At 39.3% G+C, this 144,179-nt stretch overlaps 4 protein-coding genes across 5 annotated transcripts in view; 1 reads left to right on the forward strand and 3 right to left on the reverse strand.

Annotated features, from left to right (window-relative positions):
• The window catches only part of LOC134371868 (zinc finger protein 615), an 18,965-nt gene extending 8,645 nt beyond the window's left edge, over positions 1-10,320 (reverse strand). Inside the window, exons 1-4 of the mRNA XM_063088777.1 lie at positions 10,279-10,320; positions 9,355-9,392; positions 5,776-5,979; positions 4,579-4,705 (exon numbers count right to left, since the gene is read on the reverse strand). Of these exons, the coding sequence (XP_062944847.1) occupies positions 4,579-4,705; positions 5,776-5,790 (142 nt within the window). The 5' untranslated portion in view covers positions 5,791-5,979; positions 9,355-9,392; positions 10,279-10,320. The remainder of the gene's footprint in view (positions 1-4,578; positions 4,706-5,775; positions 5,980-9,354; positions 9,393-10,278) is intronic.
• A 16,651-nt stretch (positions 10,321-26,971) lies between these two features.
• Positions 26,972-71,254, reverse strand: LOC134371870 (zinc finger protein 432-like). Its single transcript, XM_063088779.1, is given in 7 exon segments — positions 26,972-27,603; positions 27,605-28,499; positions 57,347-59,002; positions 65,366-65,461; positions 66,044-66,170; positions 69,446-69,649; positions 71,185-71,254. Coding segments are annotated over 6 exon segments (2,988 nt in total). The 5' UTR covers positions 69,461-69,649; positions 71,185-71,254; the 3' UTR covers positions 26,972-27,404.
• A 12,570-nt stretch (positions 71,255-83,824) lies between these two features.
• On the reverse strand, positions 83,825-107,526 carry LOC134371867 (zinc finger protein 841-like). Of its 2 annotated transcripts, none has more exons than XM_063088774.1 (5): positions 107,485-107,526; positions 104,534-104,624; positions 99,987-100,113; positions 99,403-99,531; positions 83,825-87,954 (listed from the first exon to the last, which is right to left on the reverse strand). In XM_063088774.1, the coding sequence occupies exons 2-5, from the start codon at positions 104,603-104,605 to the stop codon at positions 85,553-85,555; spliced, it is 2,730 nt and encodes a 909-aa protein (XP_062944844.1). In that variant the 5' UTR covers positions 104,606-104,624; positions 107,485-107,526; the 3' UTR covers positions 83,825-85,552. The 2 variants fall into 2 exon arrangements, with proteins under 2 accessions (XP_062944844.1, XP_062944843.1); XM_063088773.1 differs by having other exon boundaries at positions 99,403-99,534.
• A 26,115-nt stretch (positions 107,527-133,641) lies between these two features.
• LOC134371895 (vomeronasal type-1 receptor 4-like) lies at positions 133,642-134,574 on the forward strand. The gene has a single exon (XM_063088813.1). The coding sequence runs from the start codon at positions 133,645-133,647 to the stop codon at positions 134,572-134,574; it is 930 nt and encodes a 309-aa protein (XP_062944883.1). The 5' UTR covers positions 133,642-133,644.
• The last annotated feature ends 9,605 nt before the right edge of the window (positions 134,575-144,179 follow it).

Below are 144,179 nucleotides of genomic sequence, written 5' to 3' on the forward strand. Positions count from 1 at the left end.
GTGGTGCTGATAATACCAAGGCCACGGGTTCAGATCCTATATAGGGATGGCCGGTTGGCTCACTGGCTGAGCGTGACAACACCAAGTCAAGGGTTAAGATCCCCTTACCAGTCATCTTTAAAAAAAAAAAGCTGCAAGAGAGAAGTGGCAAGTCACCTAAAAGGGAGCCCCAATGCCCCAATCAGACTAACATCAGGCTTTTCATCAGAAACCCTAAAAGCCAGAAAAGAATGGGATGATATATTCAAAATACTAGAGGACAAAAATGGCCAGCCAAGAATACTTTACCCAGCAAGGCTATCCTTCTGAAATGAAGGACAAATAGTATATTTCTCAGACAAACAGAAACTGCAGGAGTTCACTACCACACAACCAGACTTACAAGAAATTTTCAAGGAAGTAATGGTTTTGATATTCAAAAAACAACCATCACTGCCATGAATACTCAAGAAAGAATGAAACCTACCAGTAAAACAAAAATGCTAACAATAGAGAAAAAGTAGTTTATCTACCACCCCAAGAAACCATCAAATACAGAAGACAAACAGAAAATCAGAAAGGAACAAAGGATACTTAAGACAGCTAAACAGAAAGCAATGAAATGCTAGGAGTAAATAAACACCTTTCAATAATAACTCTAAATATAAAGAGATTAAATACCCAACTCAAAAGACACAGACCGAATGACTGGATTAAAAAGATGGACCCAACAATATGCTGCCTTCAAGAGACACACCTCACCTGTAAAGACACACATAGACTAAGAGTGAAAGAATGGAAAAAGACATACCATGCAAATAGAAATGAAAAATAAGCTGGAGTAGCTATTCTCATATCAGATAAAGTAGACTTTAAAGCAAAAACCATAAAAAGAGATAAAGAAGGCCACTATATAATGATAATCATATAATCCATCAAGAAGACACAACAATCATAAATACATATGCCCCCAATGTCAGAGCAGCCAGATTTATACAGCAAACACTATTAGATCCAAAGAATGAGATAGATATTAACACCATAATAGCGGGGGACCTGAACACCCCACTCTCAACATTGGACAGATCATCTAGGCAAAAAATCAATAGAGAAATACAAGATCTAACACTTTAGACCAATTGGTCTTGGTAGATAACCATAGAACATTCCATCTAACAACCTCAGAATATTCATTCTTCTCATCAGCTCATGGAACATTCTCCAGGATAGACCACATGTTAGCTCACAAAGCAAGTCTCAATAAATTCAAAAAATTGGAATCATTCCGTGTATTTCTTCAGATCACAATGGATTAAAATTAGAAATCAATAACAAATGAAACTCTGGAAACTATACAAACACATGGAAATTAAAAAAATATTCTACTTAATGACATATGGGTCCAAGAAGAAATTAAACAGGAAATCAAAAAAATTCTTGAAACTAATGAAAATAATGACACATCATACCAAAACCTATGGGATATTGCAAAAGTCGTACAAATGGGGAAATTTATCACATTAAATGCTTACTTCAGACAAATGGAAAGATAGCAAATAAACCACTTAACACTTCACCTTAAAGAACTAGAAAAACAAGAACAATCCAAACCCCAAGTTAGCAGATGAAAAGAAATAATTAAAATCAGAGCAGAACTAAATGAAATAGGAACCCAAAAAATGATACAAAACATCAATGAAACAAAAAGTTGGCTTTTTGAAAAGATACATAAAATTGACAAACCTTTAGCAAGGCTATCTAAGAAAAGAACAGGAACTAGACAAGGATGCCCACTCTCACCACTCCTATTCAACATAATGTTGGAAGTACTAGCCAGAGCAATCAGAGAAGAGAAGGAAATAAAGGGCATCCAGATTGAAAAAGATGAAGTCAAACTCTCCCTGTTTGGGGATGATATGATCCTGTACGTTGAACAGCCTAAAGCCTCTACAAAAATGCTCTTAGAGTTGATAAATGATTTCAGCAAAGTTGCAGGATACAAATCAACACACAAAAATCAGTAGCATTTCTATTCTCCAACAGTGAACATGCAGAAAAAGAAATCAAGAAAGCTTGCCCATTTATAATAGCCACCAAAAAAATAAAATACTTAGGAATAAAGTTAACCAAGGATGTGAAAAATCTCTATGAAGAGAACTACAAACCACTGTTGAGAGAAATTAAAGAGGACACAAGAAGACGGAAAGATATCACATGCTCTTGGGTTAGAAGAATTAACATTGTGAAAATGTTCATATTACCCAAAGTGATCTACAGATTTAATGCAATCCCCATCAAAATTCCAATGACATTTTTCTCAGAAATGGAAAAATCTATCCAGACATTTATATGGAATAACAAAAGACCACATATAGCCAAAGCAATCCTGAGCAAAAAAAAATAAATCTGAAGGTATAACACTACCTTACTTTAAACTATATTACAAAGCTATAATAACCAAAGCAGCATGTGTAATGTATTGAATTATATCCCCCCAAAATCCCTGAAGCTTGAATTGTGTCCCTCAAGTTTTATGTATTAGAAACTTAGCCCCCCACTGTGACTGTTAAGAGGGTGGGAAATCCTATTATGGTAATTGAAAGGTGGAGCCTTGAAGAGGTTATGGGGTTGTAGGACCAAGCAGGAGTGTATGGATTAAAAAAAAAGTGGTCAGGGGTGTGGTTCTGAGGGCTTTAAAAGGAGAGGAATGTCTGTCTCTTTCTGCTCTCTCTGCTTCCACCACCTTGCAATGTGAGACCTCTGGGTCACTGTTGCCAACACCAGATGGACTTTGAACTTCCCATCCTCAGAAACTGTAAGCAGTAAATTTTGTTTCTTTACAAATCACGCAGTTTCAGGTATTTTGTTATAAGCAACAAAAACAGAATAACACAGCACAGTACTGGCATAAAAACAGACACACGGATCAATGGAATAGAATAGAGAACGCAGAAACCCATACACCTATAGCCATCTGATCTTTGACAAAGGCACCAAGCCTATAAACTGGGGAAGAGGCTGCCTCTTCAGCAAATGGTGCTGAGAAAACTGGATATTCATATGTAGGAGAATGAACCTAGAACCATACCCCTCACCATATACCAAAATCAAACTCAAAATGGATTAAAGAATTAAACATACATCCTGAAACAATAAAACTCCTTACAGAAAACAGGGGAAACACTCCAGGAAGTAGGAGTGGGTACAGACTTCAGGAACATGACCCCAAAAGTATAGACAACTAAAGGAAAAATAAACAAATGGTATTATATCAAACTAAAAAGCTTCTGCACAGCAAAAGAAACAATCAACAGAGTGAAAAGACAACCCACAGAGTGGGAGAAAATATTTGCAAAATATACATCTGACAAGGGATTAATATCCAGAATATACAAGGAACTCAAACAACTTTACAGTGAAAAACAAACAACTCAATTAAAAAATGGGCAAAGGAGCTGAATAGGAATTCCTCAAAGGAAGATATACGAATGGCCAACAGACACATGAAAAAATGCTCAAACTCACTCAGCATTCGGGAAATGAAAATCAAAACCACTTTGAGATACCATCTCACTCCAGTCAGGATGGCTAATACCCAAAAAAGATATTAGCTGAGATATAACTGAGAATGATAAATGCTGGCGAGGTTGTGGAGAAAAAGTAACTCTCATACACTGTTGGTGGGACTGCAAAATGGTATAGCCTTTATGGAAAATGGTATAGAGGTTCCTCAAACAATTACAGATAAATCTACCACATTACCCATCTATTCTACTGCTGGGAATATACCCAGAGGAACGGAAGTCATCATGCCGAAGGGATACCTGTACTCCAATATGTATTGCAGCACTATTTACATAGCCAAGAGTTGGAACCAGCTTAAATGTCCATCATGAGATGAGTGGATAAGGAAACTGTGGTATATCTACACAATGGAATTCTACTCTGTTATAAAAAAGAATGAAATACTGCCATTCACAACAACATGGATAGACTTAAAGAAAATTATATTAAGTGAAACAAGTCAGGCACAGAAAGAGAAACACCACATGTTCTCATTTATTTGCGGGAGATAAAAATAAATAAATAAACAAACAATAAACACAGAAACAAATAAAGGGAGGTGGGAAGAAGACACAACAAACAATTCCTTGAGCTTGTTAAGACAAGTGAACAGATATGATGTAGTTGGGGGGGGAAGAGGAACAGGTAATGGGTCATGAAAATCAACTACAATGTATATTGAGAAGATAAAATAAATAAATAAATAAATAAATAATGTCACAACCATAAAAATAAATCAATCAATCAATTAATTAATTAAAATAAATCCTTTTGATTTAACAACAAAAAAAACCAAATTGGGCTGGAGTATGTCAAGAAGGGAGAATGTTACATTTCAGGGACTAAACAAATTTCACATCTGTAACATCAGGCTTTCTCTCTGGAGAGGGTAGATTATACGCTCTTGTGTGGGTCAAGAGGGATCTGAGGATCTACCACTTCAGAGCAGTGCAAGTATTCTAAAGAGTTAAGCAGCTAAGAAAGAAAGGCCACTGACTGGGCACTCTCTGAGTGACACTGGGCAGCTGTCCTCACCCAGTGATACCAGGTTTCTGTAGTTCTCCAACATCACATCCCGGTACAGGTCCTTCTGAGCAGGGGCCAGGAGCTGCCACTCCTCCCAGGTGAACTCCACAGCCACATCCTTCAGTGTCAGCAATTCCTATAATAACAAAGTCCTATTTAATGAAGTGACATTCTTTTGGTGATATGGAAAGAATATAAAGGAAATTATCCTGCTAATTTTTGCCACATAGGAAATTGGTGTTTTTTTCCTTAATACATTGTGATAGAATAAAAATCCTAGTAAAATGGTCTGTAAATGTGCAGTCACCCATTCATTGAACAAAGGTAAAAATTCAACAAAGTTTCTGTAATATATAGTCATTAAATCCTCTTGCTAATGTAAGAACATCTGCAACATGTAGCATTTATTTGCCAATACCAAGCTGTATGCTAATTATAAGTAGATGAAAAATACAGATTCTTAAATTCACTGTGAGCCTTCAATCCAATATCAAAATTAGTAGTGAAGAGACTGCAGATACTAGTATCACATAACAATACATACTAAATAACTATGGTTAATATATTGAATAAAATAAAAGAGAATGTATAAAACATGTATAAAGCACAAGAGATTATTAGCAAAGTTGGAAAAAGTTATTCTTAATAGAATATATATATATGTATATATACACAGATCCATGTATATATACAGGCAACTGCATATGTATGTGTACACATTAGTAAACGGAGTTAATACCATATTAGAAACAATAAAGAAACTGTTGTAGGAAATCTGCTTTTGCATTTATGAGAAGGCTGCAGTTAAAGGCACCATCTACCACATCACCTCTATGAAGAACCATCAAAGGCCTCTGTGAGTCTCACAATTATATGCAACAAAACATTAATATCCCTCAAGAAACTGGCCTGCTTTCTCACAATTGATGTAAAGTATCATGATTCTCTTGTATGGCTGTCAGGGATATCAGATGCAAGTTGATGGCTAATATCACCCACAGGATCCTGCACAATCACTTATTATGTCCCAACATAATTCACGCAGTATGAATTCTATGAACAATATATTCCTGATCCTACTTTGCCTAGAATTCTCCAGATCCTACTATTCCTAATTTATATTTTTCTCTTTAATTGCACTGATTTGTACAAGCTTCTATAAACTCACTGGGGAGTAAAGGAAAGAATAAACAAACCAACAGTCACCTGGGTCTGCACCATTTTCCTCTGAATCTGAGAAATGGCTGCTAACTGGGATGCTCTGTCTTTGCCTCTTCTGGATCAACTCTAAATTTCTGTTCAAAAAATTCAGTCTCCAGTCAAGGGTGTCCCCAGAAATAATGACACCCAAGTCTTGGAATCTCCTCCTCCTTCCTTCACTTGATTTCTCTTGTTCTCAGCACCTGTGGGCTGAAGAACAAATTACTCTGAGTGATACACATTCTTTTTAGGCCTGGAGTTGTCACTGTTGCTGTATACTCCCCTTAAATCAAGGCCCCAAAATATCTACCTGTCCTATTTTTTTTTTTTCTTTCTTTCTTTTTTTTTTTTTTTTTTAAAAGATGACCGGTAAGGGGATTGACTTGGTGTTGTCAGCACCACACTCAGCCAGTGAGCGAACCGGCCATCCGTATATGGGATCCGAACCCGGGGCCTTGGTGTTCTCAGCACCGCACTCTACCGAGTGAGCCACGGGCCGGCCCAACCTGTCCTATTTTTTTATCCACTTCTCAATACCCTGTAAATTATAAATATATATATATATATATATAAAGGATATGCAATAAAACTATCCTTGAGGAATAATAAAAGTGAAATAAAGACATCTTCAGACAAACCAAAGAGAATTCATCAGAAGACGTGTATTAGAGAAAATGCTAATGAGTATTCTTCAACAAAAGGGAAAGAACCTTCAATGTCAGCAGAGAAGCAGAAGGAATGAAGAGGAACAAAACTGGTGAGATGTCAAGTCTCAATTAGTACCGACTGGAAAAATAATAATGATAATAATATTACAAAAGGTTTTAATACATAAAGATCTAAAATATACCATGAACATATAAATTAGGAAGATTATGAGTGAAAAAGTATTCTTTTTTTTTTTTTTTTTTTTTAAAGATGACCGGTATGGGGATCTTAACCCTTGACTTGGTGTTGTCAGCACCACACTCAGCCGGTGAGCGAACCGGCCATCTGTATATGGGATCCGAACCCGGGGCCTTGGTGTTATCAGCACCGCACTCTCCCGAGTGAGCCACGGGCCGGCCCAAGTGAAAAAGTATTCTAAGAAAGCTGCACAACAGGAGAAGAGTATAAAAGTACTAATTACCATAATATTGACAAATAAAGTTTGTATGTTATTTGTAATTTCTAGTGTCAGCAATAAAACTAATAATTTTTTAGAACATACCTCATTTCCAGGTTAAAAGAGAGGCCCATGATTTCTGTGGCAACTATTCAACTCTACTGTTGAAGCTCAAAAACAACCATATACAAAACATAAACGAATAGGTGTACTTGGGTTCCAGTAAAACTTTAGTAATGAAACCAGGCACTGGACCAATCTTGGTTGCCCAACCTTGAATTAGCACAGAAAAGCCAAATGATCATGTAAATCAAGGGTCCTTAAAATAGTATCCAGGGCCTGGACCACCTGTTTTGTAAATAAACTTCTGTGGGAAAACTGCCAGATACATTACTTGACTTACTGTCTCAGTCTGTTTTCACATTACAATGGCAGAGTTGAGAATCTGGGTCTAGAAACATTATCCAATAAAATGCAGTTTGAAAAAATAATCAAAAATGACTTTTGAATATGAAGGACAAATTATTAGTATTGCTTAATATGTCTGTATACCTCTTTAGTCAGAAGACTGGATATAAAATTTAAATAGAAAAATCCTATATCATCCTAAAGCATACACAAGTCAAAAGTCAGTGTTAATGAGCAGAACATTTCTTGGGAATAATTTAACAATCTATTGAAAATTGCCAATAACCAAAACTCCATTTCTAGGAATTTCTGAAAAAGAAATACTGGCAAAAGTGTAATATCTGACAGGTCATTTTTATTTTCTGCATTGTATTTTTCATAAGTACAGATACATTTAAACCAGAAAAATATCAGCATCTACTTTTAAAATGAAATTGCTGTGGGTAGGCCATTAATGTAAGTCCATGGCTTTATATGTTTTTAGTACTAGGAAAAAGAAAGAGAAGCAAAGAAGGAGGGAGAGAGAAAATGAATCAGAAAAACAAATTTTACAAAAGACAAAACCATAAATAACCCTGTAAGATAATTCTGAGGAAGAGATTTTAACTTCTCTTTTTATTAATGAGGAAAGACACAGAGCACGCAAATCACACAATGAGCAAAAGGCAGAACCAGGATCGAAAACCCAGGTTCATTTCATTCCAAAATCCACTTTCTTCCACTTTACACCTAGCCAAAATTATTTGTAAGTAAGGTATCTGCTTATTAAGTAAACAAAGTAAGCAACTAAAAGGCTACATTAGTAGAATACTAGTTAGTCGTATGATTGCAGAATTATTTAGAGAAATGACACTGATGTCAGCAACTTAGAAATGCATCAAAATCAACAACAAAAAAGGACTGTTTCATGAACAAAGGGATGGATAGACACTTCAATAATTGGTAGAGATAATCTAGTAGAATATTAATGTAAAATCTAGGTGACAGGCATATGAGTGAATAACTTTAAACTTCTTTCAATATTTCTATAGGTTTGAAAATTTTCACAGTAACGTGTTGGGCAGAGAGAAAAACACTGTAATATCAAGAATTCACTTAAGGTGGCCAAATATAAATATCTAAAATTAATTGCTCTTTTGTTATAAAAAATTATAAGAAAAGGAAAGTCATATAATAATAACACATTGCCATAAAAGTAAATAGTCTAGAGATGAAAGGCAGGAAAACAAGTCCATGGGTGTTGTCGACCAGTACCCTGAGGGGAAACAGTGGGAAATGAAGAAAGATATGATGTATTTTATGGGATCAGGAGTACCCTGAAGGCTGCTGGCCTGCAAGGCATCTTAGTCTATTTTAGATTCCTTTTTATAAGCCAATGAAAATAACAGATCGCACTGATTAAATCAATTATATCTGGTACCAAGCTATTTATATAGAACAAAACATTTTCAGCTGCCACAGTGCTTGAAGATTCATAGCTAACTACTTATCAACAAAATAAGAACATAAGTTTCTCATTTACAAAGCTTCCAGGGTCCTGCATTCAATCAAAGGTCAGATCTCAAAGAGACGGAGAAGGGGGAAGTGGGCAAAAGGGATGCCAGCCTTGCTGGCTTTCCTAAAATAGCAAGGACTTTGTCAACTTGCTTATTCCGTACCCCACACATGGGTAAATGCATAATCATAAAATGTTCCTACAAATAATACCAAATAGGGCTGGCCAGTTAGCTCACTTGGTTAGAGTGTGGTGATAATAATACTAAAATCAAGGGTCCAGATCCCCTTATTGGCCAGCCAGCCAAAAAGAAAAAAAAAATTACCTAAATATTTTAAAACCTTTCACTTTTATCCAAATGTATGCATACACTTAATGCGAAACTACTCATAAGACCACCGGTTCAAACATTAAAAATAATTTGTGTTATCACATGGAATGAAGTGGAAAAAAAAAAGAAAATCCTAGTACCATTTACATAATCTGAATTATGAATATTAAGTACGTAACAACACAAACCTAAAACTGAAATATTCCAAAAATTTGACAAGTGTTATCATTGAGTAACAGAACTTACCATGACAGAGAAGTCATTTTACTTGTGTCAGAAAGAACCTGAAAAGAAAAATCCAAGAGGAATATGCTGCAAACTTGCAGGACAAAGGGTAAGAAACACATCTTAAATATAAAAATGTACTACTTTTAGATATCCTGGATCAATGATCTAGCCAAAAACTTATTTCTGAGGATTCAAGAGTAAGGGGTCTTCAGTGTGACCCTATCAGGAAAAAGAAGAAGAGACGTATGGGTGATGTAGGGTGCCAAAGGGGACTTGAAGTCGTGGAGAAGGGTCTTGTACCTAAAGAGTTGAAGGGGAATGTTAACGCACATCAACCCTGTTCCTGCATCCAAGATTTGAGCGCGACCCACCACCAGCCTTGGTACTCAAACTTACAAAGTCGCAGCCCATACGCACATCTGTACCACATACACTTACACCACCACCACGGTTAATTCTTTTTTTTTTTTTTTTTTTGTCCTTTTTGTGACCGGTAAGGAGATCGCAACCCTTGGCTTGGTGTCGCCCGCACCGCGCTCAGCCACTGAGCGCACCGGCCATCTCTATATAGGATCCGAACCCCCAGCGGGAGCGCTGCTGCACTCCCAAGCGCTGCACTCTCCCAAGTGCGCTACGGGGCGGCCCCACGGTTAATTCTAAAAGCTGGACCAGAAACTCCTGTACGTTAAACCCCGAAACAGTTCCTCGATCATTCAGCTCCAAACAAAACCAGAACAATATACCACATTCGCTGACAAACACACCCCCCAGTTCGCCCGACAGACAGAGCAAGCAGCGAAGACACAAAATGTGACCTTGGCGCTCAGTGGCTGATCGCTATAGTTCACACAACACAAGAGCACTCCGTAACTGATGCCAAAGGCACCCCGACCACACCCCTATTACGGACTCCTTAGAGGTCCCCTGCAATAGAAAACCCACCCACGCTGTCCTCTCCACGGAATACCACTTGCGTCACCAAACGCGAACGTCGACAAACCCCGCCCCCCACCATTGTCCGCGAACAGACTCAGCCGCTGACCTCATTTCCTCCAGACACCAAAGCGACCCGCGGGTGGCTGAACGTACTTCCCCCCGAACTTGGTCTGCTCTGGCCTCATCTCTCACCTTCTTACCGCCCTACGGTGGCTAAGGAGGGTCAGAGACGTAAAGACAGCTGGATTTCTAGGGTTTATTCAGAGGCAAGATGGCAGCGCCCTGGTCGCCGTGGCCCCATGGGGGTGGCCATCTTTTAGTATCTGACGTACAGAAGGCAAAGTGGCCGTTATTGTGCTAGCGACCAGGGATGGCTGGGAAGGTGAAAGGTGATTGAAACTGTCCCATTTCCTGACACCTCAACCCTTAAAAAAAAATGGGTCGATGTGTATTAGGCCCCAGCTTACACAGGACAAAAATGGCGTGAGGGTAAATCCCTTCCGGCGAACTGAGCAGAAAAGATAGTGGCGACATTTAACCATTTTGTACGAAGCTGGGAAACGGCCCAACGGGCGCAACCATCTTACAGGAAGTTGAGGTATCCAGGGCAGCACAGAAAACGCTTTGGGGCAGGGGAAACTCCCGACAGAGGATCGTTCCGCGGAATTTCTATCAGAAAGTGGCTTGAAGTGACTTTTGAATGTAAAACAAGGTTTGGAGAAGCTCTGTCGATCCAAGGATGGCGATCATAAACTAGGAAATGAAAGTGGCTGGAAGGCGCCAAAATTATGTCTGGGGTTGAGGCACAGGGGAAAGGCCACTGAAGACCTGCAAAAGCCAGAAAAGTTCAGTAGGTGATATGAGGGGCGGAGCCTATGACGGAGGCGGGGCTTCTCCCTGGGGGCTGTGAAAGACGAGGGCAGGACTCTGACGCCCAATGGCCCAGAATTAGGGAAACAGGACAACTTTAGGGAGAATAAAAGTGTGTTAAAAAAAAAAAAAAAAAAAGAAAGTAATCGTTTTGTTCTTGTGTGTTGACTGCAAATAGTGTCTACAAAGTCACAGTAATGTAAATATGGATCCATAAATATGGATCAAACCAAACTGTAACTATTTTGGAAGAATGGGGGGAAAGGAAAGGAAATACCTGTGTATGTGTGTGTGTATGGTATAAATATAGATATCGGTATATAGAGAGGAAAAGAGAGAAATTGACAAACTGTCCTGTTTTCTAGAATCGGATGTACTATTTTCTATTACCACCGTCTGTTTAAGAGATCTACTTTCCCCACGTCCTCGTTATCATTTGCTATAAAGAGATCTTAAAAGGAATAAGAAGAAGGTGACCAACCTAATTTTTTAAAAAAATAGCTAAATGAAATGAACAGGCCAGTTTTAAAAAATTGCAAATGCTCATAAACAATTTTTTCAATACCAGCCTTACTAATAGTTAAAAAAATGCAAAGTAAATGTGAAATTAAAATGTTTTAACCCTTAAGATTAATAAAGATTGAACGATAAATAATACTCAGAGTGATGAGGCCATGAGATAAAAGCATTCTATTATGCTAATCTTCTAATTCTTATTTTTCTCATCTGCATAGTGGATAATAGCATTGTCCACCACATACAGCTTTAAATATATGGAGATGCTGTTATCATCATGCTTGTCATAGTTTGAAGTTCTTAAGCATTATATGTGTGTATTTTTAGGGGGTAGGGTTGAGTCTAGAGTATATAAATTAGTAAAATGTTTTTGGAGTCCAATCTAGTATTACCTATCTTAACTTTTTATTGTCTTTAAGCCTCCAAATTTAAGAATTGATTCAGGAGAGGGGCTAGCCAGTTAGCGCAGTTGGTTAGAGTGTGGTGCTGCTAACACCAACATCCAGGGTTCAATCCCTACTGGCTAGCAGCACCCCCCACCAAAAAAATAAAATAAAAAGAATCGATTCAGTAGAAATTAACTTTGTGAGAACAATATGTGCAAGGATATTTTGACAATCATAAAGAAATAATGTTGTGATTGTTTCATAAACTTATTCTTGCATCTCTGCATTCCCATCTTTGGTTAGTATCCTCCTATAGTGACTCTGAACAATGAGTCTAATGGGACAGTAGCAAGTATAACACAATGGACAGAAACAGGCTTGCTTGGATGGGAGAAACAGGAATTAAGACTTGTTCTGTTTGTCTCTTGGAGCTCCTCTAATATGTTGTGATAGAGCCCACATTAGCCTCTTGCAGGATGAGAGACTGTGATGTTATATTTATGTAGTGGTTTTCATACACAGTTTCATACTACTCTCTGACTTTCTGCTGCCCTCCTTTCACCTGCTGTGTTTTCTCCCCAAAGCAGGAAATTCTCTCACCTACTTAGCTGACTGTAGGTTATAAAACCCCCATTTCAAGAGGTGTCCTGCCCCATACCTGGGAGGGAGGAATGCCGCACAGAGGCCAAGAAGTATCTGAACAAACAGGCCTTGCTGGGTTTCCCCACCTAGTCTATTAGTATTATACCTTTTTTGCCCAATCACATTTCTACATTGTGGGGTACTGAATAAGGAAGCTGAAAAAGTCCTTGCTCTTCTAGGGAAGCCAACAAGGCTGGCATCACTTTTGGTTACTTCCCCCTTCTCCCTCCCTTTGAGGTCTGACCTTTGATTGAACCCAGGACCCTGGAAGCTTTGTAAATGAGAAACTTATGTTCATATTTTGTTGATAAGTAGTTAGCTATGAATCTTCAAGCACCATGGCAGCTGAAAATGTTCAATAAATAGCGTGGTACTAGATATAATTGATTTAATCAGTACGATTTGTTTTTTCACTGGCTTATAAAAAGGAACCTAAAATAAACTGAGATGCCTTGCAGGTCATAAATAAATCATAAGATCCCATAAAATAAATCGTGTCTTTCTTCATTTCCCACTGTCTCCCCTCGGGGTACTGGTTGACAAGACTACATGGTTGTCCATGCTTCAATCATGCCTATGTAATGAAGCTTCCATAAAAACCTATAAGAACAGGGTTTAGGGATTTTCTGGGTATCTGAACACGTGGAGGTTCCTGGAGGGTGGCATGCCCAGGGAGAGCATGGAAGCTCTGCACCCTTTCCCCCATACTTTGCCCTATGCTTCTCTTCATCTGTATCCTTTGTTACATCCTTTATAATAAATAGGTAAACATAAGTATGTATTTCCCTGAGTTCTGTGAGCCACTCAAGCAAACTAATAGAACTCAAGGAGGGGGTTGTGGAAACCCTGATTTATAGCTGATTGGTCAGAAGTTCCAGAGGGCTGTCTTGCAACTGGCATCTGAAGTGGGGGGCAGCCTTGGGGACTAGCCCTCAACCTGTGGCGTCTGACACTATCTCCAGATAGATAGTGTCAGAATTAAATTGAATTAGAGGACACCCAGCTGGTGTCCACTAGAGAAATGCTTGCTTACTGTTGGGGAGAAATCCTCACACATTTGGTTACAGAAGTCAGAAATCTGTTTTCTGTGTTTATTGTTGCCGAGTATGAGTATAGAGAAAACACTGTTTTTTATTTTTATTTTTTTATTTTTTATTTGTTTACTTTTTTAAAAAAGATGACCGGTAAGGGGATCTCAACCCTTGGCTTGGTGTTGTCAGCACCACGCTCTCCCAAGTGAGCTAACCGGCCATCCCTATATAGGATCCGAACCCGTGGCCTTGGTGTTATCAGCACCGCACTCTACCGAGTGAGCCACGGGCTGGCCTAAAACACTGTTTTTTAATATATACTCAGAGATTATGTGAATAATGATTCCATCTGTTTGAGTGGAGGCTCAGATATGTAAAAGATATCTAGACCATGCAGCCCCAGTCTAGATCCAAACTTCAACTCACACAACTGAGAGAATAAATGTTTGTTATCTTTAGATATTATTTTAGGAGAATTATTAAAGGAGAATTTCAGTATAAATGACAAAAAGTGATTATATTGTAATTGAGGAAAATCGGAACAAGTTGCATGAGAACAGTGTGCATAGTATGAACATAGAATTTTTAAAAATATAAACATGTGCAATACAAAATCTTCAATGGATATAGAACCAAACATATAATTTTGGTTATCTTTTGGGATTCAGATTTGAAAACAGATATCAGGAGTTGACAAATCCCTAGTTTCTACAATTCTGAATGGGTCGAGTATTGTTTTGTTATTTGACAAAAATCAGGTCAATTTTTGTCCATTTTTTTCCTCTTTGGTTGAAACTTCAGCTATGAAATTATCCAGTATAAAGGATAAAAAGAAAATTATTGGGGAAAAAAATGAACAATCATTTTTTTCAGAAACCTGTGGGACATCAGTCATGTCAACATATGTCTAATGGGATTCCCAGAAAGAAAATTTAAAAAGGGAAAAGAAGGCTGGCCAATTAATTCATTTAGTTAGAGTATGGTGTTAATAACACCAGTCCAGTGTTCAATCCTGTTACAAGCCAGCCACCAAAAAAAAAGGGGGGGGGATATTTGAATAGTAGCCCCAAACTTCCCAAATTTAATGAAATACATTCACCTTCAGATCCAAAAAGTTCAACAAACCCCTTATAGGATAAACAAAGAGATCTACATGTAGACACATCATAGTCAAATTGTTAAACGCCAAAGACATGGAGAAAACATTGAAATAGGCACAAGAAAAAAACATTTTTTTTTTTAAAGATGACCGGTAAGGGGATCTTAACCTTGACTTGGTGTTGTGAGCACCATGCTCTCCTAAGTGAGCTAACCAGCCATCCCTATACAGGGATCCAAACCCATGGCCTTGGTGTTATCAGCACCACACTCTCTCGAGTGAGCCACGGGCCAGCCCTACAAGAAAATTTGATGACAAGATGCTATGGACTGAAAAGTACACTCCCCTGCCAAATTCATATGTTGAAACCCTAACCCCCAATGTGACTATTTGGAGTAAGGAAGTAATTAAAGTTAAATGAGGTCATAAGGAAGGGGTCCTAATCTAATAGGATTTGTGTATTTATAAGAGACACAATAGAGCTTGTACCCTTTCTCCACCAGTGAGAACACAGCAGGAAGGCACTGACTGTGAGCCAGAGAGAGCCCTCACTAAAACCTCACCATGCTGGCACCCTGATCTTGGATTTCCAGCCTCCAGAACAAAATTCAGTTGTTTAAGCCATGCAGTCTATGGTATTTTGTTAGGGCAGCCTGAAGTGACTAATACACAATGGAACAGCAATAGTAGATTTATCAAAAATAATGGAGGAGAGAAAGCAGTGGAACGATGTATTTAATGTGCTGAAATGTTTAGAAAACTTTCAACCAACAATTAGATAGCCAGCAAAAATATTGTACAAAAGTGAAGGCAAAATAAAGATGTGGAGGATATTGACTAAGAAGTTATTAAATGAGATAGAAATAAAACACATGTATTTTGCAGGACCAAAGTCCTTGATAGAAGGACAAAGCCTATAGTTTAGAGGATCAAAATCCTTAGTTTAGGCCAAAGGCCTGTAGCTTAGGAGGTCAAAGCCTCTGGTTTAGGAGGCCAAAGCCTCTAGTTTAGGGGGCCAAAGCCCAACCCTTTAGGAAAACACGTAAAAATGTTAAGATTAAGAAAGACCAAAAACTTTCACAGGACTAAAAGCCTTTGATGTAGATAAGAGAATTGAAACACAGCAAAAAGTGATTGCTCTGGGGGTAGTTGCCCTTGGTGCAGCTAAACCTAAATGATGGGAAAGTATGTAAGTTAAAATCTTCAAGGATATTCTGCTAGTTTGTGCTTGGGGGACATTCCACATCTTGCCCTAAACTGTTTCTTTGAGTTTCTTGGGGAGTTAGGCACTTCGGTGATTATCTCATTGTTTCCTTTTGTAGTCACATAGCTTAGTTTCATGACTCCTTTTGATGGTAAATTGCTTGAACTATTTTAAGTTACACCTGCTTTGATGAAGATGGTCATGTAGCCAGTTTGTTTATGTTTTCACTGTGATTGATTAACCACTTGTTTTTCTTCTGTAACTTTCTTGTCTTTACAATAAAAAGTGAAGCAAAAACTGACTTGGGGCTATGCCTGGGCTCTCCTCTCTTGAAGGAGTTTTCCTTGGTGCAGTCCCTTTGGGCTTCTCATGGCTTTGAATACATGGGCTCTGAGTCATCTTTTTGCATCCCTGTCACTCTGCAAGAGGTGACATAAAGACATTCCAAGAAAAGCAAAGACTGAGAGAGTTACTCATTAGCAGACTGATATTAGCAGAAATACTAAAAGAAATCCTTAAGGCTAAGAGTTAATGATACCAGATATAACTCCAACATACGGCAAAAAATGAAGAGCTCTGGAAAATGTAAGTATGTAGGTAAATATAAGAGAATGTATAAGTATTTTTTTCTCCTTTTATATTTTAAATTCTTTAAGGCATAAACTTATCTAAGGCACTAATTATAACACTTATTGGCATTATAGATACAGATGTAAGATAAAATGTATTACAATACTAACACAAAGGGGGGGTTGGAGATGGAGCAATAACAGAAGTTTCTATATTTTACCGAAATTCAGTTAGTCTGTATCTGAAAGAGGTTGCAATAAGGCAGGATGCATATTATTTTTTTATTCAGTACTCAACATACTAAGGATGCATATTATAATACCTAGAGCAACCACTAAGAAAATGACACCAAAAATGTAAGTAAAAAGTCAACAGATTTTACAATCTTTTATAAGATCTTGAAAGTAGCAAAGGTAACAAGAGATACTGTGTTGCATTTATTTACTTATTTATTTATTGGTGGCTGGCTGGTAAGGGCATCTGAACCCTTGACCTTGAGTGTTACCATAATGTGCTCTAACCAACTGAACAAACCTGCCAGCCCTGTGTGTTGCATTTAAACAGCCTTGTATTGCCAGTGAAAAAGCCAGTGGGCACTATTGGCTTACAATGCATTACTAGTAACTGAATTCGGTTTTCCCTCCTATAGCTCCAGTTGTTCTAGATATTACGACTGTAATTGAATCTACTATGGACTGATGAGACTTAGTATGCTGCGCTGGACATTGCCAATACTTCTATTCTTCCTCTCTGTTTCCTTAACTTTCTAGGATCAAGATCTCCAATCTACACTTTGGGTCCTCCCACAAAAGAATCTAAACTCCCCTGACATTTACCGCTGGTGGAGAGGTCACCATTTACCACAAGGGTCTCTGCCCTCGGAGGTCCACAGTTTTCGCTGTATATATGACGTCCTGCTAGTTGGCAAATCAGAAGCCTTTGATTCAAAAGCCACACCTCTACTACCAGGGATCAGATAACCTCTGATGAAGCTCAGGGGTCAGCAGGTTAGCTCAGTGGGTTACAGCACAGCCTTATAACACCAAGGTCACAGGCTCAGATCCCCATACTGGGCAGCTGCCAAAAAAAATAATAAAATTCAAGGATCAGTTTATCCGGTAAAGTTCCTATGTGGGCAGATGCACGTGATTCATTTCCTCAGCAGTTAATGAAAAACTGATGTCTCTTCACCTTCCCATCTCCAAAAAGGAGACCCAAAACATTGAACCCTGTGGGTATTGGAGAGAGATGTGCTTCACCCAGCATTTTACTTAACTCCTTACAGTGACTGAACCACAGATTAGCCTACTTTGAATAAGACCCAAATCAACCAGTTGCATTGGAAGCTGTCCAGAAGGTTGGAGCATGCTCTGCATTTAGTCTCACAACCCTAATAAGTTTTTTCCCCCACTTCTGAGTTGCAAGTTTCTGTGACTATCATTTTTAATGATTGCTGTATATGCTAAAGGGAATCTCTCTTCCAGCCGTATCACCCCCAAGCACCCATTGGGGATCTGCACTCATCTCCCTGGCACTTTCAAAAGATATGCCACCTTTCAAAAACAGCTATTGGAATGTTATTTGGTTCTATTGAAATTTAGAGCTTTATCAGGAGGACCTGTGACACTTCAGCTTGACATCCCCATTTTAGGAAGGACCAAGTCAGAGACCACACCAAAGAAGATAGGACAAGCTCAACAAGTCTGTCAAATGAAAATGCATATTTCAGCTTTGCTCGAGTCGATGGCAGCTGAGATACCTTTATCTCAATCAGGCCAAATGTAAGCAACCAACTTGCTCAATGGAACTCACATTTTAAAAAGGTCCTCTAAAATGCGTAGGCATGGTTTACTGATGGCTCATTTAAATTGAAATCTGTCAGCACACAATAGACTGCTGCTGTTTTTTGGCCCCAATATCAGCTGTACTGAGGATGGGTAGAATTGGTCCACCCAGTGGACAGAGTTCATGTTATTCTCATTGCTCTGATGAATATTGCCTTTGATGAACCATGTTGTTACGTGTTCATCACCAATTGTGTCCCCCTCCCAAATTTATATGATGAAGCCCAAACCCCCAGTACCTCAGAATATAATTATATTTGGTGATGGGACCTTGAAAGAGGTGATTAAGTTAAAATGAGGCCATCAGGGTGGACTCTACCCAAATCTGACAGGTGTCCTTACAAGAAGAGGAAATTTGGACAAAGACATACCAGGAATATTTGCATACAGAGGAAAGACTATGGGTGGACATAGCAGCAAGGTGGAAATCTGCAAACCAAGTAGAGAGGCATCAGAAGAAACCAAATCTGCTAACATCTTGATCTTGGACTCTGGCCTCTAGAACTGTGAGAAAATAAATTTTTGTTATTTAAGTTACCCAGCTTGTTGTATTTTGTTATGGCTGTACTAGCAAACTAACACACATGTTATATTTTTACTGATTCTTTAGCTGATAGAAATCACCTGGTGTTTGGTTTCCCACACATTTTATTTGATAAAATTTATTTATGTTAATCACATCATTCTTGGTATTAAGATAACACAATTTAGAGCAACTTGAATGTACCTCAAAATATGAATAGTTTAATACATTCTGGAACATCCAATTGAAGAGTATTAACCATAAAAATGTGTATAGTTGAATAATCAGTATTAATAAGGTGACTGTTCCTTTCTTCATATAACAGGTTTATTATGATTCACATACCATAAAATTCACCCATTTACATTGTACAATTCAGTGGTTCTTAGTATATAGAGAATGTGCAACCATTACCACAAAAAATTTTAGAACATTTCCATCATCCCAAAAAGAACACCCCTTCCCCAGCTATAAACAATCGCTAATCTACTTTCTCTATATATTTACTTATTCTGGACATTTTATATAAGTGTCACCAAGCAATATGTAGTCTTTGGTGACTGGTTTTCATTTAGCATAACATTTTCAAATTTCATTCATGTTGTAGCACAGTATAGGACTTAATTCCTTTTTTATTGCCATGTCATGCTCAATTTCATGAATACACTCTTGATCCACTCATCAGTTGATGAACATTTAGGTTGTTTTCACTTTTTTGTGTTTTGTTTCCACTTTTTGACTACTGTGAAATACTGTTACATTCTTGGACAAGTTTTTGTATGAACATAGGTTCTCATTTATCTTGAGTATTCACCTAGGAGTGGAATTCTGGGCCATATGGTAATTCTATGTTTAATGCAGGAGAAATGACCAGATTATTTTCCAAGTTCCCACACCATTTTACATTTCTACCTGCAGTATGCAAGAGTTCCAGTTTCTCCACATTCTCAGCACATTACCGCTTTTTAATCGTAACCATCCTAGTGAATGTGATGTGCTATCTCATTGTAGTCTTGATTTGCATTTCCCTAATGACTAATGATGTTGAGCATCTTTTCATGTGCTTAGTGACCATTTTTATATCTTCTTTGGAGAGATGCTTATTTAGATCATTTGTTCATATTTTGTGTTGTCTTTCTATTATTGATTTCTTTATATATCCTGGGTACAAACTGCTTACCAGATATATTATTTTCATTTTTCTTTTTTTACAATTCTTTTTTACAATTCTATGAGTTGTCTATTTTCTCGATGGTATCCATTGAAACACAAAGTGTTTAATTATGATGATGTCTAATCTATGTATTTTTGTTTTTTCATTTGTGCTTTGGGTATTATATCTAAGTAGGTTTTGCCAAACCCAATATCACAGGACTTCTATATTTTCTTCTAGGAGTTCTACAGTTTTAGCTCTTACATTTAGGTCTATGACCCCACTTTTAGATACTTTTTATGTGTGGTATAAAGAAGGGGTCCAATTTCATACTATTCATGTGACTATCCAGTTCTCCTAGCACCAATTTTTGAAAAGAATATTCTTTCCCCATTAAATTACCTTGACATCATATTCAAGAATCATTAAATAAGTGAAGGGTTTATTTTTGTACTCCCAATTCTATTCCTTTGTCCTACTTACTTAACCTTATGCCAGTATAACACTCTATTGATTACTGTAGCTTTGTAGTAAGTTTTGAATTTGCAAAGTATAAATCATCCAACTTTGCTCTTCTTTCTGAAGATTGCTTTGGCTCCCTGGGGTATCTTGAATTCCCATATAAGAATTTTACCACCTTGACAATTTCTGCAGAAAAAGCTATGTGGGATTTTAATCATAGTTATGCTGACTCTATAGGTCAATTTGGAAAGTCTGGCCACCTTAACAACACTGAGTCTTTCAATCTATTAACATGGGATTTCTTTCCATTTGTCTTTCCAATGTTTTGTAGCTTTCAGAGTAAAAATTTTTCACTTCTTTTTTTAAATTTCTTTCCAAGTATTTTATTCTTTTAATGCTACTGTAAATGTTGTAAATGCAATTGTTTTAAGTTTTTTCTCCAAATCATAGCTTGTATATAAAAATATCATAGATTTTTACATATGGATCTTGTACTCTCCAACTGTGCTGAACTTGTCTATTAGACTTAAGATGCCTATAGTCTTGAGAGGATAAAGAAAAGAGAGATGTTGAAGAGTAACTTGATAAATTTGGGGGTTTGTTTTCCAGCATGGAAAAAGAGTATCAGAAGTTTTCAAATTTCCCATTTTTACATCTCATTAAAATTTGTACCAAAATCATGTATTATTTAATATTGTAAAAAGATGTTACCTTTATAAATGTTCCAGAAGACTATTCAATAATGTGGAAAGATGTTCACAGTAACGAAAAAAAAAATTAATAATACACTTAGCAATATGCATTTAGTGTTCATCTATGTCTTTTGGTGGGTTGATGGCTCATTTTCAAATTGCTAAATAATATTCATTGTATGGATGTACCAAAGTTTATCTCTTCACCGACTGAGTAAAATTTGGTTGCTTCCATTTTTGGCAATCATGAAGAAAGCTGCTATAATTATTCATGTGTAGGTTTCTGATGGTCTATTTCTTCAAATCAGTTGGGTAAATACTTAGGGTCATGAATGCTGGATCATACGGTAGGACTATAATTAGCTTTGTAAGATACAGCCAAGTTATCTTCCAAGTATCTATACTATTTTGTATTCCTACAAGCAATTGATGGAAAATTAAAAATATTTTCATGTAACCCACAAGGAAAACATGGAAGGGATCACTGAAGAATTAAAAGAAGACAACAAAGATAAAGAATAATAAAATGTAAGGCTTAATTCCTAATACAGCTATAATCACATTAAATGTAAATGTCCTAAATATATCAGTTAAAAGATATTAGCCAAATGGATTTAAAAATATGATCCAACAATATCCTCTCTATAACAAACTCACTCCACATAAAATAATATAAACAAGTTCAAATTAAAAGGATGAAATAAAATAAACCATGCAGAAAAAATAATAATAAAAAATAAAATAAAATAGACCATGCAAACACTACAAGTGGAAATAGCTATATTACTATCAGAAAAAGGAGACTTTAGAGCAAAGGGAATAACCAATAACAAGTAAGCCATCACATATGATACAAAGGTCAATTATCCAGGAAAACATAAGAACCTTAGATGTGTGTACATCAAAAAACCCCCCCAGTATTTCAAAATAGATGAAGGAGAAAGTGAGGGAACTGAAAGAAGTAGACTAATCCACAATTACAGCTGAGGACTTCAACATCTCTATCGGAGTAAACGGAAAAGCAGCAAAGATATTGAACTAAGCAGTACCATTAACCAATAAAAAATATATGACATTTATAGAACACTGCACGCAACAACAGTAGAACACACATTATTTTCAGGTATACATGAACTATTCACCAAGATAGATCATATTCTGGGCCATAAAACAAATATCCACAGCTTTAAAAGAATTGACATGGTTGAGGCTAGCCAGTTCAGTTGATTGGAGTGTGGTGTTGTTAACACCAAAGTCTAGGGTTCCGATCCCCTTACCAGCCAGCCACTAAAAAAAAAAAGAAAATATGCGTCTAAGCAAAACCAATTAAGACAAGAAATCAATAACAGAAAAATAACAGGAAAATTTCCAATCACTTAGAAATTGAACATCATGTCTAATACATGAATCAAAAATATCTCAAGGAAAGTTTAAAAATACATGCACGAATGAAAATGAAAAAACAACATATCAAAATTTATGAGATAAAGTGAAAACAATGCTTACAAGGAAATTAATAGGACTGAATGCTTATACTAGAAAAGAAAGACCTCAACAATAATTGAAGCTTCATTTCATGAAACTAGAATAAGAACTAAATAAGTCCAAAGGGGGTATAATAAAGTAATAAAGATGAGTGTAACAATAAATGTAAACAATCAAACCAAAATCTCTTTGTTTAAAAGGTCCAATAAAATTGAGAAACTTCTAGCAAAACTAAGAATAAAAGGAGAGAAGGCACAAAGTATCAGTAAGAGATATGAAAGAGGGGATACAGACTCCACAAACATTGAAAGGATGAGAGAACACTATGTAAAACATCAATTCAACAACGTAAATAAAATATATCAATTTCTTGAAAACCATGAACAAATCACACCCAAAAAGAGATAAGTTGAATAGTCCTGTAACTATTAAAAAACTTAAATTCATATTTTAAAACCTTCTGGAAAATAAATCTGAAAGCTCAGATGGGCTCACGGGTAAATTCTACTCGGTACTGAAGAAAGAATACCAATTCTGTACAGTATATTTGATATATTTGTATTTGATATCTGTTAAGTCTGAAAAGAAGCAAAGCTACATTATTATATGAAGTGATGCAAAAAAAAAACTGACAAAATTTCAAATCCATTCATAATTTTTAAAAGTTCCCAAATTAGCTCTAGAAGGGACATTTCTCAACACTATAAATAGCATTTACCAAAAACTCAACACTTGACATTGTGCTTAATGTTGAAAGACTGAATTGTTCCCCTTAAAAACCAACAAGGAACACGGCAAGCATGTCCAATCTCACCACTCCTGTTTATGATAATACTGGAAGTCCTAGCCAGTGCAGTAAATCAAGAAAGAGAAATAATACATATTGAAAACAAACAAATTAGACTGTCCCTACTCATAGATATCATAGGTCATCTATGTATAAATTTTCAACAATCTGAAAAATATTTTTAAACTTCTGGAAATAATATGTCAATTTGGCAAGATTGATCCAAGGCCAATAAATCATTGGAAACCATGTAATTTTCACTAATTTCCCCCACCCTCAGAAAACTCACTTAAACCTAAAATTAACAAAAAACATGTAGGCTATAAACCACAAAATGTTGATGAAAGAAATTAAAGTGAACTAAATGGAAAGAAACCCCATTTTTATAGATTGAAAGGTTTAAAATAGTAAAGATGCCAAATATCTCAAACTTGATTTATAGATTTAATGTAATGTTAATAAAAATATTAACATATTTTATAGAGACAAATTTATTCTAAAATTAATATGGAAGCCAAAAAATTAGAATAGCTAAGACAATTTTGAGAAAGAACATTGAGGAATCAGATTACCCAATTTTAAAACTTACTACAGAAACACAGTAATCAAAACAGTGTAGTAGCAATGGATTAGAAACACACAAGTATGGGCAACTGATTTTGACAAAGGTGTACATACAATTCAATGGGGAAAAAAACAGGTTTAACAAGAAATGGTGTTGGAACAATTGCAAATCCACAGAAAAAGAAAATGAACCTTAACTGAAAGCTCCCACCATAAAAAAAAAAAAAAAAAAAACAATCTATAAAGAAAAAAGAAATGAATAAATTGAGCTTCATGAAATTTTAAAATGTTGTTTCTGAAAAAGACCTTACTAAGAGAGTGAAGGAGGTTACAGAAGGCGAGAAAATGTTTGTATATCCCATATCCAGCAAGAGCATGCATCCATAATATATAAGAAACATTAAAAAACAACACAGAAAGAAAACAACCCAAATAGAGAATGGGTAAAATTTGAACCATCACTTCAACAAAGATGATATACAAATAACAAATAAGTAATCAAAAAGTGTTCAACATCATTAGCCATTAGGAAAATGCAAGTTAAACTCAAGACCATAGACTACTACATACTTAATAGAAGAGCTAATGTAAAGTATAGTGACAATACCAAGTGCTAATGAGGACGAAGAGTAACCAATTCTCTCGTGTTGCTAGTAGAATGGCTAAAATAAAATAGACTGAAAATAGCAAGTGCTGGAGAGGATGTAGAACAACCGGATCTCAGACTCTGCTAGTAAGAATGTAAAATAATGCGGCCACTCCAGAGAAAAATTTGGTAGTTTCTTGTAAAGCTAAACTCAACTTACCACATATCTCAGCAATTGTACAACTGAATATTTATCCTAGAGAAATAAAACTATGTTTCATACAAAACACTATATGTAGATTTCACTGGATCTTTATTTATAACAGTTAAAATCAGGGAAACAAAGTAAATCTATTTCAAGGATGAATGAACAAAATGGTATATCAAGTGTGTATAATATTCACTAACAAAAATAAAACTGTTGATCAATTCAGATAAACCTTAAGAACAATTTGCTGAGTGACAAAAATGCCAAAAGCTTACATACTCCCTATTAATAAAAATTCACAAATTTATATAAATACAACTTATTTATAAAAAACTTATTTATAAAAATAATTCCATTCTTATAAAATTCATGAAATGACAAAATTATACTGATGGAAAAAAGATTAAGTGAATGGCAGAGTGGTTTTGATAGACAGTGTAAGGATAAAAAGGCAGCATAAGGGAGTTTTTTTAGATTAGTTTTATGTCCTGGTTGTGGTAGTGGTTACACAAATCTATACATGTAATATGACTTCTTAGAATTACCAACTAAAAAACTCATGTAAAACTAGTAAGATCCAAATAAGGAGTTCAGTTAATAGTATTCTACCGATGTCATTTTCCTGGTTTTAATAACAAAATATGGTTATATAAGATGTCTTTAGTGGGAGAAGTTGGGTGAAGAATACTAGGGAAGTCTCTAGATTATTTTTGCAATATCTTGTGATTTTAACATTATTTAATCTGAAGGTGATTTTCTACATTGTTTGGTCATATACGTAAGCTTAGTTAAGTCCAGCTATGTTCTTATATTTATAAATTTAAGATATTCAGTTTTCTTTTAAACAACTTCAGTATGCTAAGTTTACAATTAAGTTTAGAGTCAAAGAAAAGTAACAGCAAATCATATAATATGAGGTGATCATAAACACTCCTGCATTGTTCTGTGGTATTCTCTGACATCTATCAATTCTCTAATTCTCCCACATCAAGTGGGTATCCTACAATTCAATTCTGACATAACTACTCCAGGTTAGTGCAGACTCCACAACTTGAGGGGCTCAGTCCAACACGACTGACCCCATAACAGATGCTAGTCAAAAGTCTTGAGTACTTCTGTATTTCTGATTAGCTATAAATTGAGGGTTCCCATGGCCCCCCTCCTCAGGTTGAATAATTAGCTAAAACAGCTCACAAAATTCAGGAAAACAGTTTACTTACATTTACTGGTATATTACAAATGATGCAAAGTTACAGCCAGATGAAGAGGTACATAGAGTGAAGTCTAGAAGAGTCCCAAGCTCAGGAGCCTCTGTTCCATGGAGTTGGAAGTGCATCACCCTCCTGGCAAATGGATATGTTTGCCAATTTGGAAGTTCCTGTACCTCACTGTTCAGTTCAATCTCCGGACTCCCTCCCTTTCCAGGAGGTGGGGGAAATGGGACTGAAAGTTTCCACTGTCTAATTATTTGATCTCACTCTGAGCAACCCCACTCTGAGGCTATCTAGGGGCCGCCCCAACTTAAGTAACATAAACTCAGGTGTGATTTAGATGGGCTTGCTATGTGTAACAAAAAACACTCCTACCACTCGTGAAATTCCAAGGGGTTTAGGGGCTCTGCGCCAGGAACCAGGGACAAGGACCAAATATATTTCTTTTTATACCACAATTGTACATAACAATAAAAATAATCTGGGCTGTCCAGTTAGTTCACTTGGTTAGAGTGTGGTGCTGATAACACCAAGGTCAAGGGTTCTGATCCCTGCACCAGCCAGCTGCTAAAGGAAAAAAAAAAAAAATCACTGATGAGAAGAGTAGATTACTTTTTAAAACTGTGGAATAACTGACAAGGCTACTAGAAATGACATTCAAGGTAGCCTGCTGGAAAATGCACATCAGGTATCTCATCTGATGTATAATGAGGTTAGACTTATAACAAAAAGCATTTAAACACTCATAATTTTCACTGAACTTCATTCCTTCATGAGCTCTCTGATATTTTGCTAAAGGTGCTTCACATTTAGCATATTCAGAACACTTTTATTTTCTTTTTAAATTTTATTTATTTTTCACATTATATATTTATTGGACAGAACACTTTTGTTTTCTATTTCATTTCCTGACAAATGATGAAGAATTTACCACAAAAAATCCTGCCATATATACAGTCATTTTAACACTATTCTCCAATGTAAACTGACACTCACTCAGTAAAGACTTTGCCATGGTCATTACATTTCTACCAGTAATGAGCTCGGTGATGATCTATGATGAACCCTGGGCAGTCTACCTTCCCACAGAAGGCTTTTCTGTCTCTGCATTCACAGAATTTGTCTCACTATACATTTTTCAGATATATGAACTAGAAGTTTTTACTCAAGGCATCACCACATTAGATGAATTAGGGTTTATCCGACATGTTTTCACTGACAGCAAATGTGAGGTAAAGGATTGATAAAGGCACTATCATATTTACTGTACTCACCATGTTTATCTCCTGGGTAAACTCTTTAACTCCTGAGGGCACATATCTGACAATAGGCAGTACCATGATTACATCCAATCTCCCTAGAAACACAGATATTTAATGAAGTGTGAGTTGCCACAGAAGGCATTTCCACAGTCATTGCATCAATAGGCATGAGTTCATTTGTAAGTAATAAGCTGTGACTCTCTGTTAAAGCAATTTTCAACTTGACTAAATCTACCCATTTCCCTTGTGTGCATTTTCTTATGTTTAACAAGGTTTGACAAGTGGGAGAAGGCTTTCTCACAATTGCTACATCCATATGGTCTCTCTCCTGTATGCGTTCTTTGATGTACATTGAGTACTGACTTTGTGGTGAAGGCTTTTCCACATTCATTGCACTCATAAGGTTTCTCTCCTGTGTGAATTCTCTGATGGGTAATGAGACCATATTTGTGCGAATAGGATTTTCCACACTCGGTACATACAAAGGGAGTCTTTCCTGTATGACATCTCTCATGTTGTATGAGGCATATCTTCTGGCTGAATGCTTTACCACATTCATTGCATTCATACGGCTTCTCTCCAGTATGAGTTCGCTGATGTATAATGAGAGTGCGCTTTGTAGTGAAGGCTTTTCCACACTCATTGCATATGTAAGATTTCTCTCCCGTGTGAGTTCGCTGATGTATGATGAGAGTGCGCTTCACCGTGAAGCCTTTTCCACATTCATTGCATATATAAGATTTTTCCCCAGTGTGAGATCGCTGATGTACAATGAGATTGCTCTTCACAGTGAAGCCTTTCCCACATTCACTACATGTATAGGGTTTCTCTCCAGTATGAGTTCGCTCATGTACAACAAGATAACGCTTCATAGTGAAGCCTTTTCCACACTCAATGCATATATATGGTTTCTCCCCCGTATGAGTTCGCTGATGTACAATGAGATTGCTCTTTACGGTGAAACCCTTTCCACATACATTGCATACATAAGGTTTCTCTCCACTATGAGTTCGCTGATGAGCAATTAGATAACGCTTCATTGTAAAGCCTTTTCCACACTCATTGCATATATAGGATTTCTCTCCTGTATGGGTTAGCTGATGTACAACAAGACTGCTCTTCACAGTAGAGCCTTTCCTATATTCATTGGGTATATAGGCTTTGTCTCTTGTATGAATTCTGTGATGCTTAGTGAACATGACACTTCTGGGTGATTTCTCACATTGACCACTTCCAGGTTTCTCTCCTGTATGAATCATCTCATGGCAAATGAGCTGAGACTTCCTGAAGAAGGTTTTCTCACAATCAGTGCATGCATGGGCTTTCTCAATTCTGTGAGTCATCTGATGCTTCAGGACTTGGAATTTAGTACCCATGCATTTTGTACTTCCACAGAATTTAAGTTCATGTGTACTATGTAGAAGGGTTTTCTCACCTCTATTAAACTCAATGGGGTTATTTACTTCATGTCTTCTCTTCTGGTTGACTAAACTTAAACTTGATTTCAAAGTTTTTCTGTATAAATCCAACATATCATGATTTTGGATTACAGAAAAATGTGTTTTGCTCAGATGAACAATATTTCTAAGTGTATTCTTTTCATTGCATTGTTGCATGTTCTTCAGAAATTTTTGGCTCTGAGAGTGCCCTTGCAGATGTCTGTCAGCTTTCCTGATATCTAGGAAAGAAGAGAATAACAAATTCTTCCATAAGAATGTTATGTAATAAAAGTGCTTCAAAGATGATTTGGTGGCACTGGCTCTTTACTGTCAACTGTATGATCCCAGTATAAAAGAAAATTAGGGTTAGCCAGTTAGCTCACTTGGTTAGCATGGTGCTGGTAACACCAAGGTCACGGGTTTGGATCCCTGTACAGGCCAGCTAGGAGAAAAAAACAAAAAAAGGATGCAAGAAAATTATAAACATGTAAAACAAAATAAATAAGGACCAGATATAAGAAGAAACAAACAGTAAATTTAAAGCTAAACACCCTTAAAAAAAAAATGAGTTCCTATATGGGGAGATCAATATGTGGAAGGCCTGTTTAGGAATCCTTAGTTGCTTCACAGCTATGACACTGTCCCTTAATGACTAGAATTTGACTTCCTTAGCCCTTCCCCTTGCTGGTTCTCACTCACACACCTGGACAGGTTCTATTCTGGGTTTTATCTTCTATTATCCATGGTTCTTCTCCTTGTTCCAGCTTGGAGAATATTTCTGGTTTGCTAGCTTGATACCCTGTTCATGAGAGAAGACAGACTACTTAGAAATGTACATGATATTAGGGTACATTATGTCAAGATGGAAAAATATTACATTTGAGAAACATAATGATTTCTCATACGCAACATGAAAGTTCTCTTTCAGAATAGGGTAGATTATACCACTTTGTTTGGGGCCAGAGAGACTGAAAATCTAACATTTCAGAAGAACACAATGACTATAAAGCTTTCATTAGGTGAGGGGAAAAAAAATGACAGTGAGAGAAAAAAGGACGGGTGAGGAAAAAAGGGGTGAGGACACTCTCTAGGTGACACATGGGGACCTATCCTTACCCAGTGATAACAGATGGTTATAGTTCTCCAACATCACGTCCCAGTACAGGTCCTTCTGAAGAGGGCCCAGGAGCTTCCACTCCTCCCAGGTGAACTCCACAGCCACATCTTCCAGTGTTAGTGATTCCTGTAACAACAAAGTCCTGTTTAATATGATGTGAATTCTTATTATTAATTTAGAAGAAATATGAGGGAAGTTATATATTTAGAAGTATGAGAGAAGTTTTTCTAATTTTCACCATGTAGCCTGTATCTATGTTCCTTTCTCAAATACATTTTGGTGGGAGCAAAATCCTATGTTTCATCTGTACATTTTAGCAGTGATTTTTAAATGCTAAACATATTCAAAGGACATCAGGACAAATAAAACATTCCTATATTACCAGAGACTTCATAGCCAACATAAGAATCAATCATGAACAGATTCCACATCCTAAATTTACAAGACAGTACTTTTAAATAAATGTAAGAGAATAAAAGAAACTATACAAGATATATCTAAAACACAAAAAACCATTAAAGTTGATTAGAAAGATTTGGGTTAACAAGACAAACAAAAAAATAACTTCTAATAGAAAATCATATATACAGTCGTCACTCAGTAACTACTGGGGATTGGTTCCAGGATTCCCCCCATCTCCTCCCAAATATCAAAATCCAAGACTGCTCAAGTCCCTTATATAAAATTGCACAGTATTTGCATATAAACTATGCACCCCCAACCCCTGACCTCTGGGGAAGGGAGAGGTACTGGAGAGTGAATCAAATCACCAATAGCCAATGATTTAATCAATCATGCTAAGTACTAAAACTGCCATAAAAACCCAGATGGAGTAGAGGGGTTGGAGAGCTTATGAGTTCCTGGATATGCAGAGGTACTGGGAGTGTGGTACCCCCAGAGAGGGCATGGAAGTTCTGTGCCCCTCCCCCATACCTTGCTCCATACATCTCTTCCATCTGGCTGCTCCCGAGTTGCATCTTTTTACAATAAACGAGTAATCTAAGTAAACTGTATTCCTGAGTTCTGTCAGTTGTCCTAGCAGATAAATGTTGGCAAACCAAGTGGGGTCCATTTGCCCATTAAGACACAGAAAGTCAGTCACCAAAGGAGATATCTTTGTAGTAAAGAAAGTTTAATCACAAGGCAGCCATTATGAGAAGACGGGAGATTTGCACCTCAGATCCATCTTGCCCTCAATGAGAAGGATAGTACATTCATGGAGGGGCGGGGGGGCCAGGGAGTGGTCAGGGTCAATGCGAGGCACAGGGGATCTTGATTTGTTAAAAGGTTTGGAGGAGTCCTTCAGTGATCTGCACCTGCGCAAGCTGTCTGCATATTCAGAAGATGACTACCTTAACAGGATCTAATGTTGTTGGTCCTGCAATGTTAATGTGCTTAGAGCAGGCACCCTAAGAGGAAGGGTGGGTCGAGGGGTGATTCTCCTACATTTTCTCCCACAATCCTCTGGTGACTTAGGTTGGGTGCTTGTGAGAGGACTTGGGGGGAAGGGGGTGTGGGACTCTCAGTGGCTGTCTGTATATTCAGAAGATGACTGCCTTTACAGGATCTGGAGGTGGAGCCCTCAACCCTCTGATGTCAAAGGTCAGATATTCCAGCACACTCAGTAGAGATGTCTATAGGCTTACCCAGCCTAGCCGGGTTTTTGTTGGGCCAAGCTAAGCCCAATGATCCTGAAAAAAACCTTAGGCACACAGCCCATTACTTCTATGCCAGAGGGGCATTATCCTAAAAGGCAAATAGGAAGAAAGAGAGAGAGGTTAGCTATGGAAATATACTGAAAGAACAAGCAATTACTTTTTTTTTCCTGCTGGCTGGTACAGGGATCCATTGAACCCTGGACCATGGCATTATCAGCACCATGCTCTAACCAACAGAGCTATCAAGACAGCCCTAGAATAAGCAACATAAACAGGGAATAAATTTTAACTTAAAAGCCACAGTTACACAAACATGAGGAGGGGGCCATAGGAACCTCTGATTTGTAGCCAAGTTGGACAGAAGTTGTGGGTGAACAGGAGACCCAGCACTTTAAATTGGCTACTGAAGTAGAAGGCAGTCTTATGGGAATGGAGCCTTAACCTGTGGGGTATACATTAACTCAGACAGTTAGTGTCTGATCTGAGAAAACTGTACAATACCCAGCTGGTGTCCTATGAAGAATGGAATTGATGTGTAGGGAAAAATCCACACATCTGGTATAGGAAGCATTATGTGACTGTAGAGAGAAAAAGCTTACTTTTCTTATACACTGGCACTCTTCTAAACTCTTTTTTTTTTTTTTTGTAATTTCATTTTGTCAATATACAATGTAGTTGATTATTGTGGCCCATTACCGAAACCTCCCTCCAGCCTCCCTCTCCCCCCTCCCACCCCAAAATGTCCTTTCTGTATGCTTGTCGTGTCAACTTCACGGAATTGTAATTATTATGTCCTCTTCTCCCCCCCGGTTTTTGTGTGTGTGTGTGTGTGTGTGTGTGTGTGTGTGTGTGTGTGTGTGTGTGTGTGTGTGTGTGTGTGTGTGAATTTATTTACTTATTTTTATCTCCCACCAGTAAGTGAGAACATGTGGTATTCTCTTTCTGTGCCTGACTTGTTTCACTTAATATAGTTCTCTCAAGGTCCATCCATGTTGTTGCAAATGGCAGTATTTCATTCTTTTTTATAGCTGAGTAGTATTCCATTGTGTAGATATACCACATTTTCCATATCCACTCATCTGATGATGGACATTTGGGCTGGTTCCAACTCTTAGCTATTATAAAGAGTGCTGTGATGAACATTGGGGAACAAGTATACCTTCGACTTCATGATTTCCAGTCCTCTGGGTATATTCCCAGCAGTGGGATAGCTGGGTCATATGGTAGATCTATCTGCAATTGTTTGAGGAACCTCCATACCATTTTCCATAGAGGCTGCACCATTTTGCAGTCCCACCAACAATGTATGAGAGTTCCTTTTTCTCCACAAACTCTCCAGCATTTATCGTTCAGAGTCTTTTGGATTTTAGCCATCCTAACTGGAGTGAGATGGTATCTCAGTGTAGTTTTGATTTGCGTTTCCCAGATGCTGAGTGATGTTGAGCATTTTTTCATATGTCTGTTGGCCATTTGTATATCTTCCTTAGAGAAATGCCTACTTAGCTCTTTTGCACATTTTTGAACTGGGTTGCTTGTTTTTTTCTTGTAAAGTTGTTTGAGTTCCTTGTATATTCTGGATATTAATCCTTTGCCGGATGTATATTTTGCAAATATTTTCTCCCAATCTGCTGGTTGTCTTTTAACTCTGTTAATTGTTTCTTTTCCTGTGCAGAAGCTTTTTAGTTTGATATAATAACATTTGTTTATTTTTCCTTCCGTTGCCCGTGCTTTTGGGGTCATATTCATGAAGTCTGTGTCCAGTTCTATTTCCTGAAGTGTTTCTCCTATGTTTTCTTTAAGAAGTTTTAATGTTTCAGGGTGTACATTTAATTCTTTAATCTATTTTGAGTTGACTTTAGTGTATGGTGAAAGGTATGGGTCTAGTTTCATTCTCCTGCATATTGATATCCAGTTCTCCCAGCACCATTTGCTAAAGAGGCAGTCTCTTCCCCAGTGTATAGGCTTGGTGCCTTTGTCAAAGATCAGATGGCTGTAGGTGTGTGGGTTGATTTCTGGATTCTCTATTCTATTCCATTGATCAGTGTGTCTGTTTTTAATGCCAGTACCATACTGTTCTGGTTATTATAGCTTTGTAGTATAGTTTAAAGTCAGGTAGTGTTATGCCTCCAGCTTTATTTTTCTGGCTCAGTGTTGCTTTGGCTATGCGTGGTCTTTTGTTGTTCCATATAAATGTCTGGATAGTTCTTTCCATTTCTGAGAAAAATGTCTTTGGAATTTTGATGGGGATTGCATTGAATTTGTATATCACTTTGGGGAGTATGGACATTTTCACTATGTTGATTCTTCTAATCCAAGAGCATGGGATATCTTTCCATCTTCTTGTGTCCTCCCTAATTTCTCTCAGCAGTGGTTTGTAGTTTTCATTATAGAGATTTTTCACATCCTTGGTTAACTCTATTCCTAAGTATTTTATTTTTGGGGTGGCTATTGTAAATGGGCAGGCTTTCTTGATTTCTCGTTCTGCATGTTCACTATTGGAGAATAGAAATGCTACTGATTTTTGTGTGTTGATTTTGTATCCTGCTACTGTGCTGAAATCATTTATTAACTCCAAGAGTTTTATTGCAGAGGCTTTAGGCTATTCGATATATAGGATCATGTCGTCTGCAAATAGGGACAGTTTGACTTCATCTTTTCCAATCTGGATGCCCTTTATTTCCTTCTCTTCTCTGACTGCTCTCGCTAGTACTTCCAACACTATGTTGAATAGGAGTGGTGAGAGTGGGCATCCTTGTCTAGTTCCTGTTCTTAAAGGAAAAGCTTTCAGCTTTTCCCCATTCAGGATGATATTGGCAGTGGATTTATCATATATGGCTTTAATTATGTTGAGATACTTTCCCTCTATACCTAACTTATAGAGGGTCTTTGTCATGAATGAATGTTGAATTTTATCAAATGCTTTTTCAGTATCTATAGAGATGGTCATATGGTCCTTGTGTTTGATTTTATTAATATGGCGTATCACACTTATTGATTTGCGTATGTTGAACCAACCTTGCATCCCTGGGATGAATCCCACTTGATCGTGGTGAAGAATTTTACATATGTGTTTCTGTATTCTGTTAGCTAGTATTTTAGTGAGGATTTTTGCATCTATATTCATCAAGGATATCGGCCTGTAGTTTTCTTTTTTGGTTATATCTTTACCTGGTTTTGGTATCAGGATGATGTTTGCTTCATAGCATGAGTTTGGGAGATTTGCATCTGTTTCAATCTTTTGGAATAGTTTGTAAAGAATTGGTGTCAATTCCTCTTTAAAGTTTGGTAAAATCCTGCTGTGAATCCATCTGGTCCTGGGCTTTTCTTTGTTGGGAGCCTTCTGATAACAGCTTCAATCTCCTTTATTGTTATTGGTCTGTTCAGATTTTCTACGTCTTCATGGCTCAGTTTTGGGAGCTTGTGTGTGTCCAGAAATTTATCCAGTTCCTCCAGATTTTCAAATTTGTTGGCATATAGTTGTTTATAGTATTCTCGAATGATTCCTTGTATTTCAGATGAATCAGTTGTAATATCACCTTTTTCATTTCTAATTTTTGTTATTTGAATCTTCTCTCTTCTTTTTTTTTTTGTTAGCCATGCTAAAGGTTCGTCAATTTTATTTATCTTTTCAAAAAACCAACTTTTTGATTCATTTATCTTTTGTATTGTGTTTTGGGTTTCAATTTCATTCAGTTCTGCTCTGATCTTCATGATTTCTTTCTGTCTGCTAACTTTAGGTTTGGATTGTTCTTGTTTTTCTACTTCTTTAAGATAAAGTGTTAGGTTGTTCACTTGACATCTTTCCATTCTTCTGGGGAGAGCATTTAATGCAATAAATTTCCCCCTTAGTACTGCTTTTGCAGTATCCCACAGGTTTTGGTATGATGTATCATTATTTTCATTAGTTTCAATAAACTTTTTGATTTTGCTTGATTTCTTCTTGGACCCATATGTCATTAAGTAGAATGCTGTTTAATTTCCATGTGCTTGTATACTTTCCAGAATTTCGTTTGTTATTGATTTCTAAGTTTAATCCATTGTGGTCTGAGAAAATACATGGGATAATTCCAATTTTTTTGAATTTGTTGAGACTTGATTTGTGACCTAATATGTGATCTATCCTGGAGAATGATCCATGTGCTGATGAGAAGAGTGAATATTCTAAGGATGTTGGATGGAATGTTCTGTAGATATCTGCCAAGTCCAATTGGTCTAGAGTATTGTTGAGATCTTGTGTTTCTCTGCTGATTCTTTGCCTACATGATCTGTCCAATATTGACAGTGGGGTGTTCAGGTCCCCTGCTCTTATGGTATTAGTGTCTATTTCCTTCTTTAGGTCTAATAGAGTTTGTTTTATAAATCTGGCTGCTCCGACATCGGGTGTGTATATATTTAGGATTGTTATGTCTTCTTGATAGGTCAATCCTTTTATCATTACGTAGTGTCCCTCATTCTCTCTTTTTATGGTTTTTAGTTTAAAGTCTATTTTATCAGATATAAGAATAGCTACTGCAGCTCGTTTTTCTTTTCTGTTTGCATGGTAAATCTTTTTCCATCCTTTCACTCTTAGTCTATGTGAGTCTTTATGGGTGAGGTGGGTCTCTGGAAGGCAGCATATATTTGGGTCCTCCTTTTTAATCCAGTCAGCCAGTCTGTGTCTTTTGATTGGGGAATTTAAGCCTTTTACATTAAGAGTTGTTATTGAAAAGTGTTTATTTCTTCCTAGCATTTTATTGATCATTGTTTGGTTGTCTTAGATGTCTTTTGTTCCTTGCTTTCTGATTTATTGTTTGTTTTCTGTATTTATTGTTTTCTTGGGTTGTAGATAGCCTTTTTGTTTGTTTGATTTCTCTTCATGAATGCCATTTTTATTATACTAGTAGACTTTGATTTTTCTTGGGTTTTATTGCAGTGATAGTTATTTTTCAGGAACCAAACCCAGTATTCCCTTGAGAATTTCTTGTAAGGGCGGTTGTGTGGTGGTGAACTCCCGCAGTTTTTGTTTGTCTGAGAAATATACTATTTCCCTTCATTTCAGAAAGGTAGCCTTGCAGGGCAGAGTATTCTTGGCTGGCAATCTGTGTCTTTTAGTATTTTGAATATATCATCTGATTCCTTTCTGGCTTTTAGGGTTTGTGATGAAAGGTCTGATGTTAGTCTGATTGAGGCTCCCTTATAGGTGATTTGATGCTTCTCTCTTGCAGCTTTTAAGATTCTGTCTTTGAGTTTTGACAATTTGAGTATAACATGTCTTGGAGAAGACCTTTTTGGGTTGAATATGTTTGGAGATCATTGAGCTTCCTGGATCTGAAGATCTGTGATTTGTCCTATACCTGGGAAGTTTTCTGCCACTATTCTGTTGAATATGTTTTCAATGTGATCTCCTTTTTCCTCCCCTTCTGGAATATCCACGACTCAGATATTTGAGCGCTTAAGGTTGTCTGATATCACTCTCAGATTTTCTTCAATGCCTTTGATTCTTTTTTCTTTTCTTTTCTTTCTTCTTTTTTTTTGTGTGCCTGTGTTCTTTCAAACAGCCCATCTTCAAGTTCAGAGTTTCTCTCTTCAACTTCTGCAAGCCTGCTGGTTAAACTCTCTGTTGTGTTTTTTATTTCGCTGAATAACTTCTTCAGTTCAGCAAGTTCTGCTATATTTTTTTTCAGGGCATTGATTTCCTTGTACATTTCTTCTTTCAGGTTCTGTATACTTTTCCTCCTTTCATCATGATGTCTAGCTGAGTTTTCTTGTATCTCAGTGTCCTTAGAATTATCACTCAAAATTCCTTGTCAGTCATTTCAAGGGCTTCTTGTTCTATAGGATCTAGAGCTTGAGAATTATTATCCTTTGGTGGTGTACTTTCTTGATTTTTCATATTTCTGGTGTCTTTTCTTTGACGTTTATTCATTGTGGCAGGGGGTTTCACAGTCCACAGGTTTGACACTATTGACTGACTAAGATGTTGCTGGGGTTGCCAATTTGGTATGGCTACCTCAGTGACTGCTCAGTTGGCAACTACTGCCTTGTGTGTGTGGTTGCCTCATTTCTTCGGCCTCCCCGGGGAGCCACCTCTCTGGTCAGCTTGGACTCGGCCAGGTTGCTGGGTTACGGGGCAGTACCGCAGGGTGTGTGGTCTCTGCTAAGCTTCCACCTCCCGTGCTGGACTTCTCCCTGTTCCGTGCGTTCTGGGCCAGTCTGCTGGGATGCGCGGAGGCACCACAGAGCATGTGGTCTCTGCGGAGCTTCCCCTTCCCCTGCTGGATGTCTTCCTGCTCTGTCCATGCTAGGCCGGGCTTGGGATGGATCCGGGATGGCGGCGGTAAAGCTTCCCTGCTGCTGGATCATGTGGCAGCGGCCCCCCACAGGGTGTGTGGACTCTATGGAGCTTCTGTCTCCCCTGCTGGACGTTTCTGTGCTCTGTATGCATTGGGCTGGGCTGCTGGATCGTGCAGCAGTGGTGTGGTCCCCGTGGAGTTCCCACCTCCCCTGCTGGACGTCTCCCTGCTCTGTGAGCACTAGGCCAGGCTGGGAATGCAGCCAAGTGCCTGCGGTGAAGCCTACCTGGTGGATCATGCAGTGGCGGCCCCACAGGGTGTGTGGTTTCTGTGGAGCCTCACTCTCCGCTGCCGGAGGTCTCCCCACTCTGTGCGCATTGGGCTGGGCTGGGAATGGAGCCGGGTGGCAGCGGTGAAGCCTATCTGCTGGATCTTGCGACTGCGGCCCCACAGGGCATGTGGTCTCCGTGGAGTTTCTGCCTGCCCCGCTAGACGTCTCCCAGTTCCGTATGCACTTGATGTTATGTTTTCATAGTTTAAATCCGTTGATTTGTGGGAGAGAGTGATGCTATTCCGCCATCATGACCGGAAGTCCGAAATGGGTCTATTTTCTTATGCCTAGCAGTGTTCTAAGAATGGGGCATTGTGCTGCAAAACTCTTGTCTCTTTATCCACAACGTCCTTCTCCCTTTTCTTCAGGATGATCAACGACATCACATGGGAGTTTAATTCTTGAGAATTACACTACTCACTCTGGCTCGAAGGGGCAAAGAGGACGACACTGCCTGCCTGTTCTACTAAGTGAGCTTCTTTCTGAACAATCTCTTTTAAATTCTTTGTATAGATTAATTCATTATTTCATACCCTACCCTCAAGAGGTAGGTGCCATATCATTATAGATGAGAAAACTCAGGCACATAATGGCTAAATGAAGTACGCAAGGTCACACAGCTGGCAACTAGATCCAGAGTCAACACTTCTAATCAAATGTTACATTAATCATGAACTGGAACAGCCATTTGGACAGCAGCTTCAAGTACAGATTAAAATGAAACATGACTACACTGCATACCCCATAACTGATTTCTCTGTAACCACCCTAAAGAAATTTTTTTTTTTTTTTTTTTTTTGCCGCTGGCCGGTATGGGGATCCAAAGCCTTGATCTTGGTGTAATCAGCACCATACTCTAACCAAGTGAGCTAACTGGCCAGCCCTCTCAAGAAATATTGATACAAATTGATATAATTCCACAAAAAGAGATTAACAGGTATGTTCACTATCATATCGTTTCTAATAACAAACACTCATCAATATGTGAATTGTTAAACTATCTCAGACATCATTTGAAGTTCATTGCCTCAAGTAAAAAAGAAGAAAGTTGGCCTGCAGGCACTAACATGTGAAGAAAGCCAATATACTGAAAATAGTCTGGAAGATGTACATTAAAATAACAACCACAATTCATTCTGGAGAGGTGATTCATAGATGAGCGTAATGGTCAAGGACTCTTGAGCTTTATCAATGAAGTGTACTCTATTTCACTTTGAATCTAAAATTTCTTAAAGTCAGAGTGAATCCCCACCTCTACAGCCAAAAAGAGCATACATTTGATTATTTTATATATTGTTTCAAAGATTAAATAATTCATTTCTAGCAAACTTCAATGATTTTTTTTAATATTACTATGAACTCATGAAATTTTATACAGCCACATAAGTAATGTTCTTCAGTTGATGCAGTCATTTTTCTTTTAGACAATCAATTGGTACCAGGCCAGTGGTACTTAGGCCAATGGGGTGTCCCTTATAGTTGTCTATGTTATTTGCAGTATCATTCCACTCATATAAGATGTTATATAGATGTATGCATTTAAGTATGTAAATATGTAGATATATACACATGCACTTGTAAATACACACACACAATGAAAGGCAATAGATACTACCAGCTGTTTGTTAATACAAACATTATTTCTATGGGATTAGAAAGGAATCTTTTACCATGAGTCTTCTGTGTACTTAAAAAAAAAAAGGAAGAGGTGGGTAAGAACTGGATTTCAACACAGGGACAGGCACTAAACTTTCTGAGATACAGTGAAACTTATAAAACCAACCCCGTAGATGCCAACAAACCAAGACTTTCCTAGAGAAAGTTGGTTTCAAATAACTACTACCAAATCTTCTTAAACTCCAGTTCAACTACGTGTTCATGGAGGACCATTTAAAACTCATGCAATCTTTCCATTTTTCCACTTAGGTTTATTCCTGAATAAAATCAGACTGCCACAAAGCTGGGTCCCTGACTAACCAGACTGTGGTCCCTTGAAGAACTGTGTCCACGGAGCTCTGACTGATATATTCCCAGAAGAGACTCTGAGGCCCTCTGTAACAAACAGCTATAGAAAATCTGTTTTTACATTTATCAGAAAACTGTGATTAAGGATACTGTCCACTGATCACCTCTAGGAAATCCATCAAAGAAATGTCCTAAGACCTGGGTGACATAAACTATGTCACTGAAAACATGTCTGCTTTCTCCTAACAGTCAATTCTCAAAGCTTTTTGTGTTCCTCTGGTTGTAATGGCTGTCGGAGATATCAGACCTAAGATGACAGCTAATGTAACCCGTAGGATCCAACACAATAAAAAATCATGTTCCAATATTAGTCATTTAGAATGACCATTATAAACAATATATTATTCCTGATCCCTGGTTTCAAAGGTAGAGACTGTTATATATTTCTCTCCAGAAGCCAATTATCCCAATTTATAATTCTTTTACTTAAACTGCTCTTTTCCAGGCCATCACAAATCTGTCAAAAAACAAAGGAAAAATATAACAAACCAAAAATTACCTGGGCCTCAATCATTTTCTTTTGTGCTCAGGAAGTAGTGGATAATATGGATCCTATAAATTTGTCCCTTCTGCATCTGCCATGAAGTTCTTAAGGTCAGAAATCTTGGTATCCAGTTAAAGTTGTCCCAAGAAATGATGATATCCAAGGTCAGCAATTTCCTCCTTCTTCCTTCATTCCTTCACTTGATTCCTTCATTCCTTCACTCTTGCTTCTGGGAAGCCAGGACCTGTGGGTTGAAAAACAAATTGACTTTAAGCATACATTTACTGTGGGTCCAGATGTCACCACTGCACTGTAGTGACCTTAAATAAAGAACCCCAATATTTCTAACTGTTCACACCCTGGAGCAATAAAACAAGTTTCTGGATGGGTCACCAGCAACTTTACTGGAGCCACCTGCAAAAATTCGGCCAGGGTTCTCATTCTTGCCACCTCTACTCAAAGCTGCACGGACTGATCCAGAAATAAGGCCTCAATGTGTTCCACCAGTGTTTCTGTCGGTATGTGAAGGATATAGGCTTCACTAAGTTGGACAAAGTGATCTTCTCCGAATGGATTATCCAAGGCATCTGTCCAACAAAAGAAACTATGCTAGCTATGTATATAAAATAAAGTTTTAAAAAATTAAATGAAACAAGTTTCTCAATGTGTGAAAGGTATGGTTTCTTTTGTGAAGTAGAAGTGGTATGACTATTAAAGAGGAGGTGGGAAAGCAAAACCAGCACAGCACAATGCCTCAGAGACAGGTGAATTTTCAGGCAGATCAATTTTAGTAAAGAGAACATATGGAAGGTTCCACTGATTTGGACACTGTCTTTAAATAGTATGTGTGCCCATGTATTGCTTTGAAAGTCTCTGCATGCTCAGTGGGTCCACACACCTCAATTTGAAGCCCAAAGTACTAATAAGCAAATCATAAGAATTGTCTTATTTTATATTACACACTAAAGGATTAACTTTACCTAAGAGAGATTTGGTCTTTGCCCTCAGTTCCTGTGCAGTAACCTCTAAGCCCTGAGAATGTCCGGCCTGATGAGAGTATTTGCTTACCTGGGTAGCTTGGGCCATGCCAAATTGTTTATGTTAATAATATGGTTTATGGTGAGGGTTATTGAGCCATGTGGTATTAACTAGATTTCTGGAGGAACTGGAGACTAAGATCAGCCATATAAGTAGTCAGTCGTGTCTATGTTAATTGAGCCCCAATAAAAACTCTGGACATCAAGGATTAGGTGAGTTTCCCTGTTGGCAATAATGATTAACAGGTGTATATATGAAGAAGATATGATAATTACAAATCTATACACATCTAACAAGATAACTCCAAAACGTATGAAACAAAAACTGACAGAATTGGAGAGGAATAGACAATTCAACAATCATAGTTGAAGATTTCAATACTCCACTGTCAATAATAATTAAAACAAATAGAAAATCAGTGAGGACACAGAAAACTTCAAAAACATAATCAACTTGACTTAACTGGCATTTATTTAATACTATCTTCAACAGCAGCAAAATGTACATTTTTTTCCAAAGGTACATGAAACAATCTCCAAAGAAGACCATATGCTAGGATATAAAATAAGTGTCAAGTAATTCAAAATATATTTTCCAACCACAGCAGAATTGAATTAAAAATCAACTTTAAGGCTGGCTGATCAGCTCAGTTGATTAGAAACACAGTGTTGTAATACCAAAGTCACGGATTCAGATCCCCATACCTGCCAGCTGTCAAAAAAAAAAGTAATCAATTTTAGAATGAAATTTAGGAAATACCCAAACATTTGGAAATTAAACAGTACATTTCTGAATAACCATAGGTTAAAAAGAAAATCACATGGGAAATTGGATAATATCTTGAACTGAATGAAAACAAAATCAACATCAAAATTAACTAAATGTCCCTAAAGTAGTACTTTAAAAAAACTTACAGCTTTAAATCAGAAAAGAAACTAACCTATATCAGAAAAGAAAAAAAAATCTCAGATCAATACTGTAACTTTCCAACTTGATAAACTAGAAAAAGAAGAGCAACTTACACCCAAAGCAGGCAGATTGAAGAAAATAATAAAGATCAAAGTGGAAATAAATGAAATAGATTTTTAAAAATTTAAAGAAAATCTGTGAATCAAAAGGTGATTATTTGAAAATGTCAACAAAATTGACACCCATAAGACTGACCAAGAAAAAGCGAAGACACAAATTACCTAAATCAGGAATGGATGTGTTATCATCACTGATGACCCTACAGAAATTAAACAGTTTAATGAGGAAATGTCATGAATAACTTTATGCCATACAGGTACAGATACAAATATCGATCTTTCTGTATGTATGTATGTGTGAGTGTATGTAATTTATTTCTTCCTAAGTATTTGTTCAACTAAAATATAGACAGATATCTATATCTTAGATGAAATGAACAAATTTCTAGGAGACAAATTAGCAAAACTGACAGAAGAGTTAAATGAAAATCTGAATAAATATATGACAAGTAAAGAAACTATTTACTAATTAAAAATCATCCCACAAAGAAAAGCCCACACCCTTGGGGCCGGCCCGTGGCTCACTCGGGAGAGTGTGGTGCTGATAACACCAAGGCCCCGGGTTCGGATCCCATATAGGGATGGCCGGTTGGCTCACTGGGTGAGCATGGTGCTGACACCACCAAGTCAAGGGTTAAGATCCCCTTACCGGTCATCTTTTAAAAAAAAAAAAAAGAAAAAAAAGAAAAGCCCACACCCAGATGGCTTTACCTAAGAAGCCAGTATTGCCCAGATATAACCCAGATACCAAAGCCAGACAAAGGAATCACAGAAAAAGAAAACTATAGACCAACAACCTTCATGAACATAGGTGAAAAACAGTTAACAACATATTAGCAAAACAAATCCAGCATAACATGCAAGGAATTATAGACAATGACTAAGAGGGATTTACCTCAGGAATGTTAGATTGGTTTATCATGTGAAAATCCATTAATGTAATAGTATAAATTAATATAATAAGGATAAAATCCATGTGTTCTTCTCAATAAATACAGAAAAAGTACTGGACAAATTCTAAGACCCATTCATGATTAAAATTTTCAGAAAATGAGGAACACAAGGGAACTTACTCAAACTGATAAAAGACATACATGAAAACAATTACAATTCCTTGAAGCTGATAGGACAAGCAAACAGAAAGGACATTGCTGGGAGGGAGGGGGGAGAGGGAGGAGGGAGGGAGGTTTTGGTAATTGACCACAATAATCAACCACATTGTATATTGACAAAATAAAATAAAATTTGAAAGAAAAAAAAAAAAGACATACATGAAAAACCAAAACTAAGATCAAACACAAAATCCTGAATATTTTTCCCATAGAATTGAGGACAAGGCTGCTTTCACCCCTCCAATACATTACTATACTAGAATTTCTAGCCAGATCAATAAGGTAATAAACAAATAAATAAAAATTACAGGCATCCAGACTGGAAAAGCAGAGTAAAACTGTCCTTATTCATAGACAACACGATCTCATGTGTAAAAATCCTAAGAAATGCCCACAAAAAAAACCTATTAGAACTAATTAACAAGTTGAGCAAGTTAGCAAGGTATACGATACCAATATAACAAAGTAAGATCTCTATACTAGAAATGATAAATCTAAAAAGGAAATTATAAAGCAATTACATGCACAATGGCAACAAAAAGAAAAAAATACTTAAGAATAAATTTAACAAAAGTAATGAGAAGCTTGTACACTGAAAACTATAAAACACTTCTAAGACAAATATAAAGATATATAAATAAATAAGGAGACATTCGAAGCTCATGAATTTGAAGATTCAATATGGTTATGATGGCAATGCTCTCTAAATTGGTATAGATTCAGTATAATCCAAATCAAAATTATACCAGAAATTTAGTGAATATCAAGAAGCTGATTCTAAAACTTATATTGAAAGGCAAAGAACCTAGGATGGTCAAAATAATTGTAAAATAAAATTATAAAGTTGGAGTACTTATACTAACTTATTTTAAAATGTACTATAAAGCCACAGTAATCAAGATAGGTGTTGTAGTGACATAACAGATGCATAAATCAGTGAAACAGAATTGAGAGTGAAGAAATAAATACATTTATGGTCAACCGATTTCAACAAGTGTGTATAACAATTCAGTGATGGAAAAAATAGTCTTCAACAAGTAGTACTGGGACAATTAGATATCCATTTCTAGAAAAATGAACCTAGATCCTTATCTCACATCATATATAACACACTTAATATAGATGATAGATGTAAACATAACAGCTAAAAATGTAAACTATCTCAAGAGGACAAAGTGACACCTCACAGAGAGAAAATATTTGCAAAGTACATATCTGATAAAGGACTATTGTCTAAAATACACAAAGAACTCTTAAACTCAACAGTAAGAAAGCAAACAGCCCATGCCCAGATGGCTTAAAAAATGTGCAAGAAAAAAAAGTAATAAAATACAAATAAAAAGTAAAGAAAAAAAAGATTTTTAATGGAACCAGCCCAAATGCCCATCATCGGATGAGTGGATACGGAAAATGTGGTACATCTACACAATGGAATACTACTCAGCTATAAAAACGAATGAAATACTGCCATTTGCAACAACATGGATGGACCTTCAGAGAATTATATTAAGTGAAACAAGTCAGGCACAGAAAGAGAAATACCACATGTTCTCACTTATTGGTGGGAGCTAAAAATTAATATATAAATTCACACACACACACACACACACACACACACACACACACACACACAAACCGGGGGGGGGGGGGAGAAGATATAACAACCACAATTATTTGAAGTTGATATGACAAGCAAACAGAAAGGACATTGTTGGGGGGGAGGGGGGAGGGAGAAGGGAGGGAGGTTTTGGTGATGGGGAGCAATAATCAGCCACAATGTATATCGACAAAATAAAATTTTTAAAAAAATAAATAAAAAATAAAATAAAATTAAATTAAATTAAAAAAAATGAAAAAAAAGACCAAAAAAAAGGGGGGGGGGCGCGAAAAAGACTTGAACAGATACCTCACCGAGGAAGATACACAGATGACAAACAAGCATATGAAAAGATGTTCAATATTGTATGTCATTAGGGAACTGCAAATTAAGACAATAAAATACCACTACAAACCTATTAGAATGGCCAAAATCTAAAACACTGACAACACTAAATGCTGGTAAGTTTGTGGAGCAACAGACACTCTCATTCATTGCTGATGGGAACACAAAATGGTACAGCCACTTAGGAAGACAGTTTGGAGGTTTCCTTAAACACTAAATATACTGTTACCATATCATACAGCAATTATACTTCTTGGAATTAACTCAAAGAAGTTGAAAACTCATGCCCACAATAAAACCTTCACATGGAAGTTTACAGCAGCTTTATTCATAGTTGCCAAAACGAGGAAGCAACTGATATGCCTTCAGTAAGTGAAAAGATAAATAAACTGTAGTACATCCGGGTAACAGAATATTATTCAAGGCTAGAAAGAAATGAGCTATCAAACCACGAAAAGAATGGAAGAAATTTAAATGCATATTACTAAGTGAAAGAAGCCAATCTGAGAGTACTACATACTGTATGATTCCAACATATGGAAAAGGCACATGGAGACCAGTTAAAGATCGGTGGTTTCCAGGGGTTGGAGGGAATAAAAGATGAATAGGCAGAACATAGGAGATGTTCAGGGTGGTAAACTATTCTGTGTGATATTATAATAGTTAATATATGTCATGCACTTGTCAAAATCCGAAGAATGTACAACATGAAGGGTGAACCCTAATATAAACAATGCCATTTTAGTGATAATGATGTGTCAATACAGGTTCACTGATTGTAAAAAAAAATGTACCATTCTGGTGCAGGATGTTGAGAGTGGGGGAAGTTGTGCATGTGTGAGTAAAGAGTATATGGGAACTCCCTATACATTCTGCTCAATTTTGCTGTGAATCTAAAATTACTCTAAAATAAATTCTAAACTATCTTGCAGAAAAAAATAGGAGAATTTTCCATGATCTTGAGTTAGGCAGACAATTCTTAGACAGACATGTTACAAAGCCAGTGAGCCATAAAAGTAGAAAATCAATAAATTTAACTTCTATTAAACTTTGTACACCAAGAGACATTATAAAACAAAAGTAAAAGCTACAGATGGGAGGAAAACATTTGCAAATCATATATCTGATAAAGGACTCTTATCTATGCAGAATATATAAACAGCTCTAAAAACTCAGTAATAAAGGCATTCCATTTAGAAAATGAGAAAAGAATAGATACACTAAAGAAGACACATGAAGGTCTACAAGTACATAAAATGATGATCAACGTTGTCATTAGGGTTAAAATTAAGACCACAATGAAATTCTACTACACAACTAGAATGAGTATAATAATAAAAAAGACTAACAATACCAAGTGCAGGTGAGAATGTGGAGAAACTAGAACTCTCATACTATCATGAGAAATGTAATATAGTACAAGCACTTTGGAAGATTTGTAAAATGTTATACACTTATCTCATGAAGCAGCCAATCTACTTGTAGGAATTCACCAAACAGAAATGAAAACATAAATCCAATTTGTACCTGAATGTTTGTGGCAACATTATTCATAATAGTCACAAACTCGAAACAATTCAAATAACTATGAAGTGGTGATTCCGTAAACAAAGTGCATTAAATACATCCAGTGGATCATTCAGGAATAAAACTGAAGAGGAGAGAATACTTCCTAATTCTTCCACAGGCCATTTCAGTTTAAAAATTTCGATACTATTTACTATAAGCATAAAAATATGAAATACTTATGGAAAAATATGAAAAAATGTACAACACTTTTTGAAAATTATATTACTCAGAGAAATTTTTTTTTTTTTTTTTTTTTTTTTTTTTTTTTTTTTTTTAGTCATTTTTTCGTGACCGGCACTCAGCCAGTGAGTGCACTGGTCATTCCTATATAGGATCCGAACCCGCGGCGGGAGCGTCGCCGCGCTCCCAGCGCAGCACTCTACCGAGTGCGCCACGGGCTCGGCCCTACTCAGAGAAATTTTAAAAGACCTAAGTAAATGGAGAGATTATACCCTATTCATGAGAGAACATGGACCATTTTCTGAAATGAAACAAATAGACCATTTCCTGAAGTGATATACAGAATCAATAAAATTCCAATCATAATTCTAGCAGGCTTTCCTGTAGAAACTGACAGGCTGATTCTAAAATTTGGAAGGAATGCAAAGAGTCTGGAATAGCCAAAACAACCGTGAAAAAAAGAATAAGGTTGGTGAGCTAATGCTACCTGACTTTAAGAATTTTTACCACAGTGTTATAACACCAAGGTCAAGGGTTCAGATCCTCTTACCAGCCAGCACAAACCACAGTAATCAAGACAGTGATCAGTGTAACAGAATAGAGTCCAGAACAATATCCACACATATGTGTCCAATTCATTTTTTACAAAAGTGCAAAGGCAATAAGGTGGAAAAAGCAAAGCCTTTTCATCAAATGTTGGTGGAACAAGTAGACTTCCACATGTGAAAAAAGAAAGAAAGAAAAAAGAACTTGGACCCATATATTGCAGCATAGACTAACTCAAAATGGATCATAAACCTGAATGAAAAACTTTAAAAACTCTAAAACTTCTAGAAGATAAAATAGGAAAAAATCTTCTGACCTAATAATTAGGGAAAGATTTATTAGGCATAACACCAAAAGAACAATTCATAAAAAAACAAGTTCATACCCTGGACTTCATGAAAAATAAAAACTTCTGCTCTTCAAAACACAGTAAGAGAATGAAAAGACTAGCCAAAGACTGGGAAAAAATTTCTGTAAAGCATAGAACTGGATGGACTTGAATTTAAAATATATAGAGAATTCTCAAAAATCAGCAATAAAAAATCGAACAACCCAAGAGAACATAGGCAAGAGACCTGAACACACACTTCACCAAAGTGTATAGATGGCAAATAAGCACATGAAAAGATGCCCAACATTGTTAGCCATAATTAGATATAGTTCAAAACCACAAGATACTGCTCTACATCTATTAGAATGTCTAAAAGTTAGAAAGAATGGCCATACCAAGTGTTAGCAAGGCTGTGGAGACACTAAAACTCCCATAAACTTCTGGTGGCAATAAAAACTACAACCACTCTGGGAAACAGTTTACCAATTTCTTAAAAAGTTAAACACGGAACAACCAAGTGATCTAACCATTCAAATTCTAGAGATTTTCCCAAAAGAAAGGAAAATATAAGTAAATATAAAGACATGAACATGAGTGTTCATAGAAGCTTTATTTGTTATAGCCCAAAATTGGAAACAACACAAATGTCCATCAACAAGTAAATTAAAAAGCCCTACAGGATGAACTGATATTCCTACAACGGAATAGTAAGCAAAAGAAATTACTGATACACACAAAGATGAATCTTAAAATATTAATGATAAGTGAAACAAATCATAATAAAAAAGAGTACATACTGTATGATTCCATCTCAATAAAACTTTAAAAAATATAACCAATCTATAGTAATAAAAAATAGATCAGTGGTTGCTTGGGGAGGGGCCGGGAGACCTGAAAGGGATGGATTAGAAAGGGGCAGGAAAAAAAACCTGTGGAGGTGATGGATATGTTCACTATCTTCACTGCAGTGATAGCTTCATATATCAGTTTATTGTAGGTCAGTAATGCCTCAATATATCACTTGGAGAAAAAGTTAGTGATTATAGTATAGGTGGACCTCAAAAATTTCATGCTAAGTGAAAAAATGTCAGTCACAACAAACTACATATTTTATGATTCTGTTTAAATGAAAAGTCCAGAAATTGAAAATTAACAGAGGCAGGAAAATGAGTGGCTGTGTGTGGCTGAAATTAATAGTGGAGACAGTGCACGGGGGCCAAGAAAACTTTTCCCAATGATGGAAATGTTTATAAACTGGATTGTGGTGATGGTTGCACAAGCCTAGACACTCACTGAGATGTATATTTATACTTGGTGAATTTTACTGTACTAAACTTCAATGAAACTAAAAAGAAAAACAAACAAACAAACAAAAACCCAACCCTTTTTTACAGTACAAAACAAAAGAGGTAATGAAAAAACATCAAAAGCAATTTGCAAAAAAAGTGTCAAAGAAAAAAGCTTACCAAGGAATAAATGTAGCCAGAAATCTCTGGGACCAAGAAACAATCACACAACCCACCCACGACACATCTTTAAGTGGCGTGGAAGAATCTGTGTAACCAGAGAATCACAATGTGTTACTGAAATTATAACTGAATAGTTCTGAGTATTTTATTCCAGACTGCCACTGGTTCACAAACGTGGGTTGGTACTATTGCAGCTAATAAAAAATGTATAACCGGTCAGCCGCAAAAAAAAAAAAAAAAAAAAGTATAAATGTCGTCTCATATGCAAGTATACTCATGATGAGAAATTATGTGATTATGTGATACAGTCGATTTTCTTTATGCTTATACAGATTATAACAATTGTGGGAAAAGTAACAGAAAAAAAGTATCTTGCTGGGTAAAAGAAGATAGGGTAATGGGGATGTTTTTACGTGGGTCAGAATGACAGTAACAAGGAAATAAGCTAAAACTAAAAAAAAGGAAACTTAGAGGCAAGAAGAACAAAAACTACATATTTGGTAGTAAACATATCACTATATTATTAGCAACCTAACTGAATTTTGTGAGAAGAGTGGTGATGTGGGGAGTTGACGTTTTTAGTAAGGACCGTGAGGACGGACTTGAACTTGACAGAGTGAACTGGATTTGATCGATCACAGAAGCCTTCAAGACTATTCCTGGCATTGAAGGTTTTAGCCTGAACCCAAAGACTCTCCAGCGGCCCCGGACTCCCTCACACACTGACGACGCTCGACCAGGCGTCTCTATGACTGAGCCCCATACTAAATGCTACATTAAATCCCAAACATGTCCAAGAAACCGATGTGCCCATCTCCCTAACCTAGGTTTCTCTAATGCTGGGCGCCACATTAAATCGCGAACCTGAACGAGCCCCCAGCTCAGTGATACGATCTTTTCACCCCAGTTCTCAACCACTGAGCCCCACAGAGGGATCCACGTGGAGCTCAATCCCTGACAGCGTCGGACTCTCGGCCGATGATTTCTTCAGACTCTTCGTAACTGACAGCCCGAGAACCCATCACCAACGCTCAGCTTCCTCAGCGACTGCACTCAAATAAAACCCCTCACACACGCCCAGGTCTCACCAGCCCCACAGGCCGTGAATCCAGGCCCAGAACCCGACTCACCTGATCCCGAACCTCTCCAGACATCACTCGCGACAAAACCCCGAACTCAAGACCGAAACCAATTCCTATCCCGACGTCCTCCTTTGCAGTCCCTGGGGACACCAACAGGCTGGAACGAGTGCCGGGCGAGGACCACGGAGCATTACCGGAATTCCGAGTTCCCAGCGTCGGCCCAGCTCTATGAGGTCACACGGCCACGCCCACCGCGGAGTTTCTGACGCGAGCGGCCATAGCGGTTGTGGTAAGAAACGGAAATCACTCCCGGCCATCTCAATGCCTTTCCCTCCTTTTTGTCAAGGGAAGTTCAACAATGCTGTCAACTGCGTAAGTTTTCAGAAGCCTGTGAGAATCCAAGGCCAACATGGCGCGGTGGCATTTTATTCAGCCGGCAGTGTAAACAGAAAGATGGCGGCAACCTTATGCTCATTTTAACTGAGGCCGGAGCATCATGGGCGCAGCCATCTTTGAGGAAGGCTGGTGCCCTTACGGCAGAGAAGACACTCACAACCGGGACAACTTTGGTAGACAAAAAAGTTTTCTAGAAGCGAGACGTTACTGAGGACGATGTGGTCATAGAGTTGACCACAGAGCTGTGGTAATTTATTTAAAGACTTAGGTTGACAGGGCCGGCCCGTGGCTCACTTGAGAGTGCGGTGCTGATATCACCAAGGCCACAGGTTCGGATCCCTATGTAGGGATGGCCGGTTCGCTCACTTGGGAGAGCGTAGTGCTGACAACACCAAGTCAAGGGTTAGGATCCCCTTACTGGTCATCTTTTAAAAAATAAAAATAAAATAAAATAAAGTCTTAGGTTGACGATATGCGGGGGTGTATGGGTAAGGCCTTTTATAGGTCAGAAGGAAGTCAGACAGGGATGAAATGAGCAAGCCAGTCCTGTAATAGGTGTGGGGCTCCATACAATGCTAATTCTTAGGTGTGCGTTGTCTCCGAGGGGAGACAGTGGGAAATGAAGAAAGACACAATTTATTTTACGGGATCAAGAGGACCTTGCAGGCTGCTGACCTAATAAGGCATCTTAGTTTATTTTAGTTTCCTTTTTATAAGCCAGTGAAATAACAAATCGTACTGATTAAATCAATTACATCTACCAAGCTCTTTATAGAACAAAACATTTTCAGCTGCCAGGCACTTGAAGATTCATAGCTAACTACTTATCAACAAAATAAGAACGTAAGTTTCTCATTTACAAAGCTTGCAGGGTCCTGTGTTCAATCAGAGGTCAGACCTCAAAGTGAGGGAGAAGCGGGGGGAGTAGGCAAAAGAGGTGCCAGCCCTGCTGGCTTCCCCAGAAAAGCAAGGACTTTGTCAGCTTGCTTATTCAGTACCCCACAGGTGTGATTTGATTTTCCAGTGGGGAAGAAGATGAGGAGGTGACGGGGCAAATGTATGTACATGCTTCCTTCCAAAACTAAATGTTGATGACAGTGGGGCATTTGAGCATACGAAATTATGAGAATGCAATTATCATACTTTGCATAGTTCCCAAATCAAGGTAAAAAGCAAACTTAAAAATGTTTTATTTAGGCAGTTGTGGGAGGTGTAATTGTTGAAGATTTAAGTAACAAACTTAAAAATGTTTTATTTAGGCAGTTGTGGGAGGTGTAATTGTTGAAGATTTAAGTAGATAATTCCCTTTTTTGGAAGGCAATCTAAATGCAATTTAAATTTTTCCTTTTTTTTTTTTGACATGTCAATTCTAATTCAAAAAGTTTATTTGGTAAAAAGTTTTGTTAATGTTAACCACAGCAGCTTTTGTAATTTTTTTTTTTAAGGGAATGTACAATGATAGATGAATACCTTGGTAAATTATGGAACATCTACTCAAGCATAACAGAATATAGCAATTAAAAAGAATATATTATGATTTTCAGTATAAATAAGAAAAGATAACTATTTTTCTTTTTTTTTGTTTTTTTGTGACCAGTAAGGGGATCATAACCCTTGGCTTGGTGTCGCCTGCACCGGCCATCCCTATGTAGGATCCAAACCCGCGGCCGGGTGCTCCCAGCGCCGCCTTCTCACGAGTGAGCCACGGGGTTGGCCCAAGATAACTATTTTTGAAAGGACAAAAATGACCTGTAGGATAACATATACGTTATGATCTTGTCACTGGAACAAGTCAAACATCTTGAACATTGTGACTGATTAAACATTTAGTTTGAATTACTTTATTTTTATTTTTATTTATTATTATTTTTTTTTAAAAGATGACCAGTAAGGGGATCTCAACCCTTGGCTTGGTGTTGTCAACACCACACTCAGCTAGTGAGCCAACCGGCCATGCCTATATAGGATCCGAACCTGTGGCCTTGGTGTTATCAGCACCGCACTCTCCCAAGTGAGCCACGGGCCGGCCCTTAGTTTGAATTACTTTAGAGGTTATGTTCATGGGTAGAGAATGTCGTAAGTGTTTACTTGGAGAAAGTTCCAAATTTTTGCAATTCCCAGTTAATATCTTTGTATCATAAGCACAAATTTATTATAAAAAGACGTTGATTTAAGAAAAAAGTTTTAGAAGACTAATGATGGTAGATGTTCACAATATAGTTAAGTGTAAAATAGACTAGTCTTTTCTTTCATAAAATATACATACATGCATTTGAAACTTTTGGGAGATTATCATTAACAGTGCTTGACTCTTATGTACAGTTGTGGTGATTTAACATTTCTTACTTTTGCTTATATGTTTTCTAATTTATATACAATAAGAATTTATTGTGTGTGTGTGTGTGTGTGTGTATATATATATATACATAATATCCACATTTTTTTGGCAGCTGGCCAGTTCAGTGTTTGCATAATTTCTTAAATTATTAAATTAAATTTCAGCTCCATTCACCTGGGATGTCACCCTCTGGAAGTTAAGTTCAGCACCTAGAGCACAGGGTTCAGGGTGGCCTGTTCTGGGACCCTCACTGATTAGTTCCAGAAGTGAGCTGATTAGACCCCACCATGGTAGGCTGTGTAGATCCACAGAAGACTGAGAAGTGGAGTGGATTTGAGGGCCTGGTAAGTGGAACATTTATGTCTGATTCTTTGCTGCCCAAAATCTATCCTGTGGGGGTGGTGAAGGGAGCACTAACTTATGATGGGGTAGATTTGTTCAAATTTAAGTATAGATCAGAAAGGTCTTTTTATAAATGCAGAGTCCTGGGCCCCAGCCCCAGAGGTTCTAGTTTAGGAAGTCTAGGTTATGACTCAAGAATTTGCCTTCTTTTACAACCTTCTCAGAGAATCCTAAGGAAAGCCGAGAGAAAATACTTAGAAAGTCCTGCAGAGTTCTAGACTTAGAAATATTACAATGGTTATCCCCCTTCAGTACACTTGTCTTGGCTCAAATTACACTTGCCCAGAAAAGCCTTTAATTTTACTGTCTCCCTCACCAGACTCTATGCCATCACTTTGCCTGTTTTGTTCATTGATGTGTCCCCAGTGACTACAGCAGTGCTTGGCATAGTGTAGAAGCTCAAAAAAATATTTTTAAAGGAGTGAATTACTCAGTAGGGAGTTGGGAATTCACTTCTGCCACATCACAAATGTATATGGCAAATGTTTGTTTCTTTTAAGAGTACTCACCATTTATAAACTGGATTATATATCCTTATTATCAAGGGAAATAACTGAATAGAGAAAACAAGAGCCGTACTCTTAGAACTAAAAAATGTTTGCCAGCAGAACTGCTCAAAAACAATTGATAAAGGAAGTTCAGAAAAAAAGGAAATAACAGAAGGAAACATAACATCAGGAATGAAGAAAAAGCTACAAAAGTAAATATGTCATCAAATATCATAGCCTATTCTTTTGAGTTTTTAAAACTGTTTGATGGTTGGAAGCAAAAATTACAATTTTATTCGATATAGTTCTCAGTGGATGTAGAAGTGTTGAACATCGTTTGCCATTCGGGAAATGTAAGTTAAGGCCATGATTATGTACAACCACACACCTAATAGGCAAGCTAAAATAAAGTATACTGACAGTGCCAAATGCTAGAAAGGACATGCAACAAATGGAGTGCTCATACATTGCTGGTACGACCACTCTGGAAAAGTTTGGCAGTTTCTGGTAAACACAAATTTACCATATGAACCAGCAGTTGTGCTCCTGGGTGTTTATCCTAGAGAAACAAAAACTTGTTTATACAAAATCAGGTACACACACATTCATTTAATGTTCTGCATTTATAAAGGGAAACACTGGAAACAATCCAAGCCCATCAATAGTGAATGGATAAACAAACCATGGTATATCCATACAAAAGAATACTACTCAGTAACAAAGTATACACCCAACAACTTGGATGGATCTTAAGAGCAATTTGCGGAGTGGAAAAAAACAAACCTATTTCAAAGTTACATACTTTATGATTCCATTTTAATAGCAGTCTTAAAACGACAAAATAGAGTGATGGGATTAGTGGTTACCATGGGTCAGGGTTGGGAGGAGGATGTAACCATAAAGAGGTAGCTGCTAGCACATTTCTGCATCCTGATGATGGTAGGAATTATACAAATCTATACATTACAAAATTAGAATACACAAAAATAAACACACCAATTAGTGCATTAAAAAAACTAGTGAGTCTAAAGTTCTGTAGTTTAACAGCATTGTACTAATCTCATTTTATTGGTTTTGATTATGTATTATGTTTATGTAAGATAATATCACTGAGGAAGCTGAGTGAATTGTACTCAGGAACTGTGTACATTTTGTAATTTTTTGTCAATCTAACATTATTTCAAGGGGCTGGCTGGTTAATGCAGTTAGTGTGTGGTGCTGATAACACCAAGATCTGGGGTTGAATCCCTGTACTGACCAGCTGCCAATAATAATAATAATTTTAAGAAGACTTAGAGAAAAATCATATTAAGGTTTTGTTTTTTTTAAAAACTACTTGATGCTACTTATGAACTGGGATAAACACATCTAAATATGTTGAATTACATTAATGAATTTAATATATGCCTTTTGAAGCAGATAAGTAGACTGAAAGGAATAAATTTACAATCTACGATATGCAAGAGCTAATCATATAATGATACAAGGTAGGCACAAAACACTCCTGCATTATATATAACATCAAAATGTAATCAGTAATGAGAAAAGCCCACTTTAAATTTATGTAATCACTAAGAATATGGTTCTAGGTATCTTGTCCCAAAATGGCACCAAGCGTATGATGAGTTTAGAGTTCTGACAGAAACCCCTCAAATGTACATACATCGTTTTCATGACACTTCTTTGCGTCATGAATTCTGATACTTTGCTAAAGTTATTCCACATTTAGTGTGTTCTTAAGCTTTGTTTCTATATGAATTAATGACAGATGAGGCAAAATGTATCACTGATATCCTGCCGTATTCATTGCCATCTGCAATTTTTTCTCCAGTGTGAAATATCTCACAACTATTAGATTTTATTTCTGGGCAAAGGCTTTCCCTTGATCATTATGTCCTACTATGTATGAACTCAACTGATGATCTATTATGATCACTAATGAGAAGGGTCTTTTTTCCTATAGTAGAAAGCTTTCCTAGTCTCCCCACTGATGATTTATCTCAGTACATACTTTTCAAGAAATAATTACCTAGAAATTTTTCCTCAAGACTTTTCTGCATTGAATCTATCAGAATTTTTCCTGTACGTCTATTTGGACGTGCAGTGTGAGGTAACTGATCACTGAAGGCACTAGCACATTCTCTGAATTAAATTTCCCACCTATGCAAATTCCATAATCTCCCAAAGATGAAAATTTAGCTCTAGGCTTCTCTACACTGACTATATTCATGTATGGTAGGAGCACACAAATGTTTAATGAGTTCATAGTACTAACATGGTTTGCCCTCTGCACAAGTTCACTTGTATGTAATGAGTTCAGATTCTCTGCAAAGGATTATGTACCTTGACTTACAAGTTTCTCTTGTGTTCACTGTCCTATTTTAACAAAGCTTGGCCAATCACTGAATCCACAGTCTCTCTCTCATATGAGTTCTTTGATGTACATCAAAGAATTCAAAGCCAGAATTCGTATTGAAGGCTTTGCCACATTGACTCCATTCATATGATTTGTCTCCTCTGTAAATTCCCCACTGGATAATGAAGCTGATACTGTGCAAATAGTATTTTCCACACTCAGTACACATAAAGGAAGCCTATATTGTGTGAAGTCTCTGATGCTGTACAAGACACATTTTCTTTCTAAGGCATGACCGCATTCGTTGCATTGTTGGGGGGTTTGTTTCCATTATGAGTATGCTGATGTACAATGAGATTTCTCTTTGAAGAGAAGCCTTTTCCACATTCACTACATATAAAGGGTCTCTCTCCTGTATGAGTTCGTTGATGAACAATTAGACGGCTTCTGACAGCGAAGCCTTTACCGCATTCATTGCAAGCGTAAGGTTTCTCTCCAGTATGAATTTGCTTATGTAAAATGAGCTCAGTTTCCATGGCAAAGTCTTTTCCACATTCACTGCATATATAGGGTTTTTCTCCTGTATGAATTTGCTGATGTACAATGAGATAGCGTTTCATGGTGAAGCCTTTTCCACATTCACTGCACATAAAGGGTTTCTCTCCAGTATGAGTTCGCTGATGTACGACAAGATTGCTCTTAAAGGAAAAACCTTTTCCACATTCATTACATATATAAGGTTTCTCTCCAGTATGAGTTCGCTGATGTAACATCAATCCACTGTTCACAATGAAACCTTTCCCACAATCGCTACATCTGTAGGGTTTCTCTCCAGTATGTGTTCGCTGATGTACAATCAACCGACTCTTCAAGGGGAAACCTTTTCCACATTCACTGCATATGTAGGGTTTCTCTCCAGTATGAGTTCGCTGATGTATGATTAGCATGCTCTTCACGGTGAAACCTTTCCCACATTCACTACATAAATGTGTTTTCTCTAATGCATGATTTCTCTGATGTACAATGAGATTACTCTTCCTGGGAAAGCCTTTTCCACATTCAGTGCATACATAGGGTTTCTCTCCCGTATGAGTTCGCTGATGTTCGATCAGACGGCTCTTCATGGTGAAACCTTTCCCACATTCATTGCATATATATGGTTTCTCTCCTGTATGATTTCTTTGATGTATGATGACATAGTGCTTCGTGGTGAAGCCTTTTCCACATTCAGTGCAGATGAAGGGCTTCTCTCCTGTATGAGTTCGCTGATGTATGATAAGCATGCTCTTCCCAGTGAAGCCTTTTCCGCATTCATTACATACATAGGATTTCTCTCCAGTATGATTTCGCTGATGTACAATGAGATTACGCTTGCCTGGGAAGCCTTTTCCACATTCATTGCACACATAAGGTTTCTCTCCAGTATGAGTTCGCTGATGTTCGATCAGACGGCTCTTCATGGTGAAAACTTTTCCACATTCACTGCATAAAAAGGATTTCTCTCTTTTATGAATTCTCTGATGTTCATTGAGCCTGGCCTTTCTGGAGAATACTTTTGAACACATACTGCAGCCATAAGGTTTCTCTCCTGTATGAACTCTCTCATGATCAGTGAGCTGAGACTTCTTGACAAAAGCTTTCCCACATTCACTGCATACATGGGTTTTCTCTATTTCGTGAGTTCTTTGATGATTAATGACTTGGGACTTATTGCTACTGGGTTTTGCACTTACAGGGAATTTAACAGCAGAATGAAATTCTCCAGATTTACTGTGCAGAAATGACTTCCCATTTCCATTATATTTAGTGGAGTTCTTCATTTCATAGCTTTTCTTCCGGCTGACTAAACTTAAATTTGATTTCAAAGTTTTTATACATAATTCAAACATATCATGATTTTTCCTGAAAGGAAAATGACTTTTGTTTTGAGTAAAAATATTTCCAAATGCATTATGTTCATGGTATTGTTCCATACTCTTCAGAATTCTTTGATTTTCCAAGTGATTCTGCAGATGATCAACTGTGTGGTTTTCTAGGAAAGAAGAGAACAATGAATCCTTTCATAATCATCTTGGGGATAAAACTCTAAAACAAAAAAATTTCCTTGTTTTTGAAAAATGGCTTTCTAATGACACTACAATAAACATATAAAAGGAAATCTATGTATAAGTTCCTTATTGCTTTCTCACTGCTAAAAACACAATAATATAAAGAAACCAAAATGTAAAACCAGTTAGTGCACAATAAGGTTAGGCAGTTAACAATCCATATACAAAGGTACTTCAAAAAGTTTGTAAAAAAATAGAATTGAAAGATAATATGAATCTTTCCACGAACTTTTTGAAGTATCCTCATAGATTTGGCTGCTTTCTGAATAGAACCTTTCAAAACATGCAGACATAGTAAAATACAAGCAAGTCATTATTATAAGTGAACAACAGGATTTGAAGGAACAGCATTCCACAGAACTTAGGGAATCACCAGACCAAATAGTTGGATGAGATGACTAATCCTAAATGGAAAGGGTTGTATTTATTCACAACATATATTTATTGACTGGCGCTCCCATGTACAAGGCACTCTGCTAGTGTTTGGGGTATGCAAAATTTGTCTTCTTTTCACTGATCTCAAATTCTAGTTAGGAGAAAACTGAATTAACAAGAAGGAATGAAAATAAAAGGTAGTTGGAGAGAGTTAAGTGTGATCTGAAGGTGCAATGAAGATGGTGGGAGGTGGAGGAAAGCAGGATATGTCTGCATAAAGAAAACGTAAGCTGAAATGAGAGGTTCAATGGGGAGAGTGGTTCATGAAAGTGAGGAATCAAAGATTACTTTACTAACTATATGGCTTGAGCCACTAGGTAGGTTGAAGCATCTCATAATGAAAAGGGGAATGTTACTGAAGTCCAGATCTTCAGAACTATGTAGAATAAAGTCAGAACTATGTAGAATAAAGTATGCATTGTGAAACATAAATGTTGAGATGGTTCTTAAATATGCAGTACAGACATGAAGAATCTGTTTCAAAGTATAAATGGAGATAGCAATGTGGAAGTAATCAATATATACCTATTAAAGAAAAGAGGACTGGATGACATGTTAGGAAGACATGTAGTATGAAAGATGATGAAAGTACAGAACCAAGATTTTAGACATTCCAAAATTTAGTTTGGGGATTCTTTAAGCCCCCTATATGAACTAAATTCTGACTATAAAGATCAGAGAAATATACATACTGACATGTATAGAATATATGTATATTTTCTTACCTGTTACCTGGCAAGTAAGAATTTGAGATTCTCAGCATTTGAATTCAAGTGAACTGAGATAGACTCTTCTATGGTAATCCTATTCCTGAATTTGCCTTTCTTCAAACTATAAACTACCATCAAACTAACTTTCAAAAAATATCAAGGCATTTAGCGGGCTCAGCAGTGGAAGACGGGGAAGGTCTACGTGCGCACGCACGTGGCACTCTCTGCCTCAGGTCCGGGGACTTTCCCCTAGGCGGAAAGGCAAGGAACCAGTCCCCCGTTTGTAGCCTAGGAAACAGGCCTTCAGCACGAACTTATCAAGGCATTTAGAACAACTCCTATAATCACCATTCCAACCACTGGTCTAGCTGTGTCATGTTATTATATGTTCCATTTATAATGAAATAAAAAAACGATTGTTAAGGAATTGTGCAACTGGCCAGTGTACCATGCAGTCATCTTCAGACGCTAATGTGCACAGTTGTTGCTTTGTGTTGCTTTGCTCTCCACGGATTTGTCATCCTACTTCCCCTGGGTGACGGAGATGCAAAAGATTACTCAAAGCCCATCTCTACTGAGCAGTGAGAGGCCCCGAAGTGGTTAATCTCCCGCAGGAACGCTCAAGAGAGGGGGATCCCTTCCTTGGGAAATTAACCACTTCGGGGCCTCTCACTGCTCAGTAGAGATGGGCTTTGAGTAATTCTTTGCGTCTCTGTCACTCAGGGGAAGTGGGGTGACAAATTCGTGGGGGCAAAGCAATGCAAAGCAACAAAATGGTGCCCCATGTGAGGACGTTCTCCATGGATCAGAGACTGACCTGCCAAGCATTAGAGAGGAATAGGACATCCGACGAGTCATCCCAATAAAGGGAGTCCCTAATAAGGGAGACGAAACACATCTCGGTAAGAGAATCACAGGTGGCTTTTGATTAGCAACTGCACACCTGCGGCAGGTCAAAGTTAGGCTTTTTCAACCCCAGAGGTTTTCATTACTTTTAAAATATGGATTATTCGTTAATGAAAGGGGAGACTGAACATACATTACAACTCCAATGTCTCCTTAAAGCAGCAGGCTGTAAACAACTGAATGGCAGCCTGTAAAACTGTTAGTGGATATTAAATAACCATGTCCTTGATACCTCAAGAAGGGAGCCTTAACATAAAAATGTGGGAACAAATTGGTCACTGGTTAATTATGCAATGGGTCTCGTTAAGGCTTCCCACCTAACAACTAGGAATCTATGTCAAGTCGCTCTGAGACCTATCCAAGACCTTAACATAAAACTAAGACATGTTTATGTCACCAAAAAAGGATAAAACTTGATCTTTGCCAGTGACTGAGAACACTTTAAATTGAACAACTTAAAGTAAAAGAAGTTAAAATTCCTTTACAGTGTTGGTATTGTTTGAGCATGTTTTTCTTTTGTATCTGCACGATGCTTCTCTCCTCTCTTAAAAGCAGTGGTTCTTTTCTTAACTGCATGTGCTACTCTTTTTCTCTAAAGACTCTGGAGTTTTATGAAGAAAAGCAGCCATAGCACCAACCAGACCCCTTTTGGGTGTACTGCTCTTCTGAAAACCTCAAGAGTCAAATGGTTTCATCTCTGATTGTTGGCTCAGCTCGAGCTCAGTAAGCCGTTTGAGAAACAATAGCTAGACTAAGATCTACCTGTTTAACTCCATGGCCTCAAATTTTCTGGCATCCATTTGGTTATCTTAAACAGACTTCTAAATTCTCTTCTAGTCTCATCTATGTATTTCTTCACAAAATTCTATGGTAGAATTCTATGCTATCTTCTAAAAGGAAGAAAATCTTCTCTGCATCTTCTTGAAAAGGCTTGCATACTTTGCTTTACAATGCAGATTTGTTATCTTGCTTTCTTTAAGGCACGGTGAAGCCTCACCAATAAGTCTTTTTGAAAAAACACAATCTAAACCTGACTGTCCTTTTTACTGTGAGCTTTTTTTTACATCTTGAACAAAACCTATAAGATCTTTGTTTGTTCTTGTTGTTTATGTCTGCATATATGCGTGTGTGAGCTGTATGTTATGTCTGTATGTTCATGTCTTGTGTAATTGTGTCTTGTGCAAGGTACCAAATTCGCTTATAATTAACGCGTGCTCATTAAATAAATAAGTATACTCTTCAAGTTCACATGACTTAAATCTTCTAAAGTTTTGATAAATATATTTTCAAAATTTGATTCAAACCTTTTACCTAAATTTGTCTCTAGGTCAATATGTCTCCCTGTTAGCTCTACCTCCTGGCCATTCTGGGAGAAGCAATATCTTTTAGACATAGATAGTGAATACTGCCCTCTGCCTCTCTGGATTCCACATGGCTCCAAACGCCACGTGGAAACCTGGGACCTGAAATGGCTAGTGAATAGAAACCTATGCCAAATATTGCATTATCCTTAGTTAGCATTATCTGATAAGGGTATAAATCTAATACACCAAGTTTTTGGCTGGGAAACCATAAGTATGTATTTGGTAAATTTATCTAAAACCCAAACTGGGCTTTATGTAATTTGCTCTGATAAATGGATGCCTATTTACTAACCTGAATGTATAAAAATGTTCTTATCAATACACATTTTGCCTGGGTTTACTAATCAAACAGGATTACTAAAGGTCTTTTCACTTAACTGCTCTTATTACAAAGTTGTAAAAGGTTTTCTTTGTCCCTTAGATAAATGGTTTAAGAAACTTATTTCATGATAAGTTCTTGTGCTCTCTGCCTTTGAAGCCCTCTGTCACTTTGGTTTTACTTTTTGTAATAATTTGTGATTTTATTCAACTAAGTGTTTTAAGCCTTTTTGTTATTTAATACAGCTTTCCAACACTAAATTCTGAAACTTTAAAATAATTTTGAGGAATTCCAAGGGCCCTGGAGCTTCTTAAAGGATATACAAAAATGTATCAAAACTAATTGGCTTATTTAATAATTTAGACTAATATGGGAAAGCATTGTCAGTACTGAAGGTGTTATGGTTATGTGTTCCAAAATCTTATAAGGTTCTCAAATACCTGTGTCTTGATATAAATGCTACTGGTCATAATCTTGGTTTAATTATAATTTTAAAATGTTATGTCTTCAAATACTTCATGAAAAAACTCTGATAGGTACAGTTTCCTGACAAACTTTGAGTTCATAGCTTTAAACTGAAGTTCCAAAATTCTCATGAAGAAACTGATGGGTTTGTGAAACTGTTCACAAAGGTCAAAACAACAAAAGTTAATTGGTAAACTAATTAAAAGGAATTATGGGTTTTTACAATTTCCTTATTTTAAAACACTGCTGGTTCTCCTAATGCTTTTCCAAATGTAAGAAAACTCTCTCTCTCTTCAGCTATCTATAACTAACAACAGTTTGGTAAAATGTCATTTAAAACAGAGATAAAAACATTTGTTTTCTCCCTATTTGATCCCCCCCCAAATTTAATAACTTTAAGTATCCTTATAATTATTATGGCAATGTGGCTATTTTTATAAGTTCAATGAAAATTAACTCTCTTTTTATAACAGGATATAATTTAAAACTTTGGATATAAGATAGCATGTCTAATTTCCATGTTGCTGATCCCTTTTTTATGTTGCCCTAAATCTGGCCTGGTGCTGCTTCATCCTCCTGTTCATCTTTCTCCCCAGTGTGTGACAAAACACAACCTGGGAAACAGTCTTCCCAGCAACGTGGGACAGATCATTAAAAGAAAGTGAGCCGAGATGCTTCTTTCAATCACCACCTGGGGAAGAGCCTTCCCAACACCGAGAGATTTATGCAATGAAAAGTAAGACCTTTTCAATCTAGATATTGATCATCAATGCTTTTATGAGGTACGCCTTGATCATAAAGGGGGAAATAACGTCTTCTCTACAAAAGCAGTTCTCTAAATTTTCCTGGCCTTAAAGAGGGTGTTTGTAACTTGGATGAGACATCCTATTCTTAAGGAAAAGACTTGTAATTGATCAAAAATTTGACAAAAGACTACACGCTCTGGAAACAGTAATGTCCTGGACAGTTTTAACATTAAACGCCCTGAACTCAGAATCACCTATTACATGGAGCAGAATCCCTTTCCCGGAGTTTCAACAATTATTAATTGCACCCAATTCACTCCCGCTGCCGCTGCCCTGAGAAATGATGACATCATCAGTCCTCACCTGAAGTAAATGAAAAGACCTTGCCATGCTAATTGATACTAACTTTGCTTTAACAAAATGCTTTTTGTCTTAAGTATGCCAACCTGATCTATAGCTTTTGCTTTTCCTTTTAAATAAATAAAACAGTGGAGATGTGGAATATACTATAAAGCATATGTACTTCACAGGGCCTGGTTTTCCAAAGCCTTGCAGTTTCAAATACTGACCTTGCGGAGGACTGGAAATTTCCCTCAGGGTATAAGTCTCTGTTGCAAGATTGGCTTGTTTCACTGAACGTTACCAGCCTACATTGTTAAACTAAAACCCCACCTTTGTTCTCTTCCTGTAACTTCCTGGTCTGGAAAATAAATGCAGGAAGAGAACCCCAATTTGGCGTTAATTTCCCAAGGAAAAATGCCTCTCTCTTGAGGGTTCGAGGAGATTAACCACTTCGGGGCCTCTCACTGCTCAGTAGAGATGGGCTTTGAGTAATCCTTTGCATCTCCGTCACCCAGGTGAAGTGGGGTGACAAATCCATGGGGGCAAAGCAACACACAGTAACAGACCAGGTTATTGTGAGGGCACAACACATACAGTGGTATTTCCCAATGACGGAGGAAAGTGCAATAGTCAGAAGATACTGATGAATTCAAAGCTCTCTCTATGGAGCAAGGCCTGGAAGGTGAAACTCCATGGTCAAGGAGATGGAAGGAACAGGCAGAAACACTGCGACAGGATATAAAGGAGAGGATTATAGAGTCCAAGGAAGAAGAAAACTAGGCAAACAAACAAAATTCAAGATGTACGATAAAGTAAGTAGGGATCAGAGGAGAAAAAAGGAATATATTTCGCTCTAAAGTCCTAAAAGACAAGTTCTGATACAGGGAGAAACATACATGGAAGCACTTTTTCTGTATCCTCAGCTATCCACATAGCCTTCTCTGACTGACTAGAACATGACTTCTATGGTTATGCATTTTGGTGGCCCTCATTTACTCACCTGGACAGATTCGACTATGCATTTCATATTCTATTGTCCATGGTTCTTCTCCTTGTTCCAATTTGGAGAGTGCATCTGGTTTGATGGCTTGATAACCTGTTTAGGGGAAATGATAGAAGATTTAAGACACATTAAATTGGGCTGGTGTATGTAAAATGGAAGAATATTACATTTAAGGTACTAGATAGTTTTCACATCTGCAAAGTAGACACTTTTCTCTCAGGAGAGGGTAGATTACAGTTGGCCCTCAGTATCCATGGGTTCTACATCCATGAATTCAACCAACCATAGACCAAAAATATTTGCAAAAAAAAAAAAAAAAAAACAATAAAAAATAACAAAAAATAGTACAAATAAAAAACAATATAGCATAACAACTATTTACATAGCATTTACATTGTATTAAGTAATTCAGAGATGATTTAAAGTATATGGGAGGAGGTGCATAGGTTAAATCCAAATTCTGTGCCATTTTATACAAGGAACTTGAGCATCTTCAGATTTGGTATCTATGGGGAGTCCTGGAACCAACAAGGGACAACTGTATATCCTTTTATCAGAAGCCAGAAGATGCACTAAAATTCTGCTATTCAGAGCACTGCAGTGACTTCCCAGGGTAAGCAGCTAGAAAGGCCACACACTGGGGTGCTCTGAGTGACAAAGGGCAACTGTCCTCACCCAGTGACACCAGGTTGCCATAGTTCTCCAACATCACGTCCCGGTAGAGGTCCTTCTGAGCAGGGCCCAGGAGCTGCCATTCCTCACAGGTGAACTCCACAGCCACATCCTCCAATGTCAGCAATTCCTGTAATAATAGAGTCCTTAAAGTGCTTAATATAAAGTTGTCTTTTACTGACATGGAAGGAATGTGAAGAAAGTTGTCCTGCTCATCTTAACCATACAGACTGCATCTATAAGCCTACTATATTTTTTAATACATTGTCAAAGAATCAATCTCCAAGTATTCTGTAATTGTGTAGTAAGCCATTCAGTCAACAAAGTATGTTTTTATATCAAACTCTCTCAGTAAAAAGTTTTTACACATTTTTTTATTTCAGCATCTATTGACCAGTCAAGAAATTACATGCTAGTAACATCTAGATATATGATATAGATTGCAACATTCACTATAAGCCCTCCCAGGTAATACAAGCCTAAGACATGAAGAGACCCCTGATGCTAGAATCACAGAACACTACATTAGTGAAGGGATTTTAAAAAATAGAAATATATCTAAAATACAAGAAACTATTAAGATTCATCAAATTTGGGAAAAATTATTCTTGAAGATATAAATATTAAATATATATGTGCACACATACGAATATATATACACACATATGTCTCTATATGTATGCAGGCACATGTATGTGTGTATATTAACAGAAAGGTTATCATATTAGAACGTATTTAAAAAATAACTGAAAAAATGAAGCAGGGACACAAAGAGACAAAACATAAAGGAGAGTTTAATAAATATGAAGGATAGAGTAAGGTCAATCATATGCCCAACATAGTTTTTGAAATATTATATTGAAACAGAGAAGCTATTTATAAAGTGAGAAACTTTCAGAACCAATTAAACATCCTACAACTCAGAATTAGTAAACTGGCAAAGCCAAACAAGAAATCTGCATCTAGACACACCAGACTGAAACTACAGAACACCAGCTGCAAATATAAGATTACGAAAACAAGAAGGAAAAGACGCATTGACATCAAAAGAAAGACTGAATTCACTGACAGCTGACTTTTTCACACAAACAACAGAAGCCAGGAAAATGTGGAATAATATCTTGAATGTCCTCATTCTGTGGCAGTGCAGCCTAGCCACAACTGCTACTGGAGAATAAATTGAGACTCTCTTGTCGATTCAACTCCCACTCTCGTATCAGCATGGCTTCCAATCACATGGCAGGGTGGTATATAGAGGCAGAGAAGACCTAGGCAAAAACTGATCAGGTAGTTTATCCCCACGTTATTATAGAAATTACTACATAGAGAAGAAAGCAGACTTGGTAGATAATGCAAATTCTCAATGCTGATGATCTTACCACATCCTGAATTATTTCAGGTGAGACACGAGTCTATTCGGAAAAAAGAAAACTTAGGTTCCTACTTAATTTCACACTCAAAAATAACTTTTTTCCTATTTAAAGACCCAACAGAAAGCAAAGGAATCTATGAAAACAACAGAGGCAAATATGAAATATATTCATGTAACAAGCTAAAAGCCATAAAAGGGAAAAAAAGTTACAAATTTTGTGAGAGGAAAAATTTAAATTTCTACATTGAAAAAGATATCAGGAACAAAGCTAAAAGAAAAACAATAGACAAAATAAAAGATCAATACATAGTATATATAAACAACTTTTACTAATCAGTAAGAAAAAAAAGTTTTTTAGTGTAAAGATTACAAAGACAGGTATTTCACAAGAAAAAAATCCATGTGACCATCAAATACACAAGAAGGATTTCAACCTCACTTGTGATGAGTAAAATGCAAAATAAGGCAAAAGAATATCGAACCATTCAGATTGATGAAAATTACGCAATTTGATAATGTCATATTTTTAAGTATTGGAAAAGATTTAAGGTATGAATTACCTTACTAAATGGCAGGCACTCGTCTAAATGGTTTACACAGATTCATTTTTTCAAGTATAACTATAGACAAATGGAATTTTATATAGTTAATATTCTTCAATTAATTGCAGTCATTATTCCTTTAGATTCTTAAACTATACCATTTAAGGTGGCCAACAGGTTATGTTTTTTGGAATATGATTCCATTGATGCAAAATAATTCATAAGATGTGTTTATGTTGTACATAAACATACATTTGTAAATATACATACATATGTAGATTCACACATAGTTCAGTGACAGCAAGCATACACTACTAAACATTTGTTAAAAGAGTTGTTATGAGGGGACTAGGAAGGAAGTTATAAAGAGGAAATTTGCTTTTTTGTGTGTATTTCATCTCTGTAATTTTTTTTCCTTTAAAATGTATGCATGTCGGGCCGACCCGTGGTGCACTCGGGAGAGTGCAGCGCTGGGAGCGCAGCGACGCTCCCGCCGCGGGTTCGGATCCTATATAGGAATGGCCGGTGCACTCACTGGCTGAGTGCCGGTCACGAAAAAGACAAAAAAAATAAATAAATAAAAGTGCCTTCCTTGATCAGACCAGCTCTTTAAAAAATAAATAAATAAATAAATAAAAATAAAATGTATGCATGAGTAATTTGTGTAATTACAAAAAATAAAAGCAATAAAAGAGAAATAAGTAAGAATTGGATTTGAAAATGGGGAAGGATTCTGTATATTCTGAGATGAGGTGAAGTTACAAAGCAAACACTGTGGCACCAAACAACTCAAGCCCTTACCAGACAAAATTCCTTGCAACTCTTTAATGCTGAATCTGTACTTAAATGCCAGTGCAGGCCCCTGTTCGGAACACGTAAAAGCCAAGTAATACTTCCATTTTCTTAGGCCATTTAGGTTTTATTCCTAGATAAGCTCAGACAGACACTAGGCTGAGTTCTTTGAGTGGCCTTGCTTTGGTCCCCTGAAATAGCATGTCCACTGAGTTTGGTTTATTCCCATAGGGGTCTCTGAGGGATCTTGTAATAAATAGCAGTAAGAAAATTTCTGCCTTCATTGGAAGGCTACTGTTCAAAACACTGTCCACCTCATCACCTCTAGGAAAAATATCAAATTTTTCTCGAGACTTAAGTGCCTTGAAATATTGATATCCCTTGAGGAACCTGTCTGCTTTCTCCTCACAGTCAATGCATATCATATAACTTGGCATGACTCTCTTGTTTAGCTGGCTGTCAGAGATATAAGACGCAAGTTGACAAATAATGTAACCGAGAGGATCCTTCAGTCACACATTATGTTCTACGTTAGTCATTTAGTAGGAATCACATGAACAGTATATTCCTGATCCTACTTTGCTATGACGTTGGAATTAGATTCAAAGTTTACTTCTCTGTAAACACTGAAATGATTTCTTACAGGCCTCTACAAATCCATTAGGGAGTAAAGGAGAGAATAAAACAGATAAAAGTCACCTGGACATCGATCATTTTCTTCTGTTGTAGGAAATGGCCAGCAAATGGGATACTCTGTCTTTGCCTCTTCTGGATATGTTCTAAATTCCTAGTTAGAAATCTCAGTCACCAATAAAGGGTGTCCCAAGGAGTGATAATCTAGGTCCTGGAACAACTGTCTTCATTCACTTCTTGTCTCTTCCCAGGAAAGCCAAGACCTGTGAGCTGAAGAGCAAAACAACCTTCATGGGTATATTCCCTCTTGCTGTACATTCACCTTAACACATGGCCCCCAATATTTCTGTCTCTTTATTTGGTTCCCTCGGGCCAATGAAACAGAAGACCCTCAATGTGTGGGAGAAATGTCTTTCCTCTACAAAGTGTAGAAGTAGTACAAATGTGGAAGGGGAGGTGGCAAAGAAGAATCAGCGCAGCACCATGCCTCAGCAGTAGGTAATTCTCAGATCAGTTTCCGAAATGAGACCACGTAGATGGCAAGAAACTATAAATTTTTCCTCTAAACTATGTTACCCTCATACCTCTTTAAAAGTCTTTACAGGTTGGCCAGTTGGTTAGAGCATCGTGGTGTAACACCAAGGCCAAGGGTTCAGAGCCCCGTGCTTGCCAGCCGCCAAAAAAAAAAAAAAAAAAAAAAAAAAGTCTTTAAGGGCCGGCTGGTGGCTCACTTAGGAGAGTGTGGTGCTTATAACGCCAAGGCCACGGGTTCGGATCCCTATATGGGGATGGCCGGTTAGCTCACTTGGGAGAGTGTGGTGCTAACAACACCAAATCAAGGGTTAAGATCCCCTTACCAGTCATCTTTAAAAAAAAAAAAAAAAAAGTCTTTATATACCCCATTTATATACACACTTCAATGTGAGGAAAAATGAACACACCGAAAAACTGAGAAAAGAAATGAGACATAAATACAAATTTAAAAAACAATTCAAAAGTATAAATACAGGGAAAATGTAGACCTGAAACGAAACATCCATAAGAAATATGCAGTAAATATGCAAGAAGGATAAAAACCAACTCTTAAATAGAAAACAATTTTAGAACTGCTGAATCATTCATTCCCCCAAAACTTTCATATCTGTGGGTTCAAGAGGATGGGGTTTTGTGGGAAGCCAAAGAGATCAGGAGGAGGGACTTGGACCTGAAGCTTTTAGGCGACGTTAACGTTCAAGTCTGTTCCGGGAGCCAAAGTTCGAGTTCTACACACAGACCAGCCAGGGCTCCCGCTTTCACACGTCTCTGTACAAAAGACCACCACCCCACCAAATTAATACGAAAACTTGGGCTAGATACACAAGTATGTAGTTCTCCCTTCGTGGTTTTTTCATCACTGAGCCCCCAAATTCATCTAGAACCCGAACCAGAGGCCGCATTCGCTGACAAACAGCACCCCACCAGTTCTCAATCACTGCGCCCTACAGGAAGAGTGACCCGCGAAGACCCCCCAACCCCTGACCTCAGAACTCTCGGTCGTTGATCTGTTCAGACCTTTGATCACTGACCACTAGAGCTCCCCCTGATTAACGCCCAAAGACACCCCACCACAGACACCCACTACGGACTCCTACATGCTCCGCTCTAAGAAAACACCCACCGCCGCGTGACCCCCACCGCCTGGCCGAGCAACAGCCTAGGTAGGCGCCGTTAGACGCTCCCTTCCCCCCGCCTGTCCCTCGGACTTGCCCACACCCCAACCTGACGCTCTCCTGAACCCGTGGCGGCCGCGTAAGGGCTGCATTTACCTTCCTAGACTTCTTCCACTTCTTCCCCCCTCGCCCAGCCCCGTCTCCCGCAAACGCCCGACGACATCCACGGCGTTTCTATGGAAAACGGAATACGAGCTTCCGCCTTTTCCTTATGCGGTCATACGTCCGCGCCGGCGCCGCCACGACGCTCTGGGGGCGGCCATCTTTGAGTGCCTGACGTACAGGAAGCAAAGGGGCGGCTTTCGCGCTCTGGCAGCTTTGTTTGTGACAAGCTAAAGGCCACCGGAAGGGCCCACGAGAGGACTCTGAAACGGTCCCATTTTCAGGCACCTCAACCCCGGCGGAAAATATCAGAGGCTGGAGCTCACACAAGGAAAACATGACGTGAGGATAAAGTCCTTTTAACAGACAAGGAAGGCACCGAAGAAGATGGTCACCTTCTCGTTGCCGGGGACAGTGAACGGCTTAAACTTTTTAAAGGCCGGAGCCCAGCCCTACCACAAAGACGCGGCATACATTATTAGCGGCCATTACGGCTGTGATGTCTCAGCTCAGAGAGGAATTAAAATAACCTCTGGGCACTTCAATCGCTCTTCTAAATGCAAAATGTTGTAGAAGCCGTGTAGAAACTTAAGCATGGGGCTGGGGGAAAGCGGGCCGGGCGCTGTAGCTTTACAGTACTTTGCGCGGTCAGGCAGGAGCACAGCGGGGACGGCCATCGCGGGGGAATTCAGTGTCACGAAGGCAGAACAAATGCTTCCTGGGAAGCCCGCACTCGAACTGCTCGCACTGGCAGATGAAAGTATCTTTAGGAGGCAAACAAGGTCTGGAAAAGTGAGATGGTATGGGAGATGGCGTGATCACAAATTGAGCAGAAAAGGTGGACCTTGTGACCATCTTAACAGTCTTACCCCAACCATGTCTCTCACCCTACCCGATTACAAAACACGCAGTCTAGACAGCCACTGAACCGCTTTTGTCACTATAGATTGGTCTTCATGTTATGAATAGGATCGTACGGTATTGTATCTCGGGAGCCCCAAGTGTGAAAGGGCATTCTATAGTGTTCGCCTGTTCCAAAGAAACTCGCCCAATATTGCAATAGGTAGAGACATCTGTTTTGTAGACTCATGGGAGGTGCTGATGGCTGCTGGTCAGCTAGAAATCCGCGCCATTGTGGTGTACTTATAACAGTTACATAGTGAACAGATCAGAGGAGAGGTGTAAGTCATTTGCATGCTTATGAGTAGACACTCCACTCAGAGCCCACAGGAGATCTGGCTGAGAAGATAAGTTAACCACTCTGCGCACCAGAGTAGTTAACTCTATTGTTCTAACTCCATTTACATGCTGATTCATTTACTCAGGGCTCCTGCTTCCTACTGTCTTCCAAGTGTCTTAAAGGAGACGTGCCTTTCCTTGGGTAAACTACCTTGGCCAGGGGTAGTTTCCCAGGGGGGAGGAGGAACTCTGGTGTGTGTGAGAAGTAGAGGAATAGGTCTGCGTCCCACATTTACCTTACAAATATGTACTCTTTTTATATGGCTTCTTTCACACAACATAACTGTTTTGAAATATATCAGTTTTTATGTATCAATAGTTTATTTCCTTTTCATTGCTTAGTATTCCGTTGTATGGGTATTTTTGTTGGCTTTTGACCATCTGAGGAAGTCCTGATATCAAAATCATAAACGGTCTTCCAAGGCATCCTCTCTGTGTTCCCATGGCCCTGTGGTGCCTCTGACATACCCTACCCTACGCTCTGCCCCTCAAATGTCTCCTTTGTAGAAGGCTCTCCTAATGGCATGGGAGTGAGGGGAAGTTGGCTTGCAGGGATACAGATGTTAACCTGTTACTGAGTCTTTAAATGCTGAGGGACAAGCAGTGCGGGAGTATCAACTGCTCCGTTTTAAAACTCTGAAGGAGCTAAAAACCGCAGTGGCACACTTTGGGGATACGACTGTCTTTACTTTGAGCTGATTTGAAACAATGGCGGTCAAAGCTCTCCCCCTCCAGCGGATTGCAAAAATATAGCAAAAGCCTGACTTAATGGAGGCCAATAGCTTTTGTGGAAATCAGTTTTCTGAACACGCTCAGGAACAATCTGAGCGCAATCGCAGAAAAGGACTTGAATTCACTTTTGATATGTTAACTGATGAGGGTGACTTCTCCATGGTGGCACAACAGTTAGGATTCTAAGCTGATGTTTACCAACAGATTAATGCCATTGCCCGGCAAGCTTGGAGGAGACTTCCCATGGCCGGCACTAAAATGGAAAAATTTAGTAAGATCCATCAGGGTCTTGATGAGCCATGTCAGGATTTCTTGTCCCATTAGATACAGGCCATGGGATGCCTAGTGGTAGATGGGGAGGCTGGAGTGCTGCTGACCAAGCAGCTGGCTTATGAAAATGCCAATTCGGCTTGCCAGACTTCTATTCGCCCTTATCGTAAGAAGGGGATGCTTTCTATGTCCGTGTCTGTGCGGATATTGGGTCCTTATATATGCAGGGGGTAGCTTTTGCTGCTGCCTTGTGAAATATAATGCCCTCGCAATATTTTAGAGAGCAAGAAAATAAAGGATCCAAGGCGTAGATCCAAAACATGTTTTAAATGCAGAAAAGGAGATCATTTTACAAAGCAATGTCCTAATCAAGCTTTCACTCCTGATAACTCCCCTTCCACACCTGCTCCACATATCTGCCCAAGATGCCGGGGAGGGGGGGACACCACTGGGCTAATGAATGCCATTACAAAACCGCAGTGGAGGGTTGGCCTCTTCCTCAATGGGGAAATGAGAAACAGGGCCTGGCCTGGCCCTGTCAAACAATAGCTGCCAAGTCCATCTATCCTCCCCAAATTCTGCAGTCAGCTTCTGAAAAGCCATCGCTGACCTTCCCGGGCAACCAGAGAATGTGGAGGACTGGATCTGAGCCCCACAGCTCGGTTTGTGTTAACCCCTGCTATGGGGCCACAAGCTATCCCTAGCGGTATATTTGGCCCTTTACCTTCAGGAGTGTAGGGATTATCTGGGGACAGAGCAGCCTTACTTTAAAAGGTCTTCAGGTGTTTCCTGGAGTCATTGACTCTGATTATACTGGAAATATACAAGTTATGGCTGCTGCAGGACAAGGAATCATCACTGTCTCTCTTGACATGAAAATAGCTCAACTAGTATTGGTCCCTCTTTTAATTACAGGTAAGGTTCTTCAATATAGCCTACGTGGAGAACAAGGATTTGGATCATCTGCTAAAGCCTAATGGGTACAACAAATAGGAAAGGGATGCCTAGAATTAATGTTATCTGTTCAGTGAAAACTCTTGGAGGTTATTAGATATGGCGGCTGACATTTCTGTCATATCCTGAACATATTGGCCTGCATCTTGGCCTTTGCAGCCAGCCATGACTGAGCTCCAAGGGATTGGCCATTCAAGTGCACCTGGGCAGAGTAGCTCTTTCCTCACTTGGACTGAAAATGAAGGCCATTCCAGGACTTTTCATACCCATGTGCTTTCTTCTATACCTATTAATTTGTGGGGACATGATGTCTTGCAGCAAATAGGAGATTTACTATTGAGTCCCAATGAAATTCTGCACCATTCCTCTACACCTTTATAATGGGGGCCCTGATATCTCCTGCCACCACTGATTCAATTTTTTTGGATCTCAGATACATCTGTATGGGTGGATCAGTGGCCCCTTACTCAGGAGAAATTGCTTGCTTGTGTGAAAATTTTGTTCAAGATCAACTTCAAAAGGGCCATATTGAGCCCTCTAATAGTCCTTGGAATACCCCTATTTTTGTCATTAAGAAAAAATCTGGCTTGTGGAGACTTTTGCAAGACCTCCGAGCTATTAATGCAGTTATGAAACCCATGGGCATTTTACAACCTGGCCTTCCATCTCCTATAGCCATCCCAGCTTTGTTTTATTTAATAGCCCTGGACCTGCAGGACTGTTTCTTTTCCATCCCCTTGTCTCCTTCAGATTGTGAATGGTTTGCTTTTAACGTACCCTCTTTTAATTTTCAAGCCCCCATGAAAAGATATCAGTGGAAGGTATTGCCACAAGTTATGGCTAATAGTCCTACATTATGTCAAAAATATATTTCTAATGTTCTGGAGCCTTTACGATGCCAATATCCTCAGGCATATATCTTCCATTAACTGGCTTCAGCCTTCCCACCGACTTACAACTGTGTATCTTCAGCCTTTATTTGACATCTTAAAGGGTGATTCATCACCCAATTCTCCTGCTGCAGAAGTTTGACTCCTGCAGCAATCCATGCAGTGCAGAAAGTAGAATAAGCTATTCACAAAGCACAGGTTTTTCATATAAACCCATCTTTACCCATATTTCTTATCCTATTTCCCACACCTATTATCCCCACTGCGTTAATATGGCAGAAACAAGGCCCATTGGAGTGGCTTTTTTTTTTTTTTTTTTACAATCTCATCAGACTCGTATCTTAACTCTTTATTATCTGTTTCTTACTGCTCTCATTATCAATGGGCGGCATCGTTTGCAACAGTTGTTTGGAATTGACCCTTATTATATTGTTATTCCTTTCTCATCACAGCAGTTTCAATGGTTAATGAGCTCTATCATTGCTTGGCAAGACGCCTTTGCAGAGTTTACTGGTTAAATCTCTATCCGTTACCCTCAGAATAAACTGTTAGAATTTTTCAGCATACTTCCTTCATCCTTCCTAAATATACTTCTTCAATTCCTTTATCTAATGTTTCTCTTATGTTTACCGACAGTTCCAGCACTGGACTAGCAGCAGTAATTATTGATGACCAACATTTTTCTAGATATGTTCAAGCCTCCTCTGCACAGCACGTTGAACTTCACGCTATTATTTATGCTTTTTCCTTATTACAGGACAGCCCCTTTAACTTATATTCAGGCAGTCAATATTTGATTTTAGTTTTCCAGGATATTGACATACAGCTCATGTAAGTTCCACCTCTGACCCTGAATTACATTCTTTTCCTCCTTACAAACTTTAATTCATAACCGCACTTGCTCTGTTTTTGCTACTCGTATCCATGCACATGCAGCTTTACCAGGTCCTCTTTCATCTGGAAATGCCATTGCAGATTCAATTACACATAAGATTTATACTGCTTTTGAATCTGCCCAACATTCACATGCTCTTCATTATCAAAATTCTCAAGCACTTACGTCGCCAATTTAACCTTACCAGAGAGGCCACTAACCAGATCATCCGTTCTTGTAAATCTTGCCCTTTACATCACCCACTTCCCCATTATGGAGTTAACCCTCGTGATTTGTTGCCTGCACAATATTAGCAGATGCATGTCACTCATATTTCTTCTTTTGGTTCTCTTTCTTTTGTTCATGTCACTATTGACACCTTTTCCGGCTTTCTTGTGGCTCCAGTGAGAACTGGAGAACCTACTAAGCACGTTGTTGCTCATTGTTTATTTGCTTCCACTATTTTAGGAGTGCCCAAGTGCATCAAAACAGATAATGCTCCAGGTTACACTTCTAAAGCTTTTGCTACATTTTATTCTTCATTTAATATTGATTTATGCCCATGTATTCCTTACAATCCACAAGGACAAGGCATTGTTGAATGTGCTCATAGCACACTGAAAACTCAAATACTTAAAATACAGAAGGGGGAAACATACTCCCAATTATCACATAATATTTTAAACCATGCCTTGTTAGTTTTAAATTTTCTAACGTAAGTTTAGATGGTCTGTCTGCCGCTGAATGTTTGCATCCTCAAGAATGCCAGGTGTGGCCTGACGTTATCTGGAGAGACCCTCAGACCAATGCCTGACATGGGCCCAATCCAGTATTAACATGGGGTAGAAGGCATGTGTGTGTTTTTCCTAGAGATACAGACGCCCCACACTGGATCTCAGAGAGGCTCCCCCGCTGGCTGGAATGTTATTATCCCACTCCTGCATTGCACCACCCTGCTCGGTTTTCTTCAGATGATGAAAAGGCGTTATGGGACTGGTCTTATTGTCACCTAGAATCCGGGTTGCCATCTGAATGGGTGGTACCTGGGGGTTGGGTGACTAGTATATGGTATACAACTCAGGGTATAGCCCATCTGGATTTGTGGAGATTGCTTGCTTCATTCCAACATAGAAAAAATAAAACGAAACCCAAAAAGTGACGGAGAGAATAAAGCGCCCAAGTCTAATTCCTCTGACTCCGATGAGTAGAAAAGCACACAGTACTAGGAGAGCATCCCCGGTCACATAGGGCCAAATCAAACAATTCACATCGGATGCTCAGGAGATGGTAAAGAGGACAAGAGGGCAGTTGATTCTGGAGGTGCTACTTTTAGCTATGATGATACTTCTAGCTTGTAAGGTTAATGCAGTAAGGGAAAAAACTTTGGGGGCATATTATTCTAATCCTCCTATGTTAAGGCCTAGGACTTGGGTTGACCTGGGTTTTTGTGTTTTCACTAATGATACCCTATTGATGGATAGGGAAGATGGATCTATGATTCCTAAAGTAAACAGGTCTGTTAATTACTCTGCTCACCCTCTGCTTTACCCATTTGTTTTACCACTAAGCCTAGGTTTGGTTGCTTTCATACCCACATCATAGGAAGATTGGTGTATGGAATAAAAGCACCTTCAGAAGGACTTCAGCCTCATCCAGGAATTCATATGCAGACTGTAATGATATATGGACTGGATGGGATAAAGGATAAAAAAAAAACTGGTGTTCCACAAGCCCCCCCCCAGGGCTGTCTTCCTGTGCAAATCAACATGGACAGTCTTTTGTCAAACACCCCTGCTGGCTGGAATGTTATTATCCCACTCCTGCATTGCACCACCCTGCTGGGTTTTCTTCAGATGACGAAAAGGCATTAAGGGAATGGTCTTATCGTCACCTAGAATCCGGGTTGCCATCTGAATGGGTGGTACCCGGGGGTTGGGTGACTAGTATAGGGTATACAACTCAGTGTATAGCCCATCCGGATTTGTGGAGATTGCTTGCTTCATTGAGTGTTGTTACGTTACTGTAACTATCATAGACCCAGATCAACATCTTGTGGTTTCCTATGGTTTGCATCCCTATGTAGCTCCTCCTAATGTGCTACTTGTGGAAAATTTTGAAATAACGCCCCAGGGTAATGGTTATAATATTTCCTGTAACCAACATATTTTAACATCCTGTATTTCTTCCAGTATTGAAAATGAACACAAAAAAGGGAGATTAATAATTTTAACACAACCACCTTTTGTAGTCCTCCCTGTACATGTAAATGACTCTTGATATGAGGATACAGGTACTCAAGTCTTATCCCATGTTTCAGGCGGACAGTGAACACAGGGAGACCTAATGGTTGCAGGTGATTCAGTAACATGGGGAGGACAGTGGGGCTGATTAGACTTAAAGAACTCATAGGAAAGAAGCAGATGGGGTGTGGATGGATTCATGGGGAGCTGATGTCATGCAATGTTTGAGGACTGGGATTCTGAAGGAGCCACAGAGGACATGGGAATTGGGTTGTGGTGACTGGAATGAGGGTAGATATAGGTCAACTAAGAGGGAGGATATGAAAGCAATGGAAGGTGAGGAATGTTGGGCTGAGGTCCCCAAAAGGGTGCAGGGAACAGGGTTGACAAAGGGTTGGAATTCAAAGGGTGCAGGACAGAGGTGGGATATGGAAGTCTAGAAGGGCCAGGTGGAGGTGGAAGGGGACAGGTGCAGGTCTAGGCATTGGAAGGCGATGGTCCTGGATCCAGGGGATAAATAAAGACCTAAAGGAGACTGTGGGATGGAAGTCAGGAGGGGGCAATAGAAGTGAAGAGAGGGACAGTATGAAGATTAAGAGGATGGAGATTGTAGGGGCAGATTGGACCTCCATTCATTAATGCCTTCATTTACATTGGATTCACAACTTACTCATGGATCATTAACACATTCAACCCATAAAGCAAAAATCTTGCTTATGTAGAATACTCCTAGGAAACAAATTTTATATACTGCAGGATCACAGGTAGAATGTTAAGTGAACAACACTCCACCACTATTTCTCACTTCTATCAGAATTCCAGGTAGCAGGTGTGGTAGGAGACCTGTTTGTGGTTACCAGCCAGTCAGTTTTGACAAGTGGTACTAGGCCTGACTCCTTCTCAATACTTAATGTCTTGAAAAACTTTTATGGCCCTAGACTGACTTCATGAAATTTTCATTATTTATTGTAGTATATTTTAAATGTAATGCATGTTTTATATGAGGAATAAACATAAACAGAATTGGAAAATTGTATGTAATGTGTTTCCATTGTACAAAACCGTGCCAAGAGGACCACTGGCAGTAGTTCTGTGGATATGATTTTTTAAAAATTAAAAATAATTTTTCATTACAAAAAATGCACTGGTCTCATAGTGAGATATGCAGATCTTCTGTGTTACTCCCTTGGTTATATTACATTACATGGCAAAAGGGATTTTGAAGGTGCAATTAAGGTTTAATCATCTGACTTTATATAGGGAGATGTTAGAGACTGAATGTTTGTGTCCCCAAAATTCTTGTGTTCAAATGCAAACCAGCAATGTGATAGTATTAGGAAGTGGGAACTTTGAGAGGTAATTAGGTCATGAGGGTGGAGCCCTCATGAATGGAATTAGTGCTTTCATAAGAAGTGACATAGGAGAGATCTCGCTCCCTCTCTCTACCACATGAAGATGCAAGAAGACACCCATTAGCAAATCAGAAAGGGTACACTCAACAGACCCAGAATCTGCTGGCACATTGATGCTGGACTTCCCAGGCTCCAGAAGTGCAAGAAATAAATATTTGTTGTTTAAGCCACCCAGTTTATGGTATACTTGTTATAACAGCCCAAATTGACTAAATAGAAGAGTGTCCTGGAGTATCTAGGTGGGTCCAATATAATCATATGAGTATTAAAGAACAGAAGAGGTCAAAGAGATACAGCAGAAAGGAAGCAAGGGATTCAAAACAGGAGAGGTATTAGATGTGCTGATTCTGGCTTTCAAGGATGAAGTGAGCCATGTGGATATTGGAAAAGGAAATAAATTCTGCAAACAACATGAATCAGCTTGGAATCAATTCTCTCCTAGAGGCTACAGTTAAGAGCCTAGGATAGCCGACAGCTTGATTTCAGCATTCTGACCTATCAACCTGGGAGAAAATAAATGGGTGTTGTTTTAAGCTGCTAAATTCATGGAAATTTGTTACAGGTACAAAAGAAATCTAATACACATAGAAACACATTTAATTATAAAATATTTAAACAATAAAATAAAGTAAAATGCCCATTAATTATCCCACACTGATACCATTTTGATTTCCAAATTTAACCATTTTCTTCATTTTTAGGTTTGTCCTCCTTTTATGTAGTTTCAGTGTATATCTGATATTGTATCTGTAATAGCACAAAAATGAAATATATATACGCAGCATTAATATATCTTGAGTGTCTTCTAGGCCATTATGATCAGTCCCAGGAACTCTGGGTGGGCAGGGCTTAAAGTGAAAGTTCCCAGGTACATTGTCCCCTCTGTTCTGGTACTAGTTGTGATAAAAGCTCAGAGCCACTGTATGCAGCATTGCTGTTACTGCCTGATGTTTTGTGTTTGGGGCTCATGCTCTGGGACAGCAGCTCTGTGGTTTTCATCCTGTAAATGCACGAGCAGTGGGTCCAACCTATTCACAAACTTCTCCTCCAGATCCTCCCTGAGTTCAGAGCTACCAAAACCATCCTTCTCCTGGTGAGCACCTTTGTCTATTTTTACACCACCTTCTGCATCTTTCAAGTTTGTGTGGCTCTTATGAATAATCCCCACCGGTTCTTGATGAACAGCACCTCAGTAGTCACTGGGTGTTTCCCACTGTCAGCCCCTTTCTGCTCATGAGCTGTGACTTTAGGGCATCCAGCCTGTGCTTTGCCTGGATAAAGAATACAAACCCCTCTAATGGTTGAGGAACATGTAAATTTTATATAAGTGCTTACATCTAAACAAGGAATTTCTCTGGAGTATAAAACTACTCCAGTGGCAAAGACACAGGTTGGAGGAGCAATTTCTGAGACATGGATTAGCTCTGTGGAGAGATTGTACACACCACAGGAATCCCTGATTGCTGCTAATATAACCTAATGTAATCTTCACTGATGGTCACTGTTGATGTTTTAGCTGTGTAGCATTTAATCTAATATTAAATTTATCTGTTGTTTTAACTGATTCGCCTGCCACAAAGTAGTTCCTAGTGCTATTTTGAAGATAATAGTCATTGCTATAAAACTTCCATACATAACAAAAAATGGAATACAGAGATCTAACTGTGTACAGAAATCATGTGTGTCTGAGTGAAAATGGCTAGAACGTGTCTTTTCTGTAATGGTGGTCATTTAATGTGCGTAATGGAGACAAGAATTGTATCTGAATAGAAAACACCTATAGGCTGCAGGCTATGTTGAGAATAACCTTTTCAAGTTTAGAGGAGCATTTTAGGGAAAATTAATGTCACCAATGTGGATTTTATACAAAGTACAGAAGTGGGAAAAAAGATACTTCAGCAATTTCCATGTTCATATACATCATGTAAATTTTTTCCATTAAAATATTTTTGGAGAGCTGGAAAAAATTCCGTAAGAGGAGATTGTGGGGATGATTACACAACCCTGTAAATGTACTAAAAATCATGTAACTGTATACTTAAAATGAAAAAACTTTAGAGTATGTAAAATATATCTCAATAAAACTGTTGGAAATCCAGGCTAACTGGTTAGCTCAGTTGGTTAGAGCATGGTGTTATAACAAGGTAAAGGGTTCAGCCCCCATACTGACCAGACACCAAATATAAACAAAAACTGTTTAAATTCCAGTGTCATCCCTAGACTAATTATATAACTGAAATCATTAGTAATTTAGTCTCTACCCTAAAATGTTTTATTTCTTACTCATGCTTCAGGATCTACAGCTTGGCTCACCACAATACTGTGTAATTATTTCAGTGGTTCATATCATTTTACTCCTGCTCCTGGCTTAGAGAAATGTGTCCTGTCCCACCATGGTAGTGAACCATTCTTGCCTCAATCTTCACATTAGATAATCTTTCTGGTGGGATTATGTGGTAACCAGTATATCTACATCTTATTAAGTATTTATTCATAAGTGATACTGGCCTATAAATGTATAGACAAAATACTTATCACAACCACAATTACATATGAAGGTAAATCACAGAAAATAAAACAATTTCCCCAATTGTGGAAAAAAAAGTACAGATGCTGAGTTGCTGAAGGAAATAGCATAGCATCATGTTAAGAGATTCATCTTTGCAGCCAGACAACACGGATTCAAGTCCCATTTCAGCCACATACTGAGATATGATTGGATGAGTCTTTTAACCTGTTTTTGCCTTGAGATTTTCTTTTATTGAACTAAACACTTAAAGGAACTCTCTTCCTATTTACAAAGCACCTACTTGGTTCCTGTCATTGCCTTATGTGCATTTTCAGGTCAGAAGTCTCAAACCAACCCCGTGACTTATGTATCCCCTAAATTTCTTATAGGAACAACACAGGAAAGATACACACACACACACACACACACACACACACGTATACGTGTCTGTGTATATACACATATATACGGAACATGTAACCTGGTTTATAATGTGCAAGAAAAAATTTATATAACATCAGAAACAAATTATACCACACTTAGAATGAATGTAACATAACAAGATGTTATATCATATAAGATGTAACATAATGCTTAATGTCATAATCTGATATTGACGTTTTTATAGCCTTTGGAAAAATGCTCTAGTAAAATTCTTTAATCATATTTACTAATAAACATTTCCATACAATTTTCATTAAACTAGGTACCGTAGGCAATTTGCCTAACAATGTTTCATGACCATTTTTACCATACTGTGCAGTAGGACATATGTGCATAGCAAAAAAAAAAAAAAAAAAAAGCAATGTAGTAAGTTACCAGCATGAAGAAAATTGCTTTCTTTCTCAAGCAAGAAGTCAGGAGTTGTAAGAGTAAACATTCAATGTTGTACTAAAGAACCTGGCTCCATTTTCTGATGTTGACTACTGACATCTTTTAAGCCTGTGCACTCCCTTTCCCTATTCTGCCCATCTGGGCAAGTTGGTAAAGCCTGAGTGCACCCTTATTTGGCACTAGCAGGAATGGGGTTAGGGCATCCTCACCCTAACCCCGCTCCTTAACCACAACAAAACACCAACACAGTCCCCTTTCTCTGCTCTCATGCCATTTTTGAACCAGCTTGGAAAGTCTGTCCTGCTCTACGGAGAAAGCCTATCATTTAATGGACACTGTTCACAACACTTCAGTATATGACATCATCAGTCTCAATAAACCAAATTTTGGGTGGGGTTCCATCTTATCCCAGTGGAGCGGCCACATGAAGCTTCTATTTTATTTAAAAAAACAAAACACAATTGTGTATGTTCATTCTTAGAAAAACTCATGAAAATTAATCTTTTCAAATTATTTCACCAAGAGCTCCAAGAACACATACAAAATTCTTTTCCTGAAATTGTTTTTTTCGTAAGATTCTTTTATTTGTATGTTCATCTCACGTAAACCAAAGGCCTTATTTAGACACAAAAGGCATATAGAAATATAACCATATAGAGCAAGTTTATGAACAGAGGCAGGTTTTATGAGCTCAGTCTGAAACTGCACTTCTACAGCACTTTTATTATAGCCACATAAATATCCTGGGGCAGAGTGTAGGCAGAATATCTCAGGTGCATATATTTGCCAAAAGTATATTGATTCCACCATGGAAAAAAATTGTTACAGATTATTTCAACCATGAGAGCCTAATAGTATCTATTATGAAGTACCCTGTGGAGAAGGAATGAAAATGTGTTGGTAAAATAAACATGCTCCATTGAGTTATGAAAAAGTGATTAAATTTTATTAGTTAAACCACAGGACCTATGATACATTCTGAACAAAACAGTAAAAAAATGAAATGCCAGTGGTTCAATGTAAACCTCAATCATGAACATGCTACTCTGGCCATTTTGATTAAACTCTCCTAACTGTTCTCTAATTTCTCAAAACTAATTTTTCATTAACCTTTGAAATAGAACAGCTACTGTCATTCAGTGAAGGGGACCAGCATTTCCCCTGCATTATTTCTACCATGTAATCAATCTCTAGTAACCTATCACTCTCCTCCCATGAAAACCCGAGTCTATTAATGTCTTAGCCTGCTCTGTTTCATGGTCAGTTGATTGGACAATTGTTTCCTATAACCCAAAGTGGCCCTCTATGTGGAAAAGGGCACCAAACACAAGAAGCATGAAGACTTACATAATAAAATTTACATCATTCTCCATACCCCCCACCCCAAATCCTCTTTAATTCACACAATATTGAATTCTAAAATACAACATACTGATCTTACAGGGAACATGAACACAAAGGAACCACACCAAAGAAAGTAGGCCCTCTCATCTTGATCCCTTCCCAGAGACCACAATGAAATGCCCATAAGAAAGGCCTATCAATAGATTTCAAGGTCAGACTGAGAGTCATAAATAGGAAGGTATACTTTCAAGAAACCTCAAATAATTTAACACAGTATATTATAAAGATAACTGGCCATTTCTACACACAATCTTGCTCCTTTGATACACATAGTCATGAACTTTAACTTGTAGTAATTCTGCAGTATGTAGTATTTCAGGTCAATGCTGAAGTAGACTTAGTATCCCTTATATGATTTCTCTGATGTGTAGTGCACTGTGAGGATTAAAAAGTTTCCCACATTCATTACATTTGTGAGGATCCTTTCCAGTATGAATACTTTGGTGATGCCTGAGGACACAATGTTGCTTAAAGGCCATTCCTCGTTCAGCACGTACGTATGTTTTCTCTCCTGTATATTCTCTCATGACCCTAAAGGCATGAACATTTGATAAAAAGCCTTACCAAATTACTTTTGTAAGGTTCCTCTCCAGTATGAATGCTCTAATGTTTCACTTTTGATCTCTGGGTTAAAGCATAGCAGGCACAATACATTTGTGTGGTTTCTCTCAAAGATGTATATTCTGAAGTCTAATGAGTTGTGATGCCTGGGTAAAGCCACTGCCACGTACATTTCAGTTCTCCTCAGTAGTTAATTCTCTCTTTTGTGGAGCAATGATTGAACTCTGGTAAAGGATTTGTCAAATTCATTCATTTGTAAAGTGTCTCTCCACGTTGAATTCCCTGTAGATCCACAAGTTTTGACCTTTAGGTAAAATTCTTGCCACATTATATGTTTGTGGTTTCTGTCCAGGATGTATATTCTTATGTCTAGTTAGTAGTAAGCACTAGTTTAAAACTTTGCTATACTCACTGCATATGCAAGTATCAATTATTTGGTGAAGCTAGTTAAGGAGAATGTCTAAAGGTCTTGCCACATTTAGTATATATGCATCGTTCTTTCCAGTATGTTTTTTCTGATGTTTAGTGAGGTCTGAATGGTGAAAAAAGGATTTGCCACATTGATTACATTTGTAAAGTTTCTCTCCAGAATGAATTCTTTGGTGTCTCCTGAGGGAGGACCACAGCCCAAAGGCCTTGCCACATTCAATACATCTGAATGGCTTCTCTCCAGTATGACTTCTCTGATGGCATGCCAGCCTTGACTTCTGGATAAAAGTTTTACCACATTCATTACATTTATAAGGTTTTTCTCCAGTATGGGTTAACTGATGATTAGTCAGGATTGAACGCACTCTAAAGGCTTTACCACACTCATTACATTTGTAAGGTTTCTCTCCAGTATGAATACTCCGATGACGTGCTAGAGGTGAGCGGTGACTAAAGACCTTGCCACATTCATTGCATTTGTAAGGTTTCTCTCCAGTATGAATTCTACGATGACTTGCAAGGATTGAACTGGAATTGAAGACTTTGCCACATTCATTACATTTGTATGGCTTCTCTCCAGTATGACTTCTGTGGTGGTACACCAGGCTTGCCCTATGAAGAAAAGTTTTACCACAATCATTACATTTGTGTAGCTTCTCCCCAATAGGATTTTTTTGATGTTTTACAAGTTTTGAACTATGGATAATTGCCTTGCCAAATTCATTACATTTATAAGCTTTCTCTCCAGTATGGATTATCTGATGCTTAGTAAGGCTTGAACGCTCACTAAAGGCTTTGCCACACTCATTACATTTGTAAGGTTTCTCTCCAGTATGAATTCTCCGATGACGTGCAAGGCATGAGTAGTAACTGAAGACCCTGCCACATTCATTACATTTGAAGGGTTTCTCTCCAGTATGAATTCTCCGGTGAATTGAAAGGTTTGCACTGTAATTGAAGACCTTGTCACAAATATCACACTTATATGGTTTTTCTCCAGTATGTATTATCTGATGTATAGTGAGGAGTGAGAACCAATTAAAAGTTTTGCCACAAACATTACATTTGTGAGGTTTTTCTCCTGTATGAATGCTCCGATGATTTGCAAGGTGGGAACTTTGAATAAAGGCTTTGCCACATTCATTACATTTGTAAGGTTTCTCTCCAGTATGAATTCTCTGATGAACAGCAAGACTTGAATTTGAACTAAAGACCTTGCTACATACATCACATTTATATGGTTTCTCTCTAGTATGGACTATCTGATGTCTACTGAGTAATGAGCTAAGATTAAAGGCTTTGCCACACTCGTTACATCTGTAAGGTTTCTCTCCAGTATGAGTTTTATGATGATTTGCAAGGTGTGAATTTTGACTAAAGACCTTGCCACACTCATTACATTTATATGGTTTCTCTCCAGTATGAGTTCTCCGATGAGTTGCAAGATGTGAATTTTGACTGAAGACCTTGCCACATACATCACATTGATATGGTTTCTCTCCAGTATGGGTTATCTGATGTGCAGTGAGAAATGAAGCCCGCTTAAAGGCTTTGCCACACTCATTACATTTGTAAGGTTTTTCTCCAGTATGAGTTTTCTGATGAATTGCAAGATTGGAACTTTGAATAAAGGCCTTGCCACACTCATTACATTTGTATGGTTTCTCTCCAGTATGAATTCTCCGGTGAGTTGCAAGATGTGAATTTTGACTGAAGACCTTACCACATACATCACATTGATATGGTTTCTTTCCTGTATGGATTATCTGATGTACACTGAGGAGTGAAGCCCGATTAAAGCCTTTGCCACACTCATTACATTTGTAAGGTTTCTCTACAGTATGTATTACCTTATGGTTAGTAAGGCTTGAAGACAAATTAAAGGCTTTGCCACATTCATTACATTTGTAAGGTTTTTCCCTAATGTGCTGTTTATGGACTTGTGTGAGTAATAAAGAATGCATAAAATCATTCCCATATTTATTAGAAATAGTGTGAACACTAGGAAGAATTCTTTCGAGTGGTGAAACTGAGGAACCACTGTTGACTGTCTTCTCAATTAGATTACATTCATAAATTTTCCCTTCAGTCTGAAATTTCTGCAATTCAGCCAGATGTGACTGAAAGCTTAATCCAAGCCTATTTTCAAGAGGCTTGTTTCCTGCATCCACTCCACCATGTTGATATCTTCTAACAGTGAGATTTTTTTGATAGGTCATCGGGACTCCCTTATAATTCCTTTTATCATCTCTCCAGTGAAACTCAAAGTCACATATATTTTTCTTAACTTCACTGAAGGAAAAATGTTCTCTATCATGACTTTCATATCTTTCCAACATCATTGCTTGAAATATTTCTTCTGTACTACTCTTTTCTGTTGGTGGTAATTCTCTGATCACACATTTAGAAATGATATCTACAATATAAAATAGAACATGACTTTTATTAATTAAAATTAGCAAATAAATATTATAGTTTGAAAACGCAATACTGCACCAAAATAACACTTATGTTACACAGTTATGAAATATTCCAGCATGATCTTCAACTTTTGGGAACACAGAAAAAAACCAGAATTCATTAGTAAAGGAAAAGTGAGTACATGCAATTCAAATTAATTTTAGAGAAGCCTGGTTTTCAAATACTCTGTAACCAAAACACACATGTTGCTCAAAGTTATATTACCACTAAAAAAAAAGCTACTTCTCCACCATGAGCCCAAAGCACACACCAACTGGCAGTAAACATATGGCTCTGTCATAACTGAAGAGAAAAAAAATTTTATTATATACTATTTCTTCATATTTATTGTATGCAAATAAATGCTAAAGCACAGTACAATATACTATAGTGGCAAATAATCCACAACAAACTTATCTAATGAATAATCTAAATAAATGTCAATTTGGAATGGTAAACCAAAAATAGCACTGAAAAAATTAGGAAACATTTAAGAAAGCAATGTTATAAGAATAAAATAATTTTCTGAATACTTAGAGCATGGTGCTGATAACAGCAGGACTAGGGTTCAATCCCAGTACTGGGCAGTTACCAAAAACAAACAAAAAACAAAGTTGAAGAAAAAGAAAGGAAAATGAAAAAGACATTTTCTGAATACTTATTATAAAACCATCTATACCTACAAAGAACAGGGTTTTGCAACATTAACAAGTAGTGCATGTCAATTATATTACATAATACATACTGAAAAACCACCATCTGTAATTCATAAAAAAGATTAATAAATAAAACATTCCAATAGCCCATGATACAAATAGAAGGTAAATATAAGCAAGCACAATTATAACCACAATTATACAAATTTATCGTAGTTGAAAAATTTTGAACAACATTGTTTGGAACTGGAAAATAAAAACAGAAAAGGTACAACACAGGCTGCTACAGTCTGAATGTTTGTTTACCAAAATTCATATGCTGAGTACCTAATCCATTTTGGTCAACTACAAAGCACATATGATGGCGGTCCCTTAACATTACAATGGGATACATATACAGGTGTATCATTTTTTATCTTTTATACCATATTTTTACTATACGTTTTCTATGTTTAGATGCACAAATACTTACCATTGAGTTAACTGATTGCCTACAGCATTTAGTACAGTACATGCTGTAAAGGTGTGTAGCCTAGAAGCAATCCATCATACCATATAGCCTGGGTGTGCAGTAAAACATATCATGTAGGTTTGTTTAAGTACACTCAATGATGTTCACACAATGAAGAAATTGCCTATAGATGCATTTCTCAGAACATACCCCATCATAAAGAAAAATGTGACTGAATTTGGAGGTGGGGACTTTCAGAGGCAATTATGTCATGGATCCCAGGAATGGGATTAGAATAGACAAAGAGCTTGCTTCCTCTCAATCTTTCCACCATGTGAGGACACAGGAAGATAGCCAAGGTAAACCAGAAAGAAGACCCTTTCCAGGAATCAAACTGACCAAAACCTAGATGCTGAACTTTCCAGCCTATATTGTGAAAAATAAATTTGTTGTTTAAGTCACCCAATCTATGGAATTTCTTATAGTAGGCTGAGCTAAGACACAGGCAATGACTTGTCTCATCATGAAAGACAGCTGTTACATCTTATTAAACAAAGGAAATTTTTTGAGTCTTGCCTATAAAACAATCAATATTTTAAGCTAGCTAACAGCATTAACCTGTTTTAAAAGCACTGAGATTCCTACACTGGCCAGCAAAAAACAAACAAAACACCCAAGATAAATTATTACTATTTTACAAATACGAACAGGAGTCTCACAAGATTTATGTGTCTAACCTCAATTTACAAAGAAAGTAAGAAAAAGAGAATATGAACATGGGCTTGCAGGACTGAACAACATGTTCTTAACAACTGTCTACCCAGGTAGTAAGTACAGTTAACAACAGGTCATATCAAATACAAAGACTTTAGAAAGAAACACTTCAAGAGCTGAGCTGTGTGGCCAATATCGTTATTCAGGCATTCTTCATGAACAATGGTATCTGAGTCATCACAGCCTGTACATATCAATTTAAGCAGAGTCCTGAGAAAGTTTTCCAATGAATGAGTATGGTGTTTTATTACACAAAGAGTAGCATGGGGCGGGGGGGGGGGGTCAAGAAGACCTGTGGAAGTTAAGGCATTCACAAGTGCAAAATTAATATCCTGGTAGGTAACAGTGTAGTCCATCCAAATCAAGCAACTATATTATGAAAGGCCAGCCTGGAGGAAAAGCAAAAATGGAGGGCAGGGAGTAACAGACATGTGGAAGCAGCATTTAGTCTTGCATAGCTGTGGGAATATATTGTACAAAAACAGGAAAAATACTGACCTTGGAAGAAAAGAGAAGCTGATTTAGCCAGAAGAATTAATCTGATCCATGCTTAACCATGAAAATTACACTGAGCTTACAGCAGTAACAGAAGAGAATTAAAAAGAAAGGGAGTATGAAGTCATGGAAAGAAAATAAGTATACATCTCTTATAATATTTGTTATCAAACTGATCAAACTGAAAGTCCCATGAGTTCTATTTCCAAGCATATACTCAAGACATTCTACATATATATTACAGGAGATATGTACAAGAATGTTCTTATAGTACAACCCTGAAGCAAAAACCTAAAAATGGCTGAGAAGAGAAGATGGATGAGTTCATTCTGTAAACACATATACAATAAAACCTTACCACCAGTACATCAATGCAAGAAGACTTTGGGTGCAGAATGAGAAGTGGAACAGTGGGAAGAAATTTGTCTAGAGAAAGAAAGATAACAAGAGACTACTGCTAAGATCTAAACACATGTTAATGGAAACACAGTTTATATACAAATAATTTGTGGTATTGATAACATAAGAATGGAACAGACCTAAAAAAGATAGTTTGTGCATGTGATTGAAGTTACCAGTTTAATACGGAATGTTGTAATTTTAAGATGTTTTATGTATTTGCAATATAACCAGAGAAAATAGCCATAAAATATGCACAAAAGGAAATGGGATAGTAATCAAAAATCAGTGAAACAAAAAAGGAGGCAGTAAGAGAGATGAGGAGGAAAAAAATACAAGACGTACAAAAAATTTTTAACAAATCAATAGTAAGTCCTTCCCTAGAAAAATTTTTAAAAAGAAAAAAAGAAAAAAAAAAACAAAGAAAAAAGTAGTCCTTCCCTATCAGCAGTTATTTGAAATGTCAATGTTAAGTTTAAACTCTGCAATCAGAAGACACAGATTGGCTGAATGGATTAAAAAACAGGATACAACTACATGCTGTCTACAAGAGACTCATGTTAACTCTAAAAACACACATATACTGAATTGAAAGGATAAAAAAGATGTTCCTTCCCTGCAAAAGATAACAGAAAGAGAGCACAGGTATCTATACTAATATCAGTCTAAACAGAGGTTATGTGAAAAACTGGTACAATAGGCAAAGGAGGACATTATGTAATGGTAAAGGGATCAATTTTCTGGGAAAATATAGCTATTATAAATATATAGGCACCTGATAGTAGAGCTCCACAACATATAAAACAAAAAGAACAGGAGAAATAGACAACTCCACTGTAATACTTGGAGACTTTGATGGCCTACTTTCACTTATGAATAGAACAACCAGACAGAAGAAAAATAATCGAAGACTTAAGCACTAATAGAGATCAAGTAGGCCTATGAGATATATACACCACATCACCCCAAAACTGTAGAATACAAATTTTTCTGAATTGCACAAAGAACATGCTCCAGAAAAGACCACATTTGAGGAGAAAAAACAACTTTTAAAAAATTTAAAATGATTGAAATCATAGAAAGTATATTTTTTCAAAATAATGGAATAAAACCAGTGAATAACAGCAGAAAAAAACTGGAAAATATAGATATATGTAGAAATGAACAATGGATTCTTAAATAACCAATGTATCAAATTAGGAATATAATCAAAATTAGAAAATATGTTGTAACAAAGGATAAGAAAAACACAACATGAAGCAAAAACAGTGCTGAGATAAAAAAAGCATATGTATAAATGCTTACATTAAAATAGAAGATCTCAATTCAAAAAACTATCTTTATAATTGTGTAAACTAGAAAAAACACACTAAACCCAAAGGCAGAAGGAAATAAAGATTAGAGATGATCAAAAGAGAATAGAAAAGCACAAAACTAAGAGTACTTTTTTCTAAAGATCAATAAAATTGACAAACCCTTCTCTAGAATAACTAACAAAAAGAGACAGGCCTCAATGAAGTAAAATTAGAAATGGCAGAGGAGACATACAACTGACTCCATATATAAGTAAAAAGGCTTTAAGAGAATACTATAGACAACCGTATGCCAATGAATAGAATATCCAAGAGAAAATGGATAAATTTCAAGAAAAACACAATCTATGAACACTAAATCATGAAAAAACAGAACATCTGAACAGACACATAACTTGTAAGGACTTTGAATTAATAATCAAAAGCCTACCAACAAAGAAAAGGCAAAGACCAGATGGCTTCAGTAGAAAATTCAACCAAACTGTTGAAGAAGAAAGAACACGAATCCTCCTCAAAGCTTTCAAAAAACTGAAGAGGAGGGAACACATCTAAACTCTTTCTATGAAAACAGCATTACCCTGATATCCAAAGCCAGGCAAAGAAGTGATAAGAAAAGAAAATCATACAGCAACATCCCTGATGAATGCTGATGAGACAACCCTCAACAAAATACTAGCTACACAAATGTGACAACACACTGAAAGCATCACACACCACAATCAGGTGGCATTCCTGGAATGCAAGGATGCTGCAATATGGCATGGCAAACGTAATACTCTACGTTAACACAATGAAGAAAAAGTCATTTGATTGTGTCAGTTAATGCAGAAAAATCATTTGAAAAAAATCAATACCCTTTCATGATAAAAACACTCAAACCAGGAACAGAATGAAACTTAACATAAAAAAGGCTATATCTACAAAGCAGAAATACAGGTTTTACAAACAACAGTGGAAAGTTTATTGATGTGCCAGAAATGGGTTAAGTTTTCTGTAAAATAAATTGATATCTTTAAATATATACTAATTTAGTAAACCAAGATGGCCATGATGAAGCTAGATAAGGAGAATAATTATTAGAATGTAGCATTGGATCCAGAAAAGAAACACTCAGTGAAATATAAACAAAACTCAACAACTTATATTTAGAAAATTGGAAACATCAGTGATGTCAACAAGACAGCAGAACAGATGATTGCCAGCATTGCTCCCTCCCACTAGCAATCAACTTACAACTACTAAAAAGCAAAGACTGCCAACTTGGGACTGCTGGAGCTGGTGGAAGAGGAGAGACCTGCAAAGTTCATGAAGGAATGAGAAGCCAGAGTGAGAGGAAGCAGGGACAGCTTTGATCATTTTGAGCCACAGTGCTTCTAAGCCAGTCTACTATGGGGTGGGTAGTGGCTGCAGCAGATGGATCAGCTTCCAGAGGCTGGCAAAACCTGCAGCAACACCCTTTGCATGAACTTGCTTGGAGTCTTCAGGGGAAAGGAGGGCTTCAGAGTGCACCGTACCAACCCACAAGCCAGAAAGATAACTGGCAGGGTTCCTTGCACATACCTGAGAGTGCAGGGCCGCCAGAGAAAGGAACCACCTAGACACTCGTGAGTCATTGCGAAGGACATATACATGACCTGCCCCACAGGAAATACAGGAAAAAGACTGGCCCCCTGAACACTGGGGTGCAGCATGGGCAGCTGGTCTCAACAGAAATCAGTAAGGATGATAGAACTGCAGGGGGCAAAGTCTAAAGGGAAAACTAAGTCCCAGGCAGAAATTTCCACACATCCCACACCAAGAAGTGATTAAAACACCAACAATTAAAATCTAATCTGCCTCGGGCTTTGGTCATGCCCCCACAACATGAACAACCAGCCCAGCGATGACCACTGACCTGCCACAGGAAGTGCCCCAGGCTCTCCCGAGCCAGGGGTGGGGGGCTTCAGGCCTCAGTCACACACCCCCAACATGAGCAACCAGCCCAGCGATGACCACCAAGCTGCAGCAAAAAGGGCTTCGGGTTCCTGAGCTTGGGAGGTGGGAGGCGAGGGCTTCTGCCACACCCCCCTGACATCTGCACCCAGCCATGCAGGCAACGACCAAACTACTTCTGGAAGTCCCCCAGTCTCCCCTGTGGGAATATGGAGGGGGCCACAAGTCCTCAATCCCACCCCTCTTCCTTCCTCCTTCTTTCATCACATTTCCTTCCCCTTTCTCCTCTCCCTCTCCCTCCCAACTGCTCTGCAATAACATCATAGAGTGTAAAAAAACAATATTAATAAAATAATAAAATTATATATAAATAAATAAATGAAATCTAATCTGTGCCAATAGCCTTCCTGAGAGAATCAGCAGCAAAGCAGCAATTTAGCTCAAGCACAGAGCTCAAGTTCTGGTCAGGAAGTTCCCCCAATCCAGGAATTAACATATAACATTCGACTGAGACTCAATATGTCTCTCAGCAGATTTCTCAGTAGAAACCTACAGGAGGGAAAAGAATGGAATACTATATTCAAAGTGCTGAAGGAAAAAAGACTGTCAGCCAAGAATTCTGTATCAGGCAAAACTATCCTTCAAATATGAAAAAGAAATAAAGTTTTTCTAAGACAAACAAATGTTAAGGGAATTCATCAACACAAGACCTTCCCTACAAGAACTGTTAAAGGGAACTCTTCAATCAGAAAGAAAATAATGCTAAAGAGTAGCAAGAAAACATCTGAAGTACATAACTCATTAGTATAGTAAACACACAGACAACCTCAGAGCACTCCAATGTTATAAGAGTAGTGAATAAACCACTTACACCTTTAGTATGAAGAGTAAAGTACAAACCTAGCAATACAATAACATATACAACAACCATTTAAGAGATAGGTAATATTAAAAAAAGTAACTTTAAACAACAAAATATCAAAAAGTGGGGGGATGAGGGGAATGACACCAAAGCATAGAGTTGGCCCTGGTTTTTTCTTTTTTCTTAGTTATCAAAGTTAAGTTGTTATGAGTCTAAAATAATTTGTTGTAATTATAACATGTTTTTTTGTAAGCCTCATGACAACCATAACACAAAAACTTACAAGAGACGTACGAAAAATAAGTAGCAAGAAATCAAAATGTACTGCTACAGAAATCCACTCAACTACAAAGGAAGACAATAAGGCCAGAAAATAAAAAGGATCTACAAAACAACCAGAAAGGAAATAACAAAATGGAAGCAACAAGTCCCTATATCATCAATAATAACCTTAAACGTAAATGGATTAAATGCCCCAGTTAAAAGAAAGAGTGGCTCAATGGTTTATAAAACAAAAACCAACAATATACTGCCTATAAAAAACTCAGTTTACCTATAAAAGACACACACTGACTGAAACTGAAGGGATGGAAAAAGATATTTCATGCAAATAGAAACCAAAAAAGAGCAGTAGTTATATCAGATAAAGCAGATTTCAAGCCAAGGAAAGTAATAAAAGATAAGGAAAGTAATTATAAAATGATAAAGGGATCAATTCAACAAGAGGATATAACAATTCTAAATACATATGCACCCAACTCTGGAGCACCCAGTAACACAAAGCAATTACTATGAGACCTAATGGGACAGATAAACTCCAATGCAATAATACTTGGGAACTTACATATGCCACTTTCAGCAAAGGACAGATCACCCAGACAGAAAATTAACTGGGAAACATGAGAATTAATCTTACTACAAGCCGACTGGACCTAATGGACATTTAGAGAACATTTCATCCAACAGCTACAGAATACACATTCTTCTCAGCAGCATATGGAACATTCTCTAGAATAGGCCATATGTTAGACAGGAAATATGTCTAAATACATTTTTTAAAAAGTAAAACATATCAACTACCTTGTCTGACCACAATGGAATAAAAACTGGAAAACAGCAACAAAAGGGATACTAGAAACCATATAAATACATGGAAATTAAACACTATGCTCCTAAGCAATGAATGAGTCAAACAAAAAGAAAATTAAAAACTTCCTGGAGACAAATGAAAATGAAAACACAACATATCACAATCTATCGGATACAACAAAAGCAGTTCTAAGAGCAAAGTTTATAGCAATAAAAGCTACATCAAAAAAGAAGAAAGTCTTCAAATAAACAACCTAACTAAAGATCTAGAAAACAGGAACAAACCAAACACAAAATAAGAAGGAAATAACAAAGATCAGAGCAGAAATAAATGAATTGTAGATTTAAAAAAATTCAAAAGATTGATGAAACAAAGAGTTTTTCAAAAAAACACACAAAATTGATAAACCTTTAGACTAGCAACATAAAGAAGATTCAAATAAATAAAATTAGAAATGAAAAAGGAGACATTACAACTGAAACCACAGAAATTCAAAGGATCGTAAGAGACCACTGTGAACAACTATATATGAACAAAATGGAAAATCTAGAAGAAACAGATAAAGTTTTGGATACATACAGCTTAACAAAGTTGAATCATGAAGAACTAGAAAACCTAAACAGACCAAAAATGAGTAATGAGATTGAGGCAGTAATAAAAAGCCTCTCAGCAAAGAAAACCCCATGGGACCACATGGCTTCACTGCCTAATTCTACCAAGCATTTAAAGAAGAACCAAAACCCATTATTCTCAAACTCTTCCAAAAAATTGAAGAGGAGGAAGTCCTTCCAAATTCATTCTGAGGCCAGCATTACCCTCATATCAAAACTGGAAAAAGACACAACAACAAAAGAAAACTACAGACCAATATGCCTAAAGAACACAAACACAAAGATCCTCATCAAAATATTAGCAAATAGAATACAGCAGCACATCAAAAAGATTATACATCATGATCAAATGGGATTCATCCTAAGGATGCAAGGGTGGTTCAACACACACACATCTATAAACGTGACACATCACATCAACAGAATGAAGGAAAAGAATCATATAATCATTTCAACAGATGCAGAAAAAGCACTTGATAAAATCGAACATGATAAAAACATTCAACAAATTAGGTATGGAAGGACTATATTTCAACACAACAAAGGCCACATATGACAAACCCACAGCTAATATCATACTGAACAGACAAAACTTGGAGGCTTTTCCTCTAAAAACTGGAACAAGACAAAGATGTCCATTTTCCCCTCTCCTATTCAACATAGTACTGAAAGTTCTAGCCGGTATAATAAGACAAGAGAAAGCAATAAAAGACATTCAAATCAGAAAGGATAAAGTCAAACTATCCCTACTTGCAGATGACCCGACCATATACATAGAAAACCCTAAAGACTCCACCAAAGAATAACTAGAACTAATAAATGAATTCACTATAGTGGTAGCATACAAAATCAACACAAAAATCAGTAGCCTTCCTATAGACCAAATGAAACATCTGTAGAAGAAATCAAGAAAGTAATCCCATTCACAATAGCTACCAAAAAAATGAAATAGCTAGGAGTAAATTTAACAAAGGAGGGGAAAGGCCTCTACAATAAAAACTATAAAACACAGAAAAAAACTGAAGAGGACACAAATAAATGGAAAAATATCCCATGTTCATGGGTTGGAAGAATTAACATCATTAAAATGTCCTTATTACCCATAGCAATCTATACATTCAACAAAATTCCTATGAAAATACCAATGACATTCTTCATAGACATAGAAAAAAACTACCTTGAAGTTTTTATGGAACCACAAAAGACCTCATATATCTAAACCAATCTTGAACAAAAAGAACAAAGTTGGAAAATATTCCTATTTCAAAATAAACTATAAAGTTATAGTAACCAAAACAGCATGGTAGTGGCATAAAATCAGACATATTGACTAATGGCATAGAATAGAGAGCCCAGAAATAAATGCACACATTTACAGCCAACTGATTTTCAACAAAGGTACCAAAAATATACAATGAGGAAACAACAGCCTCTTCAATAAGTGGTGCTGGGAAAACCAGATATCCACATGCAGAAGATTAAAATTAGACCATTATCTCTCACCATATACAAAAAATCAATTCAAAATGGATCAAAGACCTAAATTTAAGACCCGAAACTCTTAAACTATTAGAAGAAAACATAGGAGAAATGCTACATGAAATGAGAGTAGGCAGTGCTTTTTTGAGCAAGACTACAAAGGCATAGGCAACTAAAGCGAAAATACAAAAATGGGACTACATCAAACTAAAAAGCTTCTGCACAGCAAGGGACACAATCAACAAAGTAAAGAGACAATCTACAGAATGAGAGAAAGTGTTCAAACTACACATCAAACAAGGAGAGAATATCTGGAATATTTGTGAAACTCAAACATCTCAATAGCAGAAAAACCCCAAATAATCCAATTAAAAGAAAGGCAATGGACTTGAATAGACATTTCTCTAAAGATACATATAAATGGCTGACAGGCACATGAAAAATGCTGAACAATACTAATCATCAGGGAAATGCAAATTAAAACTACAGTGAGATATCACCTCACTCCAGTTAGAATAGCTACTATCAACAAGACCGAAAATAATAAATGCTGGCGAGGATGCAGAGAAAAGGGAATGCTTCTACATTATTAGTGGGAATGTAAATCAGTACAGCCATTGTGGAATGGTTCACAGTACGAGAAATAAAAACAGATCTACCTTATAACCCAGCTGTCAGCTGTCCCACTACTGAGTATATTCCCAAAGGAAATGAAATCAATATAGCAAAAAGACACCTGTTCTTCCAAGAACACAGCAGCACTATTCACAGTAGCCAAGAGATGGAATCGACCTAAATGCCCATCAATGGATGAATGGATAAAAAACTGTGATACATATATATAAAATGGAATACTATTCAGTTACATATATGTATTTTTTCAGCTACATATATACTTAAATACATATTTATATACATATAAAAAATGATATCCTATCATTTGTAACAACATTGATGGAATTGGAAACCATCATGTTAAATGAAGTCAGTCAGGCACAGAAAGACAAATAGTGAATGATCTCACTCATGTGGAATCTTAAAAGAAAAAGTGGTTCTCATAGAAGTAGAGAGCAGAATAATGGTTATGGGGGGGCAGGAAATGGTGGGCTAATGGGTACAAAACTATGCTATCCACCCTAAGTGAATCATTGTGCAGTATATGCTTGTATGTACCCCACAAATATGTACAAGTAAATGTTAAAATATTTGGAATAAAAAAAATTGAAAACATATGATTAAAAGGGCAATGTATCCTGTACAACAAAGAGCTTTCCCACTTGCAGAGATTTTCCCAAACACTATTTAATGATGCATCTTCAACTGTGGCCATCTGAGCTCTTACCTGTGTTCACACCTTTGATCCATTCCCACCCTTTAGGTTTTCTTGCTATTTCCACTTTGGTCTCCATACTCCAGGGCTCTTTCCCTTGCTCCAACATGGAGATAACACTCAGGTCAGGAAGAAAGATTCCTGCTTATGAAAAGAAAGGACATAATGTGCTGTGGCTTTTCCAGAATCCCAGCCCTATGATTAGGTAGGAGAGAGGACATTACACATATATCCAGAAAAGTATTTCACATATTCACCTACTTAGTACCTCTTCCTGAATGCAGATATCTAGCTATCTTCCAAGAATGACAGAATCACAAGACAGGAGTAGAAAACTATGGAATTGGATATTTTGGCACTCTGCCATGAGGATTTATATACACTTAAGCTCCAGAACCGTCACTGCTGTTTAATGAAGGGGGCAGGACATTTGAAGAAAGGTTAAAGTCCAGATGCCAATTTTGGAGCTATTCTGTTCTGAGTCAATATAGCTTTAATGTTAGTGAAGTAGTGTAGGGGCTTGTAAGAGACACACAAGGGAAAATGTGAAGATTCACAAGGGCAGATCCTGATTTCTAGAGGGAAGTTATCCTCACCCAGGGAGACTAGGTTCCTGTAGTTCTCCAACATCACGTTCTTATATAAAGCCCTCTGAGCAGGGTCCAGGCATTTCCACTCCTCCTGAGAGAATTCAATTGCCACATCCCTGAATGTCAAAGGACTCTGAAATGAAAAACACATTTCACTGAGGGCCTATGAGGAGAGTTCTTATCTTCACACAAAGAAAAGAATAGAGTTTTAAGGACTGATATGACATACATGTTCTCACACATTTGTGTAAACTATTTGTGAGAAAGTTATGTGTCCCTAATTTTGGATCGTTATAAATCAGTTTGGATTTCTCATTTTGTAGATAATAAAAAGAATAGAAAAACAGAAAAATCAACATAGGGTTATCTCCATGTAAGTGTCAGACATGATGTTCGACACACCAAGTGATATTCATTATCTAGATGCTCTAGAACATGAGTGTTGTCTTCAGAGATGACAAGGTCCACAGTGGCTTTAAAGAAAGGTCAGAATCTAAAAATGGTGATGATTATCACAATAGCAATGACTAAAGCTTTTGAACACCTTCCCATGTGCTAGGCATTACCCCAAATGTACTAAGCTAAAAACAACACAACAGCCCATAAAAGAAAGATCTGTTCCTGTCTTACTGAGGAGACAACTGTGTCAAAGACACTCTAAGAAACTCACCTCAGGTCAAAGAACAAAATATGGCAGAATAAGTACCTGAACTTTGAATCTGGGAATTAGAACTGACCCTATAGAAACAAACAATTAAATAACAGATATAGTATATCCACTTATGCCGCTATAACAAAATGCCACAGACTGGGTAATTTTTGAAGAAGAGAAACTTATTTCTCATGGTTCTGTCAGCCGGCAAGTCCAAGATCAAGGTGACAGCAGGACTGGTGTGTGGTGATGACTGCTCTAGGCATCCAAGATGGTGCCTCGTTGCTGTATCATCTAGAAGGGAGGAACACTGCATCCTCACCTGAAGGAAGGGACAGAAGGGCAAAATGGGGTGAACTCCTTCTGTCAAGACTTTTATAAGGGCATCTAAACCCATTCAAAAAAACGGAGTCCTCATGATCTAAAGAGCTCCTAAAGACCATACCTCTTAATACTGTTGCACTGGGGACTAAGTATCAATGCAAATTTTATAGGAAACAATATTCAAATCATAGCACTCCACTCCTGTTCATGAAACTCTCAAAGGCTAGGATCACTCTCCTGTGGCTCCACAGATATTGGTTCTAAGGGGTGGGCCCTACTCCCATGGTTCCATTAGTCATTGCCCTACTGGAAACTCTATGTGGTGGCCTTGCCTTTATGGCTTCACTAGGCATTACCCTCATAGAGACTCTCTGCAGCAAGTGAACCCCTGTGGGATTTCTCTACCTGGACCCACAGGTTCTCCAAAGCAACCTTTGACATTTAGGTAGAGGTAGCCATGCCTCCACTACTTGTGCACTCTATGTGCCTGCACGTGAATACCACCAAGCTTTACAGCTTGTGCCCACTAAAGTGGCAGCAAGATACACGTCTGGGCCCAGATGAGCTACAAGTGGGGTGGCCAACAAGAACTGATCCAGAATATGGGGGCAGATGAAGAGGCCACAGGCAGTGAGTCCGGAAGTCCAAAGGGTGCCCCTGGCCCCTCCCTTGAAACCACTCTTCCTTTAACACCCTGGCACTCTGGGCCTGTGATGCACATGGCAGCCTTGAAGATTTCTGAAATGCCTCTGGGGTCATTTTCCTATTATCTTGATTTATGGCAATACATACTGTAATGGATTGAATTATGTTTCCCCAAAACTCACTAGAACTTGAATTGTGTCCCCCAAGTTTTATGTATTAGAAACTTAGCCCCCACTGTGCCTGTTAAGAGGGTAGGAAATCCTATTATGGTAACTGGAAGGTGGAGACTTGAGGAGGTGATTGGATTGTAGGACCATGCCATAGTGAATGGATTAAAAATGGTGGTCAGAGGCATGGTTCTGAGGGCTTTAGAAGAGGAGAGTCTCTCTTGCTCTCTGCTTCCAGCATCTTGCAATGTGATACCACTGGGTCACTGTTACCACCACCAGATGGACTTTGGACTTCCCAGCCTCAGAAACTGTAAGCAATAAATTTTGTCTTCTTTATAAATCACCCAGTTCCACGTATTTTGTTATAAGCAACAAAAACAAACTAACACACATACTTATCTATATATACATTTCCCAAATCTTTTCCTTCTACTTCCTCTTTAACTATAAATTCCATCTCTAACTCATTTCTCTCTTCTCTCATTTTCCTATAAGTGGTTAAGAGAAGCCATGTAGTACCCTGAACACTGTTGAGAGAGTTCTTTTGCCAAACATCCTAGTTCACCACTCCAAAATTCTGCCTTCCACAAGATTCTAGGACTTGGACATAATTCAAATGAAATATCACCTTGTTCCCATTAGGATGACTACTATCTAAAGAACAGAAAATAACAAGTGTTGGTGAGGATCTGGAGAAAGTGGAACACTTATGCATTGTTGGCAGGAATGCAAAATGATGCAGCCATTATGGAAAACAGTATGAACATTCCTCAAAAAGTTAATAATACCATTATCATAGGATCCAGCAATCCCACTTATGGGTATATATCTTAACAGAATTGAAAGCAGGATCTTGAAGAGATATTTGCGAATCCATGTTCATCACAGCATTATTCACAATAGCCAAGAAGTGGAGCAAACCAAAATGTCTGCCTATGACTGAATGGATATATAAAATGTGGCATATATACAAAGGAATATTACTCAGCCTTAAATAAAGAAGGAAATCCTATCACATTCTACAACATGAATCTCATAGATATTATGCAAACAGGAATAAGCTAGTCACAAAAGGACAAACTATATGATTCCATTCATATAGAAGTATCTAAAGTGGTCAAGATCATACAGACACAAAACAGAAAGAATATCAACTAAGACTGCGGGGAGGAAAGGGCAAATTAGTGCTTAGTGGGTATAGAGTTTCAGTTTTGCTTTTTTGGTGGTTGGCCAGTGTGGGGATCCAAACCCTTGGCTTTACTGTACGGTTTAAGTTTTGCACAAGTTCTAGAGATCTGTTTTACAACACTGTGAATATATCTTACATTACTGAACTATAAACAAACTTTACTGAAAGACATAACAAAGACATGACCAAAGACTGACAAACAATTCTTATTACAAGATGTGCTGACATAAAGACTTTTGTGATGGTAGAAATTCAGAGCCATTAAAACACAAAAAAAAATATGTGAAATTTCAATAAAATCTGACTGTATCCTATGGAAGGAAAAACCAACATAAGTTTGAAAAGAAAAGGAAACTGAAGGAGTCTGCCAAACTATATATGAGCCTATTATGATAAATACAATCTGAAACTTTAAAATCAATCAAATATAATATCTGTCACAGATAGACACAAAAATCCAAATTAAAAAGCAAGGTAAAGACAATTTTAAACAAGAAAACATTATATCTAAAAGGAGTATACTATTCTGTAATCATGCAACGAACCAGGCCTTCCAAAGAAAGAGAAAACAAACAGAGTCATAAAAGAAAGATTTCTGTTTCACACTAAAATAAATGTATAACCTAAAAAACACACCAGGGCATATAGAAACAATTAAACTACACAATAGAAAACAGAACATACAATACATTAGAAGAAAACTGAGCAAAGTATAAAAATCTATTTTATATGTACACATCTGCAAAATAAGGAAACCCACTCAGATTCCATAGGAATTGGAAAGTGGAAATAAAAGTGTAGTCATTTTCCCCAGAATTTCAGAATGTAATAAGAATATAGTAGTAAGCTTTGCTTAAATATGGCAGATATCTCATATGATGTTGGTGGGAGAGTGAACCTTTGCAGATGGGGGAAGAAAAAGAATCTTGCCAGACCTAGCAAAATAGGAAACATTCCATCCTTGACTAACAAATTACTTTTTAATTGCCCTATGTAGAGGAACCCTCAGAGATCTGCAGTAAAGGTGGTGAGCTCAAAGGCAGCTGCTGTGGCATTACTTACACCTGTTAAAAATTGTAAAGAACCCTCATGTCTTCATCTAGAGAATGCTCCAATGAAAACAAGCTGTTTCACTCATTTAGCTTCAAATATATTATTAAAACAGAAAGAACAGATTTTCCCTTAGGTCTCCTTTTCCAGAATTTACTAGGTATTTGTGCACATAAATACGTGATTTCCATGTGCAGCTTCTCTAACCCTGGTCTACAAAGAGCGACAGTGCATCCAGATGTGGCCCCTAAACATTCCCTGCTGCCCATCAGCACTGACACCACAAGGCCCATACCCCATCTCCAATCTATGTTTGTGAGTGGAGCCTCTTCCCAACTTCCACCTCACTGGGTCACAGTGAAACAGAATGTAAGTGGAGATGAGAAGAACTGAGGGAAGCCATAGGTGACTGTGGGCAAGCATGTCAGGCAGGATACTTCAGAGTCAGAGAAGATTAGCAAGTCCGATGCCTACATTTCAGAAAGGAAGGAGAAAGAAGAATCAATCAAGAATATCAATTTACCTGAGTAGGAGTCATTCCTGACTCCTTTTCTTTTCTCCTCCTCCTCTTCCGGGTTTCTTCCACAGGTAACATGAGACTTTAGAAGTCAATCCTGAAGGTCAAAAATATGCTGTTTAATGCTTAAATACAACACAACCCCTTCCTGTGCCACAACCCATTTTAAGTAAATATAATTTATTCTCTATTATGTAAGTTTAAATAATGCAATATTCTCTATATTTTAAATATATGACAATAAGTTCAGCTAAGCCCCAGGATGTACAGGTTCAGTCTTATGTGAGATGTAGAGGACTGCATGGGAATGCCTTTGGGGGAATTCGGGAAGTCACTTCTAGACATATATTTTGGGGTACATTATTTTTTAGTATATATATTAAGGTACATATTCAGAGAAAATGAAATTGTTATCTCAAAGAGTTATCTGCACCACCACGATCACTGCAGCATTATTCATAAGAGCCAAAATGTGGAAATGTCCTGTTGATGGATGAATGTTTTTAAAAAATGTGGTATATGTAAACAATGAAATATTATTCAACCATAAAAAGGAAATCCTGCTATTTGTGACAACGTGAATGAACTTAAGAGTACATTATGCTAAGTACAATAGGGCAGACACAGAGAGACAAAATACTGTATGATCTTACTTATATATGGAATCTGAAAAAGTCCAACTACTAGCAACAAAGGAGTATGGTGGTTGCCATAGGCTAGTGGGTGGGGAAAATGGAGAAAGGTTGCTCAAAGCGGATAAGCTTTCACTGATAAAATGAAATTCTGAGGAAGCTAAAGTACATTGTGCTGATCATAGTTAATACTGCACTGTATACTTGAAATTTGCTGAGAATACATCTTAAATGTTCTCGTCACACATACAAAAGGTAACTATGTGAGGTGATGGATGTGCCAGTTAATCAGGCTGTAGTAATCATTTCACAATGTATACGTATATCAAACCATCATGTTGTACTCCTTAAACAGATACAATTTTTATTTCTCAATCATGTCAATAAAGCTGGAAAACTATAAAAGTTTGAAAGATTTTTTAAAAATCTAAGAAGCTATGGGGTCAAAGTTTTAAAAAAATGACAATATCTGATATTTAGAAATGATGTGAGCTGATTATAGGATGCCACCAAATCTTATTTCAGAAGTTAGTAACTATTTATAGAAAAGTAGAAAATGAATCAACTAAAATTTACCTCAAACTTCCAAAAGAACAATGAATCAAATGTGAAGGAATTACAAAGAATAAAGTTCATTACAAAAAACCAACAAGTCTTTAATGTTCCTTTAAAGACATACCTTGTAGTAAGTCAGTCATTTACTGCCCCATTTCTCCTCTCCCCCATCCTCTACCCTAAACCAAGAGAGTGACCCACAACTGACTGCATCAAGTCACTGTCCTCTGACAGATAAGGGACTGAAAATGGAAATTATCTTCTAATACAAATAAACACAAAATACACCAGTCTTATAATTTTATAATTCTCATTCTCAACTGCACAATTTAAATAATCAAATTTTAAATTAGATTATAAAACCGTAAACCAATATATTACAACTATACCGTCCATATCTAATCAACTCACCACTCTTCTGGGTCCCTCCTTTTTCTTCACTACTATGTTTCCTTCTCTCATTTTGCCTATCTTTTTTTTTGCTTTCCTGTGTTTTCCCCCTGGGTTTCTGCTCATGTTGGTTCTTTCTCCTCTCCTGATGTTTCTCCCCTCTATTCTTTCTCTTCCACTTGTTCTGCCCCACTGTTCTTGTTTCACCCCTTGTTGCTTTCTCCCCAATCTATCTCAAATCTCTATGTATTTCTGACTGTCTTGTGCCCCAAATCTGCTTCCCTTCTGCTCTCCCTCTTACGTTCCTTCCTTCCATGTTACATCTCTTTTGTCCCCACTCTGGAACCCTCAAATCCCTATGCTTCCTCCCCACTGTTTCTCCCTGCACTCGCCATGTCACCCCCTACCCCCTCTCTCAGTCCCAGCACGTAGCTGCTCTGTCTGCCAGGGCTACAACTCTTTCTCTCTTCTTCCCTCAGTCTGCAGCACCTCCCCCTTTATTACCCTCTCTCCTGCTGCTGATCACCGGCCCCTCTCCCTATCTTGCTCCCCTTCATCTCCCTGGAGACGACCCTTTTCTCTAAATTCCTCTATTTGCTTTCCTCCCCCTGCTTCTTTCCCGGGGTGTTCTCTTTCATCTTAGTGTCTCTGTGTAAGTCCCTAAATCATCCTCCACTTTGCCATCTGTTTATGGTTCTCCCCCATTCTTCTTTTCTCTTCAGTTTTTCTATTTCTCTTCGTCGCGCTCTCTCTCCCACACATTCAGGAGGGAGAAGGAATAAGACGTCCGTCTTCCGGAAGAGCACATTTTCCAGCGCGGTAGAATTTGGGATGGAAGAACACGGGACGTCACAAGACAGGCCCAAGTCACCTCCCCCAACGCAAGGTCAGGGGAAGCGGTGACTGTGAAGCGGAGGCCCGGGGAGGACACGAGGTGCTGGGGTGCGGTTTCTCAGCAGAGTCCCCGCACCGGGGAGAGGAAGCGGCTCCTCCCGGAGCAGGGCGGGGGCACTGCCCTCCAGGGGCAGAAAAGGGCGCGGCGTGGGGGGCCGAAATGGCCTGAATCCACTCCGCGGGTGAGGGCTTCACAAGACGCGGGGTGAGTAGAGAAGTCAGTAAAAAGTTTTAAGCAGGGAAACGACGTGAAAGGCGGGGCTATGTGATTCTAAGGGAGGAAAGCCAAGGGGACAGGGACCAGCCTCAGAGCGACTTTAAACCGAAAGGGAAGGAGTTCCCGGATTCACACGGCGAGGTCTGAATTCACTTGGGGTGAACGGGCCGGTGCGGGGATTGTAAGGTCTGTAGCTACCCCCACATCCCGGGTATGGAAGCGCTGGGGGCTGCAAAGCACAGATGTTATCCAGATAGAGGGAAACTCACGCGCTACGGTGCGACCTTCGCTGCGGGTGACCCGCTTCCGGGTATGAAGGCAACTGCGTGCCCCGGAAGAGGCTGGGCTTGGGCGGGCACCGTGGGAGGGTGGGCGGGGGCGGGGTCAGCAGGCAGGGGGCGTGGCCTGCTCTTCACTCAGCCCGTCACCTAGCGGGTCTTGCTTTACGGTTTTTAATATTTGCGTCTATTTCCTGTAATGTGGAGCAGCAGTTGCTTTGTGCTATTTTAAATTCACGTTTCAACATGGAAGGTAAAAGCTTAAAGTTGTGGTCCACTTATGTTGGAAACTGAGATTTTTCTCTTTTTTTTGGCAGCTGGCCCGTTGGGGCATCGGAATCCTTGTCCTTACCGTTATCAGCACGACGCCCCAACCAAGTGAACTAATTGGCCAGCCTGGAAACTAGGATATTTTCTTCTTAACAAGTTGAAGCAATTTAGTCAGAAGCTATTTTTACAAGACTCTAGTCTTGCCAGTGAGGCTGAAGCTACTCACCGGTCAGGGAACTCGGATATGGGTGAGGACTGTTGTGGGGCGGTGAGTGGATCCTGGAACCTGAAAGACACTAGGCCAAACAGAATAAGCCAGACACTGAAAGACAAATACTGCTTGATCTCATCAATATGTGCAATCTAGAAAAGTCGAACTCGTAGTAAGAGAGTGTAGAAGGTGGTTACCACGGGTGGGGATGGAGGGAAAGAGGAGGTGTTGGTAAAAGAGTCCAAACTTGCGGTTTTAAGATGAGTTCTGGAGACCTAATGTACAGCATGGTGACTATAGTTAAAAATAGTTACTATATATTTGAAATTTGCTAAAAGAGTAAGTCATACATCACACCAAAAATTTTTTTTAAAAGGTAACTTTTTGAAGTGATGTGTATGTTATAATGAACTTGATTCTGGTAATCATTTCACTATGTGGACTTATATCAAAACATCACGTTGTACACCTTGAGTACATGCAATTATACCTCACTAAAGCTGAAAAAAAAAAAGATTTCACATGAATAACCTAACTCTACACCTTAAGGAACTAGAAAAAATAGAGTAAACCAAAAGCTAGCATGAGGAAGGAAATAGGAAAGATTAGAATAGTGATGAATAAAAGTAAAAATATTAAAAATAGAAAAAATCTGTGAAACCAAAACTTTGTTCTTAGAAAAGATAAAAAAAAAACAATTTTCTACACTAACAATAATAACAATAAAAAGAGAAGACTCAAATTATTATAATATTCACAAATGAAAGTTAGAATTTTACTACCAAACTTACAGAAATGAAAACTATTATAAGAGGTTATGTTGAAGAATTGTACACTGATGATTAGATATTAGATATCCTAGGTGAAATAAACAATTCCTAGGAGCACATACTACAAAAAATTGCCTCAAGAATAGATAGAAAATCTGAAGAGACTGTCATAGCAAGCAAAAAAATTGAATGCGTAATCAAAAAACTTTCATCAATGAAAGGCCGAGGATCAATCAGATGGGTTCACTTCTCCAGTTGTAGCTGGACCTGTGGCTTGGGGTTGCTACCTGTTAGATGAGTCCTGAAAGCCTCATGCTTTGCTCCTAATACTTGGCATGCACCCAGGCACCTGCACACTCTTCCATTGGTAGAAGCAGACTCTGCAGCTGAGAACTGCTCCCAGAAGCTATTTATTGTTCTACTGGAAATCCCCTCTCTCCACACCCACACCTGCTTCCAAAGGTCCCCTAGCACATCACAGCCTCTCCCAGATCCAGAATCTACTGCTACAGCCTGGTCCCTCTTTCACCCAGGGCCCCTCGACCATGTCTAGATCCTGTTTCTACCCAAGCCCATGGACCTAAACTCAAATTTCAGTTCTACCTGGAACCACAATCTGTAGCACAAACCAGTCCTTCTACCAACATGCATTGTCTGCCTCATGGATCCTGGATCCCCTTCAATTCCACCTCTTCCTTCCAGTACAAACTCTAGTGCATGAGTACATGCAGGGTGCCTGGGGGCATTTTCTAGAGTGTCCTGCAGCTAGGGTAAGTCTCAGCCCACACTCATCCACGGGCATGTGCAGGGAGGCCGTCCTAGGCCCTGTCCGCCTGCCAAGACTCACCTTTCCCATGCCCCAGCAACAAATGCTCATGTTTGCACACAGGTTGCCTGTGAATGCCTGCTCCTACTGAAATCTGCACTGGCAACTGCAGACCCTGCATCCTCGCATGTGGTCCTTAGACTTTTGCTATAGCAGCCCTCTCTATCTCCTCAAAAGGACCATCTGTCCACATTCCCTTCTTTTCTGGACCATATGCTTGTCCGGGGCCAAAGAGCCCGGTCATAGCCTGCCCAGGGTCATGAAGCCCCGCCAATAGCCCTCTGACACTAAAGATATAAATGCTGTGACCTTTCCGCCCTTTTCTCCTTACTGCTTGCACAGCCCTAGGCGTAGATCACCGCTGCTTTGCTTTAGATAGCTGAGAAATGTTCCATTTCCTGGAAAGATTTGCCCTGTGATTTTTCCCAGAAAACATCTGCATACTTCCTTATCTGCTGATTCCCTCCTGCTGTCTATATAAGCTGTGACCTTCTGGCTAATAAATGAGACTTGATCAGAATACTGTCTTGTCTCCATTTCTCACGTCTCTTTTCCCATCCAATTCCCACTCCCCCCTCCAGGGTCTACGTTGAATATCCCGCAGGTCAGGACATTTTTGGCGCCCAAACGTGGGGCACTGGATACGGGGGATGCCGTGAGGAAGATGGTGCATTGGAGGGTCGACCACTGAAAATGAAAGAGTAAAACCTTGGTCCACCGCGGGAACCTGCCGCGTCAGGATAAGGTGAGTAAGCGCGCCTGATAATGGGACAAGAATTAAGTTGTCATGACGTCTACATAAGCCAGTTACAAAAAGCTTTAAAGACGCGAGGAGTAAAGGTTAAAACAAGTGATCTATTAAGATTTTTTGATTTTGTGCGGAATCTTTGTCCTTGGTTCCCAGAAGAAGGGACTATTAATTGTAAAAAGTGGTCTCGAGTTGGAGACGCTTTACAAGATTTCTATGAGACTTTCGGGCCAGAAAAAGTCCCCGTTACTGCCTTCTCCTATTGGAATTTAATCAGGGACATGATTCAGGATAGGGAAAAATCCCCAGAAGTTTCAGAAACTGTGGCCCAAACTGAAAAAATATTAAAAGCCAGTTCCAAGACTGACCTCCGAAATCCCTCTCCACCGCCTAGGGAGGATGTAGATCTAATCTCCCTAGAAGATGAGAGTGAGGAGGTCAAGGCAGCCAGTGCCATACCTAAGAGATCTAAAAAGTATCCACTATTAAAATTCCAGGATGATGAGGAGGCACAGAATCCTGATCCCTCAGGAGTTGATTGGGGCGATCTGGACACAGAGGCCGCTGAATGCCATGCGTCAGATGATGCATTCTTGGCTCAGCCCTTGTCGCACCCTCCCCCTTACAATTTGCCCTCCGCTCCCGCGGTGGTGACGGTATCAGATCCTTTAAAACATTTAGAGTCAGAAGTTCAACAATTAGAAAAACAAATTCTCTTAGAGGAAAAGCTCCAGGTCTTAACGACCAAACTTCAAGAATTAAAAAACAAAACGTAAGAATACAACATGTCAAACAAGTGACTGGCTATTGCCCTCCATTAAACAACAAGTTAGCCCCCCCACAGAAAGAGCTCCCATTCATGTAGATCAAAGTCTTTTTGACCAACTTGAGGCCTTCCCAGTATCCGAATCTGTGGATAACGTGGGACGAATTACCCGAAAACATGACAGGCTGGGATTTAATGTTATCAAAGAGCTAAAAGGTGCCATTTCCCAATATGGGTCCACAGCGCCTTATACCCTTGCTGTATTAGAATCTGTGGCTGAAAGCTGGCTCACTCCTATAGATTGGAACACCCTTGTCAGAGCCACACTCTCGGGGGTGATCACTTACTCTGGAAGTCCGAATTTTTTGAAAACTGCAAAGACATTGCTAGAAAAAACCTTCAGGCTGATAAAGATTGGGGTCTTGATATGTTGACCGGCTCCGGTGACTATTCTAGTATTGAGGAACAAAAAAACTATGACCCAGGTCTGTTTTCCCAAATTCAAACAGCCGCTTTAAAGGCTTGGAGAAGGCTCCCAGCTAAGGGGGATTCAAGCGCTCCTCTTACAGGAGTAAAACAAGGGCCTGAAGAGCCTTTTTCAGGTTTTGTTAACCGGCTAATGACAACAGCAGATAGGTTGTTAGGCAATGTGGATGCCAATCTTGATTATATAAAACAATTGGCTTTTGAAAATGCTAATCCTGCATGCCAGGTGGCCATTAGGCCCCGCAAACGTAAAACTGACCTCCAAGGATATATTCGTCTTTGCTCAGACATTGGCTCCTCTTATCAACAAGGTCTAGGCTTGGCCGCAGCCCTCAGTGGACAAACAGTAAAGGATTTTTTAGCTAATAAAGGCCAAAATAATAAAGGTTGCTTTAAAGGTGGCAAGCCTGGTCATTTTGCTAAAAACTGTCAGGAATACCAGACAAAAGCCGTAGTCACCAAGCCTCCTAGACTTTGCCCACGATGTAAAAGAGGAAAACATTGGGCAAATGAATGTAGATCCAAACTGATGCTCAGGGAAATCCCTTACCACCCCCTCAGGGAAATGGGAAAAGGGGCCAGCCCCAGGCCCCGAACCAAAGTGGGGCTATCAAGTTTGTCCCAGCCAACAACAACAATCCGTTTCAAACCTCACTAGAGCAACCCCAGGGAGTGCAGGACTGGACTCTGTTCCACATCCCACACAGTATTAACTTCTGAAATGGGACCTGAAATTTTAAATACAGGGGTCTTTGGTCCATTGCCCCCTGGTACTTTTGGACTTGTCCTAGGTCGCGGCTGTTCAATATTCAAAGGGCTACAAATTTTTCCCGGAGTAATTGATAATGATTTTACTGGAGAAATTAAGCTTCTGGCCAAAGCAACTACTGACATTGTCACGATTCCACAAGGAGAAAGAGTAGCCCAGCTTATCCTACTTCCCCTAGTTAAAACAAATAATAAAGCCCGTAATATTGTGAGAGGTGTAGACAATTTTGGATCCTCAGATGCTTACTGGGTCCAACAGATTTCCCATCAAAAACCCTCTCTTACCTTATGGTTGGATCGTAAACAATTCACTGGCCTAATAGATACTGGGGCTGATGTTACAATCATTAGACAAGAGGACTGGCCCGCCACTTGGCCCCTTTGTGATACCTTAACCAATCTAAAGAGAATTGGACAAAGCCGCAATCCTAAACAGAGTTCTAAATTTCTTACATGGACAGATAAGGAAAATAATTCAGGTCTTATTCAACCGTATGTCATCCCTTACTTGCCTGTCAATCTTTGGGGCAGGGATCTGCTCTCACAAATGAAAATAATAATGTGCAGCCCTAATGAAATAGTTACAGCACAGACGCTGGCTCAAGGATATAGTCCAGGCAAAGGTTTAGGAAAACAGGAACAAGGTATTTTACAACCCATTCAGGCAACTGGCCAACTTAATAAACAGGGCCTTGGAAATTTTTGATTTCGGCCATTGACAAGCCTGTACCCCAAAGGCATGCTGACCCCATAACTTGGAAGTAAAATGAGCTCATTTGGGTTGATCAGTAGCCATTAACCTCAGAAAAATTATGTGTCGCCCAACAGTTAGTACAGGAACAGTTACTGGCAGGACACATTGTTGAGAGTAACTCCCCCTGGAATACTCCTATATTTGTTATTAGAAAAAAATCTGGAAAATGGACACTGCTTCAGGACCTAAGAGCTGTTAATGCCACAATGGTGGTTATGGGCGCTTTGCAACCTGGCTTGCCATCCCCAGTGGCAATTCCTTCAGGCTCTTTTAAAATTGTTATAGATCTCAAAGATTGCTTTTTCACAATTCCTCTACATGCTAGTGACCAAAAACCTTTTGCTTTTAGTCTCCCCTCCATAAATTTTAAGGAACCCATGAAACGATACCAATGGCGGGTCCTGCCCCAGGGAATGGCCAATAGTCCTACCTTATGCCAAAAATTTGTGGCTGCAGTCATCCAACCAATCAGAGATCTGTGGAAAGATATGTACATTATCCACTATATGGATGACATTTTACTTGCTGGCGATACAAAAGACAGGGTTTTACAATGTTTTATCCAGCTTGAAAAGCAGTTAGCTTTATCAGGTTTACAAATAGCTCCAGAAAAGATACAGTTTCATGATCCCTACACCTTTTTGGGTTTTCATATGATGGGACACAAAATGACTAACCAGAAGGCTTCCATCCGCACAGGTCAATTACAAACCCTTAATGATTTTCAAAAACTTTTAGGCAATATAAATTGGCTCCGTCCATATTTAAAACTTACTACTGGAGACCTAAAGCCCTTATTTGATATTTTAAAAGGAAATCCTGACCCTAAATCTTCCAGATCTCTCTCTCCAGAAGCACTGACTACATTACAAAAAGTAGAAAAAGCTATTGCAGCTCAATTTGTCTCTTTTACTTGGATTCTACCCAACCCTTAACGTTTATTATATTCAATACGGCTCTTGTCCCTACTGGGCTATTTTGGCAGAACAACCCTATTATGTGGGTTCATTCACCCTCATCACAAAAAAAACCTTGCTTCCTTACTTTGATGCTGTTGCAGATTTAATTATATTAGGTCAAGAAAATAGTAGAAAGTACTTTGGGCTTGAACCACACACATTAATCCAGCCCTACACCCAACAACAGGTCCACTGGCTTTTACAAAATTCTGATACTTGGTTAGTGGCTTGTGCCTCTTATGAAGGCACAATAGACAATCATTATCCATCCAATAAACTTATTCAGTTTTGTAACTTACACACTTTTGTTTTTCCCCGAGTTACTCGTAACTCGCTGGTAACTAATGCCCTTTTGGTTTTTGCTGATGGTTCATCCACAGGGACTGCAGCTTATACCATTAATAATCACACAGTCCGCTTTCCTACTTGTTATACTTCTGCCCAACTTGTGGAGTTACAAGCTGTTATTCAGGTTTTTTTAACCTTCCCAAATCAGGCCCTCAATCTTTATACTGATAGTGCCTATTTAGCCAATTCTATCCCCCTTTTAGAAATAGTTCCCCAAATCAAACATACCTCTACTGCCACTGAGCTTTTTTTGCAATGCCAAAAACTGATTCAACAAAGATATTTGCCCTTTTTTATAGGTCATGTTAGAGCACATTCCAACCTCCCAGGCCCTCTCGCCATGGTAAACAAATTGGCTGATGCGGCCACTAGAACAGTGGCCACCATTACCGCTGATCCTGTTACACAGGCACAAACTACTCACTCCCTTCATCATATTAATGCTCACACACTTAGGTTAATGTTTCAAATCACTAGAGAACAAGCTAGACAGATAGTTAAACAGTGTCCTTCCTGTGTTACACTCTTGCCTGTTCCCCATTTGGGAGTTAATCCTCGAGGACTTGTCCCAAATATGCTTTGGCAAATGGATGTTACTCATTTATCAGAATTTGGTAATCTCAAATATGTTCACGTGTCCATAGACACCTACAGTGGGTTTTTGCTCGCCACTTTACAGACAGGAGAAGCAACCAAACATGTTATTGCTCATTTCCTACATTGTTTTTCTTTCTTTTCTTTTCTTTTTTTTAAAAAAGATGACCGGTAAGGGGATCTCAACCCTTGGCTTAGTGTTGTTAGCACCACGCTCAGCCAGTGAGCAAACCGGCCATCCCTATATAGGATCCAAACCCGTGGCCTTGGTGTTATCAGCACCGCACTCTACCGAGTGAGCCACAGGCCGGCCTCCTACATTGTTTTTCAATCCTGGGAATCCCAAAACAGATTAAAACGGACAATGGCCCTGGCTATACCTCCAAGGCTTTCGAAGATTTTTGTGCTAGATTACAAATTCAACATATTACAGGCATTCCCTATAACCCTCAAGGCAAAGGAATTGTCAAAAGAGCCCACTTACCTCTAAAAACTTGCCTTGAAAAAATAAAAAAAGTGGGAATGGTACCCCACAAGAGGCTCCCCCAGGAATTTACTAAGTCATGCCCTTTTCATCCTTAATTTTTAAAATCTTGATGTCAACGGCAAATCAGCAGCTGACCGTTTTTGGCATTCCAAGTCCCAATCACAATTTTCCATGGTCAAATGGAAGGACCCCCTAGATAACTCCTGGAATGGCCCAGATCCAGTTTTGATCGGGGGTAGAGGTTCAGTGTGTGCTTTTTCTTGCACTCATAACTCGGCCAGATGGCTGCCAGAATGGCTGGTTAAACAAGTTGATCATAACCTCTCAGCCAGGGATTCGGTAGATTCCCTGAGAATGCCTTTTTCTTTTCTTTTCCACAGGGGTCATGGCAACCAGCATTTTCTTCCTGATTGTTGGTTTGTCTGGTCAGCTGCCCAAGGTCCAGTCTGGCTTTGGAGATCCTGGACTTGCTTGCCAATTGGTGAACAAACAGTACGGAAAACCATGTGATTGCAAGGGTGGGACCGTTTCTAGTCCTCCTACATCATACATATATCTGTTGTAAATTGTGACACCCATTCAGCTTATTTGTCCTCATCATCTCCTGCTTATAGTTGTGTTGAAAAACCTAAGTTCATAGCCAGCAGTGGTGGGAGCCTTAAGCCATGTCCTTGCAGCACGTTTGCTGAATCTATGCATAGCACTTGTTATTCTTCATACCAATTGTGCACTTCTGGAAACCAAACATACTTCACAGCCACCCTGATTAAAAATTATGCAGGGACTTTTGGAGGGGATCTTGCAGGTCCCCCTTCTGCTGTAGGGCTTGCCTCAAATAAGTATCCCAAGCCTCTTGTACAGGTTCAGTAGGTCAACCTGTTTGTTGGTCCACCACTCCCCTCGTTCACATATCTGATGGAGGAGGCCCTCAAGACCAAACTAGAATTCTAAAAGTGGAAACAAAAATTCAAGAAATGCATGACATTTTGTTTCCTCAACTTACCTATCACCCCCTGGCCCTGAAAGAAGTGTTTTCCAAGCTAGCCGCAGTAACGCCATTCCGCAAGGCACAGAAAAATACCCTAGTAAAAAAAAAAAAAAAAAAAAATTCAACAGCAGTTTCCAGGGCGCCCTTCAGCTGTTTCAAGAACTCCCACATGTACCCGCGCTTTTTCCCTGGCCTTGTTTAAACCGACCAATTACCTTGCTTCTCGCTTCTGTACCCGCGCTTTTTCCCTGGCCTTGTTTAAACCGACCAATTACCTTGCTTCTCGCTTCTGTACCCGCGCTTTTTGCTATAAAACAAGCTCAAAAACTCTACTCGGCGCGCCAGTCTACCGAGAGACTGAGCCGCCCGGGTACCCGTATGTTCAATAAAACCTCTTGCTAATTGCATCCGGAGCCGTGGTCTCGTTGTTCCTTGGGAGGGTCTCTCCTGACTGATTGATTGCCCAAATCAGGCGTCTCTCATTTGGGGGCTCGTCCGGGATCAGACCCCCACCCAGGGACCACCGACCCACCAACGGGAGGTAAGCTGGCCAGCGATCGCTCCGTGTCTCGTTTCTGTGTCTGACTCCGTAACTCTGACTGTCCCTCTGAGTGCGCGCATTTTGGTTTCAGTTTGTTCCGGGCTGATCGCTCTGGGAGCGACGTGTGAGTAGCGAACAGACGTGTTCGGGGGCTCACCGCCCGGTAATCCTGGGAGACGTCCCAGGATCAGGGGAGGACCAGGGACGCCTGGTGGACCCCTCAGGAGAGGATCATTATGCTCTGATCCCACTGCCGCGTCTAGAGAGGCGCGCTCTGCCATCTGACTCCTTCTTTTGTCTCTACGCTACTCGATCTCGCCGCCGTTTCTGGTTTCTTTTTGTTTTGTTCCTGATAGGCCTCTGTGTCGTGGTCCCTCTCTTCGAAATGGGACAAAATAACTCTACCCCTCTCTCCCTCACTCTAGATCACTGGAGGGACGTGAGAGCAAGGGCTCACAATCTGTCCATGGAAATCAGAAAGGGAAAATGGCGGACCTTTTGTTCCTCCGAGTGGCCCACGTTCGGTGTCGGGTGGCCGCCGGAAGGAACTTTTAATGTCTCTGTCATTTCCGCAGTTAAAAGGATTGTCTTTCAGGAAATCGGGGGACACCCGGACCAAGTTCCATATATCGTGGTGTGGCAAGACCTCGCCCAGAGTCCCCCATCATGGATGCCGCCCTCTGTCAAGGTCGCTGTCGTCTCCAGTCCAGAGAGGCCATCCGCTCCTCCCCGACCCCCCATCTACCCGGCAACAGACGACTCGTTCCTTCTCTCTGAGCCCCCGCCCTATCCGGCAGCCCTGCCACCTCCCCTGGCCCCTCAGGCGGTCGGACCGGCGCCGGTCCAGGCGCCCGATATTTCCGATCCTGAGGGACCAGCCGCGGGGACCAGGAGTCGCCGTGCCCGCAGTCCGGCAGACGACTCGGGTCCTGACTCCACTGTGATTTTACCCCTCCGAGCCATAGGACCCCCAGCCGAGCCCAACGGCCTAGTCCCTCTGCAATATTGGCCTTTCTCTTCAGCAGATCTTTATAATTGGAAATCTAATCATCCTTCTTTTTCTGAAAATCCAGCAGGACTCACGGGGCTCCTTGAGTCTCTTATGTTTTCTCATCAGCCCACCTGGGACGATTGCCAACAGCTCCTACAGATTCTCTTCACCACGGAGGAACGAGAAAGGATTCTCCTTGAGGCCCGCAAGAATGTCCTGGGGGACAACGGGGCCCCTACTCAACTCGACAACCTCATTAATGAGGCCTTCCCCCTCAATCGACCTCAGTGGGACTACAACACAGCCGCAGGTAGGGAGCGTCTCCTGGTCTACCGCCGGACTCTAGTGGCAGGTCTCAAAGGGGCAGCTCGGCGCCCCACCAATTTGGCTAAGGTAAGAGAGGTCTTACAAGGACCGGCAGAACCCCCTTCGGTTTTCTTAGAACGCCTAATGGAGGCCTATAGGAGATACACTCCGTTTGAGCCCTCTTCTGAGGGGCAGCAGGCTGCAGTTACCATGGCCTTCATCGGACAGTCAGCCCCAGATATTAGAAAAAAGTTACAGAGGCTAGAGGGGCTCCAAGATTATTCCTTGCAAGATTTAGTGAGGGAGGCAGAAAAGGTGTACCACAAAAGGGAGACAGAAGAAGAAAGAGAAGAAAGAGAAAAAAAAGAGGCAGAAGAGAGAGAAAGGCGGCGCGATAAGCGCCAAGAAAAAAACTTGACTAGGATTTTGGCCGCAGTGGTAAGTGAAAAAGGTTTTAGAGATAGGCAGACAGGGAATCTGAGCAACCAGGCAAGAAAGACACCTAGGGATAAAAGATCTCCTCTGGACAAAGACCAGTGCGCATATTGTAAAGAAAAGGGTCACTGGGCAAGAGAATGTCCCCGAAAGAAAAACGTCAGAGAAGCCAAAGTTCTGTCCCTAGATGACTAGGGGAGTCAAGGTTCGGACCCCCTCCCCGAACCCAGGATAACGCTGACTGTGGAGGGGACTCCCATTGAGTTCCTGGTCGATACCGGGGCTGAACATTCAGTTTTGACCCAACCCCTGGGAAGGGTAGGGTCCAGACGGACAGTCGTACAAGGAGCAACAGGGAGCAAAGTCTACCCCTGGACCACAAAGAGACTTTTAAAGGCTGGACATAAACAGGTGACCCACTCCTTTCTGGTCATACCCGAGTGCCCCGCCCCTTTGTTGGGTAGGGACCTCTTAACCAAACTAAAGGCCCAGATCCAGTTTTCTGCTGAGGGCCCACAAGTAACTTGGGAAGACCGCCCTACACTGTGCCTGACCCTGAACCTAGAAGAAGAATACCGGCTACATGAAAAGCCAGGTCCCTCCTCTATCGACCCATCCTGGCTCCAACTTTTTCCCACTGTATGGGCAGAGAGGGCAGGCATGGGACTGGCCAATCAAGTCCCACCAGTGGTAGTGGAACTAAGATCAGGTGCCTCACCGGTGGCTGTTCGACAATATCCAATGAGCAAGGAAGCCCGGGAAGGTATCAGACCCCACATCCAGAGGTTCTTAGACCTAGGGGTCCTGGTGCCCTGTCAATCGCCCTGGAATACCCCTCTACTACCTGTAAAAAAGCCAGGGACCAATGACTATCGGCCAGTCCAAGACCTGAGAGAAATTAATAAAAGGGTACAGGATATTCATCCCACCGTCCCAAACCCTTACAGCCTTCTGAGTTCCCTTCCGCCCTGCCACACTTGGTATTCAGTCTTAGATCTCAAGGATGCCTTTTTCTGCCTCAGGCTACACCCCAGCAGCCAGCCGCTATTCGCATTCGAGTGGAAAGACCCAGAAAAAGGTAACGCAGGTCAGTTGACCTGGACACGGCTGCCCCAAGGGTTCAAGAACTCTCCCACTCTCTTCGACGAGGCCCTCCACCGAGATTTGGCCCCCTTTAGGGCCCTCAACCCTCAGGTAGTGCTACTCCAATATGTAGACGACCTCTTGGTGGCAGCCCCCACATATAGAGACTGCAAAGAAGGGACACAAAAGCTCCTACAGGAATTGAGTAAATTAGGGTACCGGGTATCGGCTAAAAAGGCCCAGCTCTGCCAAAGAGAGGTCACCTATCTGGGGTACCTACTCAAGGGGGGAAAAAGATGGCTGACCTCGGCCCGAAAGGCTACTGTTATGAAAATCCCCGCTCCCACGACCCCCAGACAGGTCCGTGAATTTCTGGGCACTGCAGGATTCTGCCGGCTCTGGATCCCTGGGTTTGCTTCCCTAGCTGCACCCCTGTATCCCTTAACAAAGGAAAGCATCCCTTTTACCTGGACTGAGGAACATCAAAAGGCTTTTGACCACATAAAAAAAGCCTTGCTGTCAGCCCCCGCTTTGGCCCTCCCAGACCTCACCAAACCATTTACTCTATACGTAGATGAGAGAGCCGGTGTGGCCCGGGGAGTGCTTACTCAGACTTTAGGACCCTGGCGGCGGCCAGTAGCTTACCTATCAAAAAAGTTGGATCCGGTGGCTAGCGGGTGGCCAACCTGCCTGAAAGCGGTTGCAGCCGTGGCACTCCTTCTCAAGGACGCTGATAAGTTAACCTTGGGACAGAATGTGACTGTGATTGCTCCCCATAGCCTTGAAAGCATTGTGCGGCAGCCCCCCGACCGGTGGATGACCAATGCCAGGATGACTCATTATCAGAGCCTGCTGCTAAATGAAAGGATATCGTTTGCACCCCCTGCCATCCTGAACCCAGCTACCCTCCTACCAGTCGAATCGGAAGCTACCCCAGTACACAGGTGCTCAGAGATCCTCGCCGAAGAAACTGGAACTCGACGAGACCTGAAAGACCAGCCATTGCCCGGGGTGCCAGCCTGGTATACGGACGGTAGCAGTTTCATCGCGGAGGGTAAGCAGAGAGCAGGGGCCGCCATCGTAGATGGCAAGCGGACGGTGTGGGCAAGCAGCCTGCCAGAAGGTACGTCAGCCCAGAAGGCCGAACTAGTGGCTTTGACGCAGGCATTACGCCTGGCCGAAGGAAAAAACATCAACATCTACACCGACAGCAGGTATGCTTTTGCCACTGCTCACATTCATGGGGCAATATATAAACAGAGGGGGTTGCTCACTTCTGCGGGAAAAGACATTAAAAACAAGAAAGAAATTTTGGCCCTGCTAGAGGCCATTCACCTCCCTAAGCGGGTCGCCATTATCCACTGCCCCGGCCACCAGAGGGGAAATGACCCTGTGGCCACCGGGAACCGGAGGGCCGACGAGGCTGCAAAACAAGCCGCCCTGTCGACCAGAGTGCTGGCAGAAACTACAAAACCTCAAGAGCTAATCGAACCCGCCCAGGTTAAGGCCGAGCCAAGAGAGCTCACCCCTGACCGGGGGAAAGAATTTATTCAGCGGTTGCATCAGTTGACACACTTGGGACCAGAAAAGCTTCTCCAATTAGTAAACCGCACCAGCCTCCTCATCCCGAACCTCCAGTCTGTAGTTCGCGAGGTCACCAGTCGGTGTCAGGCTTGTGTCATGACTAATGCGGTCCCAACCTACCGAGAGATCGGAAAGAGACAACGAGGAGATCGACCCGGCGTATACTGGGAGGTAGACTTCACAGAGGTAAAGCCTGGCCGGTATGGAAACAGGTATTTGCTGGTATTCATAGACACTTTTTCCGGATGGGTAGAAGCTTTTCCTACCAAAACTGAAACGGCCCTGACCGTCTGCAAAAAGATATTAGAGGAAATTCTACCCCGGTTCGGGATCCCTAAGGTACTCGGGTCAGACAATGGCCCAGCCTTTGTTGCTCAGATAAGTCAGGGACTGGCCACTCAACTGGGGATAAATTGGAAATTACACTGTGCGTATAGACCCCAGAGCTCAGGTCAGGTAGAAAGAATGAACAGGACAATCAAAGAGACCTTAACCAAATTAGCCTTAGAGACCGGTGGAAAAGACTGGGTGGCCCTCCTTCCCTTAGCGCTGCTCAGAGCCAGGAATACCCCTGGCCAGTTTGGTCTAACTCCTTATGAAATTCTCTATGGGGGACCACCCCCCATACTCGAGTCTGGAGGGACATTGGGTCCCGATGATAATTTTCTCCCTGTCTTATTTACTCATTTAAAGGCTTTAGAAGTTGTGAGGACCCAGATCTGGGACCAGATCAAGGAGGTGTACAAGCCCGGTACCGTGACAATCCCCCACCCGTTCCAGGTCGGAGACCGAGTGCTTGTCAGACGCCACCGACCCAGCAGCCTTGAGCCTCGGTGGAAAGGCCCGTACCTGGTGTTGCTGACCACCCCGACCGCAGTAAAAGTCGACGGTATCGCTGCCTGGGTCCATGCTTCTCACCTCAAGCCTGCACCACCCCCGGCACCAGATGAGTCTTGGGAGCTGGAAAAGACTGATCATCCTCTTAAGCTGCGTTTTCGGCGGCGGCAGAACGGGTTGGAGTGAAAACCCTCACCAGCCTGTGACCCTCACCTGGCAGGTACTGTCCCAAACTGGGAACGTTGTCTGGAAGACAGAGAAAGTCCAGCCCCCTTGGACTTGGTGGCCCATTCTTACACCTGATGTATGTGCCCTGGCGGCCGGTCTTGAGGCCTGGGATATCCCAGGAACCGATGTATCAACCTCTAAGAGAGTCAGACCCCCTGACTCAAACTATGAAAGTGCTTATAGACAGATCACCTGGGGAGCCATAGGATGCAGCTACCCTAAGGCTAGGACCAGAATGGCAAGTTCCACCTTCTACGTGTGTCCCCGGGATGGCCGGTCCCTTTCAGAAGCTAGAAGGTGTGGAGGGTTAGAATCCCTGTATTGTAAAGAATGGGGTTGTGAAACCGCGGGGAATGTTTATTGGCAACCTACGTCCTCCTGGGACCTCATAACTGTAAATTGGAATAACACAGAGCGATCATGGGGTGCCCTACTGGCAACCTGTGAAAAAACCGGCTGGTGTAACCCCCTTAAAATAAATTTCACAGAACAAGGACGGCAATCCAAAGAGTGGATAATAGGAAAAACCTGGGGATTGGGATTCTATGTGTCTAGATATCCGGGCGTACAGTTGACCATTCGGTTAGAAATCACCAGCAAGCCAGCTGAGACAGTGGGCCCCAACTCCGTCCTTGCGAAACAAGGACCCCCTAACAAAAACCCCCCTTCCCCAACGAGGGAAGCGCCGCCCACCTCTCAACCCTCGGCGGCTCCTAGCCAAGTCCCCACGGTACTGGAAGGAAGTGTTGTCCTGAACACCCTGTCTCCCACCACGGGCGACAGACTCTTTGGCCTCGTGAGGGGGGCCTTCCTAGCCTTAAATGCCACCGACCCAGACGCCACGAAGTCTTGCTGGCTCTGTTTGGCCTTGGGTCCCCCTTATTATGAAGGAGTTGCCTCCTTAGGAGGGGCCTTCACTTATACCTCCAACTATACCCAGTGCCGCTGGGAGAGCCAAGGAAAGCTTACCCTCACTGAGGTCTCAGGACACGGGTCGTGCATAGGAAAGGTGCCCTCTACCCATCAGCATCTTTGCAACCAGACCCTACCCATCAACTCCTCTACGGAACATCAGTACCTGCTCCCCACCAACCATAGCTGGTGGGCCTGCAGTACCGGCCTCACCCCCTGCCTCTCCACCTCAGTTTTTAATCAGTCTAAAGATTTCTGTATCCTGATCCAACTGGTCCCTCGCATCTATTACCATTCTGAAGAAACCTTGTTGCAGGCCTATGACGATCCTCACCCCAGGGTTAAAAGAGAGCCTGTCTCACTTACCCTAGCTGTTCTTCTGGGGTTGGGGGTCGCAGCAGGTATAGGTACTGGCGCATCCGCCCTAGTTAAAGGGCCCATAGACCTCCAACAAGGCCTAGCCAGCCTCCAGACCGCCATGGATACTGACCTCCGGGTCCTCCAGGACTCAATCAGCAAGCTGGAGGACTCGCTGACTTCCCTATCGGAGGTAGTACTCCAAAATAGAAGAGGCCTTGACCTACTGTTCCTAAGAGAAGGAGGCCTCTGCGCGGCCCTAAAAGAAGAGTGCTGTTTTTATGTAGACCACTCAGGTGTGGTGCGAGACTCCATGAGAAAACTCAAAGAGAGACTAGATAAAAGACAGTTGGAGCGCCAGAAAAACCAAAACTGGTATGAAGGGTGGTTCAATAACTCCCCTTGGTTCACTACCCTCCTATCAACCATCGCCGGGCCCCTATTACTCCTCCTTCTGTTGTTCACCCTCGGGCCCTGCATCATCAATAGGTTAGTCCAGTTCATCAATGACAGGGTAAGTGCAGTAAAAATTCTAGTCCTTAGACAAAAATATCAGACCCTAGACAACGAAGACAACCTCTAAATTCGCTCTAAGATTAGAGCTTCCCACAAGAGAAATGGGGGAATGAAAGAAGTGTTTTCCAAGCTAGCCGCAGTAACGCCATTCCGCAAGGCACAGAAAAATACCCTAGTAAAAAAAAAAAAAAAAAAAATTCAACAGCAGTTTCCAGGGCGCCCTTCAGCTGTTTCAAGAACTCCCACATGTACCCGCGCTTTTTCCCTGGCCTTGTTTAAACCGACCAATTACCTTGCTTCTCGCTTCTGTACCCGCGCTTTTTCCCTGGCCTTGTTTAAACCGACCAATTACCTTGCTTCTCGCTTCTGTACCCGCGCTTTTTGCTATAAAACAAGCTCAAAAACTCTACTCGGCGCGCCAGTCTACCGAGAGACTGAGCCGCCCGGGTACCCGTATGTTCAATAAAACCTCTTGCTAATTGCATCCGGAGCCGTGGTCTCGTTGTTCCTTGGGAGGGTCTCTCCTGACTGATTGATTGCCCAAATCAGGCGTCTCTCAGCCCTGCCCAAGAACAGGGGTGATTTAGGGCTTGATCCTCAGACCTCCAACCTTCTTTATGCAACTCATAAGTTGCTTAATGCCACCAATCCTGATCTTGCTCAAAATTGTTGGCTCTGTCTGATAGTAGGACAGCCTGTCCCTGTTGCTTTTCCCGCTTTGTCTTTTAATTATTCTGATGGTCATCAGCGTTCATTAACTTTTCCTTTGCAGGTACAACCTTTACAGTTTTATAATGCTACTTGTTTCATTTCCCCTTCAGTTAATAATAGTTTTGAGGTTGACCGTTGAGTTTGCTACATTTGCAAATTGTCAGTCGTTTATCAACATTTCTACTTCCTTGTGTTCCCATAACAGTTCAGTTTTTGTCCGCGGTAGCAATAAAGCTTATACCCATTTGCCCACTAACTGGACAGGGTTATGTGTTTGGCTCTCCTTCTGCCTGATGTAGATGTTATATCTGGGAGTGAACCCGTCCCTGTCCCTACTTTTGAGCATATAGCTGGAAGATCTAAAAGGGCTGTACAGTTTATTCCTTTACTTGCTGGTTTGGGAATTTCTGCAGCAGTTGCTACTGGAACTGCCGGTCTCACCCATTCTCTATCTCAATATACAAAACTGTCTACCCAGCTGATTTCGGATGTACAAGCCCTTTCCCAAACTATACAGGACCTCTAAGACCAATTAGATTCCCTGGCAGAAGTAGTCTTACAAAACAGAAGAGGTCTCGATTTACTAACTGCAGGAGAAGGAGGTGTTTGTTTAGCCCTAAAGGAAAGATGCTGCTTCTATGCCAACAAATCCGGGATAGTTCGAGACCGTATCAAACAACTACAAGATGACTTAGAAAAGAGAAGAAAACAACTGGCAGAAAACCCCCTTTGGGGCCGGCCCGTGGCTCACTCGGTAGAGTGCGGTGCTGAGAACACCAAGGCCCCGGGTTCGGATCCCATATACGGATGGCCGGTTCGCTCACTGGCTGAGTGTGGTGCTGACAACACCAAGTCAAGGGTTAAGATCCCCTTACCGGTCACCTTTAAAAAAAAAAAAAAAAAAAAAAAAAAGAAAACCCCCTTTGGACTGGACTTAATGGATTCCTGCCTTATCTCTTACCCTTTTTAGGGCCGCTTGTGGGCTTGCTTCTTTTGCTTTCTTTGGGGCCCCTTTTACTTAATAAAGTCACAGCCTTTGTTAAACAACAAATTGAGGCTATTCAGGCAAGGCCTATACAGGTCCATTATCAACGCCTTGAGATGCAAGAACAAAGTGGTGCCTATATACCACCACGTTCACCTTAACAAATGCTGCCTCTGTGAGCTGAACTGGATAGCCAAAGACGGGTAAGAGGGTAAGTCCCCCGCACCACCCTAAACAAAAGGCTGCCATTAATGGCAACCCATTTCTATGATCGGTACCGTGCTCTGGATGGATTACCCCAACCTAAGACAGGCACAGTTCCCAAGAGGTTCTCTTGGCTTGAAAAAATAAAAAAGGGGGACCTGTCCGGGGCCAAAGAGCCGGGTCATAGCCTGCCCAGGGTCATGAAGCCCCGCCAATAGCCCTCTGACACTAAAGATATAAATGCTGTGACCTTTCCGCCCTTTTCTCCTTACTGCTTGCACAGCCCTAGGCGTAGATCACCGCTGCTTTGCTTTAGATAGCTGAGAAATGTTCCATTTCCTGGAAAGATTTGCCCTGTGATTTTTCCCAGAAAACATCTGCATACTTCCTTATCTGCTGATTCCCTCCCGCTGTCTATATAAGCTGTGACCTTCTGGCTAATAAACGAGACGTGATCAGAATACTGTCTTGTCTCCATTTCTCATGTCTCTTGTCCCATCCAATTCCCACTCCCCCCTCCAGGGTCTGCGTTGAATATCCCGTGGGTCGGGACATATGCTAAATGTCAGAAACCAGCAGTATTTGTGTGGAGATATGTGGTTGTGAGTGTACTGATGCTTCCCTTCTGTAACTTAGCATTAATGAAAGAGTAATGGGCTTGGAGGGGATGCTGTTGAAAGAGGGATTGTATTCATCCATTTCTGTTGCTTAGAGTACCTGAAACTGAGTAATTTATAAGCAAATGAAATTTATTTCTTATAGTTTTGGAGGCCGGGAATTGCAAGGTCCAGGGAATACATCTGGTGAGGGTCTCTCTTCTGGACAGAGACTCTCTAGAGCAACACAGAGTATCACATGGCCAAATCAGCTGAGCAAGAGAGGGCTAACCTCCTCACTTGCCCTCCATAAAGCCAGCAGAGCAATCCCATTACTCCATGCATGAATAAATCTGTTCAGAGGGCACAGTCCTGACTAATCATCTCTTAAAGGCCCCACTTTTCAAATACCATGATCAGATTTCCTATCCTCTTAGCACTGTTACAATAGGACTCAAGCTTCAATGAGTTTTGGGGGTACATTCAATCCATAGCAGGGATCCTGGGAGAGAAGCATGAGCACCACCAGGGACCATATTAAAAGTGCAAACCCATGGTATCTTAGAGTGTGGAATCTGTTTCAAAAAGATCCCCAGGTGCTTTGAATGCACATTACAGTTCAGAAGCAATGTTTAGCTAAGTGTTCCTCAACGCTGGCTTCCCACTTAGGGTCACCTGGAGAATTTTAAGAAACACCATCACCTGTGTCCTCCTATCTCTCCCATCCCTATTCTGTTGGTTGGTCTGGGATGGGGACCAGCCTCAATGTTGTTTTAATTAAATGTTCCCAGGGAATTCCAGGGTTCATCACCAAGCATTCAGGACGTATTCCTGAAGGTTGACCACTGGATCTGTTTCATTGGGAGGTAACGGGTCTGTACTGCATAGATTTTGTAGGAGAGTCTCAGTTCAGCACATCCCCAATGCTGTAGCAGAACTGGTAGGTGCTTCTAGGAGTCAAATGCCCCCGAAGACAGGGAAGGATAAACTCACATTATGATCTCCAGATCACAGCTCTTTCTTTCTAAATCCCTTCTGTGGCAAAGGACAAGGAAGGGCAGCCTTTTCTGTGTTCCTAGATTCTTCTGTCTGTGGGTAAAGAGGTGGCTAAGAAAGTTGAATTAGTTAGCTAGGGCAGCTATAACAAAGTACCACAAACTTAGTGCCTTAAACAACAGAAATTTGTTGTCTCACAGTTCTGGAGGCTAGAAGTCAAGATTAAGGTGTCAGCAGGCCATGCACTCACTAAAGGTCATATGGGAGGGTCTGTTCCAGGTTGTTCTTCCAGCTTCTAGTTCCTTGTCTTGTAGCAGCATAATTCCAATCGGCCTCTGAGATATTAGTCAAAAACAGAATATAATGTACAAGTGTGTGTGAGTGTGTGTGTGTGTGTGTGTGTAGTGCAATTACAGATATAATTTTAGATATATTCTCAAACTGCAAAAGGAGAATATACATTAAATGGTGAAAATTTTTACATCTGGAGATCAAAATAGTATTGGTTGTGAGAAATTAATGAAGACTTTGACTTTGTTGTATTGTTTAAATATTTTACAATTAAATTTGTTTCTATGCATATTACTTTTATATTTCTTTTTTTTTTTTAACTGTGTCTTTTATTTATTTAGGTGGCTGGCTGGCACAGGGATCTGGGGATCTGAGCCCCTTGACCTCAGTGTTACAACACTGTGCTCTAACCAACTGAGACAACCTGCCAGGGTACTTTTATATTTCCAACACAACATCTTGTCACAAACTTAGAAGCTTAACAAGACATGCATTTATTTTCTTTCATTTCTTAGTTCAAAAATCAGGGCTGACTTGGCTGGGTACTGTGAGAAGGCTGTCACAAGCTGAAATCAAAGTTTCAGCCAGCCTGTACTCTATTCTGGACACTTTGGGGAAGAATTCACTCCAGGATCTTTTAGGTATTTTTATTTTAGTCTTGGGGCATAAAAGTTCTTTATTGCATAAAAGTTCTTCATGCATAAGAAAACCTTTCAGGGCCGAGCCCGTGGTGCACTCGGGAGAGTGCGGTGCTGGGAGCGCAGTGAGGTTCCCACCGCAGGTTCGGATCCTATATAGGAATGGCCGGTGCACTCACTGGCTGAGTGCCGGTCACGAAAAAGACAAAAAAAAAAAAAGAAGAAGAAGAAGAAAAAAGAAAACCTTTCAAATAGATGGACTGACACATCTTTCCAACACTAAACACTGGATACCAGTCAACAGCCTCTCCTCCCTCACTCACCATGGTCACATACTCTATGTGGTTTCCAATAGGAAAGCTGTTGTGTGGTTCAACTAAAATTTTAATTACTGTCCTCTACTGTAAATTCAATTTAAGAGGTTTTGGGGGGCATTATTAGAAATCATACATGACTGTTGTTATTTGACCATAAATGAAAGAATCAATGAAAGAGGGAATTAATTAGTGGCCTCTGATCTGCCCCCTGCCACCTCCATCACCCCTAGCCCAATCCTTCCTCTCACTCCAATTCTATCTCCCTTGCTACATCCTTTATCCCTCCACCCTGTAAACTCTAGACATCCACTCTCTGACCTCCATGTAACCCTTCAAGACTTCTACTGCTTCTCACCTCTATTCTGTGATATATGTGATCTCTATCCCTGTGTGACCCCTATTCTGGAAACCTCAGTTCGACCTCCTCACCTTCAGTCAGTCCTGTAAATTCCATCATCTGTATCCCCTTCCTCTTGCCCTGTTTCTATTCTCAATTCTGATAGCTCAGCCCATTCCCCATGTCCTCCTCTATGTCTCAAACCCTCAAACTCCCTGACTTCACCTTTCAGGCATCCTCATCTCCCCCATAAAACCACTGCACATCCTGCACCCATGACCTCCTGCCCTATAATCCCTGACTCTTTCTCATGGGCTCTTTGGCCCTCTCACACCCACCGTCCTCCATGGCTCCCTCATTGCCCTGTGCCTGTTTTGCTTCCTTGCATCCCCTTTATCTCCCCCAGGCTCCACCTGCTTATCCCACATTCTATACTTACCCTGGACTGTCCTTTTCTTCAAAGATTGGCCTGCCCTATCTGTACTCACCTTCCCTCCATACCATGCTTTTGAACTCCTCTGCTGCACCGACCTTTACCCACATTTGCCCATTAACTTCCCATTCTCATTAGTGTTGTTTTTCCCTGCACCCCTTATCATTCCACTTCCCAATATGCTCAATACCTTAAATTCCCTTGTTTCATTGCATCTTAAAGATGGTATTGCACTTTAATATCTAAGCAACATTTCATACCCTTTACCTTTTATCCCTCTGCCCTCTCTCTTCCCCTGTACTCTCCAGCCCCATGGCTCCCAGCTCTCCACAAGACCATGTTATAGTCTCATGTCCTCCTTCCCCTGTGGCCTCTTTTATTTTACTTTATCACACACCCATATACTGTCACTCTCCCAAACACTACAACATTCCCACCACGGATCCCCACCTAGGAGGCAATGCTTATAGCACTTTTTAAGTGCTGGGTATTATGAATATTGCCTTTGTGGGTTGTTGCAAGGTTAGAAGGATTATAAAATGTGGAAAGGCCTGCCTTACCAAGCATCTGGTATTCTGGAGATACAACTATACTTCTGTTTAAAAACATGTTATCGACGTATGCACATATGAGCATTCTTTTAGGAAAGAGGGTAACTGAGATATTGTGTGAGTGTGTATCCCTATGAGTATTTATAATTATCAGTGTAAGTTTGTATGTGGTGAGTGCATGAATGTTTGTGAAGGTGTGACCAGAATTGTGTAGGTACGTGAGTGATCATGTATGTGTATATGTGCATGAGGGTACATGGCTGTATATTTTAGTGTGTGAGTGTGCACGCATTTGTGTGTGGGGGGATAGTGCGGTTGTTGGTACACTGTTTTGGCTCTAACCCTAATTTGTTAATTGGGGGTGGTTAGTAAGTGAGCCTGGATTAAAGTGTTTGTTTGTAGAAAAACTAAAGAATTAAATTTAATTCCTAGTTTATATTTCTTAATTAATTCCCAAAACAGTATTGCTCATTACTGAAAATTCAGGGGGGAAAAAAAAAGTGTGGAGTGTGTTGACCATTCTATGATCTTAAATTATTTTTTTTTAAATTTTTTTATTTTTCTATGATCTTAAATTAAATAAGTAGCATTGGCTTATCTGATAGTTAAAAAATGATAAAATCTGCCTGTCAAACCATCTGAACCAGGTTCTTTATTTACAAGAGATAGTATTAGAAACATCTGTCTTTCTTCTATGGGTATTTTTCTGCTTCTACTTTTTAACACTAATGGGGTCGATATTGGTAAAATCTACTTTCATACAAATGTTCCATATTAGTTGATACTGAGTTGTGCAAATGAGTCCAATGATATCTAAAGTAAACCCTTGGCAGCTTGTTCATTCTTACTCGCACTTTAAAAAAAATTCTTCTGAGATGTTTGTGTCACTCAATTTTTTGCTGATAACTTGATGGTGCAGCTCAGGGATGTGAAGATGAGGAAAGATGTCACTTTTGGGGAGAAGTCCTCAGCAAAGCGGAACATCCAGTGAGTCAATGCACTTTGCCAGTCCCTCATGTGTCACACCTCAGCATTTCCTGCTCTCCCTCATGTGAGACTCTGTCTGACTCCTGGGGTCACGAAAAGGAAAGAGTCTCTCAGAAGTACTCTGTAGTCTCTTAAGAGATGATAACTAGAAACTTGTAATTGCTCTTGGTAATTAGCAACAGAGGAAAAAGTTTTCAGAAACATTTTCATGTCCCCAGCCTGCCCTCCCACTGATGCTTCAGGTGAAATGATAATTGCAGTTCTTGGGGGAGGTGAGGTCACAGAACCACAGATCCATATCTCAGAGTCTAGCTGCACTCTCTCAAACCTGAACTGGCTGCCTTGACATCCACTCTGAGCCCACCATCCAGGCTGCAGGGAGAAGCTGGTGGGTATTCTGTATTTTGGTCTGAGAGTTATAATCTGTAAGGGAAGGAGGCATATCAGAAGTCGGGTAAGAAGTCATATTGGAAAAAGTGATTCTTCTGGATTTGAGCTTGGTCCAGTGCCAAAGTCATACAGAAAGAAGTAATTCTGAGGCATGAACTGAGCTAGTGAGGAGAGATGGGTTCCTAGATCCAATACCCATCTCTGATGGCTCCTAGTAGAGTGTGATCCACAATGACAGTGATTGTTGGTGTTTAATCCAAGTAATAAGGAAACCAGATTTTTGCTGTGCACAGGACTGTAGTTCTGAAATCAATCCACTGTTCAGCCTACATGACAGCAGTCAAAGGCAAAATTTTCAAGTTTACTAAAGGGGTGCCAATGATACGTCCATTCTTGTAACAGAGTAGGATAAATCTACAAGACTCCTCTAATCCTGTAGAGAAACAGTAGGACTAATAGAAGTTGCTGGAATTAAATGTTTTCTCAGTCTCTGTGTATGTAAAGTGTTAAGTGGATTCAATTACTGTGTCTATTGATTATGAGAAACTTTTCTTTTTTAAAGTTAGGGAAGCAGCATTTAAGGAAAACTTTATAATGATCAGTTTCAGAGACTATTTGAAAGTCTCAAATGTATCTTGCAAAATGAGGGTCCCTCAAAAAGTTAACAGAAAGATTTGTACTTTCTTTTAATTCAGTTTTTCCATGAAGATTTTGAAGTATCCTCATACTTCCCATGCTTTAAAATGTAATATCAATCCAAATATTTATTTTAATTTATAGTGTACAATATTTTGCCCTAATATTCTATTTTGCCCATGTGTCATATATTTTACTATTTCTCACAAATAGTTCCTTATTGTTAATAACTTTATTTAGTTCAGGTATTAATAAATGAGATAAGTATACGGTTTGAAGCAAGTGATAATTTTATTTCTAATACATACTACTTTATCAGACATCAGTGTTTCATGTCCCATACTTCCTATGATTTGCAGTACTGTGTTTTTGTTCCTGGGATAAAAGCAATTGAGTATTTTTGTTGCCATCCTAATGTCAACCCATTCCTACACTGAGTAAATGCATCCTCCTTCTCAAGGGACAAGTACCTGTAGTATTATGCAGTCTGTGCATCCACATCTTACTAGAATGTGTAAAGCTTCACTTAGAATTTACATTGGCCTATTGAGTAAATTCTTATAAATAAGTGGAAACTTGTTACTACCAAAATTATAAAACAAAATAGCAGCAATAAAATAAAATGACAAGGTGCAAAATCAAAATGAAATGTATAGATCTGGTGTGTTTGAAGAACATAGCTAAGTAGCTTCTTAGTATTCCATGGATTAAATACAGTATTACTGATAGCAGCACAGCCTGGTTATAATCGCCCCTCTGCCTGTACCAGGGTGTAGATTTGACCTCTCTTATCCTAGGTTCTCCTAACGTTTATAAGGAAAGTAATAGTAGTGCCTCCTCCTTAAATGTGTGAGGAATAAAGAAGTCACCACCTATGTGGCCTTCATAGCTATGATTTGTACATTGCAAGTATTCTTTAAAGATTATACATTCAAGGGCCAGCCCATGGCTCACTTGGGAGAGTGTGGTGATGACAACACCAAGTCAGGGGTTGAGATCCCCTTACCGGTCATCTTTAAAAAAAAAAAAAATTGTTATACATTCAATGTATGGAAGCCTCTAAATGATGAAAAGACTGTAAGTAATTTTTTTCTACACAAGAACTGTATTTGTTGTCTTTTTTCTTTTTTTGGCGTCGGGCCCAGTGTTATAACACTGCAGTCTAACGAATTGAGTTAACTGGCCAGCCCTCTACATAAGGACTGTTGTGAAGTGGAGAATACTGGATTTCAGGTGACATGATATGTGTAGCCCACACATCTGTTCCCATGCAGGATCCTGTAGCTCAGAAGACAAATAGTGAAAACTAACAGGATGGCCACCAGGAATGTGGCAATAGGAATGATCTTCTTGTCACAGACTGTATTTGGAATCCTGGGAAATTTCTCTCTTTTTTACCATTATCTCTTCCTTTATTTCACTGGGCGCAGGTTAAGGACCACAGACTTGATTGTGGCGAACCTGCTTGTAGCAAACTCTTTCGTCATTTTGTCTAGAGGAATCCCCCATGCAATGGTATCTTTTGGGTGGCAACATGTCTTTAATGATCATGAATGCAAGTTCATTTCCTATATGCACAGAGTGGGCAGAGGTGTGTCCATTGGCAGCACCTGCCTCTTGAGTGTCTTTTGGGCCATGGTTATCAGTCCCAGGAACTCCAGGTTTGCAGAGCTCAAAATGAAAGTTCCCAAGTTTATTGGCCCCTCTATTTTCCTGTGCTGGATCCTGCAAATGCTAATAAATGCCATTTTTCCTATATACATGACTGGGAAATTGAGCAACAAAAACATCACAAACACAAAATATTTTCAATACTGTTCTTCTGTTCGTCATGATAAAACCACAGAGTCACTGCATGCAGTGTGGCTGTCATTCCTTGATGTTTTCTGTTTGGGGCTCATGCTCTGGGCCAGCAGCTCCATGGTTTTGGTCCTGCACAGGCATAAGCAGCGGGTGCAACACATTCACAGGAACAACGTCTCTCCCAGGTCCTCCCCCGAGTCCAGAGCTACCAAGACCATCCTTCTCCTGGTGAGCACCTTTGTCTACTTTTACACCCTCGCCTGCATCTTTCAAGTTTGTCTGGCTCTTATTAATAAACCCAGCTGGTTCCTGATGAACAGCACCTCCATAGTGGATGGGTGTTTCCCAGCCGTCAGCCCCTTTCTGCTCCTGAGCCATGACTCCAGTACTTTCAGGCTCTGCTTTGCCTGGATAAGCAATAGAAAATCCCCTAATGATTGAGGAACATGTAAATTTTGCGATTTTGCACATTGTTCAGTTGTTTGCTTACTTTTCCCCCACAGAATTGTATGTAACACTCATATCACAAGGTAGTGGTGCACACTTACGTGCATGCACATACACACATTTACACATAATTGGTGTGCATTATGTGTATACATATCTACCAGATTATTATTGCTATCCATCAAGCAAAAATACTGGGAAATCGTACATGGGATGTGTAAAATTTAGAGTTTCGTATAATATTAATTATAACAATGACAACCTGTTTAACTAAAGTTCATTTTATCTGATATTGATCTAGGCATTCTAGTTGATTAGCTGGTTAAAATACATGGAATACATTTTTTATTTATCTACTTTGATTCTTATGTCTTAGCTATATCTGTTGAGAAAATATCCAAATGAATAGAGTAGTGCAGCAATATTTGGCCTTAACAAGAGTAATTAGTGGGATGGCCAGTTAGCTCAGTTGGTTAGAGAGTGGTGCTGATAACACCAAGGTCCAGGGTTCAATCCCTGTACCAGCCAGCTGCCCCCCCAAAAGAAGAAACAAACAAACAAACAAAGAGAAAGAGTAATTAGTCTTTTTTGTTTAATATAATAATGACCATATTGGGCAAGCATTTATTAACATATTGTGATCTTCCTGACATCTGTTCTATTTTCTTATCTTTCTGTGTTGATTTTTTTCTGTGTTAATTTGTTTCACCCCTGTTTTTTGGGTGCTGTGTAATCACTAATGCTTAGGTTTCAACCTAGAAATCTCTGTGTACTTTTAAAAACTAATCACAATATAAAGTTATTGAATACCTTAACTCTCCACATAAACAATAAGGACATTGCATACTAATGCATTTACCTTCTTATAACTTACTTTTTAATTGCTGATGTGGATTTTAAAAGAATTTTATGCACAGGTCCTGATTACACTGCTCAACCAAATTCCACAGACTGGACACACCCATGTAGGCCTATCCTATGTCAAAAACAGATCATTGTCCGCCTCCCAGATGCTTCCTTGTGCCCCTCCCCCTCACTATCCCCAAGAATGACCACTATTGTGACATTTAACAGCATAGATCACTTTCACCTCCTTTGTACTTTACATAAATGGAAAAATTAAGCATGAGCTCATTTGTATTTAACTTTTTAATTTTCATATGTTTGTGAATTTTGCATGTTTTTGTGTGTATATCAAACAATTTAATCCTTCATCTATTGTAGCACATGTGAGTGGTTTTCAATTTGAGGCTGTCATGAATTGCACTGGTATGTAAGTTCTGTTTTCCTAAAACGTGTGAATTTCTGTTGGGTATATATGTACTAGCAGAATTGTTGTCATAGGATTACATCTATTCAGCTTTAGGAGATACTACCCACCAGCTTTACAAAATGTTTCATTGAATTTCACAGCAAAAAGAAGCTCTTAATTTTAATACAGTATCATTTGTGATGTCCTTCTTTAGGCTTAATATTTTCTGTTAAAAAGTCTTTTGCTAAATAATATTAGAATCTATAACTGAATTCAAAATTAATTGATTAATTGATTAAATCATCCATTTTTAAAGTTCACATTGTACACAATAAACCGAGGGTAATAAAAAAAGAAAGAAATTATAAAAATAAAATAAAAGTGTTTTGCTGTTACAAGATGTCACAGATGTGCTACCTTGTTTCTTCTAAAAACTTCATTTTATACCTTTAAAATTTAGATCACCAAGGCAATCAGAATCAGTTTGTTGTGTGGATAGTGATTTAAGTCTTTTTTTTTTTCGAGTGAATAAACTTCGATTTATTCTGAAAATGTTGTATTTGTCTTTCTTTTCATTTGCTCTTACCTGTCATTGCCTCACCCAGGTTAACCTCACTTGCCCTCAGAGCTGACTTTTCTGAGTCCCCTAGTCATTGTGTGTCTTCTTCCCTCTTTCAGTCTTTACAACCCCATTGTGTTCCACAATCAAGGTTAGTCTTGGTGTCAAATTCTTCAATGGGAGGGGGTTCTAGGAAGCTGGTGAAGTAGGAAAGACGAGGATCCTTCTTCCTAATTAGGCAATAACTGCACTAGCAGAATCTGTCTGATGTAAATATTTTTCAGCTCTTGAGCATATTGAAGGCTTGCATCTTCCACGGAAAAGCTTGGGCAGTAAATTGTGGATCATTTCACATCTATCCATTTCTCACACCCCAAACTCATAATAGGCAGTGGTACATGTGCTTCTGAAAAAGCTAACTTTATTATTCTCAGTTTCAGAGACTATCTGTCAGATTAAAGTGTGTCTTGCAATATTTCTTGTGCTTTAAAATACAATACTTCACCAAGGTCAAGGGTTTGGATCCCCTTATTTGTCCAGCTACTCCTCCCCCAAATATATTATACCAATCTAAAAATGTCTTTTAACTTATACAATACAGAAGATTTTTTGCCCTAACATTCCATTTTGCATGTGTCTTATATTTTACTATATCTCAAAAATAGTGCCTTATTGCTAATAATTGTATTTAACTCAGATAGTAATCAATAGATAAGTGATATGGGTTCAACATGTCCCTAAAATTCCATGTGTTAGAAACTTAATCCCCACTATAACCATGTTAAGAGGTATGAAATTCTATTACGGTAATTGAAAGAGGTGATTAGATTGTGAGCACTGCATCCTTGTAAATGAATTGATGCATTCATGGAGTAATGGGTATGTTTCTGATGGCTTTGAAAGGAGAGCTACTGAGAAGCTTAGTCCCTCTCTTGCTCAGCCATTTTGCCATGTGATATGATACCCTGCACTTCTGTAGAGCCACCACCAAGAACAAGGACCTTACCAGGTGTGTTCCCTGGACTTTGGACTTCCCAACTTCCGAAGTGTAAGCAATAAATATTGTTTCTTTATAAATTACACAGTTTCTAGTATTCTGTTATAAGCAACAGAAATGGACTAAAACAATAAGTATATGATTTGAAATTAGTAATAATTTAATTGCTACCATATACTATTTTATCAGACAACAGTGTTTCATGTGCCATAGTTCCTGTGATTTCTGCCATTGTACGTTTGTTCCTGGGGTAAAAGCAAATGAGTCTTTATGCTTCCATCCTAATATCAAGCCATTCATTGATGAAATCTACCTTGTCATGGGGCAGGTACCTGTAGTATTATATTGCAATTAGTGCATCTACGTTTTCTAGGATCCCTAAAGCTTCGTTCAGAATTTGCATTGGCATGTAGTTTTTTATGAACTTGTTACTAACAAAATTATGAAATAAAAGAGCAATATAATAAAATGACAAGGTGCAGAATGAAAGCTATATTTAGATCTGGTTTGCATGAAGAGCACCACTAAATAACTTTTTAATATACCATGGATTAAATACAGTATTTTTGATAGCAGCACACCCTGCTCTAAAATCCCATGTGGCCCCCCTACTTATTACTTTAGACAAAACACTTGACCTCTCTGTGCCTGTGTTCTCCTCATCCTTATAAGGAAATTGATAGTACTGCATGACTCATACAACTCTTGGAAGCCTCTAAATGATAGAAATCCTTAAAGTAATTATTTCTACATGAAACGTTTTGGTAAGTGGACAATACCGGATTCAGTTGACATGATAAATGTAGCCGCTACCTCATATGCAGGATCTTCCAGCTCAAAAGACAAATATCAGTCACTGAGAACTAGCAGGATGGCTGCCAGGGATTTGGCAATAGGAATGATATTCCTGTCAAAGACTGTATTTGGATTCTGGGAAATTTTTCACTTCTTTACCAATATCTCTTCCTTTTCTCCACTGAGTACTGGTTAAGGACCACAGATTTGTTTCTCAACACCCTCATACAGCCAATTTCTAAATCATTTTTCTCTACTGGAATCCTCTAGAGGATGTTGTTTTCCGATGGCAATATGTCCTCAATGATTATAAATGTAGATTTTTTTCCTATATGCACAGAGAGGGCAGGGGTGTGTCCATTGGCAGCACCTGCCTCTTAAGTATCTTCCAGGCTATTATGCTATGTCCCAGGTGAGCAGAGCTCAAAGTAAAAGTTCCCAAGTACATTGGACCCTCTACTTTCCTCTGCTGGATCATGCAAATGCTCATAAATGTCTTTTTTTTCTACACATGTGACTGGAAATTAAGCAACAAAAACATCACACATGCTTGGATCGTGTTTGATGTTCATCATAACAAAAACAGAGACTCATTGTAGCAGCATTGCTCTCATTCCCCAATGCGTTGTCTGGGACTCATGCTCAGGGCCAGCAGCTTTGTGGATTTCATCCTCTATAAGCACAAACAGCAGGTATGACACATTCACAGGACCAGTATCTCCCCCAGATCCTCCCCTGAGTGTAGAGCTATCAAAACCATTCTTCCCCTTGTGAGCCCCTTTCTCCATTTTTACACACTCTCCTACACATTTCAAGTTTCTTCATTTCTTTTTAATAATGCCAACTGGTTCCTTTTGAATACCGCTGCCATAATTTCTGTTTGTTTTCCAACCATCGGCCGCCTTGTTCTCCTGAACCATGACTCCAGTGCATCTGAGACAGGAGGTGCTCAGTTTCCCTGAATTCAGGTTTCAAGGCACACCTCTGGGTTTCAAGCCACTCCCCAAGGTCTCAGGCCCCTCCTCTAGACCTTGCCTTAGAGGAGAGTTACCATTGCTTGTTGGATGTATTTTCTGCAACAACACGGGGAAATTGAGACTGCAAGGGGCGGACTTATGCAAATCCAGGGGCTGGGCAATCTCAGTAGAGAAGGATTATGTAACCCTACTAGCTGAGTATGCTCAGTAAAGTGGAATTTATCCTTTGAATGATCTTCTAAGAGCACAGAATATTCTTGACTGTGTCTTGTTCACATGATAGAATTTGACCAGTGAACATGCCCTAAAAGGAGACCAACCAAGCATGTGAAAGACTATTTTATATAATAGGGAACTACTCCCTTGTGAATATTCATTAGATATGATGAATATGTATTAGACAGCAAAACTATAAAAGTTGAATCCCAGCAGAAGGAAGGTTGTTGCGCACTTTCCCACAGCCAACCTGCACTTCGCCATCTGAGGTGTGTATGCTTTACTTTTGTGTTGAGATTACATTCAGCAAGTGGCTGCTCACTCGTGAACCAGCCTGCACTCTGTACTAAATGTTAAGTAAGTGTGTATTTCTTTTGTGTTAAACTTTGTGAGGGCCCGGCTCAGTCTCTAGAGCTAGGCTGCACTCTCTCTGTAAAATCTGTATCTCTTATTTGTTACATTGAACCTGTTATCACTTTCTACCACGACTCTGCTCTTGAATTCTTTCCTATGGTGGCGTCAAGAACCTGGTAAGAGGACAGGGTGGGTTGAGGCTGACTACTGGGCCTCCCCAGACCCTCTCCTCTGATATCACATCCAGGCTCTGCTTTGCCTGGATAAGGAATACAAAATCTCCCAAGCAAACATATGCGGAATATGTAAATTGTGTGATTTTGCACAATGATCAGTTCTTTATTCACTTGTCTTCATAGAATTGTATGTAATAGTCATTTTACAAGCAAGTGGTGGTACACACACACACAGACACACACACACACACACACAGATACATTTTAAATTTCAAATGTGTTCATGTGTTTCTGTGTATATATGTATGCGAGTGTGTACATGTGTGTATGCATATCAATCAGTTTGATTGTTATCTATCAAGTAATAGTATTAAAAAACTGTACATATGAATTGCAAAATTTAGAATTTAAAATAATACTAATTATAGCAATGACAATTTACTTTAACATAAGGTCTATTTTATCTGATATTTATCTTGCCATTCTAGTTGGTTGACTGGTTAAAATACACAGAATATATTTTCATTTATCTATTTTAATTCTTACACCTTAGCTATATCTCTTGAAAAAACTATCTAAATGAATATAGTCAGAGAACATTTGACTTTAACAAGAGGATGCAGACAATCCCCAACTTACAATGGCTGGTATGGGCATCCAAACCCATCACCTTGTTGGTACCAGCACCATGCTGTCCCAAGGGAGCTAACCCACCAACTTGTTACAGTTCGTAGGAGGAATGTTTTCAGTTTTCCTTTCCAGTATGATGTTAGCTTTGGGTGTGTCGTACATAGCCTTCATTGTATTAAGATACTTTTCTTCTATACCTAATTCATTGAGAGACTTTTTCATAAAAAGATGTTGAATTTTATCAAATGCTTTTTCTGCATCTATGGAGATTATCATATTTTTTCATTCTGTTGATATGATGTATTACATTTACTGATTTGCATACGTTGAATCATCTTTGCATCTCTGGGATAAATCCCACTTGATCATGGTGTATAATCTTTTTGATCTGCTGTTAGATTCAGTTTGCTAGTATTTTACTGAGGGTTTTTGCATCCATGTTCATCAGGGATATTGGCCTGTAGTTTTCTTTTTTTGTTGTGTCCTTACCCAGTTCTGTGTCAGGATAATGGTGGCATCAAAGTATGAGTTTGGAAGAAATTTGCCCACTTCAATGATCTGAAATAGTTTAAGAAGTATTGGAATTAGTTCTTTAAAGATTTGGTGGAATTCAGTAGAAAAGCCATCTGGTCCAGGGCTTTTCTTTGTTGGGAGACTTTATTACTGATTCAATTTCATTATTTGTATTGGTCTATTCAGTTTTTCTATTTACTCTTGGATCAGTGTTGGTAAATCATATGTCCAGGAATTTATCCATTTTCTCTAGGTTTCATACTTATGGTGTATAGTTGTTCATAATAGTTTCTAGTGATCCTTTGTATTTCAGAGGTATCAGTTGTAATGTCTCCTTTTCCATTTCTGATTTCATTTATTTGAGTCTTTTCTCTTTTTTTCTGGGTTAGTCTAGCAACTGGTTTGTCAATTTTATCTTTTTTTTAAAAAATGACCTTATGGTGGTAAGAAAGTGATATGCAATAAAACTATACATGTTTGATTCAAAATTTTTTATAACAGGTTTATTATAAATAGCCTTTGTGTTAGTTTTGCCCAACTGTAAAAAAATGTGAATATTTTGAGCATGTTTAAGGTAGGCTATGGTTGTATAAAAGACATTTTTTACTCACAATATTTCCAACCTATGATGAGTTTATCATGAGATGACCCCATTGTAATCAAAGAGCATCTGTACTTGTTTGCATCTGATGCTCAGTTCTGTCTATACAGAGCTGAGGCTTCATAGGCCTGACTCCAGGACCTATTCAGTTTCCATTCACATTTCATGTACCTATGAGAATTTCTCAGGAGATAGAAAAAAAAATAGCTTCCCTTCCATTGGATCTGGGGTTTTATGAAACTTAGAAGGGCTGTGTCAAGCCCTCTCTACCTGCTTAGGCCCCTCAGCCATTTCTTCACTTCTACCTTTGAACATGTGTGTAAAGGAGAATAGGGTATGTCAGGCTGGATCACAGACCCCCTCTGCCCATCCCGTGCAGGTCCTGAGTCAGGTAAGCGAAAGAAAAACCAAGCAGCTGCCGGCAAAGTGGACATGCTTTATTCCAGATGTGAGCTCCGCTGACCAGCAGTACACAGCCGCTGCCTTCCAGACCGAAAAGTACACACTGATGGCAACGAGTCAAGGGGTACACGGGTGCACGTGCGCACTAACTCTACTCTTAGGTAACTTGTTTACAAAGGATGTGCTGAATCATACCTAGCTGGACATGAGGTGAGAGGGCCTGGCCAAACCAACTCCACTTTCCTCACAGGGTGGATCTTTGAGATTGTTACTCAACATTGATTGAAAGACTGAAAAGAGAGATCCTCTCTCTGACGCCCATTCCTACATGGGATGGTCTCTCAGGTGCTTACCCTGCAGCCTGTGGGCAGAACACACTGCCCCTTCTCAAGAACACCACAAAATTTGACCCTCTTATTTTACTCTCGTCTTTTCTTTCTCTTTCAGCTCTCTACCTAATCCAGGAACATGGAAAAACCTAGAACCTCCTCATTTCATATTATTCTAAAATTTTGCCTGATTCTTGCTTTTGAAGTACATGTTCCTCTTTTTCTGCTATGATAACGCACCTTTAGGTGATTGACAACTTCTAGTGGACTCTCTCATGCAGGGGGTTTACTGGATAACAAATTCTTGAAGAACACTGATTACTGTGTTCTGATATTATCCTGCTACATACGAAAGTGCCTCTTGAAGCCACTGAGTAGATTGGTCAGCATATCCCTGGATGCTGAGATAGAAAGTATCAAGAGAGGCTGAGTGATAAGTGCCTCCAGTTGTCCTTCTGGTTTTTGTGTAGTTTAACAATGTCTCCTAAGGGCAGTGTGACAACGTTGATAAAACAGAATATGATCATCCCGTTTGGGCTGGAAATAAAACATGGCAGGAAATTTTCCTAGGGAGGATATTGTGGCTGTTGGCTAAAGTACTGTTTGTGCCACATTGTTCATCTCATGTGTGTACTATTGTACATTCTTCAACAAATATGATTTTGATGCATCCTACTGAGGGAGCTTATGAAGTTGAAGGATGCCTATATTTTTTGTGTATCGTAATTTGTTTTGTTTACCATTGATACTTTCATCTTGAAAATTTCATTGTTATAAATGAACTTGATTTATTTAATAATTAGTTTCATATATTTAATGACACTTTGTGTTCTTTGTTTTATATCTGTAATCTGTGGGATGCTCGGATCAAGAGATAAATATTTTTAATATATTTTACAAGAAAATTTCCTTCTGAGTGTTTGTAGGTTAATGTTAGTTTTCCCCAAACCTATATAACCTCAAATATTTTGTGATAAAATAGTGTTAGTTATTCCTTGTACGTCTTCGTGTGACTTGGTATCTACTATTAACATACACTTTTCACAATTAAACCTATTACTTTTTTTAGGGCTGGCTGGTTAGCTCAGTTGGTTAAAGTGTGGTTTTATAACGCCAAGGGAAAGGGTTTAGATCCAGGTATCGCCCAACTGCCCCCTCCCCAAATCTATTACATTTTTAAAATTGGGAGCTTTTAATATCTTGAGAAAGTACTCTTAAAAAATTAGGTTACTGTCTTAGTCACAAAAATACCATTAAATTGATTTGCTTTAGTTTGTTATATAAGATGTATTGCTTTTTCTGTTGCATTTTTCTACATTCTTTTTTACAGTATATGTAGTTTTTTAAAAATAATTTTTGGGATTTTATTTCAATTCTAATGACTTCTTATGCTTTGGTACAAATATTTTATTCTAAGAATTATTCTCTCCTTGGGTAGATTTATCATGCACATCTTGGTATAATAACCTAACATTTAAATATCTCATTATATTTAATAGGAAAGTTAGGCAATTTCTTACACTCCATGGTGAAATAGATGTAAACCTGCATTCTTCCCACATCATACTCTTTTCCTTTTTAATCTTTTCCACTTGCCCCATGCCCATAATAAAGTTCCTACAGAATGGGTATTAAGCTATTTGCTAAATCAGTTCCTCTCTTTTTCCAAGATGGGGATTTTAACTGCCTCAGCATAATCACATTCAATAGATTTGCAAGCATGAGCTCTGCTCCCATATTGTCATTTACACCCTGCCCTACACTCTTGCTCTTCTAAATCCTAGTCCTGGCCTTTCCT

Source organism: Cynocephalus volans, chromosome 3, assembly GCF_027409185.1.
Source record: "Cynocephalus volans isolate mCynVol1 chromosome 3, mCynVol1.pri, whole genome shotgun sequence".
In the NCBI taxonomy this organism is placed as follows: domain Eukaryota; kingdom Metazoa; phylum Chordata; class Mammalia; order Dermoptera; family Cynocephalidae; genus Cynocephalus; species Cynocephalus volans.

Bases quoted from the DNA above. Each gene is read 5' to 3' on its own strand.
- LOC134371895 (XM_063088813.1), top strand. From the start codon at position 133,645: ATGGCCACCAGGAATGTGGCAATAGGAATGATCTTCTTGTCACAGACT.
- LOC134371867 (XM_063088773.1), bottom strand. From the start codon at position 104,605: ATGTTACCTGTGGAAGAAACCCGGAAGAGGAGGAGGAGAAAAGAAAAG. The intron at 100,114-104,533 runs GTAAATTGATAT...TTTTCATTTCAG, and splicing joins CAGGAATGACTCCTACTCAG to AGTCCTTTGACATTCAGGGA. The intron at 87,955-99,402 runs GTAAGAGCTCAG...TTTATATTGTAG, and splicing joins GATCAAAGGTGTGAACACAG to ATATCATTTCTAAATGTGTG.